Source organism: Bos grunniens, chromosome 8, assembly GCF_055505025.1.
Source record: "Bos grunniens cultivar Pamir isolate PY7600 chromosome 8, Bosgru_T2T1.0, whole genome shotgun sequence".
Taxonomy (NCBI): domain Eukaryota; kingdom Metazoa; phylum Chordata; class Mammalia; order Artiodactyla; family Bovidae; genus Bos; species Bos grunniens.
The window spans coordinates 61,708,206-61,849,720 of NC_141172.1; the positions used below are offsets into that span (position 1 = coordinate 61,708,206).

The 141,515-nt window shown below is 46.5% G+C and overlaps 4 protein-coding genes, 1 long non-coding RNA gene and 1 pseudogene across 16 annotated transcripts in view; 3 read left to right on the forward strand and 3 right to left on the reverse strand.

Annotated features, from left to right (window-relative positions):
- Positions 1–3,582: 3,582 nt before the first annotated feature.
- ANP32B (acidic nuclear phosphoprotein 32 family member B) lies at positions 3,583–27,903 on the forward strand. Of its 4 annotated transcripts, none has more exons than XM_086416027.1 (7): positions 3,583–3,955; positions 13,534–13,683; positions 16,661–16,783; positions 22,153–22,342; positions 25,033–25,157; positions 26,436–26,511; positions 27,375–27,903. In XM_086416027.1, exons 1-7 carry the CDS (start codon positions 3,902–3,904, stop codon positions 27,503–27,505), a joined length of 849 nt encoding a protein of 282 aa, XP_086272153.1. In that variant the 5' UTR covers positions 3,583–3,901; the 3' UTR covers positions 27,506–27,903. The 4 variants fall into 4 exon arrangements, with proteins under 4 accessions (XP_086272153.1, XP_086272154.1, XP_086272156.1 ...); XM_086416028.1 differs by having other exon boundaries at positions 27,438–27,903; XM_086416030.1 differs by lacking the exon at positions 3,583–3,955 and adding an exon at positions 4,840–5,434 and having other exon boundaries at positions 27,438–27,903.
- A 7,607-nt stretch (positions 27,904–35,510) lies between these two features.
- On the reverse strand, positions 35,511–41,108 carry LOC147367219 (uncharacterized). Its single transcript, XR_015169942.1, has 2 exons — positions 41,005–41,108; positions 35,511–36,053 (listed from the first exon to the last, which is right to left on the reverse strand). It is a non-coding gene; the product is annotated as an uncharacterized LOC147367219 (long non-coding RNA).
- A 118-nt stretch (positions 41,109–41,226) lies between these two features.
- Positions 41,227–60,913, forward strand: NANS (N-acetylneuraminate synthase). Of its 2 annotated transcripts, XM_086416034.1 has the most exons (6): positions 41,227–41,434; positions 44,760–44,975; positions 52,316–52,415; positions 53,372–53,526; positions 58,721–58,987; positions 60,683–60,913. In XM_086416034.1, exons 1-6 carry the CDS (start codon positions 41,303–41,305, stop codon positions 60,890–60,892), a joined length of 1,080 nt encoding a protein of 359 aa, XP_086272160.1. In that variant the 5' UTR covers positions 41,227–41,302; the 3' UTR covers positions 60,893–60,913. The 2 variants fall into 2 exon arrangements, with proteins under 2 accessions (XP_086272160.1, XP_086272161.1); XM_086416035.1 differs by lacking the exons at positions 41,227–41,434; positions 44,760–44,975 and adding an exon at positions 48,333–48,555.
- Positions 60,914–64,898: 3,985 nt separating this feature from the next.
- TRIM14 (tripartite motif containing 14) lies at positions 64,899–91,439 on the reverse strand. 3 transcript variants are annotated; one of them, XM_086416031.1, is made up of 6 exons: positions 89,662–91,439; positions 86,851–86,946; positions 79,199–79,432; positions 75,478–75,640; positions 72,185–72,274; positions 64,899–68,242 (listed from the first exon to the last, which is right to left on the reverse strand). In XM_086416031.1, exons 1-6 carry the CDS (start codon positions 90,055–90,057, stop codon positions 67,707–67,709), a joined length of 1,515 nt encoding a protein of 504 aa, XP_086272157.1. In that variant the 5' UTR covers positions 90,058–91,439; the 3' UTR covers positions 64,899–67,706. The 3 variants fall into 3 exon arrangements, with proteins under 3 accessions (XP_086272157.1, XP_086272158.1, XP_086272159.1); XM_086416032.1 differs by lacking the exon at positions 86,851–86,946; XM_086416033.1 differs by lacking the exon at positions 75,478–75,640.
- A 5,838-nt stretch (positions 91,440–97,277) lies between these two features.
- Positions 97,278–141,515, reverse strand: part of CORO2A (coronin 2A) — a 67,145-nt gene continuing 22,907 nt past the window's right edge. For 3 of the 5 annotated variants that reach the window (XM_086416047.1, XM_086416049.1, XM_086416048.1), the window contains 11 exons: positions 120,814–121,014; positions 107,379–107,495; positions 106,288–106,437; positions 103,631–103,810; positions 102,810–102,926; positions 102,008–102,112; positions 101,187–101,283; positions 100,106–100,218; positions 99,693–99,783; positions 98,650–98,924; positions 97,278–97,626 (listed from right to left, as the gene is read on the reverse strand). In XM_086416047.1, the coding sequence (XP_086272173.1) occupies positions 97,495–97,626; positions 98,650–98,924; positions 99,693–99,783; positions 100,106–100,218; positions 101,187–101,283; positions 102,008–102,112; positions 102,810–102,926; positions 103,631–103,810; positions 106,288–106,437; positions 107,379–107,495; positions 120,814–121,014 (1,578 nt within the window). In that variant the 3' untranslated portion in view covers positions 97,278–97,494. Of the gene's footprint in view, positions 97,627–98,649; positions 98,925–99,692; positions 99,784–100,105; positions 100,219–101,186; positions 101,284–102,007; positions 102,113–102,809; positions 102,927–103,630; positions 103,811–106,287; positions 106,438–107,378; positions 107,496–107,640; positions 107,880–111,985; positions 112,200–120,813; positions 121,015–141,515 lie in introns of those variants that run through there. The other 2 variants (XM_086416051.1, XM_086416050.1) reach the window with 2 other exon arrangements.
- Positions 117,935–118,475, forward strand: LOC147367223 (prefoldin subunit 4 pseudogene; annotated as a pseudogene). Its single transcript, XR_015169945.1, has one exon. The product of XR_015169945.1 is annotated as a prefoldin subunit 4 pseudogene (transcript).

The window sequence follows — 141,515 nt, forward strand, 5'->3', positions numbered from 1 at the left end:
GGATTATAAAGTCTTGTCCCAGCGAGCCGTTGCCAGGATGATCTGAGATGCAATGTACACGAAAAGTCCCAAGCACAGTACTTGGCATAAAGATAGTGCTTAATAAATATTAAACTCGACTCTCGGTGGTCGAAGCTCTCCCTTGCTGCCCCCGGAAGGCCAAGCACCTACAGCTGTTTCAGAGAGCAAAACGGAATCTGGCTGTCTTGGCAGGGCCCCTTACTGGACCTGCAGCTGCCTGCACACCTGACACTCTCCCATCTTCTTTTTCTTGCCATCTGGAGACTAACAGGATCTCATTCCTTAACCCATTTTCACCCATTTGTCTTCCTTCTCTGTCTCAGTGTCTCAGCTGTCTTTCAATAGTATTTTTGAGTACACGTGACATTATTTCAACATAACACACAATTGCAGGGCACCTATGTTCTAAAGATGGCCCCAGGCTCCTGCTCTCCATTCATATTGTCCAGAAATATTTGTATGAGCTCATAGTCTCGCTGAGAATTTAGATCCTTCAACAGCTCCCACGTGTTGCCTAACTGCTATAAAAGGCACACACACCATGCTGTAGAGACTCAGAGGGTAGATTTACCAGTGCATGCACATGTGTATGGGAGAGGAGGGAAAGAATGGAAGTATTTAGGATTTAAAAGAGTAATGATTTCTTCACCCACATCTGTTTCATATACTGTCTTTCCTAAAGAGAAAGTGCCCCTTCTGCTAAACTGGTTTCAAGGCCAGTTAAGCCAATGCCTGTGTGGGGCTCTTTCCTCTCATCTTCAGATTTGTTAAAGTCTGTACATACACTTAAAGTTTGTGGAAGGCTCTGGTCATCTGATGACGTTGCTGGGATGGAGAGCAGGTCCAAGGAGTTACAAACTAGCTCAGAGTGTTCTCCTTAGACATTTTGGAGATAGTTGGAATACATACATTCTGATTAACAAGCAGTTTGAAGACTCAGTGGAGTGCCAAAACAAGGTGTTGTTTGATATCTGTATTACTTATGGGACAAACATTAACATCAATAGAAGTAAAAAGAGATTTACCCATAGTTCAGATCCCCTCACAAACTAAGATTTTTCCCTTTTTCCTTATTCCCTTCTAGTCGTTCCAAACCACAAATTCATGGTCATGATAATAACTGGGGCTTAGATGCAGTTCAATATTCTACTTCTTTCTCACAGCCAGATGCATACACAGAATGATGTTAAGTACAGCATATCCAAAACCAGGGCAGTGTGACAACAGCCCCTTCAGGCCCGTGGACTGACAGTCCAGTGGAAGATGTTGGCAGGGCAGTGAGACACACCCTGTTCTGCCTGTGTTATTTATGCCTCTGGCAGTGAAGCCCCTGACAAAGAAGCATGTCACTGGAACACATGCTCTTTGTTCACAGAGGTGCATGCCAGCACCGGCTGTGTCAGAAGGGACAGTACTGGGTCTGTAGTCTCTCCTTTGGCTCTTTTGCTTTCTTTTTATTTGCTGCACATTGTGGCTATGTTTATTAATTACTTTGTAGCTTAATCTTATAAAACACACATTTATCTTTTGAGTCCTCATACCCTTAAGTTGGGCTTCCCTTGTGGCTCAGCTGGTAAAGAATCTGCCTTCAATGCGGGAGACCTAGGTTCAATCCCTGGGTTGGGAAGATCTCCTGGAGAAGGTAACGGCTACCCACTCCAGTACTCTGGCCTGGAGAATTCTATGGGCTGTGTAGTCCATGGGGTCGCAAAGAGTCAGACATGACTGAGTGACTTTCACTCACTTCACTTCATGCTTGAGCTGTTCATAAGGAGAGGATAAATACCCCAAGATTTTGCCCTCTTTCTGTAAGGATTGATATCACCTCTCCCATGAGCTACCCAGGTTCTACTCTAGCACAGAGCTGCCACTTCTCCTTCAGCATCTCCCCTTTACCTACAAGATGGCACCAGCAGCCTCTGTTTGATATTAAAGGCTCTCTACAGATTGTACCCAACCTACTGTTCCAAAGCAGACCCCCACGCTATATGACTTCATTCCACAGACTGATGGTGTACCAGAAGAGACTGAGGCCTTGGAGTCAGACCCATCTAAGTTCAAAACCTGGCTGCACCTCTTGTTGGCCACTTCTGCATCTGTAAAAATGAATAAAATACAATCTACTCGACAGGGTAATCTGAGGATTAAATTAGAAAGAACAGTATTAAGCCCTAAAAGTGGATGCTCAATCATTGCTTGTCAACTCATGTAACTAATTTGCCCGCTTCACCTCACCAGCCCTGTGGTTCCCATAAGCTTACAGTTACAGACTTCCTGTGACATCCTGAAGAGCACTTCCCTCATTTCCCTCGCTCATAGAGATGTCTCTAAGGCTAACATTTTAAAGACTTAGGAAACAACATACTGGAAATTTTGTTTGTTTTCCATAATCCTTCTAAAATTTTTTTTGTTTTGGCATTTTAATGCATCTGATGTTTTAAAAATGGATAGTTTTGTTTGCCACTAAATGAATTTAGGTTAAAAGGAAGAGTGCAGTCTTTCTTAACATTAAGAAAAACTGAGGTTAACGCATAGAATTATGCTTTTCTCTGTTCATAAGTTGTTCTCAATCTTGGAGGCCCTCGTCTATACTAGAATTAAGATGGTATCTGATCTGACAAATGACGTGTTTACTTATTTTAAGCGGAATGTAACCTTACATTACTTCCTGGAGGTCTGCAAAGCCGGCCTAGGGCTCTAACCCTGTCTCTCAGGGAGCTCTTGGAGGCAGCCCATTACAAAGGCTACCTGCCAAGCTTCCCCGAAATGGAGCCCATCAAGAATTCACACACCTCACAGGGGTGCCCTTAAAGATAAAAGTATTCGGGGAAACTCTGTAACTCCGAGGCTCCATTAGAAATGCTAATTGCTGCCTTCGTTAGCCTATATTTAAATGTTAGAAAACCCAGGGAGATCCTCCAGGACTGGGGGACTCTCTGCTCCTCTGTGGCTTGGGCAAGCGGCCCGGGCTACCCGCTCTCCGCCGGCCGCGAAGGTCGACTCCGCCCGGTGCCACGCGGTACAACACCGGACCGCAGCGCTCCTGTCGCCGACTGGGGTCTTCGCAGCACTTTCAGACCCATCCGCCCAAAGAGACGCGGGGGTCGGCCTGCTGGCCCCACACGGTGCGGAGGCGCGGAAGGAGAACCCGAAAGCCCTTGTCCCACGGTCTCTACACCTTTCCCGCCTTCGCGGGTGTCGGGCTGGCCTGGTCGAGTCTTCGAGGAAGAATTTGGTCTTAGGGACCCCCGAAGACGGGCAGTAATTTACTCCCCCCAGCCCTCCCAGCAGACGTCCAAGCGAGGGGGTGGAGACCTGCCTCCGGACGCGTGGAGGAGGGACCCCACGGTCTCAACGCAGCGGCAGGCGGGGAAGCCCCCAGGCGGGTCTTACATCAGCCACCCCACGTACGATCGGAGGGCGGGAGTAAGTCGCTCCAGTCCCCGGGGCTGCGCCTTTCTCCCTCTCCCACCCCCAGCCTCCGCCCCTCCCGCCGCGCCTCTTCCCCGCCCCGTCCTTGGTGCACAGCGGCTGCCGAGCCGAGCGGCGCCGCGCGGGGCCGAGTCGAGCCGAGCAGCCACCGGCGCCGCGTCGCCGGTTTAAGCGCAGTGCGGGGCCGCGGCCGGGGGCGGCGGTAGTGAGACCAGAGCTGCGCTCCAGCCCCCTTTTCCCTCCATGGTTTCTCTCCGCTCCCGCGAGTAACTTGGCTCCGGGGGCTCCGCTCGCCTGCCCGCACGCCGCCCGCCACTCAGGACCGCGCCGTCGGCCTCTGCCTCGAGCAGACCCCTTCCGACGGCCCTCGCTGCGCAGGCTGGGACGCCTCTCCCCCCTCCGCCCCCGCCGCGGAAAGTTAAGTTTGAAGAGGGGGGAAGAGAGAAACATGGACATGAAGAGGAGGATCCACCTGGAGCTGAGGAACCGGACCCCGGCAGCTGTAAGCAGACCCCCTTCGGGCGCCCTCTCCCCCCGATGACTTGCATGTAATGGTGGCCACCTGCGGGGCCCGGACCGCGGGTTTGCCGGCCCCGGCGCGGGGAAGAGCGCAGCTCGCGGGCTCGGACGGGGAAGGCGGGCGGGCGATGAGGGGGGAGCGAGCGCGCGGGGATTAACTCTTTGGCGCCCGCGGGTGCCCGCGGCCGTCCGGGGAAGGCAGTGGGGTAGGGGAAAGCAAACTTTGAGCTCCTCGCCCGCCGGGGTCCTTTCCCTGAGGAGCGCGTGTGCGTGTGGCCGGCAGCGAGGGAGGGAGGAGGGGATTGTGTAACGCTGGGAGCCATGTTTGCAGCCTCCCGGGATGCGCGGCCGGGCGGAGGTCGGGCCTGCGGAGGAGCCGCGCGGCTAGCCGGAGCCGGGCCCGCTGCGGGCCATGTTGGGCTCCGCGCGCCCCAGGCCGGCGGGGGAAGGGGCTCGGGGTGGGGTGGGGGGCGGGGGAGGGTCTCCTTAGGCCAGGCCTCGCGGTTGGCCCCGGCCGGACTCGGGCAGGGGCCGAAGGGCGAGTAGGGGGTTCTTCGCCTCTAAGGGGGACGGGAAGCCCCCTCGGGCGCCAGGGGGCTAGAGCGGGCGCGGCTGGGCGCGCGCGGAGCGGGGGAGGGGCGAGTCCGGGCGGCGTAGGTGGCGCAACCGCCGCCCCTCCCCGGGCTAAGTTTGAAAAAAGGACGCGGTTCCCGCCATTTTTCAAGCCTAAAAATAAAACTTTCTCCTCCATTTCTTTCGCTCCCCTTTCGCCCCCCGGCCTTCCCCAGTCCCGGCCTCCCAAGGCGGGCGTCGCTCGGCCGAGCCGGCCGTTGTGGCGTAGACGGCTTCTCCCTCCCCCCGCGTCGCGGCGGCGGAGTCCGGGGGCCCCTGCCCGGGAGGCTGGCCCCTCGGTGTGGGCGGGCGGCGGCTCCTCGCGTCAGCCCGGGCGCGCCACAAGCCGACACAGCGCCATGTTGGCTAGCACTCGTCTCCCTCCGCCGCGTGAGCCAACATGCTGGCTCGGCCTGCCAGGCCCCGCTCGTCTGTCCCGGCGGTGGCTGTGGGCCGCCGTTCGCCGGGCCGAGTTTGCGGCTTGTTTGGCGCCCGCCTCGCCAGGGCTCGGCTCGTTCTGGCGGGAGCTGCGCGCTCCGGCGGCCGCCGACTCATCTCTTGGGCGCACTGCCGTCCCCTCCCCCCTTCTTAAAAGGGCAACGCCAGGCAGCCGCCTCCGCCCGAGTCGGGCGTCTAGTGGGGTACTGACGGGTTTGGGCTGGGCTCTCGGGCCGGGAGGCCTCTGCCTCCGCACGTGCTACAGGCTGTCGACCGAGGCCAGCACTCGCCTGCCGCGGCGGGTGGGCCTTTTAAGAACCGTCCTTCTTTTCCCCTGGTCCTCCGCGCGAACTAGAGCAGCTTCCTGCGGCCCTCGCCGGGGGGCCGCACCTCTGCCAAACCCCCTTTTCGGGTGAGTGGCGTCCTCTGTCCCCGGGGCAGCCCAAGGGGAGTCCTTCCATCTTCGCCCGGGCTGGCGATGGGCTCGCTTCGTGCAACCAGAGTGTTGTGGGTAACAAGTTGCCCACTTGTGGAAATTTGTCAACCCGGCCTTCCCTTGTGCGCACGAGGTTTTGAATCTCTGAGGTCCCTACAAATGAAGTGCGGGGTTGTGGCACCTCGTGGCCTCCCCACTCGTCCCTGGAGGACCTCGAGGGGTGAGCGTCTCGATTCGGTCCTCCGAGTTTTAAGGTTGAGGTTTGACCGCGGTCGTCCCTTCCGTCCATCAGTCAGACATTTTGTTTCGGCCACGTGCTAGTATCCTGAACTGTTAAGCTTCTTCACACCGTAAACTTGCAGAGTTGTGATCTCATTTTGAGGCGTTGTTGATTTAAGACGTTTGAATTATTACTGCGTAGTTCCAAGTCAGTAGAATATGGAGTTATTTGATTTAGCCAAATTTTCCAAAAGAAAATACACAAGAATCTTCACAGTGCCTTAGAATGTAACATTTGAATTCTTCAAATGTGCATAAAGCACTATTAAAATACTCAGCTAAGAGCACCGTTGTTCCTTCTGGGAAACACAACTGGGCTGGTTGTATATGGATTTTTTTGAATTTGAAATAACTACTGTTTTTTAAAATACATATACATGTGCACGTGTTAATTTCTCAAGAAATCAACTTAAGCCTTGCCCTTTTGTCAAAAACAGCCTAAAGTCGTGTGGCTATTTAACTTAAAAGGTTAGTCTGTCAGTTGCACTGTTCACATATCAGGTACTAAAGCCACAAGTGACTATTGGCTACTTTATTGGACTTAACTCTCCTACTGTAATCCACTGGTTTTATTAAATAAATACTTGTGTGCCAACAGTATGGCAGGGCCAGGAAAAGCAGTGTGAACGAGGCAGAGAGCAGCCCCTTCCCTCCTGAAGCCTCAGAACCGGGTGGGGCCCTCAGAACCGGGTGGGGCCTGTTGCATTGTGCAAGTTAGGGGCCTTGGGAGAGTGTCTTGGGAGCTAACCAGGATTGTGGGGTAAGAATGGCTCCCCTAGGGACTTAAGGGAGACTGAGTAAGGCTTAGGTTTTTTAAAAACCTTTAGGTTTTTAAATTTTTTAAATTTAAAAATGTTTTGCACAAAAGCATCATCATTAAGGTAAGTGAGAAGTTACAAAATGATTCTAAGTCAGCTAGTCACGGGGGCTCCATGTGTTGTGGAGCCAGCTGTTAGAGTGGGCTTGACCTCTGGGATCCTGTAGACTTTTCATCTGGGAAAAGAGGAAGAATCCTGTCTCTTGTAAACCTATTGGTATAAGACAGGAGGCTTTTAAATGCACAACAGTATATTCCTTGGTTGACCTTGATGTCATCGAGTGAGATAAAAGACTGAGGAGGGTAAGTGGAGTTTGATCTTCAGTGTTTTTGTTTGAAGATCAGATGAGCTTTTTTTTTCTGTGAGTACGGCTTGTTTTTATTTTTATTTATTTTTTATTTTAATTGGAGGCTAATTACAATATTGTATTGGTTTTGCCATACATCAACATGAATCCTGTTTTTATTTTTTTATTTGGAAGTTTGAAGAAGGCCCTGGTAACACTTTATCTTCTTGTGTTCTTTAAAATAGATAAGACAGACCAAGAGAATAGGTTCCATTTCACCTGTTACTAACAGGTGTGCTATTTACCTAAGGGAGTGACTCATAAAGAAGTACATAATTAAGTTTTTTCTGAGTCCAAAACACCTCTTTATATCAGAAGTTTGTTCTCATAGTGGAAAAATGGCTTAAAATGGCATTATAAAGTAATCTTCAAAAAGAATAGTGATCACTATTTTAAAATACAGGCAAAGGGTAAGAATTATTTTATACAAAATATTGGTGTTGTCAGTTGTTTCATTGAGAGCAAATTGTTTAGCACTAGAACATACCAGGTACACCACAGAAATTGATGGTACTGTCAGATGTGGAAAGAGACACGTGCAGTAATGAGATACTGATACAGTCTGGATCTGGATCTGGAATTTAGATATATTCCAGAATAGGAGGAAAAAATGTCTTTATGTGAGGCTGTCATTTTCCTATTATGCCAGACATGCCACTGTTACGAGTACCTCATTAACAATGAATCTAGGGACATCTGTCCTTGATGTTCCAGTCTGTTCAAAGTTAGAAAGTCATGCAGTTACCGTGGTTTACAGTCTGTGTGGTGGCCTGTATGCTAAACTGAGACATTTCATATTCCACAAATAAGCATAATTTTTCCTTAGTCCCAAGATACTGACAAAAATTTTTTTTTAAATACATAATGTGAGGGGACTTCCCTGATGATGGTCCAGTGGTTAATACTCCATGCTTCCAATGCAGGGAGCATGGGTTTGAACCCTGGTCAGGGAACTAAGATCCTGCATGCCACATGGCAGTGGCCTTTTAAAGAAGGAAAAAAAAAAATCTATAACACAGGAAAAACCTTTCCCCCAACTTTTGGCATTTATTGTGTCATGATTTTAAACTCAAGGGCTTATTCAGATTTGCTGCATGGCAGCCAATTGGGTTCTTTTTCTTGTATTAAATAGGATATATATTTCTTGTATTCTTTAGTTTACAGCTTCAGTGAATGAAAAATTAGATACAGATAAGCTAAAAAAAATAGATATAGATTTAAAAAACTTAAAAAAAAAAAAAAAAACAGGAATCTCACAAACACCCATTCTACCACCAAGATATTCTGGTATAGTCCACAGGAAAAGTTTTTTCCTAACTTGGATCTTGCTATTAATGAATATAACACCTTGTTAAAGTATAGTAAACATCTGTCTTGCATTGTTAATGTCTGCATAGATCATAATTTAACCATCCTCATTAGGTGGTTAGAAAGTTTTTTGCTGTTTTAATTAGTATTGTAACAAACATTTTGTAATGTGAATCTCTGCCAAATTGCTTTTTAGAATGGTTCTCTTTTTTACCTCCCCACCAGTAGGATGAGTGTTTCTTTCCTTCATACAGGCAGTTTTGCCACTTAAACACATTTCAGTACTACTAATGTTCTATTGTCATTTAGCAGACATTCTTTTAAAATAGTAGCAGGGTGGAAGGTCTGAAGGTTGGTTAACTCAGAAAGATGGGAATTGTCGAGGATGGCAAGAGTTACTTTCCATGTGTTTGGATTATTTCACTCACTATAATAACCATTTATTTTCTAACTAAAATAATTGATAACTTAATGATCTTTAATTCTCCATATTGTCTTTTTCCCCTCTTATAACTGTTGTAACTGATAATTGGGGAAGGTCACTCCAAGAGTAGCTAGTTAGCTTGTTCAGTAAAGAACCAGCCTGCAGTGCAGGAGATGCGGGTTTGATCCCTTGGTCAGGAAGATCCCCTGGAGAAGGAATCGGCAACCCATTCCAGTATTCTTGCTTGGGAAATCCCATGGACAGAGGAGCCTGGAGGGTTATAGTCCATGGGCTCCCAAGAGTCAGACACAACTTATCGACTAAACCACCACCAGCCAGGGAAATAGGAAATGAGACCAAGTGGACAAGATGAAAGGAAAATTCCTTGATCTCCTCTGTGGCTCCTAGCCCCAATCTCTGTAATTTGTCTACCATGTATTTCAAATTTTTCATGGGAAAACTAGAGTATCAGCTTTGCTGATAGCTACAGAAAACTAAAAAGTTGCATAGGAAATAGTTTGGATTTTTGTTTTTAGTTCTTAAGTGTTTACCTTAAATTCGTGTTTGAGGAAAAAGAACTAATTTAGTTGGAAAATAAGGGATGAGGAAGAGTGAACTTGGCCCCCAAAGTTGTCATGTATCTTCAAGCAGAAGACCAAGTAACTGTGCCTTGGATCAAATAGTGGTAAGTGGTACACACAGATGTACAATTGCCTGCCAACATTCCCTCCTGGGAGGGTTTGGGACATAAGGAGGAAAACTAGGGGTGTTTTCCCTTGATTCGAACCTCCCATTTATTCTCGGTCTATATCAGGAGGCAGTGACGACATATGTCCCCCATCCTGTACACCCTCCCTTGTAAGGTATTCTGGATCCTGTCACACTCAGGAAGGACTTCAGGGAAAGGGAAGGCCTAGTTAATCTCATATGCTGCTGACATAATGCCTGAGAACAGACACGTTTTCCCCAAAGTCCTGTTTAGAACTTTAGGCTGGCTAGAAGGGTGCTTATGGCAGGCTTTCCAGGCCTGTCATCCTTGGGCACAGCCCTAAGTGAACCCTCCTTTGGTCTCTGCTTTCTGCAGTAATTTCCACTCTGCTGTGTGCTTTTTTGTGGCTCATCTTCTTGCTGTGACTCTGTACTTTGTTCTGGGGTTAACACATTTCTTTACTACATCCTTAGCCTTGCTGGAAAAGTTCAGGAACATGACTTCACTGCTGAGCCATACAGCCCTTCCCTGTACTCACCCCAATAAATTGTTTCCTCCTACTCATGGAGAAAATTAAAGGTCTCAGATATGTATTCCCTGACTTCTCACTCCCCACTTGTAAACTTACCAGCTCCTTTTCTTATCCTATCTCTTCTCCCTCCTCGAGAGAGTAGAATGACATCTCATTTTTAATACGTATCTTTTATGATTTGTTGTAAACAAATGAGTTTGTTTACTGATTACCTTTTTATGACTTGTCTGCTTTTTTGTCATTATTTCTTTTGCGGTATTTGGCTTTTTCCTCAGGGTAAAACCAATATGCTCAAGAAAAAGGTAACTATATGCATATACCTAGAATTTCCATATATCACAAAAGGTAACAGAAAAAGCTTGAGAGAGGTTGATTGTCATTTTAAGATAAAGAACTTGTAACTCAAAAGATTCTGATGTTTGTTTTTTCACCTAGCAATAGATTGTGAGGAGATAATCCTTATTACAAAAGAAATTTCACATAAAAAGATAGCATGACATTATTTATAATAGGGAAAGTTGGGTAACATGTTCATTAGGGAGTATTGTAATTTATTTTACATCATACCTTTTAATTTCTTTAGACATTAAAAAGTATAGTTGTTAAGTAATACTGTTCCATGTTACTGTATTTAAAATATACAAAGACTGAAAAAAAACCCCAAAATATTAAGTGACAAATAGCAACATGCTTTGCATGTGATTATGCCTATCATCAGAAAGTAGTTTCTTTCTATATCCAGGTTTCCTGCTTCATCCTTTCCTCAGTCCCCTACAATCCTGACACAAGTTCCTATGCCAGTTTTTCTGTGTTTGACTGTTGTAAATGCTCTTTCTCACATTGGAATATCCAGTTCAGTTGCTCAGTTGTGTCTGACTCTGCGATTCCATGAACCACAGCACGCCAGGCCTCCCTGTCCATCACCAACTCCCAGAATATAATGGTAACTAAAATAGGCATGACCCTGCCATCGTGATGCTTGATGAAATTTAAAATCTAGCACTGACTCTTTTTAACCTTAATTTTTTTTAATAGATCAATAATCTCATTGTGAAAGTGTTAGATAAGATTATGGAAAAGTTCCCAGGACAGTCACTTTTACTCTCCCTGAGAAGAATATAAGAAAGTGAATGTGTGACAGGTTACATAAATGAAAACATTTTATGTATTCATCCCCCAGTGTCTCCTGGAGATGTCTCTCCTTGATGGACAAATTATCTAATTTTTTTAATCCTCCCCCTTGCCCCAGTAGCTTCTTATGCCTTATTTTATAAGCCTTTCTACATGTTTGAAAGTAATGCTTCACATTTGGGTACTACTACTACTCATTCTTCTCAAGTTTCCTTTGCAGGATCCCCAGGATTCCATCCTTGGTTCTCTTCGTAGGAATTCCATCCTTCCACTAGTCTCTGCTCTGATGACTTCCAAATGCAGAACTTAAACCTTGAACTCCAAATTATCCTGTCCAAGTCCTTGGGGATACTTTGACCTGGACTTTTCATGAGAACCTTAAACTTGATATCCTTTGTAGTATTCATTACATACCTGCTCCCCTTCCCGCACCCAAAGCTGTTCCTTCCTATTTCCATCCAGTTGCATAGTTCCCATTTCTTTAAACCAGAACCTTAATTACTCTCCATCTTCTTTCAGACCCAGCAGTTTGGTTTGCAGATTTGGACCACTTTAACATCTTTTTTTCCCTACCAGTTTCTTTTTCTTGATTCCTATTCTGCTGTTTGCTTCAGCAGACTTGTTCTCTTTGACTCTAATTAAAGCGGAATTTTACCAGTTGAGAAAAATGTCCAAGAGGTGATTTCACCCATGAGCTGGGAGGCAAAATGGCCATCTAAATTCCTCCTTATTTGGCTTTTGGCATATTGGTGTCATTCTGTATAACATTTTTGGATTCTCTGTCAGATATAGTCATAGAAAACCCCCAAATCAAGTGGAAATATTTAGTTATATTGCAGTATATTGCTTAGGTTGGTGGGTAGTTACAGTTGACTTTTTTTTTTTTTAATGATTTGTTGGTTTTCCTTTTTTTAATGTAAAAGAGAGACATGTTTGTAGAAGATTTAGTACAGACAGGAATAAAGTAAACCACAAAGGTCCTTGTCATTCTCCTACACCTTTTCCCAGAGGTTATTTTCTCAGCTTTCACTGTGGCTAAAGCACTACTTTCTACAACAGTTCTACTTCACCTTGAGGAAACTGAGGCACGGATAGGTTAAGTGACTTGCCTAAGGTCACAGAGGTTGTAAATGGCAGGGCTAGAAATTGACCCTAAAAAAAAAAAAAAAGAAAGAAATTGACCCTAAGCATCTGTCTCTGGTGCCTAGCTCTCCTCAGTTTACCTTAAGTTTTCAGATAGGCTAATTTTTATCAGAAGACGGAAGACTGTCCATAAAGAGAAAAGTGGAAGGAAGGGAAGAAAGAAACAAAAAGATGTAATGGGCCTGTGTGCATCCTGAGAGCAAGACTTCTGAAGAGGAAGTAGAGTAGTAGCGAGTGAGAAGTTGTGGTGGTGTGGGTATCCCTGACTCTTAAATCTGTTTCCTTCTCTGTAATTGTGGGGGGGGAGGCGGTATGGTGGTAAAAAGAGTAATGAGTTAATTCTCCATAAATGTTAGCAATTACTAGAGTAGTATCTTTGGATTTTATATGGGAGGATAAAGATACTAACTCCTATTTTCATTTTAGAGCTATCAGCATCTCATACATGTTTGATTACTCATTAATGCCATTAAATGTGTTAGGTTTACTGCAAGAATGCCTTTGGCAGTTAAAACTTATTTGCATCCGTGTAAATTTATCAAAACGTGTTTAAAACTGGGAAGTGTCAGTCAACCACAGAGCAAGAATGGCAATAGAGATTAGCATGGTAGATATTTACACAGTAGACTTTATTAAATCATCAGTATTCAGAATTTTCACACGTGATACTCTTGGATGGGTTTGAATTCTGAATTTCAGGAACTCTAAACGAGGAGATTTTGTGGCCTGAAAAAGGAATATAATAGCTAACTGTTCTCTTCCCTAGAAATAGCTTTTTTACATATAAAACAAAATGATCTTGGTTTTGAATTAAGAGCTCTTGCATCTTGGTCTTTTCCTAGTGTCAAGATAATCTTAGTAAGGATTAAGGAGACCAGAGGTAGAAGTGTGTTAGTCCAGAAACCTGTAGCCACAATCTCTTAGTGACCTTGCTGGAAAAGTGAAGTTTTCTTCTCTTGTGTCAGTCTCCTGGGCCTTGTGGCCTAGAGGAGTTTATGGGTGGGATGGGCCTAGAAGAGGGGTGGGTATCTTCTCCTGCACTTGTAGTTAAAGCGCCTCTTGGAACAGACTTGGGAAAAGGACTAAGGGGTAGGGGGTATTGTGTCTTCACTTAACATCTTAAGAGCTGTAGTTTCTGTCTGGAAAGTAGAGTTAAAATCTTTATTTGTAACCATGGTGTGACATTTCACCCTTGATATCTATTAGAATATTGTTATTAAAGGCTTAATCATTTTTTTCATTATTTATAACTATGATCTGGGTCTAAGTAGAGGCTGCCCCTATATGTGAGTGATTTGTTGGGTATTTATGGTTGGAGGTTTTGCATTGTTCTTTGTTTTCTGTATGTTTCTGAAAGCTTTTCTTCCCTGCTTTGTCACCTACAGGTTCGAGAACTTGTCCTGGACAACTGCAAATCAAATGATGGAAAAATTGAGGGCTTAACAGCTGAATTTGTGAACTTAGAGTTCCTCAGTTTAATAAATGTAGGCTTGATTTCAGTTTCAAATCTTCCCAAACTACCTAAATTGAAAAAGGTAAGTGGTTTTTCTTTTAACAATAGAAGAGAACCATTCTGGGGAAGGGAAAAACAAACAATTCTATCTGTAAGGAAGCATTTAGTGTAGCAGAGAGCACATGGCCTTTGTAACTGGGCAGATCTGGAACTCAGCGTTCCATCCAGCTCTGTCATTTCCCTGATGGGTGAATCTTTCTCAGGTTATGTAATCTAAGACTCAGTTTCCTCACCCGTAAACTGGTGATACCACCTGATCTTGCGGAATTGCTATGATGTTTGGAAATAATACATGTTGGATGCTCAATAAATAGTTATGATGAATAATTTAGTACTCAATAATTGTTAAGGATTTGTTGCTGTAATGTAGCTACATTTTGTTCTTAGTATGCTCTGGTTTAGGAATCATGGGTTCCTCCTGCTTTTCATGTTTAATGTTGATTAAGGGAGGATTTAAGTATAGACCTTTCAGATTTGTAGCCTATGATATTTCAAATCCATTATGTAATTCTTAATGACTAGGGAGTTTAAAATGTGTTGTGACTGACTGAGAATTCATTCAAACAAAACTGCTGTATTTCCCTTGGCTAGTTAATGGTCCATTGTTAGGGCTTTATTGGTCTAATTATAAACCAATCGCTATCCTCTCTAACACTGTCCACCCCCACCCCCCCCCCCCCAAACAGACACACACACCCATCCCTGCCACGCACCAAGAAAAAAAAATTCTCAAGAAAAATGTTTTTTGTGTCTTGGCACGTTAACCTGTCACAAAGCCTCTGCCAGAACTGAAAGAAACTTAAGATCTTCTAGCCTTGTTTATAGGCACATACCCAGCAGTAGACCCAGACAGGTACAGTAATTTGCCTAAAGCCACCCACAGAAGTGGTTTAGTACTAGAGCCAAAACTAGAACCATAGCTCTTATTTGCTAACCCACTGCCTTTTCCATTACATATAAAAATGTGTGTGGTCTTGGCAGTGTTGCAGAATTCTCCACTGTTTACCTAATCTCTTTATTAGGGAGTTTAAGTTGAAGCTTCATCTAAGAAAGATACACATAGAAAACTGAAATGAAATTTAGGCAACAGATAGGTAGGCTGTTCCTATTTGCTTGCTTGAATCTTGAGAGGGACTTGTTTTTTGGTTAAATACATGAATTAAAATCCAGAAGCGCTATGTGTTCTAAATGCTCAGGCAGTCCTCATGAGTTTCAGGGCAACTCTGCTATTAAAAAGAATTCTGTTATATTTAAATTTGTAAATTTCTTTTCTTTTTTCTGTTAGGTATCTACTTTAGAGGTTCAGGTGTAATCCATTTTTGCTTATGTAGGTTATCATGACATTGGAAACTCCGTAACTGATGGCATTTTAGCCTGTATCTACATAAACTTGATACTGGCAGGTCCCTACTGTGTGTTTTGTGTTCTCTTCTGCTTTCCTAGCACCCTGGTACATTTTCCTGAATTACTGTGGTCTCTGTACTGTCATACTTATTCAGAAAGTCACAAGAAGCAGGTTCTGAAAGAAATGTCACGCGTTTCCTAAATTACACATTGATTTCATTTCAAAATAAATATGCCACTGAATGTTTTGGCAGATTGCCTTGTTATCTCTCCTCCCTAAGATACTCATGTTGAAAGGTTGTGAATATTATATATGTCGATATTGTAACCAACCAAGAGAAATTTTAGGTATTTTACTGGACTGCCCATGAGAAGGGGGGAAAAATGTATTGAAATGTTGTATTTTTCTCTTCTGAAATGCTTAAAAACACCTAAACAGGCTTCTTCTCTTTTAAACTCTTTCTTTCGGTGAATATTTAAATTTTTAAGAGTTCTGCTCTGCATCGTGTACTTCATTTCATTGCATGTCAGACTAGATTACATAAATTTTTATTCTGTTCTAGGTGCCTAGCATAGGGAGGAGCACTGAAGCTAGGCTCCCTGTGCAAATCATAGGCTCACCACTGTAACAGCTGTGTGATCTTGGGCATGTTGCATAGTCTATTCTTGGTTCATTTTCCTCATCTGTAAATGGGGGTAATAATTCTACTTACCCATAGGGTGATTGTGAGATCAAATGAGTTCATGGATTTCTAGTTCTTCAAGCAATGCCGTAAGTACTTGGGTACTTAACACTTAAGTACTATGTCAGGATTAGATACAGTTACCATTGTTGTTGCTGGCAGTTAAAGTAGAATTGAAACCAGCTGTCTGGCCTCAGTTCTCTCATCTGCGAAATAAAGAGTTTGAATTAGATGCTCTCAACGGTCTTTACTTTTTCAGGCTCCAATTCCTTTCACTGTAATATTCCTTGGTGAAGGCTCATTCCTTCATTGGCATACCACTTACCACTCAACTTGACCTGCAGCAAAGAAATTAGAATTCTTGTAAAGGCTAGTGATAGATTCGTGTAAGAAGTGTCCTCTGGGGAACTGGTTTCCCCAGCCCTGAAGCTATTGCCCCATTCCCTTGCTTGAAGTCATGGAACTTCTTTAAGGACTTGTACCATTCCTGTAGCCTTCAGGGCAGCATTCCCTGGTGGCTTCCAGATGTAGAACCCCATGGCAAGTCAGCACTGAGCAGAAACAGATTAGGTTTCAAGTGGGCATCACAAATTTTGCTTGACACACAGAATAGCTGCTTAGAATGCACTTACCTTTCCTGGCACATATAGCGTATGGCAGCTTCTCAAAGAATTCTAATTTGTTTTGACCCACTTCTTAGGTTAGAAAATGTAATCACTGATGTTAGGGGCCAAACTGTTAAAATTGGCAGCTGATTAAGAAAATGCAACTCTCTCATCCTTACACATCTCTCCTTCCCTGAAGTGTTCCTAGGATCTATAATTTGGGTTTAATCAAACAAAATGAACATACATGCCCTAATAAAAAAGAGGTCATTGGTAAGTGTGTGAGAGCTGTATTTGTTATTTCTAACACTTTAATGATACCTGTTTCTCTGTGTGTTTGTGTGCTGTGTGCATTTTCTCTTAACAGCTTGAGCTCAGTGATAATAGAATCTGTGGAGGTCTGGATATGTTAGCAGAAAAACTTCCAAATCTTACACATCTAAACTTAAGTGGAAATAAACTGAAAGATATCAGCACCCTGGAACCTTTGGTAAGTAATTGAGAATTTGGAAACCAGGACTTATTTGGTCATTTTCATTTTCATATTTCTTTATTGTGAGGGAAATAACTGGAAATAATAACTGAGAAGGTGGTGGTTTTTTAATAATACTTTGTATAAAAGGAGTCCAGAGTAAAAGACCAGAACCTTTAGTTACACGTGTTCCTGTGAGTTTGCTCTCCCTCCCTGTTTATGGTGGCCGCTAACTTCAAAGGGGAAGTCTTTTCTTTTTTGTTCTTTTTAAATGTCATATACTGACTATAGCCTTAAACATTTATCTTAAAAAATTTTCCCCAGACTGGCCAGGCTATTCTATACTTTTATAGAAATGGCTGTCTATATTGGGTTGGGCATCTGATTTGATGGAACAGGCCAAAGGCAGCTCCAGTGAGTTTTAGGTCTTCTGATTCACAATTTTGAGCTCCAGCTGGCTCACTCTTTGCATGGGAACCCCCAAATTCTCCTCCTCTTACATGCTGGGATTAACTATGGAAAGTTACATTTAAGTGCCAGTTGGGTTATAGACTTTGTTGTGTGACCTTGGGCAAGTTGCTTCTTCTCTCTGGGCCTCAGTTTCCTCCCTTATGAAACAGGAAGGATAGTGATCCCTGCCTTACTTATCTCACTTAGGAGTTCTGAGAATAAAATAAGGTAATGTACTTACTTTGTAAGTTGGGAAGCTGTGCTGATGGGGGTCTAGTTAAGTGGAAGTTGTAGTGACCAGAAAAGAGCTTATGAAGCAACGTTGGGGGCCTGTTGCTCTCCTTTGCTCCATGAATTTTGCCCCCCCCCCCCCTTTTTCCCCCCTGTTATAGGTACTCTCAGATACTTGGGCTCCTTCCTTTCTCACTAGTTCTGTTTTCTTCCCAGTTAATGGTGGGTGGGATAGCCCCACAGACTCTCTTCTTTTGATGCCACCTGGAAATTCCTATGATTTCGAGATTGTTAACTTGACTTTTTCCCCTAAACATGACATTCTGTTCACAGACGTAGAATTCAATTTTAATAAGACTGATGAAACTGACTTTTTTCATATCACCCAAGGAAGCCTGTGGCAGCTTTCCTTTTTTCTGTTTTACATAAAGTCAGTATTTCCATTGGACTTAACTTGCAGACATTAATTGGGAGAGGGGCTAGTCAGGAGATAGGAGCTGTCTTTCAGGATCCAGCAGAGCAGAACTCAAGAGGAAAAGGCATCCTTCTGCTGTCTCTTATCTTTTCTGACATGACAATATATTAAAATACTTGAACTTCTTATCATTTGCATAGAATATTGATATTTCAAGGGAAGATAGGAGTTAAATTATGACTTCCTTTAATGAAGATTTCCTGCTGGAACTAATAGTTTTTTTCTCTCCTAATAAGTAATTGAGGCTGTATTCCAGTGTAAATTTAATCACTGTTTACCAAGACCCTTGTTTTTATGTTTCGTTAAGTGGAGTGCATTTAGCTCATTTCTCATAAATGTTGGGAGCCTGTTGCTCACCTTTACTCCATGTTTTGCCCCTTTTTTTCTATTAGGTACACTCAGACACCTGGCCTTCCTCCTTTTTCACTGTTGTTTTCCTCCAAGTCAACATTTCTTGTGTATAAACAGACTTTTATTGCAGTTTTCCTTATTCAGAGATGTTAACATTTGCCCATTGTATCCTCATGTAATGCAGAGAAGAGAGGATGTCATTTTAGAAATGAGGAGACTGAGTTTAATTACACAGCAGCTTTAGAATAAATGGTGAGCAGGAATTCAAGTCCAAGGCCATTCTTTCTACTGCCCTTGGAACCTGTTCTCTTTTTAAAGTATAAATTTACTCCATACCCCAAAAGACCTAAACTGGGAGTTCCAGTTCTAAATAAGCTCTGATGGTCTCCCTTCGGTCCCATGGGCTATACTAAGCCTTTGTTGTGTGTTCAATGACAGCCCTGTCAATTCACAGTAACTGTAAGCACAGGAACCCCTTGTGTCTAGAACAGAGTACCAGGCCATACCTTTCCATGCTAGATCACTGGCCATTGCCTAATTCTCATGGCAACCTTAGTCATCTTTGATGTTTCATCAGAAGCTTTTGTCAGTGTCCTAGCATTCAGAGGCAGAGCAGAAACAAACGTTGCGTAGGGATTGTTTGCACGAGTGTTCCTGACCTGATAAGTGATTTATATAGTGGGACCCTTTGGCAGTGAAAGTCTTAATCCCCTGAAACAGTGAAATATGAGAAATAATCATTATATAATATTTACCGTTGTTGGAAGATGTACTGTGTGCCATACACGGTAGTGGATGCTTTATGTATGTTATCCATGAATAATCTTCAACATTTCTACAAAATGGATTGAAATAACATGGCCCTCATTTTACACATGAGGAAGCTGAGGCTTAGGGGAAGCTGAATCCCTTGTCCAGAGTCACATACTTGGCCTGCCAGTGACAAAGCCATGGCACCGCACACCCAGGACTGTCTGGGGAAGGCAGAGCTCCTGCTATTCTCCTGAACTTGCTGTTCCAATTCCTGGGGGTGCTAGGTGGGTCTCCTGAAGTTATAACTTTAGGATAAATAAAACTGTAGGAGGAGGTGAAGGGGGGAAGTGTTGGGTCCATTTTAACTTCTGAAAGTATTCTTCAGTGGGGAAAACACCATCTCATCCTCATCAACCACATGCATTTTGAACACCGTCTACATTGAGCCCAGTTCTTACAGTCAATGCAATGATTGTGAATGCCTCTGCTTACTACAGGGACATTAATCGAGAGACAAAGAAGGCATCAATTCAAACTTCCTTGGACACCTTTTTTAAGAGACCTGGGCCATCCAAACCATCCCCCAAAGCCCTTCTAAATTCTAAGAAGGCAAGCAAAATTATTGTTAATAAAATGTTTACTGTTTATTATGGCTAGCCTATTAGTTTTAGGCCAAATTTCTGAAATGGTAGAGTTGTGATTTTTTTTTTTTTTTTTTTAAGCAGTATTTACATATTACATTGGGATCCTGAATAATCTGTGTGTAGTGTATTTGGGGTCTTAAAGCACAGTTTTAGCTCTTTAAAGTTCTAGAGTACTCCAGTTATTTGGGGTTTGTTGTTTATTTGCTTTCACTTCATTTTCTAGCATACTGTTCGGCACGTCCAAGTTATTCATAATGGTTCCGTTCTGAAGAAGTAGCAAAAAATGTTATAGATTCAGAGTTTCAGAAACTGGAAAGCCTTGGAGGCCCTGTGTACTAGGCTAGTCAAAAGAGTTAGAAAACGGGTTTGGAGCACTGTTGAGCATGATCAGGAGTTGTATGTATTTTTGCACATCCATTCCTAGGAAATAATGTTGACCAATAAATGGCTCGTTCCTTTGAGCGAAGAATTTTACACTGAGCCTCTGTGGGAAAGCTACCAGATTTACTCATGGTTCTATCTTAAGGGGTATAGTGTCAACATATTTGTGAAGAGAAAAGTTTCCCCAGTTACCTGGTGTGGTATTTCAGCATTTTTTTCCTCTTTGGCAAGAAGTCATACCTGGACTTCTCGGGGTTGGGCTGTCCTATTCTGAAAGCTACATGACATAAAAGTCATTCTCCCTACAATCAGGACTGGGGACAGCTTTCTTAAGACTTTAGGTACTAACTTAATAAGCACAGTATTGGATCCACAAACTCTTGGATAACTGCACATTGGTGTTTTGAGGAATACATTTTCCTGTTGCTATAATAACCTGGTTCCGTGTTCCCTGCCTGGCTCTGTGTTCTCAAGGGCTGTTCAGTGAGAATAAAGCCAGTGTGGGAACCTTTTTGATAAGGAATATGAAGGTTTGTGGGTGCAGGGGTCAGCAACCCTTGCCTCTACAGGACCAGGTAGTAGATCTTCTAGGCTTTGTAGGCCATATAGTGTCACAGCTTCTCCACTTTGCCATTGTAGCACAAAAGAAGCCATACGTAATACATAAACAAGTGAGCATGGCTGTGTTCCAGTAAAACTTAGTTTACAAACACAAGAAGCAGGCCAGAGTGGGTCAGCCAACTGTCATTTGCCAAGGTCGGCTTTAGAGCAAAGATTTTTAAGTCATTTTGTAACTCCCAGCAATTACCCAGATACTTCAAGTCCTGAAGACAGAGTTTTGTTTCATTTCTGTATCTTCCCAGGTGCCTGTGAACGTTGAAGTAGATTTCCCTGTAAAGCATCAGTCTTTAAACAGCATTTATTTTTTTGCAACTTACTTCATAAAAAGATCCTCTTAGTAATATTTAGAGAATGCCAACCTTTTTGTATTGACTCAGAACCATTGAAAAGTTAAGTTTATGAATCCATATATCCGTGTTCCCCACCCCCACTCCCTATTTTAAAAGGCACCGAGCCACATAGCCGTTTACATTTTGTGTTCACTCTTTATCATTTGCTCCCTCGTTTCCTCCCTGGGAGGGTCTGTTGTCACTTTCTGTTGCTATCTGCTTACTTGCCTGTAATACTACCTCTGCCCTCCCGATCTCTTAATTCACCCTTAATCAAAACTTAATAGACCTGGTATTGAAATACTAGTACACTGAGGTAATAAATGATCTGAGTAGAATACACAGATATTTTCCTATCAGTTTGGCTGCTCAGAAAACTTCTTGGGCCAAGTTTTTAGATCTTAACTATTTTAGATAATGAAACAGGTTTCAAACAAATGAAGTATTGCAACAAAACTTTAAGGTATGGTAAAATCAGAAGAATTTTGTATCAGGAAGGTCTGGTAATAGCATCAGTCTTTGCCCCCAAAACTAAAAAAGAAGAAAAGAGTGTAAAGTCTCTTTTACTTTCGAAGTTTCAACCCTGAGTTCCCCTTGTTTTACCCCAGCTTGCATTGACTCCTGTCTTCCAGAAAATACTTATATCCCCACACCTTGTACTTTACTTTGTTCCATTCTCAAGTGTTTCGCATCTGTGTCCCTAAGTAGAAATGTCAAGGACCTTGATGCTGACTGAATTGATATGACTGAAAAAAATGTTTCCCCTATTTTCCTACCACCCCAAAAGCACTGATTGCTTGATAACCCAGCATGGTCTTATTGGTCATTTGATTACTCAAGTCTCTGATTTGTCTCATACTGTAAAAAGATCCACCTTTAATATTTAAAATTCATATTTCTTAAGATTATTCATTCATAGTGCCAAAAGGAAACAGTTCTCTGAGAGGATAGAGGTAGAAGGGAAAGACTAGTTAAAAATCTAGTGACCAGTCATAAAGATTGCGATGGACTTGAGATGTTTTCCTATGTACAAGGCTGAATAGGTAGTAGCTTATTGAATTCAGAGCCTAGAATTTTACCATTTTAGGAGATGGTTTTTGTTGCTTATGTTCCTTTGGTTTAGGAGGTATGTTTCTTGATCCTTTTCTTCAGAAAAAGTTGGAATGTCTGAAGAGCCTGGATCTGTTTAACTGTGAGGTTACTAACCTGAATGACTACCGAGAGAGTGTCTTCAAGCTCCTGCCCCAGCTGACCTATCTGGATGGCTATGACCGAGAGGATCGTGAAGCCCCAGATTCAGATGCCGAGGTGGATGGTGTGGATGAAGAAGAGGATGATGAAGGTGAGTGGGCACTGAATGCCCTTGCTATCAAGAAAAATAATCCATGCACGTAGGCCTTCTGTTAAATTTGGGGTTCTTAGGACGTTGAATCTGCCTGCAATGCAGGAGATCCAGGTTTGATCTCTGGGTCGGGAAGATCCCCTGGAGAAGGAAATGGCAACCCAGTCCAGTATTCTTGCCTGGAGAATCCCATGGACAGAGGAGCCTGGCAGGCTGCAGTCCATGGTATTGCAAGAGTTGGACATGACTTAGTGACTAAACTACCAGGACCTTGAAGTCTTCAAATGATTCAAAATAGACAATGGTTTATTAGCTAATTAGTTTTGAATTTGGAGCCTAGAGTTCATAAACTGTGCTCCGACCCATTGAAGTCATTTATGGTTTACTAAAAGGACCATTGCCTCAAGTCTCTTGCCTTTCTCCTAGCAGTTCCCCTTTCTTGACTACTGCCTATTTATCCTTACCATCTCACCTTTGTCAGCACTTCCGGGAACCATTTTGTGATGCTGGAGTTCCTGTGTGTGCCCGAGCATTCCCTCGCTTACCTTTCTCATAGCACTTGTTACTCTGCCATTCTTGTCTGTTCTGACTTTGCTATGATTATCTTCTTATCTCTTTATTCACAGGCCCTTGCACTTAGTGGGTATTTGGTACATGATTTTTACATTCAAATATAAATATCTTTGCTACTTTGGTATATGGCTGCTGCTGCTGCTGCTAAGTCGCCTCAGTCATGTCCGACTCTGTGCGACCCCATAAGACGGCAGCCCACCAAGCTCCCCGGTCCCTGGGATCCTCCAGGCAAGAACGCTGGAGTGGGTTGGCCATTTCCTTCTCCAATGCATGAAAGTGAAAAGTGAAAGTGAAGTCACTCAGTCGTGTCCGACTCTTAGCGACCCCATGGACTGCAGCCTACCAGGCTCCTCCATCCATGGAATTTCCCAGGCAAGAGTACTGGAGTGGGGTGCCATCGCCTTCTCCATTGATATATGAGTTTTAAAAGGTAATGATTTGAAAGCACTGTATGTTGAATTCCATTTTCTCTTTAATAAAGGAAATAATCTCTGGCTATAACATGGAATTAGAATATACTTTTTACTTTAGACATTTGATCAAGGTTTTTTCATCCTGTTACCTTTAAGAATCTTAATATATTTTCTACCCAAACTAATCCTGCTTAGCTTGTGCTTTCCTTACACAGTGACTTATTTAGTAAGAGTCACTCTTAGGATAAAGGTTTTTCACCTGAGAGGCTTAGAGGAAGCAGAGCTATTAGTTATCACATCAGTCAGCATGAAGAAAATTTACTTTCCTAGAATTCCTCATGTTGCTGGAATTTGCAGTATTACTATATTTGAAATATTATTTTTGATATCTCTTTAAAGATAGAAGTTTATAAGGCAGAAATAATCAAGAAAAGTGAAGAACACCATCAGGAACCTTGGTTACAATCAGTAGCATAGTATTCTGGAAACATTTTACAGTTTTGTTTTGCAGCAGATTTGAGACAAGGCACAAAGAATGGGATGTTAGATGGTAAAGTGAATAGGATGCTGAATAGGATGCTTCATCTTGTTCCAGATGTTCATTTCACTTAGTCCCTTCACTGCTGGCTGTCCGTTTCTCTTACAAATCAGTCTGGTTATCTATTTAAGTTCACCTTAAATGGGTAGAGCAGCCACTTGTGTGCAGAAACCTGACGAGTAAAAGGCAGTTCTTAAGAGCAGGATCAGTCAGGTGAGTATTAGAGAGTTTCCTGCATGCCAGGCTGTAGGAAATAGTTTTAAGAAAAAATAAACATGGTTCCTGTCCCCTTGGAGCTTACTGTCTACTAAGAAGAGAAATGTTAAGTAATCGTAACTAAATAAATAATCATAAGTGAGCAAATGTGTGGTAATGGAGAAGGACCCAGGTACTTGTGTGTGAGCATATGAGCTGAGATTGTGGGTCTGGCCTGAGGAAGTGATGTTTAACTGAGACTTGAAGGCTGAGCCAGTGTTAGTCATAGAGGAAGGAAAGGGAAGAGGCAGGAGAAAGCACAGTGAGCTCCAGGACCTGGAGAGGTAAGAACTGCTTGACTAGGGGCCTGCACCAAATGCGGTAAAGATACAGGACACAGGTGCCTGGCCACCACCACTGTCCCCGTCGTGGAGTTGTTACGGGTGTTCTCCAGGTTCCTGATTTGCACAGCTGGTTTGTGGTGAAACGGGTTAACGCCAGAGAAGGAGGTTGGTGAGGGTATTTTGGTTGTTTGGGGGTTTTGTGACTTTGTACTATGGAGAATTTGAGACATAGACAAAGGTAGAAATAACAGTAAAACTATTAGGTTCCCATTACTGAGTTTCAGCTGTGATTGGCTCATACCTCATCTTATTTTATACACATGCACTCCTACCCACTTCTCCCCTTCCTTATTTTGAAGCAAATTCTAGACACTGTATCATTTCATCAGTAAGTATTATAATGTACATAGGACTCCTGGCCTCTGGATTTTATTTATCTCAGGTCAGAAGAACTGAGCCTTAGCAGCTTTTGAGGAAGGGAGGTGACTGTGGTTCATGGTTTTTTCCCTGATATCGGTGTGGCCCAGCATTTGTCCATGGGCCAACCCGAAGCTCCCTGCCACCTCAGTAGGTATACCTTATGAGACACACAGGGTGTTTGATGTGTTCCTTTTGGACTGTTTTCAGAAGGAGAAGATGAGGATAAGGAGGAGGATGAAGATGGTGAGGAAGAAGAGTTTGATGATGAAGAGGATGACGATGAAGACGAAGATGTAGAAGGGGAGGAGGATGAAGATGAAGTCAGTGGGGAGGTCAGTGCACCTCCTGGCTGCCCTGCTTCCCTCTTGTAATTAAAGTGTGGATTGTTTGAAAAAGAAAAGTCTTCTGAAGAAATTAGTATACTTGTAAATAGACTAATAGTGGTCTGACTAATTTAGCTTTTGTCCCCCTTTTAGTAAGTATTAATACTAAATGGAATGCTTATGAATGCTAAACTAGACATTGCTTGGCTCTGCAGAGTATGTTTTGACCCTTTAACTTTGGGAGGCAGTAACAAGTTGAGTATTCATTCGTTAGGGTGAGAAAGCTGGGAACATTGAGAACTGATGAGATGTCCTTCCTTTTGTTGTATTGAAATGAAAGGTATCTTTACCAAGTCTAAATTTCTTGTATATCCAGCTTAATGAAATAAGTACATTACGTACCTTCTGTGATAAACAGTTAAGGATGCAAAGTTGAGTAAAAATGTGGTCATACTCTGAAGGAGCAGAGAAGGGGGTCTAATTTATGGGACACGTAGTAATAATAGAATCTCTGAGGAGCTGAAGAAGAAGCCATAGCTATCCTTCTAACCATAGAAGGATAGGAGAAAGGAGTGACTTTAATCCTAATGGGGATTTGTAAAAACAGGCCAAGAAAATTAGAAGTCATTAAAAAAAAAAAAAAAGTTCTTTTATAGTACAAATATAAGACTGAGCATTTGTATAATCTTGTAGGTAGCTAATGAAATTAAGTTTCTGAACGAAGCATTTTATTTAAAAAGGTGGGGTGGGGGGTTGGATATAGAAATATTTGTCCAGGGACTTCCCTGGTGGTCCAGTGGTTAAGAATCCACCTGCCAATGCAGAGAACATGGGTTCAGTTCCTGGTCTGGGAAGATCCCATATACCTGGGAGCAACTAAGCCTCTGCGCCATAACTACTGAAGCCTACAGGCTCTGGAGCTCGTGCCCCACAAGAGAAGCCACTCGGTGAGAAACCCAGTGCACCGCAACTGGAGAAGAAAAGAAATCTCTGTCCAAACCTGCTTTGAAGTTGAAGGTTTTAAAATTAATTCTGGAGTTATCCATTGTAAGTTGTATACTAATGAAACATCTGGCAAATACTTCTGAAAAGCAGTTTTTAAAGAAAACTTTTAATTAAGCCCATTAAAGAAAAACCAGCAGCTCTCAGTATCTTAAATAGATAAAAGTAACATTACAGTTTTCTCCTTGAATGAACTGTTAAGTTTATTGACAATTCTTATTTTTCTTTGTACTTCTTAGCTGGGCAGAATTAATCTAATAATGGTATGCTGTTTAACATTTTTAGGAAGAAGAATTTGGACATGATGGAGAAGTTGATGAAGATGATGAAGATGAGGATGAAGACGAAGATGAAGATGAAGGTGGGTTAAGGCATGCGCTTTGGTCCCCCTCAGTTAAAGATCAAGGGAAGTGTTCATTAATACAGAATTTGAAATCATGGAGAAGAAAATAAAATACCTTTGGCCCTAGTGGTCTTCAGAGGCATGGATAAAAGGCCTGTTTGTGTGTGTGTGTGTGGCTCATCCCCTGCTCTACAGCAGGGGGATGTGTAATGCCTGTGTGAGGGAAGGAGGCCCTGGCCTCACTCCCCGCATGTTGTGTTTTTAGACCCCATCATTTGTGTTACTGTTAGGCATGAGATGCCTATGTTCAGAATAACTGGAGTGTAATCTTTGCAGGATAGATAAATAGCACCGTTCCAGTTTTCCTTTCCCTACCACAATTAAAACCAAAGAAACCCTTGTTTGTTAAAAAGTAGATTTTAACACGTGTAAGTTTCAGAGCGCTGGATTGTTTGCTGTGCTTTCTGTGAGTTTATACTTTTCCAGCAGCATCTTCGCTCTGTGCCTGTTTCAGAACTAAATTTACTTTGGATATAGCAGTGATCAGTGCCTGGTCTCTGCCTCCAGGGAGATTTTTAAAACACAGTGCAGATTTAGTTAACTTCATAAAAGTAATCATGAGTTTACTAGTTGAAAAGACAGAACAATATGAAAGTCTCTGTGTCTCAAATACCTGGAGTCTAAGAAATCACTTAAAAGTGAATATGAACTACAGTTTGAGTCTTGCCATATTCTAGGCTAAGTACTTTGCACTGGTTCACTTAGTCCTCAGAATAACCCTATGGAGTCAATGCCGTTGGCCCCATTTTACTAGTGAGAAAATAGGCTTAAGGAGCTCATCTGCTAACCATTAAATTCATTGTTGTTGCTTCCATTTGCAGCAGTTAGGCACACTATACATATGCCTTTCCAAATGTCTCAAAGTGAATTTTTTTCTCATACAGAAGAGGAAGAAAGCGGGAAAGGTGAAAAGAGGAAGAGAGAAACAGATGATGAAGGAGAAGATGATTAATAAGACCCCAATAACCTGCAAAAAAAAGAACTGTTCAGTATTGGTTGGACTGCTGACATGGATTTGGTAGCTTTTTTTTTTTTTTTTAAAGGAAAAAAAAAAAGGTAGCTGTGATACAAACCCCAGGACACCCACCCACCCAAAGAGCCAAAGAATAGTTCCTGTGACATTCCACCTTTCTCCATTTAGTCCCTCTTGGAAATCCACCACCAAGCTTGGGGACTTCACCCCAACAAAATTGTAAGCGTTTGTTAGGTTTTTGTGTAAGACTTGCTGTAGCGTGGATAGCTGTGATTGGTGAGTCAACTGTCCGTGGCTACCAGTTACACCAAGATTGTAACAGCATTTTTACTTTCTGTACAACAAAGAAGCTTTGTAAATAAAATCTTAACATTTTGGGTCTGTTTTTTCATGCTTTTCTTTTCAAAGACACTTTTTTACATTAGGACATTGTGACAACTGGCAAAAAAATATTTTTAAGAATTTAAGTGAAATAAACACATTGCTCTTTGATAAAGCCTAGTTGTATGCTTACATTTGTAAATTAAGACTTTGTAAGCCTGTGTTAAAACACTAAAGAACTGGTTTCTTGGTGTTTTTTTTTTATTAGTGGTTGTTGAGAAATACACAAGTGTGTAGGATCTTTGAGCATTTAAACCTAATCCTCGATGACTGTGGGAGTAAATGAGGTAGACTTCTGAAAAATGATGTTTGAAATTCAGTGCTGTGGAACCCCTGAAAGGCAGTAAAAAATCATGTTAGGTTCAAATAATAGATGAATTAAGGAAAGGAGGGTCATGTAATGGAGAAGAGTCCCAGGAGATCTGGATTGTAGTTCTGGCTCTGCTGCTGGTTTCCTGTGTGACCTTGTGTTGCCCTCTGGATTACCTCCTAGTCTATAAAATCGAGGGGGTGTGACCAAATGGCTTCTCGAAGTCTTTTGCAGCACTGATGGTCTCTGACCCTCACTGACAGGAAGGTCTGAAGGAAAAAACGAGCTTTGTGCTAAGGCTGAAACACGTAGGGATTGACTGACAGGTGAACAGAGTACGGTTTGTTACCAAGACAGGCGTACTGAGGAGGAGTGACATGTGAAAAGCTTGGCCCGGGAGTGGGTAGGCACTGCCTGAGGTCAGCTCGGCGGCTTTTTTTTTTTTTTTTTTTGCAGAAAGATGGAAATTTGGTCTCTTACAGATCTTAAAAGGATTTGGGGGAGGAGTAAAATACTCTGCAGTCTGTATGCAGTGGTTCAATACACGTGTGACTGTGTTTGTCAATAATTTTTGTAGTGGAAGGAATATCTGAGGATTGTTTTGGTAACTCTTATCTGTAAGCTACTGGATGAGTGGGTTTTTACACAAGTAAAAGCAATGTTAAAGATTGGAACCTAATCTGAATTTAGTTCTAGCAAAAGTTACATAGTGTCAGTGGAGCCCCCTGATACTGGGAAAGATTGAAGGCAGGAAGAGCAGGGGGCAACAGGATGAGATAGTTGAATGGCATCACCGACTCAATGGACATGAGTTTGAGCAAGCTCAAGGGATGGTGAAGGACAGGGAAGCCTGGCATGCTGTAGTCCATGGGATCACAAAGAACTGTACATGACTGAGCGACTGAACAACAACTAGGCTTTAGAGTGGAAGTTGCTTTTTACAAAGGAATGTTAGGAAAATTAATTTCCAATTTGACATATTTTCCCCAACACAAGGTCTTAATCAGTGCCCTTTGGCACACCTTCAATACATTATAAAGTGATTTGTACAACCTACGCGTCCTTAGGTTTTGCATATATCGTCAAATAACAAACAGTAACTTCGGATGATTTTGTTTCCTGCTTTTTTCAAGTTTATAGAACTTTTTGGTATCTTCCAAGCTCCTGGGATATGCCAGGCTCTCCCTGGCTGGGCAAGAGGGAGGGGGTTGGGATGGAGACAAGCCAGTCCTTGGATGCTCACCAGAAATGTAAAGAAGAGAAGACACATGGGAGTGATACTTACCAAGACCTAGAACAGGTGGTCCCGTAAGAGGGTAATTCAGAGGTAGGAAGGGCAGCTTTAAACTGGGAAGATTTGTATTCGAGCCACACACGCGGTTATGAGTGACTTTAGAAATACGAATGGAGAAAGGAGGGAAGAATGATGGACAGAGGTCACAGGTAGGGAGTTGTGTATGCTTGGGTTCAAATAGGCCAGTTTGAGTAGAGAATGAGGAAGAAGAGAGGAATGGCAGGTGAGACAGGAGCAGTGATTTGGGACCTTATCCCAGGGGGGCTTGAACGGCAGAGCTTTTCTGTGCATTCACTTTACAAAATGTCATTTTGACCTATGACCTGTGGCCAGTGAGGATTTCTAGGGAACTATCAGACTTGCTTTTCCTTGTCTTAAAATTTCCAGAAGCCTGTAACATGCAGACCTCCGATAGGGCCTTGAGGCCCAGGTGCTCTCAACTAAAGACTTAAACTTCTTGAGAAACAGGCATTTTGGTGATGAGGTCACAGAGCAAACCCTGTTTCTGGAGTTCTCTCTCCTCTGAAGGAGACATTAATGGAGTGGACTTGATGCCAGCTTTTGCAGTGAATGTTTTAAACAGCTGGGTGGGAGCTGTGATGGGCTGGATAACTGGTCCTTACCTGTTCCTGCAGGGTAGGGAGAGGGGTCTCTCCCACACACAGCTGCCCTCCAACCAGAGTAACGACCCTGTTCTGTGCGACAAGGAATGTCATGATTGCATTTGTCTTTAAAATACAAAGGAAGGGTTAGGGACTTCCCTGGTGGTCCAGTGGTTAAGAATCAGCCTTGCAGTGCAGGGGGTGCGGATTCAATCCCTGGTCAGGGGACTACGATCCAACAGGCTTAGTGGGCTGCAGCTAAGCCCACACGCCACAACTCCCGAGTGAGTCTGTGTCCCACCAATGGAACATCTCACAGGACGCAGCTAAGGCCCGAAGCCAAATAAGTATTTAGGAAACAGAAGTACTGCTCCCTGTACATACGGGGAAACAGGCGTAGGAAAGCATCAAGGACTGGCCCAAGGTTTATGATGAGAAGCAGTGAAAGAACCAGGCCCTGTTCTCAACTTTGCTCTTACCTTTAGTTTACTCCTGCTGTAGGAATCCCGGCCCTAAAAAGTGAATGACACTTCTGATGCAAATGCAGAGCACTTTGTGTAAAATGCTAGCCCACACTCATCACCACCGCTGGGACCTCTACCTAGTACACGTGCGAGCAGAGTTAGAGTCGTTTTCATTTCTGGCATCCTATTTGGGCTGCATCACCCTCCCATCAGAGAAAGATGAGACAGAACCAAGTGGTTCTGTCCCTAGGCTATGACCTTCCCTCTTCTCCAGTCCTGTCAAGTTGTGCCGACATCAATTTTAATGAGACTGGTGATACCACTGTGTTGACAGTTTGAAAAGGGAGTCAAGTTACCAACTGACTTAAGCTTCACCTGCCAAACAGTTGCTCTGCAGGAAAACCACCAAGATTGAAGCAAGTGTAGAAGTTCTTTCTAGAGCCAATTAGGTCAGCTTCCTAATCTCCAAGTATATTACAACTTGTCCCAGAGGTGTCAGAAGGGCATCACAAAGAAAATGACCCTTACTCTGTCTTGTTAAGGGGACTTAACCCAGACCAGCTTGTGAATGTTCGTTAGAGTACTGCCTCAGCCCAGCCCTGGAGAAGAGGAGTGCAGGTGTGGTGAGGGAAGCCTCAAAGAGAAGCCAGAGATCTGTTCTAGCCCCAGCCTGGCCACTAGCTAGTATTTGACTCTCCTGAGTCATTTCCCTTCTGGGAACCTTCAGTTCCTTGACTGGAAATATGGAGCCCAAGCTTAAGTGAGCTTGCGGCCCTGATATATACATCAGAACGAGGTATATATACTCCAAGTTCTAACCAGCAATAGACATGATAGTAGTTACTCAAGCTGTTACTCCCACCTACCCCGCCTTCCTGAGGAGCAGGTAAGGATTTGGGCTGGTGGAAAATATGAAAGCTGTGCCTTAGGCTGATGGAGTAGAAGGGGATAGACCTGTAGCAAGAAGTCAGTGAGGAGGTGGTTACCGTTATCTGGACAAGTGTGCGTGAGGGCTGCACCACTGAGACTGATGGTGAATGAGGTGTCTTCTAAAAACTGCAATAGGGATACTAGTAAATCCATTTTACTACTGCAGTGTTGGAGAAGACTCTTGAGAGTCCCTTTGGACTGCAAGGAAATCAGTCCAGTCAATCCTAAGGGAAATCAACCCTGAATATTCATTAAAAGAACTGATGCTGAAGCTCTAATACTTTGGCCACCTGATGTGAAGAGCCAACTTATTAGAAAAAGACTCTGATGCTGGAAAAGATTGAAGGCAGGAGGAGAAGGGGATGACAGAGGCCAAGATGGTTGGATGGCATCACCGACTCAATGGACATGAGTTTGAGCAAGCTCCAGGAGATGGTGAAGGACAGGGAAGCCTGGTGTGGTGCAGTCCGTGGGGTCGCAATGAATCCAACACTCCTGAGCGACTGAACAAGTCAGACTAGTCAGTCTGGGGAGTATCTATAGCCTTATAGACTCACCTTAGCATGTGCAGGATGTATGTCTGCCCCTGGGGGGCACTAACGTTCTGAGTTGGAGGGAGGGAGGGAAACTGTATTCCTCACTTCACAGCTGTGGAAACTGCAGGATTTAGAGGTGAAGAGCCTCCAAAGTCAAGTAGCCAGTAAATAGCCAGCCTGGCTGGAGTTCCAACCCAGCTCTGCCCAAATTCACAGCTTCTGCTGATGGCTAAATGCTCCTCCTTAGGGCTGTCTGGCTCCTGACTCTGTTCTAATGAGAAAGTTAGTGGGCGTATTTCTTCTCAGTCTGGAGCAAAGTAGATGCGGGCTAACATGAGGTTCAGGGCAGAGTAAGAACAGAGCTGGTTTTCAGAATTGGGACCATGAAATGCTTTAGGGGTGCAGGCAAACAGTGAATGTTCTACAAATACAACTACCACTCTTAATCATAATACTTTCACACTGAGAGAGGCAGCCCTGCCATATAACAACTTAGTGAGCCATCAAAAGACACTGCTTCTTGGAACTCAGTTTTCCATTCCTAAATTGGGGCTGCCCTGCACACTCTCTGCATTAAGTTAATGAGTATGAAAGTGCTGGACACCATGAGGGGTAATGTGGAGAACTGCTGGGAACAGCCTACACCATGGGCTTCTCTCAGTGGCAGACTAGGCTGGCCTGCATGCAGCCAGGGTTCTGCACAGCAATGCACCGAGGAGCTGCTGCAGCAGCAGCAAGTGGGTGAGAAGTGGGCATCTGAGCAGAGTGGGTGCTCAGGCCCTGGAGGAGTCGGAGTGGGCGACAGGACCCTGGGGAAGCAAGTAGTCCTCAGGATCCCAGCCAGCCCCTAAGGAAGGGAATTCCTTGACTTTGTCCATTCCAGTGCTAGGTCAGGACCCTGCCTTGTCCCTGATATGTCATTTGGTTCCCTGGCTGCTGGGACACCAATCCATTGTTACCCTGTTTCTGTAGCCACCTGGTGCTCCCTGCCTGTCGACATCCTATTCTACAACCTCTCTGCCAAGCTTAGGCCTGACTTGTCCTAAGCCCCACTTCTAACACAAGGATGATGGTCCCCAGGTTTTCCATAGTATGCTGCCGTTTGCAGAGCTCACATCTATTATCTTGTTCCAGAGAGGCAGTGTGAGGATTCCCACCCCATCTTTCAAACGAGGGAACAGTCAGGGTGACTGTTGCAAGGCCCCCAAGTGCAGAGCACTTGTACTTTTTCCTTGCCTTGGACTAATCGAGGGGAAAAGGCCAGGGATGAGCCAGTAACTAGACTACAGGACACAGTCCACTGAGCTTGAGTGAGCTCATCTCAGAGGATCCCTTACGTGGATGGGAACTTCTGAAACTCAGAGCGCTCAGGTGCTTCAGCAGGAGGAAGATAGAGGGAGATGGAAGAAATGAGGCTGAGGAAATCCAAGTTCCCACATCATGGGCCACTTGAGGTCTCTCGGAGTCCCACCCAGGACCCATCCTCTCTAGGCTGCTCAAGGGACCTCATCACAGTTGTGCTCTCCTGATGCCACTCGGGAACTTTCCGTGACTTTCTGGCACCACACCCCTCAATTCTCCTTTCCAGCCTTACTTCCTTTCCCTAGTCCCCACATACCCTCCTAGCCATCTGAACATTCCTGTGTGTTTCACCTTGCTTGTGCTGCCTCCTCTGTCTGCACTCTTCCTCCATCTGCATAAGCAAATTGATCCCAGGAACTTCCGTGGTGGTCCAGTGGTTAGAGTCTGCCTACCAATGCAGGGGACACAGGTTCCATCCCTGGTCCTGGAACTAAGATCCCCCATGCCGTGGGGCAACTAAGACCATGCACAGCAACTACTGAATCCTTGTGCCTCAACTAGAGGGAAGCCCACGTGCCCCAGCAAAGATCCTGCATACTGCAACTAAGACCTGATGCAGCCAAAAATAAATATTAAACAGACAAAACATAAGCCAAAGAAGACCCATCCCAGTTTCAAGAGCCAGTGCAAAGGCGTTAGCCTCTCTAATGACCCAGCAGACAGGAGACTTTCCTCCCTGCATTCCTTGTTCAATGACTTTGATGGCCTCGTTCTCACTGTGCTGGCTCTGGCTGCTCTGCTCCCTGCCTCGCCTCCCCTGCCAGGAAGTGAGAGCTCTGGGTTGTAGGCCTGAGTCCCTTCGCTGTACCTCCCACACCAATGCACTCAGTGCATCTCCTCAGTGATTTTTACCCACGGCTTCCTGGGGCCGCCGTAACCAAATACCAGAGCCTGGGCGATATAAACAGCGGACATGTGTCATCTCACAGTTCTGGAGGCTGGAAGTCCACGGTCAAGGTGTCGGCAGGATTGGTTCCTCCTGAGGGCTGTGAGGGAAGGATCTGTTCCAGGCCTCTCTCCCTGGCCATCTTCTTCCTGTGTCTCTTCAAGTGGCGTTCTTGTGTATGCGTTTGTGCACAATTTTCCCTTTTCTATAGGGACATTTATCTTGGATTACAGCCCACTCCAATGAACTCAACTTAATTCATCTGCAATGACCCTTTTTCCATGTAAGGTCACATTCTGAGGGACTGGGCATGAGGACTTCAACATATGCATTTAGGGGAGGGGTCATAATTCAACTCAGAACGCCAAGCATAAGAACTGTGAAAACCTCTGGGCAGAGAATGGCAGTCACATGCTGAAAAGCCCCCACTTGGGTGTTTGGACTTAAAAGCAATGTGATTAAAAGGTGGACCTGGGTGCTCAGGTTTGGAGAGGAGAGTCAAATACAAATTTTTTGTGGACACTTTTTTTTATTTCTCTTGGGAATATATTTAGGAGTAGACTTGCTGGGTCATATGGTAATGAGATAATTAACCTTTTGAAGAACCACCAGACTGTTTCCCAAAGAGGCTGCACCATTTTCATTCCATCAGCAGTGTATGAGGGCTCCAGTCTCGCCACACCTTTATCTGTCTTTCTGATTCTAGACATCCTACTGAGTCTGAGGCGGTATTTCACTGTGACTTTGATTTGCATTTTCCTGATAGTTAATGACATTGAGCAACTTTTCATGTTCTTGAAATATTGGAATGTTATCTTTTAACACATTAGGATCAATCTGGTTGGGCTTGAGTTGGCAGTATCACATGGTTGAGACCGGGTTGCTATAGGGTGTTCTGGTGTACTGGGACTGTTTCTAGAGATGGTTGTGAATTGAGCAGGCAACCACGTAAGCAGTCAGACTGGGGTTGGTGATGAAGATCTGGGAGTTACCCATAAGGGTGTACATCTTGAAGTCCTGTGAATGGATGATATTCTCAAGGACAGCATGAGGGAGAAGGAGTGAAAGTTGTTAAAGTTTTGGGGACTCTTGGAAGTTAAGAGTGAGAGGGCAAAGGGGAGACAACAGATTCACTGTTTTGTTTTTTTTTTTTTTTGCTGCTCCGCACAGCTTGCAGGATCTTAGTTCCCTGACCAAGGATTGAAACTGGGCCACCACAGTAAGAGTACCTAGTTTAATCACTGGACTGCCAGGGATTTCCCTAGACCCACTGCCCTTAACTGGGGTGGTGAGGGGGTAGGACCTTTCAGACAGCAGGGTACGGTGGAGGGTGAGGAGGAGATGAGGCTGGTGACAGGCACAGACTGTCAAGATGAGATATGAGGAGGGGGACGGTCCTCCAGGCCACAGGCAGTGGAAGCAGGCCAGGGGGCAGGGGCTCAGGATGAGACTTCTTTCTCTCGAAGTCTCTGGGGCGAGAACTCTGGGCAAGCAGGTCTCACATGCCTGGTCTCACACGGTTCTCGCTACTGCTCTCTGGTGGTGGTGGTTTCCATTCGGCAGGAAGTTGAGAAGGAACAGGGCTGGGAGTAGAACCTGGGCTTCGCTTATTCCAAACACTGCGATTTTTTTTCCAGGACCCTATTCTGTTTCAACCTCCTGTGGGGGCCAAGCTTGCAAATAGATTATTATCATGTGGAAGGAATTTGGGATGGGGTCTCAGCTTCAGTGTTGATCCTTCAGACAGACCCTTCCTGACAACCTGTGTGAAAAATGTCCCCCTGTTAGTCACACACAGCATTCAATGGCTTTCCTTCACACCCTCCTTATGACAGTTCATGATTTTATAGCAATGTGTGAATATAATTTACTTTCATCGTAAACTACATTTACTATAAAATGCAGTTTATAGGAAGAGGCCCCACACTCTTTGTTCCCCAGTCTACTCCTGGTTCTTGGCATGGTGCCTGGCATGCAGCAACCCAAGAATCATTTGTTGGATGGGTGAGTGAGGTGGCATTTGGAAAGTGGAGGCAGGTATGGTGTGTACCCCATGACAAAATCCTTCCAACAGAGATAGTATGAAGTGACTTCCATCTCCCATACTGCCCCAGGTGTGACAGTGGGCTTGTTCACTCTGGGACAGTATAAAAATGATGCTTCTGTTCCAGAGATGAGGACCAAGGTTGAGGAAGCAGGAACTGGATGTAAGTCAGGGGGTGCCCATCAATGGTGCCTATAAATGGAGCGACTGAGAGAACCTTGGGAGAAGCAGACTCTTTGGCCATTTGACACCAGGGCAGGTCCTTGGTGGCTGGGGGTTGGGGAGCTTGGGTGGATTAATACTTCACTTCTTCCTCAGAGGAACTTTCCAGAAAGCTGACTTCAGGGAATGGTCGTGTTCACCTAAGAGGCTGAATGCAACCTGAAGAGTAAATACATGAAGTCAATTACGCCTCAGTCTTCACTGTCATCTTTCCTTTCCTGTGCTTAGCCATTCAGAAAATGTTTATCAGCACCTATGAAATGTTATGTTCTGTGCTTGGTGCTACGGATATAAGAGGAAACAGCTGAGGCCCTGCTCTCAAGGAGCTCTTTGTTCTGGAGGACTCAGTTACAATACAAGGCTCTAAGCCACATAAGGGCAGAGGTCTGGTCTGTCTTGTTTGTTCACCATGGTGTCCCTAGAACTTTGCCCTGGGTTTAGCACTGACTAGGTACTCCAGATGGTTCCAACCCAAAGGAGCTCACACTCTATAGAGAGAAAGACAGACAAGAGGCAGTTCCATAAAGGAGGGAATAAAGAAGGTCATGCAGGAACATGGAGAAGGCTGTTAGGGAGATCAGAGAAGGTCCTGAGAAGTGACTTCTACCCTGAAGGACTTGCAGAAGGACCTGCAGAAAGCAGGGGCTCAGCATGGTGGGTGTAGGGAAAGAGGGAGTGTGCAGGTTCAGGAAACCACCTGTGTCAAGGCCTTGAGGAGAGAACACGATCCTTTAGAGAACTCAGAATAGTCCACTGTAACTAGAACATGGAGCAGTGACAAAAAATTAATCAGAGTTCTAGGTTGGAGGAGGCTTTGCAGGAATTAACTTCAGGAGGGGCCAAGCACAGTTGAACTAGCTACTGAGGTCCCAGGCCCCAGCGTCTCAGTTCTAGGAACTATGTCCAATCCTTGACCTTGACCCTTACGACCCAGCACTCTGGGTGCCGCAGTTTCTCCAAAACTAAGTTCTTCCTTGCCCTTTCCTTCCAAAAAAAAAATCCCTCATTGGTTTTGTTTTTAAGACCTTCCCACATGTCCTCATCCATTTCGACAGACTGAACACTGACTCATTACCCAAGCATGGAAACTGGCTTTAAAAACAAGAACAAGAGTAGAATAAAAATTGCATCTTTTCCTCCTTATTTGTGGTAGGTACTAAATAAGTGTGTATTTTAATGTATTGAAAGTTCTTATTTAACCACAAGTAACATTAGCCCATCTTCCTTTCATGGTATCATTTTTTAAAATGTGACGTCACCTTTTTTTCTTTAATTTCCACTTATATATGAATTATGCAAAACCATAATGGTTTTCTTTAGTCAAGTGACTGAGTTACTTTAGTGCTGGGTTTAATTTTCTCTGTAATCAAGGCCTGTTGCTCAACCTCACCCAGCTGTGAAAAGCCATTTAAACTTGAGAGACCTAAAGCATGTGGCATCTAGTTTAGACATATTGCAGATGAATGAACCCCGCTGCAATCTCCTTGTTCCTTGGTTACTTTCTTGCTGTCCATCCAAGCTTCTCAATCCCAGCCACTGAAGGCCTGCTCTGGTGTCAGGTGGCCAAAGAGTCTGCTTCTCTCAAGGTTCTCAGTTGTTCCATTTATAGGCACCCTTGATGGTCACACTCTGACCTACACCCACTTCCTGCTTCCAAACTTGCACTTCCTTGGAACCCCTCAACTTTAGGACAACTCCCCCCACCCCCAGCCCATGGTCCATTTTCCAGCTGCTTTTTAAAAAATATATAATTTTTTTTATTTATTTATGTATGGCTGTGCTGGGTCTTCACTGCTGTGCAGGCTTTTCTCTAATTGTAGTGAGTGGGCTTCTCATTGCAGTGGCTTCTCTTGTTGCAGAACACAGCATCTAGGGTGCATGGACTTCAGTAGTTTTGGATCATGGGCTCAGTAGTTGTGGTTCCTGGGCTGTAGAGCATAGGCTCAGTAGTTGTGGCCTATGGGCTTAGTTGCTCTGAGGAATGTGGGATCTTCCCAGACCAGGGATTGAACCTGTGTCTCCTGCACTGGCAGGCAGATTCTTTACCACTGAGCTATCAGGGAAGCCCCTTCCATCTGCTTTTAACAACTGAACTTTTTCAAGAAAAGATCCGTTTTTGCCTCCTCTGTTTCCCCATCATCCCTTGGCCACCAAATCTGTTTTCTCTAGCATTCCCCCTGCTCCCATGTTCTCCACTGAGTTCTTGCTCCTCATTCTTACGCACTGCTCTGGGCCTTCAGCTCTGTGGGTCTCTCCTCCTCAGGACACACTCTGCTTCTCTGTCCTTCCAGGGCAGCTGCACAAGGCTCACTCCTCCACTGCTCAGTCCTCTGCACACTCTCTCCTTCAGGAGTCAACCTAGTCAGTCTTTCCTCACTCAGAATGGCTTCTGGATTTCTATCTCCAGCCCAGACCCACACTGAGCCTCAGAGCTGCCTCTCCTCCTACCTAATTAACAGTTTCACCTGTATATTTATTTTTAATATTTATTTACTTTGTCTATGCCTCGTGGGACCTTCAATCTTCTGTTGAAGCATGTGGGATCTTTAGTTGCAGTGTGTGGGATCTAGTTCCCTGACCAGGGATTGAACCTGGGGCCCCTGCCTTAGAAGCCTGGTCTTAGCCACTGGACCACCAGGGAAGTTCCTCACCTGCATATTTATACCAAGTGTCCCAACCTACCCTTCTCCCTTCCACCCAGAAATGCCTCTTCCTCTCCCTTCCATTGTTGTTACTTTGCTCATTAGTTCTGGAAGTCAAGAGGAGAATCAAGTTTGCTTTTTCCTTCAAACTTATTTCTCAATTTTGTTTGCAACTCAGTATACGGTATTTCAATACGTGAACCATGAACTTCCAGATGTTCAAACTGGTTTTAGAAAACCAGAGGAACCGGAGATCAAATTGCCAACATCTGCTGGATCATTGAAAAAGCTAGAGGGTTCCAGAAAAACATCTATTTCTGCTTTATTGACTATGCCAAAGCCTTTGACTATGTGGATCACAATAAACTGGAAAATTCTGAAAGAGATGGGAATACCAGACCACCTCACCTGCCTCTTGAGAAACCTATATACAGGTCAGAAAGCAACAGTTCGAACTGGACATGGAACAACAGACTGGTTCCAAATAGGAAAAGGAGTACATCAAGGCTGTATATTGTCACCCTGCTTATTTAACTTATATGCAGAGTACATCATGAGAAACACTGGACTGGAAGAAGCACAAGCTGGAATCAAGATTGCTGGGAGAAATATCAGTAACCTCAGATATGCAGATGACACCACCCTTATGGCAGAAAGTGAAGAGGAACTAAAAAGCCTCTTGATGAAAGTGAAAGAGGAGAGTGAAAAAGTTGGCTTAAAGCTCAACATTCAGAAAACGAAGATCATGGCATCTGGTCCCATCACTTCATGGGAAATAGATGGGGAAACAGTGGAAACAGTGTCAGACTTTATTTTTTGGGGCTCCAAAATCACTGCAGATGGTTATTGCAGCCATGAAATTAAGACATTTACTCCTTGGAAGGAAAGTTATGACCAACCTAGATAGCATATTCAAAAGCAGAGACATTACTTTGTGAACAAAGGTCTGTCTAGTCAAGGCTATGGTTTTTCCAGTGGTCATGTATGGATGTGAGAGTTGGACTGTGAAGAAAGCTGGGAGCTGAAGAATTGATGCTTTTGCACTGTGATGTTGGAGAAGACTCTTGAGAGTCCCTTGGACTGCAAGGAGATCCAACCAGTCCATCCTAAAGGAGATCAGTCCTGGCCGTTCACTGGAAGGACTGATGCTGAAGCTGAAACTCCAATACTTTGGCCACCTGATGCGAATAGTTGACTCATTGGAAAAGACCCTGATGCTGGGAGGGATTGGGGGCAGGAGGAGAAGGGGAAAACAGAGGATGAGATGGCTGGATGGCATCACCGACTCGATGGACATGAGTTTGGGTAGACTCTGGGAGTTGGTGATGGACAGGGAGGCCTGCGATTCATGGGGTCGCAAAGAGTCGGACACGACCAAGCGACTCAACTGATAGGGTATTGCAAGAGCCCTAGGCTGGAAGGCAATCCAGGGTCCTAGTCCCAGCTCCACCGCGGCTTTCTGGATGGCTTGTGGACAAGTCAGTGAACTTTTTGAACTTTATGCATCTCATATAATAGGACCAGCAACCACTTACCGAAAGCTTACAGGCCAAGTACTGTGATCAGGGTGATCTATACGCTATCTCACGAATCTTGGGATGTAGAGTCTATAATTTTTCCAGTTCAGAGAAAAAGGAAAATAAAGCTCAGAAGGGTAAGGTATTCATGATCAAGAGCAGGGGTGGGCTCGAACCAGCTCTGTAATTGTAACTCCAGAATTCATTCTTTCCATTACACCGTAGGGCGCATTCTCTCCACGCCCAAGGAAGCCAGCCTTCAGCCTCCTTAGGGGAATGTTTGCTCACCGATGCACGCACTCTACGACCGTCAGAGGTTACGCTCGCGGCTCTGAGCCGCACTCCAAGCTCCAGAGAAGGCTGTTGGACTTCCTCTTTCCGCCGCACCTCTCTACTGCAGGGTGGCTCCGCCCCCTAATCTGATTGGCTGTCGGGAGCGAGGCCGTGCTTGGGGATTGGCTGCCCGGCGGCCAAGGACTGACGTGGCGGGGCCGGTGTGTGGGTCTCGCTGGGCTACGGACCTAACGCTCTAAGGAGGTGGCGGGACCCTGACTGGCGGTGCAGCAGGGAAGCGTAAGCCACCACCATGCCGCTGGAGCTGGAGCTGTGTCCTGGGCGCTGGGTGGGCGGGCAGCATCCATGTTTTATCATTGCCGAGATCGGCCAGAACCACCAGGGCGATCTGGACGTGGCCAAGCGCATGATCCGCATGGCTAAGGTGAGGGGACGGTCTAGACAACTCGGGCACTAGCCCGGGGGCGGGGGCCGGGGTAGGGAAGGGCCTGGAGGAAGAGCGGCCTGGGCCGGGGTGGGGCGGGGCTGCGCAGAGACCGAATCATCCTCGCTCTGCCTCTCTGTGCCCTGCATCTGGCCTGGCGTCCAGCTCTCCAGGTCCACTAACAAACGTTTTGAATCCTGTTCTTCATCCCTTTGCCACCCTCCTGATTTGTTTGCATTACTACAGTTGCTCCCTAACCCGACCTCTCTCGCCCCTTTCTGGTGGCAGAATGATCTTTCTGCAACACAGATTTGATGAGCCTTCAGTGGCTATGCACTGCCACTGTAGAGTCGAAACCCTTTAATAAAGTCTTCAAGACTTTAATGACCTGACCTCTTCCAGCCTATCATTTTTTAAATCTCTGACATTTTCTGCGACAGTGAATTACTTCCAGGAAGTTCCTGAAGTTGCTGTTGTCTCTCTCATCTGCCATTCCTTGTAATTACTTCATAGAATTTTGAGAATAAAATAAAGATGTAAAGCTCTTAGTACAGTACGTGGCAAATAGGACTCAATACATGTTAGCTATTAGTGATATGATGTTAATGAACGCTCATGCTCCCACTTCTCTTGGACGCTTTCTCCAGCTCCTCCTGTCAGAGTTGGGTTCCTGTAGTTTTTCCCATGGCATTGCATTGTCAGTGTCTGTTTAAACTTTCTCTGTTAGACTGTGAGTGCTCTGAAGGGGGGACCTGTCACATTCTTCATTGTAAACCCAGTCCCCAGCATAAGATCTGCACTGTGATTCCTTGATTTGGAGGTAGTTCACTAAATCTTTTTTTCCTTTCACTTCCCTTCAGCCAGAGTTGTTCTGTCATTCATAATTAGGTTTTCTTTTACTCTTTCAGGACTTAACTCTGCTTTTATGGAACCCTACAGAATCATAAAGATACTTTATTTTGGGACTTCACTGGCAGTGCAGTGGTTAAAACTCTACTTCTACTGTAGGGGATGTGGATTTGATCCCTGGTTGGAAAACTAAGATCCTGGGTGCCACTGGCCAAAAAAAAGAAATACTTTTATTTTAAATTTTTATTTAATCATTGAAGTATAATTGATTTGCAATAATATTAGTTTCAGGTATACAACATAGTGATTCAATATTTTTATAGATTATACTCTTCCATTTAAAGTTATTGCAAAATAATAGTTGTATTTCCCTGTGCTGTACAGTATATCCTTGTTGCTCATTTATTTTATACATAGTAGATGGTACTTCTCAATCCCACACCCCTTTCTTGTCCATCACTCCTTCCCTCTCCCCACTGGTATCCATTTGTTTGTTCTCTAGATCTGTGAGTCTGTTTGAAACCTAAGTTTCCATCAACAAACGAATGGATAAAGATATAGTATGTATGCACAATGGAATATTATTCAGCCATAAAAAAGAGTGAAATTCTGTCATTTACAACAATGTAAATGGACCTGGAGGATATTATGCTTAGTGAAACAAGTCAGAGAAAAACAAATACTGTATGTTATCACTTATGGGTGAAATCTAAAAAGTAAAATATGCTTTTAAAGAGTAACAATTGCTAACATTTTTTAATGCTTACTGGGTCAAGTGCCTTAAATGCACCACCTAACTTTCAAATTTGATGCAAAGGGTGTGTTACACCTTGACTTATTTGTCAGTTTGCTTTTTTGCCAGTAGAGAAGCAATAAAAGCTTAAACAAAGAAACCATCAGCAGTGGGGTAAAACAGGGACAGTGATTGTGTTTTCTGAACCTAGAGTTGACCATAGCATTAAACAGATACAGAAATGTACCTCATTTACGAAAGAAGTGGAGAAAAGAAGGGGAGGAACTTTCTGTCCTCCCAGTACAACTGCTGTTGTGTGGGATGTGGTAGAACTTTCTCTGATCTCTCCTCATTAGTACTTCACTTTACTACTTCCTATAAAGGGAAGGTTTGCCTAGACGGAGACAAGCTTTGTAACCTCTTGAGCGTAAGTCTGCTTCTTGAGGCAGACATGAGAAGCAAAGGAGGGAAGCATTGCGCTAGGAAGACCATGTCGTGCAGCCTCCAGGAAAGCCCTCTGGCCAACTCTGCCAGAGTCTCCGCACAGTTTTGGTCAGGTCCCTCTAGGCCTTGGGGTCTTTATCTAGACAATGAGGACTCTGTCGTCCAAGGTCAATTTCAGGTCTAATGTTCTTTGAACTTCTTTCTAGCATCAAGTTTTGACCATGCCATTTTGTGGCTTTTCCAGGAGTGAAAGTGACGCTCTGAGCACAGACGTTTCTGGAGCCCAGGTTTGACCTGTGTGTCTGTAGCAGTGTCAGTGAGCTGAGACTTGAGAGAGTTTCCCTTAATCTTTCTACCGAGTGATTAAAAAAAAAAAACAATTTTGAGAGCTTGGAGGCTGACTGGCAATAAAATTATAGCTTTTAGAGTCAGATAATCCAGCTTTTATATTATAGCTTCTGTTCAGTAAAGCTGGGGCATTTCTAAATTTTTTTGCTTGCCGTTACCCCAGAATCTCTTGTTCAAACAAGATGCCATATAGAAACCACATGTGCAGAACAGCTAACAGCCACCCCCATCAGGGGCTCCTCAGAAAGTTATAGGCCTTGGAGCTGTTCCACATGGCCATGTGTACAGATAGAGAAACTGAGGCCAGAGATAGGGAGTGACTTATCTAGGAGAGTCAGAGTTAAGGCAGATTCTTTTCCCCCTAAATTCTGGTCCAGTGCTCATATCCTCTGCTGAGTTATACAACTTAAAATCTTGATTGTTTGATTAATTATTTTTAATAGTATAATGTAAAGCAAAGTCCCCCCTGCCTTTTTTTTTTTTTACATTTTAAGAGGGAAAAACAGAGGGGAACTCCTATCCCCAGCCTTTTCTTCTTTTGAGACTTCCTTGCTTCTGTTTCTCTTCTTTGGGAGTTCTTAAGAACTCCGTCATTCGATGTTGGCATTTGTTTGTTTGTTAAATGTTTGTTTATTTGCTGATTTGTTTGGCTGCATCAGGTCTTAGTTGCTGAGCCTGAGTGAGAGAGTGAGTGGTCTGAGTTGTGGCATGCAGGATCTTTTAGTTTTGAGGTATGCGGAATCTAGTTGCGGTATGTGGGATCTAGTTCCTTGACCAGGGATTGAACCCTGGTTCCCTGCATCTGGAGCATGGAGTCTTAGCCACTGGACTGGCAGGGAAGTCCCCTTGATGTTGTTTTTAAAGATAATGGTTTAATAGCAGTTGCCCCAACATTTCTCTTCTCTCTGAGAGCCCATGACCAAAAATTAAAGGAACCCTAATATGTTGCAGGAGTGCGGGGCCGATTGTGCCAAGTTCCAGAAGAGTGAGCTGGAGTATAAGTTTAATCGGAAAGCCTTGGAGAGGCCATACACCTCGAAGCATTCCTGGGGGAAGACATACGGGGAGCACAAACGCCATCTGGAGTTCAGCCATGCCCAGTACAAGGAGCTGCAGAAATATGCCGAGGAGGTTGGCATCTTCTTCACTGCCTCTGGAATGGATGAGGTGAGCCCTCTGCCATTTTACCAGACCTAGGGGACAACAGGTGGCCTGGTGTCTTGGTGTCTTTGACTTCAAGCCAGCTGCAGGCCTTGCTCACTTTACACTGTTTTGTGCTTTCTGAGCTAGAGTTCCCCATAACGTTGACCAGGTAAATGTCCAACTAAACAGGAGGCCGGGGGGATTGGAGGCCCAGTGAGATTTGGAGGACAGAGAACTATGGTTTTCAAAACAGGCTGTCTCTGGGAGTAGGGGGCAACCACCTGGAAACCCAGCGTCCCTCAAGCCAATGGGAGATCCCACTGGGCCAATTTGCTCCCAGTGGAAAGTGGCCTAGACTCAGAATCGGGAAACTGCAGTCCTAACAGGAGTCCTCCTGTTGCCGAGTGGCTGTGGGTGATCTGGGTGGGGCGACACTGCATCTTCTAGAAGGGAGTGGCTCCCAGGATGGCCATGCCCACATCCTGGAAGAGACCAGCTGGTGCCAGGTCTCAGGTTCCATCTACTCTGTGACCTGCCTCAAGACTCCTTCATGGGCTCTTTCTTCAAATATAAAAAAATTTAGTTATAAAAATAATGTCACAGAAAGTTTAGAAAACAGGGAAAAAAAGGAGAAAAACTGACTCATAATCTCTACACAGCAGCTCTTTGTACATATTTCCTCCTGAACTTGTTTTATATTCGTATTTTATTACCTGGTTGTTATATTTTGAATGTTTAGTTCTGTGTTTGCTTCTTCCGGTTAATATTATACCACAGTGTTTACCCATATCCTGGTTTTCTTTCTCAGCTTTATTGAGCTATAATTGACATGTAACTCTCCATATCTTTTGCTGAAAGTTATTAATCGTGGTGTAGTATTTCTTTTGAGGATTTATAATATATGTGACCATTTCTTTATGTTTGAACATGAGGTTACTTTCAGCTTTTTGTGCTTTTAAATGATGCTGAGATGACCTTCTTTCTGTGTTTTGAGTTTCCTTAGGATAACTTTGCAGAAACGGATCAGTAGACAAAACTTAACATTTTTAAGGCTCTTGGCTAGTGATTCTTTTAGTCAGCTAGGGTATTTGAAGAGACTCCAGTTCCTTCTGTAGGCCTCTGACCTCTGTGTTACTGTTCCAACCCTAAGCTGTGCCTGTAAATTACATCAAAGAAGCATCACTCTAGTCTAGACCATTAGTAGATTAAAAAAGGAGGGGAAGCAGAGAACCTAGATGTCTGGGAAACTTGACAAGTTCAGGCATCAGTTCCGTAGCCCAGATTCATTCTTTAATTCACAGCCTTCATAAGCATGACATTCTTCAGATCTAGTTGTTCATCTAATAATCATAATTTCCTACATCTGAATTTAATGTTATAGTTTATGAAGCATCTTCGCTTACAGTACCATATTTTATCCCTACTATGTCCCATTTTACAGATAAAGAAATGGAGGCTCCAGGGGCTAGAAAGTCTATCCAATGTTGCACAGTTGGGAAATGGGTCTTGAGGGCAGATCTGACACCTTTCTGGGATTCCCCAGTGGCCACCCGGGTGCTGGTCCAGGCATGTACAGCTTCCCAGAGCTCAGCAGAGCCTTTGGGCTTCCCCCTGTTCTTCACCACCCTCCATGTTGGTGGCTGGAGAGTCTTGGACCCACGTTGCCCTTAGGACAAGGGGACAGATTTTTTCTTTTTTTTTTGGCCTCATCATGTGGCTAGCGGGATCTCATTTCCCACCAGGGACTGAACCCGGGCCAAGGCAGTGAGAGTGCCAAATTCTAATCACTAGACTACCAGGGAATTCCCAGGGATAGATTTTTTAATAACAGCTTTATTGACACATCATACAATTCACTCAATTAATTTTAGAACATTTTTATCACCCCAAAAGGAAGCCCTATACCCGTTAGCAGTCATTCCTCAATTCCTTCAATTCTCCCAGCCCTGCTGCTGCTACTGCTGCTAAGTCACTTCAGTCGTGTCCGACTCTGTGTGACCCCATAGACGGCAGCCCACCAGGCTCCCCGGTCCCCGGGATTCTCCAGGCAAGAACACTGGAGTGGGTTGCCATTTCCTTCTCCAATACATGAAAGTGAAAAGTGAAAGTGAAGTCGCTCAGTCATGTCTGACTCCTAGCGACCCCATGGACTGCAGCCTACCAGGCTCCTCCGTCCATGGGAGTTTCCAGGCAAGAGTACTGGAGTGAGTGCCATTGACTTCTCCTCTCCCAGCCCTAGGCAACTTCTAATCTGCTGTCTGTCTCTATAGATTTGCCTTTTCTGGACATTGTATATAAAAAGAACCAGACAGTATGTGGTCCTTTGGGTATATATATATATTTATGGTAACTCAGTGTTTAACTTCTTTGAGGAACCGCCAGACTTTTTGAAAGTGGCTGCACCATTTTACGTTCCACCAGCATGTATGAGGTTTTTGCCTCTCATTCCTGGTAAGTCCGGGTGGAGGTTATTTACCTTCTTTGTGCTTCTGTGTCTTCAGCTGAACTCACCTCGCAGGGTTGTCATGAGGATTAAACGTGATCACCTGCAGAAGGCACAGCACGCAGCCAGCGCTCAGTGACATTAGTTACAGTTGAGGAAGCAGCCCGGGCTGAGGGTCAGGAAATCCAGGTCCTTGCCCTGCTCTGCTGAGTTCATCTGCATGTGAGCTTGGCAAGTCGCTGCCCTGCTCTGGGGCCTCCATCTCCTTTCACGTGTGAAGAAGCTGCCATCCAAAGTCTCTCCCTGCTCTTTTGTCCCGAGTCAGCATAGAATCTGGCAGGGTCACTAAGGTGACTTGGACCTGGAATGAGGACTTTCCTGTTCAGACTGTTCCCAGACACCTGAGCTCCTGGATGTGGGCTCTGAAGGGAATGCCTGGCCTCTGCTTGCAGCTGGGCAGCCGCTGCTCAGGAAGTCACTTCTTTAGGTCTTTTGCTGCTGGGTGGCTTTGAGGTTGAGTCAGGAGCAGACAGGGGAAGGAGAGGAATCTGGGTGTTGGTGGCTGGGGCTGCCTCTTGGTTTCCCAGGAAGCAGTTTGGTGTATAAATTTGAGCTCTGCAGCCACACTCAGGTGCTGACACTGACACTTGCTCTGTGAGCTTGGGCTGGTCACATAACCTCTTTGAGCCACAGGTGTCCGTCCATCTGTGACAATGAGGTAATCAAGATGCCCACCCCACAGCTGCAGTGAGGACCTGGTGAGATGAACCTGGGGGCTTGCAAGATTTGTACCCACTGACTGACAGCTGTTCTGTTGCTTAGAATCCTTTTCTCTGCTTCACACTTAAAGGGGCAGGGAGTCTTCTCTGTCTCAGGAATGCTGTTTGCTCCCCACTGGTGTCCTGACAAACCAAGGCACAGGCAGCGAGGAGAAATTTTTTTTTTTTTTTTTTTAGATTTATTTACTTATTTTTGCTGTGCTGGGTCTTTGTTGACGCGCACAGGCTTTCTCTAGTTGCGGAAAGCAGGGGCTGCTCTTCCTTGCTGTGCAAGGGCTTCCCGTTGCGGCATTCTTAAGAGCCTTTGCAAGAGTGCCATTTGCTTTGCTCGCCAGGTCCCTTTTTGCCGAACCAGCAAGTCCTGTCTACCCGGCTGTTCGAGGTGGGTTGGTCGCTTGTTCCGTGTTTGTCTAGAAAGCAGCTCTGAGAATTCACCCCCGCTGACTTCCTCATGGACAGTGAGCATGTACTGAGTGCCAGCTTTCTCCACCGTGTGTGCTGTCCTGAGCGTTCTTTGTGTGCTGAGGAAAGGTTAAGGCATGGTGGAACTTTATGAAGACCAAGAAAATACCAGGCACCTGGTCAGAAGCTGCACAGAGGCCTGTGGAACTCGACTGAAATGAGCAGAGTGCCTTTGGTCGAAATGGAGAGTTTTGTTGAGAAAGCAAATGGGAGCCATGTCGTAGAGGCGGCCCTTGGAGGACCAATTCCAGCAGAGCCACCCTTCCCTCCTCGTGCCTGCCCCCACAGTGCCTGCCCTCGTTCCTCCAACACCCCTGCTCCAGGGCACCCCTGCCTGTGTTGTGGTGTGCTCTGACTGGGCTGAAGGCAGGCCGGGCCTTTTTGGCTCCATGCTTCCCCGCCCCCCATCCTTTCCTCAGCCTGGGCAAGCCCTCCGGCACCTGTTCTCCCAGCTTGTTGTCAGAGATCCCGAAATCAAGGGGAGTGGAAGCAGCTTTAGAAAAACCCCATTTCCACTCCTGTCTTTTCTGTTACCCCTTAGATCAGCAGGCTCCCAAATTTCTCATGGGATACATTATGGAAAAGGGGTTCCTCATTAATTCATTAATTAAAAGTCCCTTCCCCAAATAAACAAGGGTTCTGTGCTGAATACGTGTGGGAAACACTAGGAGTAAATTAGCTAGAGGAGGGTATTCACTAGGACCCTCCAAGGTGAGGTTTTACAGTGCAGTGTTTCACCCCAAACAGTTTGCTGGTAGGACCCTTTGCTCTCTGTTTAGCCCCTGGATGCCTAGTGAGGGTCATACTCGATTGAGTTCCTTTCAGACAGGCTCAGAAAGCCTTTGTGATGTGGGGCAGAGGAGAGGAGAAGTTATGAGGCTGCCTGGCTGCGTTGTATCGATGTCCCGTAGATGGAAGGGGGACTGAAAGCAGCATAGACGGGGAAGCCAGGAAGTCCACAGAGAGAAAGGCAGCCACTGGCGCTGACCCAGCCTGACGGGGCCTGGGCCCAGTAGTACTGCCTCAGGGTGGAAGGCTCCTGAAACCGGCACCCTTTGCAGAAGAGATTAATCCAAAATGGCAGTTTTCTAAGTGGCCACTAGGTGGGGCTGGCTCCCTAGGAAGGCTGCAAGAAACCAGCTGCACCTTTCTCTGTCAATAGGAATTTACCCCTTTGCTCGCTTCAAAATTGTAGAGCTCCATGCATATTTTCCTGGAGAAGGAAATGGCAACCCACTCCACTATTTTTGCCTGGAAAATCCCATGGACAGAGGAGCCTGGCAGGCTACAGCCCACGGGGTCGCAAAGAGTCGGACACAACTGAGTGACTTCACTTTATGTAGATTTTACAATCAGCATAGGTAAGCTTTTGCAAAGCATTTTTCCTACATTTGGCCCCGCCTTGCCCCTATGTGCCCTGCGCCTCTCCTGATTGGGCTCATCCATCTCTTTATGGCCCTGGGGACTCTGATCATGAGCCATGCTCTCACAAAGTGGAGCATTAGAGATGAAATTTTGCATAGGATTTTCCCTCTTAAAATAGAAAACACTCTCTTCATCTGCCAGATAGAGTGGGGAGGGTGGGGACACTAGACTTTATTCAATAAATATGTTTAAAACAAATGCTTTTCAGTTTCATCTTAGGGCTGGTTAATAGTATGAGACACACATACACAGGAGAGAATGACATAGAAAACTGTGGAAGGGAAGAGAGAGACAAGGAAGACATAAAGCAGAGGGGAGGAGGTGGCGGTGGCTTAGCACCTTGGAGGTGAGTGGTGCTTTGGCCATCCTGAAAGGTGTCTCCTAGATTGAGAGTGCCATCTGCCTTTGGCCTGTTCACTGGCTGGTTAGGCACTGTATGTCTCTCCAGCAGCTCTGCTGCTGCTAAGTCGCTTCAGTCGTGTCCGACTGTGCGACCCCATAGACGGCAACCCACCAGGCCCCCCCGTCCCTGGGATTCTCCAGGCAAGAACACTGGAGTGGGTTGCCATTTCCTTCTCCAATGCATGAAAGTGAAAAGTGAAAGTGAAGTCGCTCAGTTGTGTCCGACTCTTTTCGACCCCGTGGACTGCAGCCCACCAGGCTTCTCTGTCCATGGGATTCCCCAGGCAAGAGTACTGGAGTGGGGTGCCATTGCCAACAGCTCTGCTGCTGCTGCTGCTGCTAAGTCGCTTCAGTCGTGTCCGACTCTGTGCGATCCCATGGACTGTAGCCCACCAGGCTCCTCCATCCATGGGATTTTCCAGGCAAGAGTACTGGAGTGGGGTGCCATTGCCTTTTCCAACCAGCAGCTCTAACCCCTGCTTATTAGAGGAAAATGATTCTCTGAGTGAGGCCAGTGATTAGAGTAGCTCATCATCTGCTGGGAAGATGGGAGAAAGCTCAGGCAGTACTGGTTTGATTCAAAGAACCTGCTGGCAAGGACTTCCCTGGTGGTCCAGTGGTTAAGACTCACCACTTCCAATGTAGGGAGCACCAGTTTGCTTCAATCCCTTGCTTGGGAACTAAGATCCCACGTGCTGCATGGTAAGGCCAACAAAAGAAAAGAAGTAAAAAAATAAAGAACCTGCTGGCAGAATGACCTCATACTGTTCCTTACCACCCCCGAACCCTTTGGATTTCCACGCCAGTAACCGTGCTCCTTGCTAGTCTAAGTATGTTTCACAGAGCAGTAACAGTGGTATTACTGAGGAGCTTACAAGAAACGCAGACTCTTGGGCCCCACTCTAGATCAACAGAATCAGAACGTGCATTTTATTCATCCAAGATCCATGGCAGGTTCGTGTGCCTGTATTAAAGTGTGAGAAGCACTGACCTAGCTAACTTCCAAACTTACTTCTGAGACTTGGCCAGCATTTTAAGATAGATGGAACTTAGATACTGGGAAATATTCCAAGGCATTGACTCTCCCTACTTCTGATTTTCAACTTCAATTAAAAAAAATAGTAATGAAAAGTAATTTGGGAAGTTTTGGTAATTGTACACCAAATTGAGATTTTACTCTTAAAACTTGTGGTCCACTAATTCCTTCAGGAGGCATTTGCTGACATTTGCCAATTTCCTGAGGGTTATTGATGAATCCCAGATAAGGATGGTGAAGGGCCCTAGAGAGGTAGCCTCAAATAGTCAGATTGGTTTTTTTCTGTGGGCAGCATAATTTGAGGTCTGAAAGGGCTTGGGTTTGATGGGCCCTGCCAGCTGTGGATCAATGTGTCAGAGCTGGGCCATGAAACACTTCATTTCTTCTACTTTTGGCAAGGATTGAAATGGCCTCTCTTTTCCTGGCTGTTTGGTCCTGAGGCAAGGATAAGGCCTTTGAGGGCCACTCACTTTCTCAGTGCCTATTTGTGTGAGTCAAGATTAGGTCATGACCTTTCTTGTTTGTTCACTGGGCCCCAGGCCCCCAGGGAAGGAAGGTCTGGCCAGGGGTCTGATTCTTTTCCAGATTCTCATAGACAGTGTGCGCCAGCATGCAGTGTTTGTTGGACAAATGGATGGGTGGATGTGAGTGAAAGAATGTTTGAATTTGAATGAAATGACTGATCATGAATCCGTGTTTGCTTTCAAGTTGCTGGGCAAGAGAAGGGGTATTTCTATTTGTAGGTGGTTCCTTGCCTGTCTTGAGGATGGTGATTTTGAACCGCGGTGAATGTGAGCCCCTCCTTTGATTTTTGTAGATGGCAGTTGAATTTCTGCATGAACTGAATGTTCCCTTTTTCAAAGTTGGATCTGGGGACACCAACAATTTCCCGTATCTGGAAAAGACAGCCAAAAAAGGTGAGTATTTAATTTTTGTCATACAATCTGAGTCCAGACTTTTTGTGTTTTTACACCATTGGTAATAACCCACTAAAGGAGTCTCCTGAAGACAGATTTTCCAATCAGCATTTACTCCCACTTTTTCATGTGCTGAGTTGAAAGAAATTAAAGATATACAGTTTTTATATGAATTTTTAAAGATTTCTTTTTTTGATGTGGACCATTTTTTTTTAAGTCTTTATTGAATTTGTTGCAGTATTGTTTCTTTTTTATGTTTGTTTTTGGGCCATGAGGCATGTGGGATCTTACCTCCTTGACCAGGGGTCGAACCCATACCCCCTGCATAGGAAGGCGAAATCTTAAGCCCTGGACCACTAGGGAAGTCCTCATAAGAATTTTAAAATGAAAATTATTTTTAATTTCTAATAAAATATTTATATAAAATGAAGGATATGACAGTATAAATGAAACTCCTTAGAGGCAGCTCTGACTTTGAGAAGTACTCTCTAGGTATATTAGAACATCCAGCCTCTGCACATCAGAGCTTGTACAGTGGTTCTCATGTCAGTACTGGGACTGAAGCAGGTCATATGATGATGATGCTTTCTACTTACTTCATAGCCAAGGATCTGAGACCACACAGGTAGGACTTGGCAGCTCAAGGCCTCACCCTCTTGAATCTGGGGCATGCTCACCCTACCACGCTGTGCAACCTCTTAATACAATGAGATGCTCATCTTTCTCTAAAGAGTGTCAGATTCCTCTTAATTTGGTTCACTTTGCTGCACAATAATGTTGTGGGGTGAAGGGAGTCTACGTTTCCTGTGCTTGAGGACAGAAACCCACCGACATCGCCTGTGTTCCCCCACTGTGTAAGAGTTGTTTGAATGAGACCAACAGCAGGGGCGTGCTTAAAGGGAGAATCGGAACGCCTGAAAATAAAGTGATGATGGTACTGGTGTTGGGTCCTTCAGGCCGCCCAATGGTGATCTCTAGTGGGATGCAGTCCATGGATACCATGAAGCAAGTCTATCAGATTGTGAAGGCCCTCAACCCCAACTTCTGCTTCCTCCAGTGCACCAGTGCCTACCCGCTCCAGCCTGAGGACGTCAACCTGCGTGTCATCTTGGTGAGCACAAGGGAGGGCCCTTGTCTGACTGGGTCACTGGCTGTGGGAAAGATGCAGCCAAAATTTTAACCAGCTTTGACATGCTTTGTAATTGGGACATCCTTCCAGTGTTCTGGCCTGGAGAATTCCATGGACTATGTAGTCCATGGGTCGCAAAGAGTCGGATGTGACTGAGCAACTTACACTTTCGCTTGATAGTCTTGCTGTTCCAGAATCAAATTAGAACCGACTATGGAGTTAAGCAGTCAGATACATTCTTAAAGATTATAAATTAAATTTTCTTAACACCAATCTTAATTTCTCTCATTATAAAATTTAAGGTGGAGTCTTTCAGGGTTTTTTTGTTTTTTGTCGTTTTAAGGTGCAGTCTTTGTAATTGGCCATATACATTTTCTTTGCCTGTGTGTATTGGCCATTAGGGGTCCCTTTTCTGTGAATTGCTGGCTTTTATCTTTTCTTAATGAGTTATGGATTTGTTTTTGTAAAATATACATACAATTTGCCATGGGAGCCATTTTTTGGTGTCCAGTTCAGCGGCACTAAGTGTTTCGCATTGCTGTGCCACCATTGCTGTGTCCATCTGAAGAGCTTTTTCTCATCTCAGAGTCATACCATATTCTATACTCATTAACATGGAGTGCCATGCGGCTGTCATTTTATTTTCTGTCACTACGAACAAAGCTAGTGGAGGTGATGGAATTCCAGTTGAGCTATTTCAAATCCTGAAAGATGATGCTGTGAAAGTGCTGCACTCAATATGCCAGCAAATTTGGAAAACTCAGCAGTGGCCACAGGACTGGAAAAGGTCAGTTTTCATTCCAATCCCAAAGAAAGGCAATGCCAAAGAATGCTCAAATTACCGCACAATTGCACTCATCTCACACGCTAGGAGACTAATGCTCAAAATTCTCCAAGCCAGGCTTCAGCAATACGTGAACCGTGAATTTCCTGATGTTCAAGCTGGTTTTAGAAAAGGCAGAGGAACCAGAGATCAAATTGCCAACATCTGCTGGATCATGGAAAAAGCAAGAGAGTTCCAGAAAAACATCTATTTCTGCTTTATTGACTATGCCAAAGCCTTTGACTGTGTGGATCACAATAAACTGTGAAAGAGATGGGAATACCAGACCACCTGACCTGCCTCTTGAGAAATCTGTATGCAGGTCAGGAAGCAACAGTTCGAACTGGACATGGAACAACAGACTGGTTCCAAATAGGAAAAGGAGTACATCAAGGCTGTATATTGTCACCCTGCTTATTTAACTTATATGCAGAGTACATCATGAGAAATGCTGGACTGGAAGAAGCACAAGCTGGAATCAAGATTGGCGGGAGAAATATCAATAACCTCAGATATGCAGATGACACCACCCTTATGGCAGAAAGTGAAGAGGAACTAAAAAGCCTCTTGATGAAAGTGAAAGTGGAGAGTGAAAAAGTTGGCTTAAAGCTCAACGTTCAGAAAACAAAGATCATGGCATCTGGTCCCATCACTTTATGGGAAATAGATGGGGAAACAGTGGAAACAGTGTCAGACTTTATTTTTTTGGGCTCCAAAATCACTGCAGATGGTGACTGTAGCCATGAAATTAAAAGACGCTTACTCCTTGGAAGGAAAGTTATGACCAACCTAGATAGTATATTCAAAAGCAGAGACATTACTTTGCCAACAAAGGTTCGTCTAGTCAAGGCTATGGTTTTTCCTGTGGTCATGTATGGATGTGAGAGTTGGACTGTGAAGAAGGCTGAGCGCCAGAGAATTGATGCTTTTGAACTGTGGTGTTGGAGAAGACTCTTGAGAGTCCCTTGGATTGCAAGGAGATCCAACCAGTTCATTCTGAAGGAGATCAGCCCTGGGATTTCTTTGGAAAGAATGATGCTAAAGCTGAAACTCCAGTACTTTGGCCACCTCATGCGAAGAGTTGACTCATTGGAAAAGACTCTGATGCTGGGAGGGATTGGGGGTAGGAGGAGAAGGGGACAACAGAGGATGAGATGGCTGGATGGCATTACTGAGTCTATGGACATGGGTCTGAGTGAACTCCGGGAGTTGGTGATGGACAGCGAGGCCTGGTGTGCTGCGATTCATGGGGTCGCAAAGAGTCGGACACGACTGAGCGACTGAACTGAACTGACTGATGAACATGACTACTCTCAGTTTCTCAAATAAATGGAATCATACAGTATTTGTCCTTCTGTGTCCACTTGCTTTCACTTAGCATAACGTTGTCAAGGCTCATCCATGTTGTAGCGTGTATTAGCATCTCATTCCTTTTTAAGGCTGAATAATATTTCACTGTATGTGTATACCACTTATGGCTTATCTGTTCATCTGTTGATGGACATCTGGGATGGTTCCACCTTTTGGCTATTGTGAATAATGCTGATATGAATGTTGGTGTGCAAATATTCATTTTTCTTCATATTGAATTGTAGGAGACCTTCTTGAAACTTCTGAGTTTTCCTGTTCTGTTATTTACCAGCTCTCTGATTCTTTCAGTACAGTATTTGACATTCTGAGGTTTTCTCCCCCTGATTATGTAAGCTCTTATACATTTTTCTAGAGAATCTTTCCTATTTAACTTTTAAAAAAGTAATCTTTTTTCGAAATGACATGGCTGTCTTTGTAACTAAAATTTTAGTCCCTCCCAGTTTTGTAGTCTTTTATCCATTGCTCGCTCATCTCTAAATCATATTATTTTTAAAAATAAAACATGATTTAAGAAAAAAAAGAAACTCAGTCCTGATGTATATAACATAGAAAGTGAACATCCTCTATAATCCCATCCCACAGATTACCATAATTGACAATTTAGTGTGTATGATGCCAAATATTTTCCTCAGTTTTCTTCCTTTGTGAAGCATGGTCCTGTTTCCCTTCCACCATCCCCCTCCTCACCTCCCTGGTGTGCTCATGTCCTTTATCCTGAGAGCAGGGCATGATCAGAGTTGAACTGCCAGCCAGCCCCCCACCCCTACCAGCCCAGCCCACCCCATCACGGCAGGGTGAGTACTCTGACCTACAACCTGCACTTCCTTGTCCATCACATGCTCTTAAGCCTGGTTTCTGAGGCCTTTGCCACTCAGCCGTCCTAATCTTTTATTAATTCCTGTTTGGGTCTTTCTGCTGTACTCAGGCCTTCTGGCCGCCCTCCCTAACAAGGCTTACTCGACTTAGCATGTCTTTTGTTGCTTCCAGTGAATTACAGATAACCAATTAATTAATTATTTAGCATTTCCACCAAAGGATTGAGATTGGGCTGTCTGTATTATTGATGGTGATCTTTGTGCATATAGCACGTTTGCTTTCAGTTCAGTTCAGTTCAGTCGCTCAGTCGTGTCTGACTCTTTGCGACCCCATGAATCGCAGCACGCCAGGCCTCCCTGTCCATCACCACCTCCCGGAGTTCACTCAGACTCACGTCCATCAGTCAGTGATGCCATCCAGCCATCTCATCCTCTGTCGTCCCCTTCTCCTCCTGCCCCAATCCCTCCCAGCATCAGAGTCTTTTCCAATGAGTCAACTCTTCGCATGAGGTGGCCAAAATATTGGAGTTTTAGCTTTATCATCATTCCTTCCAAAGAACACCCAGGGCTGATCTTTAGAATGGACTGGTTGGATCTTCTTGCAGTCCAAGGGACTCTCAAGAGTCTTCTCCAACACCACAGTTCAAAAGCATCAATTCTTCGGCTCTCAGCCTTCTTCACAGTCCAACTCTCACATCCATACATGACCACAGGGAAAATCATAGCCTTGACTAGACGGACCTTTGTTGGCAAAGTAATGTCTCTGCTTTTGAATATGCTATCTAGGTTGGTCATAACTTTCCTTCCAAGGAGTAAGCGTCTTTTAATTTCATGGCTGCACTCATCATCTGCAGTGATTTTGGAGCCCCAAAAAATAAAGTCTGACACTGTTTCCACTGTTTCCCCATCTATTTGCCATGAAGTGATGGGACTGGATGCCATGATCTTCGTTTTCTGAATGTTGAGCTTTAAGCCAACTTTTTCACTCTCTACTTTCACTTTCATCAAGAGGCCTTTGAGTTCCTCTTCACTTTCTGCCATAAGGGTGGTGTCATCTGCATATCTGAGGTTATTGATATTTCTCCCGCCAATCTTGATTCCAGCTTGTGCTTCTTCCAGTCCAGCATTTCTCATGATGTACTCTGCATATAAGTTAAATAAGCAGGGTGACAATATACAGCCTTGATGTACTCCTTTTCCTATTTGGAACCAGTCTGTTGTTTCATGTCCAGTTCGAACTGTTGCTTCCTGACCTGCATACAGATTTCTCAAGAGGCAGGTCAGGTGGTCTGGTATTCCCATCTCTTTCACAGTTTATTGTGATCCACACAGTCAAAGGCTTTGGCATAGTCAGTAAAGCAGAAATAGATGTTTTTCTGGAACTCTCTTGCTTTTTCCATGATCCAGCAGATGTTGGCAATTTGATCTCTGGTTCCTCTGCCTTTTCTAAAACCAGCTTGAACATCAGGAAATTCACGGTTCACGTATTGCTGAAGCCTGGCTTGGAGAATTTTGAGCATTAGTCTCCTAGCGTGTGAGATGAGTGCAATTGTGCGGTAATTTGAGCATTCTTTGGCATTGCCTTTCTTTGGGATTGGAATGAAAACTGACCTTTACCAGTCCTGTGGCCACTGCTGAGTTTTCCAAATTTGCTGGCATATTGAGTGCAGCACTTTCACAGCATCATCTTTCAGGATTTGAAATAGCTCAACTGGAATTCCATCACCTCCACTAGCTTTGTTCGTAGTGATGCTTTCTAAGGCCCACTTGACTTCACATTCCAGGATGTCTGGCTGTAGGTCAGTGATTACACCATCCTAATTAAATGCGAGAGATGCTTTCTGAATCAGTTTAGGTATTCAGTTATAGTTTTGGTGTTATTCCTGGTGGTTTGTGCAGTGTGACACATTCTTCAGATGTGTTCCTGATAAGAGCAGCCATTAGTTTTAAGCCTTCACAGTGTGCTGAGTGCCCTCCACGTGCTCACAGCAGCTCCCACCAGCTACTGTCATCCCCAGAAGGAGAGGTCCCGGGAGCCTCAGAGACTTCTTGGAGCTTCACAGATAGTGAGTGGCTGAATGGGGCCTCAGATCCATCAGCCTGACTCTGGATTGTATGTGGAAAGCACTACACTATTTAACTTTCTTTTCCTTTTTCTATTTTAAAGGAATACCAGAAGCTCTTTCCTGACATCCCCATAGGGTATTCTGGGCATGAAACTGGCATAGCAATATCTGTGGCTGCAGTGGCTCTGGGGGCCAAGGTCTTGGAGCGTCACATAACTTTGGACAAGACCTGGAAAGGGAGTGACCACTCGGCCTCTCTGGAGCCTGGAGAGCTGGCTGAGCTGGTGCGGTCCGTGCGCCTCGTGGAGAGGGCGCTGGGCTCCCCGACCAAGCAGCTGCTGCCCTGTGAGATGGCCTGCAATGAGAAGGTGGGTTCTCCTGGCCTGCCGGGTGCCAGTGTTGAGAGGAGCTATGTGGGCTTACCTGAGAGGCAGTGGGAACCAGCCCTACCTGAGCCCAGAACAATGGGGTGATGCAGGGATGTTGCTGCGAGCCCCTGAGGTTTTTGGAGTTCATGTTAGCAGCGGGAGGAACTTACTGAAGAACTTTAGCTATTCCTCTGGTTCCCTGGCATCATATGATGGTTTTCCATTAAGTCTCTGTGGTCCCAGCGCTGAAGACCCTGGTGGTGTCTGGGGCCTCATGAGGCATGCGGAGAGGTAGAGTCTGGGGTCCCATGTTGTAGGTAATCCTAGAGGCATGTTCAGGTGGAGGGGTTCCATGAGGCAGGGGCAGGAGGGCTGTAATAAGTCAAGGAATCCCTAAGCATGGGGAGAGACTGGAAGCATGGGGCAAGGGTTCTCAGGGGCTTGCTGGGGGAGAATGCATACATTCCCTTGGGAGCCCTTTGAGCTAGCTGTGCAGCATTAACCTTCAGACAGAGTGGACGGGGGGAGGCCAGCAAACTCTGCCTGGCACAGGGGCCATCGGGCCTTCCTGGAAGCCAAGGCCTAGACCTGGCTCAGCCTCTGAGTCGGGGCTGCCAGGGGAGCAGGCACTCACTCCTCTGATGCTGCAGGCTGTTTGGGCCGAAGCCAAGATGCCACTCCAGGCCTGCTCCAGGAGGGTTGTCTTTTATTCCAGTCGGGCCTACTTGCTGCTCTCAAAGATGTATATACACTGGAAAATTAAAATAACAGTAAAAAGAAACTAACTGCCTTATAGAAGAAGAGAGGAGAAAGCTGGCTCAGAAACTGGAATAAGAGTTTCAGCAGCTGAGCACTGAATTTGGTTCTGAGCATCCTGGCTCTGTGGGTAGACAGTGAGACACCACAAGACGTAACATCTGATAATCATCTGCTAACAAGACCTTTGTCCTGACATAAATTCCAGAATGGATTCCTTGGCCCTCACCTGGAAGATGCAGAGTTAGATACTTTGTGGAACAGCATTTATAGACCAGACCTTAGAAATGCTGGTTCTGAGCTCCAGGTCTCCTTCATTCCCCTCGTTGCCCAGCCTGTCTGCCCCTTCCATGCTTGTGAGCCCTCCATATTCCTGTTGTACTGAATGAGGAGGCTGTAAGGTTTGTGTCCGTTGAGCCGCGGGCCAGGGGTCAGGGATCCCAGGTTCTCCTCCTGGCTCCTGGCAACCTTGGCCAGCTTACCTGCCCTCCGTACACCTCCATTTCCATGTGTTTCAAATGTGATACTGAACTGGATGATGACAAAAGTAATCACCATTTTTATTTACCAAGTCTGTGTTCCAGGTAGATTACGGGCATTATCATCACTAATCCGACAGGATAGAGGCACTGTTATTTCCCATTTTGCAGAGACTCTCAGCCTCGCCTTGTCCCCAGCTGCCTGGGATTTGGGTCTTGCTCTCTTTGGCTACATAACCTGAGTCATTTATTGTAAAGGCCACCCCTCTGAGTCTGAGTCCACCCCACACTGGCCAAGACCCTGCTGTGTGTGAGCTATTGTTCTAGGCACCCAAGGGGAAAACAGACTCCCTGCTTTCCAGGGACCTTGTGTGAGAAAACTGATCAGGGACCCTGGGGGTAAAACAGCGTGTGCTAGTTATTTGTGTGGCTGGCACTGAATCTTAAATTTTATCCACAGCTGGGCAAGTCTGTGGTGGCCAAAGTGAGAATTCCAGAAGGCAGCATTCTGACACTGGACATGCTCACTGTGAAGGTGGGTGAGCCCAAAGGTTACCCTCCTGAAGACATCTTTAGCCTGGTGGGCAAGAAGGTCCTGGTCACTGTGGAAGAAGACGACACCATCATGGAAGAATTGGTAGAGAATCATGGGAAAAAAATCAGATCTTAAAATAAAGTGCCATTCTCTGAATTCTGAATCGCCTTGCTGGTACCATCAGGTGCATTTGGCTGAGGTGGGGCAGGAATGCTGGTCTCTGGGGATCCCCAGGCAGCAGACATTTTGGGGCCAGGCCCTGGGTTAAGCCCATTGGAGGGATACAAAGAGCAAATATAGGCAGCCTCTGCCTCAGGTTGGCTGGCCCAGAAGGGGCAGTGGGCTCAGAAGCTTCTCCTCATTGCCCATTGCAGTGCAGAGGGGTGAATGCTAGCTGTATGGGCCCTTCCTTTCAGCCTGCCTTCTTCCAGCCTGCAAAGCCAACCCTAATGACCCCAAATGTCCCTTCCTTCCGGCTCTCTCCCCTTATCTCCTGCCTGCCCTGGGTTTTTTTTTTTTTAATATAAATTTATTTAATTGGAGGCTAATTACTTTACAATATTGTATTGGTTTTGCCATACATCAACATGAATCCACCACGGGTGTACATGTGTTCCCCATCCTGAACCCCTCTCCCACCTACCTCTGCCCTGGGGTTCAATCCAATTAGCTATATAGTGATCACTTGGCATTAGAGAAGAAGGGGTTGGTCAGGGTCTTACAGGCAGAAGAATGAGCAAAGAGAGGGAAACGGCATATATTCCTTCTTTCAACAAGTGTGGAGGGCTTGCCACGTGCCAGGCCCTGCTCTGTGGCCTGAGGATGCAGGACTTCCGTTCTGATGGGGATGAATGCTTCACAAACCAGGAGCACAGGAAGTAAACCACAGCGTGTTAGAAGGTGACATATACAGTGAGGTGTGTGAGGGAGATGGGGAGCGTGGGGCTTTGTGTGTTTGCAGCTTCTGGTGACTTGTACGTATGCCAGTGATGCTAAAATCAGCCTTTCTAGGATCTGCAGTGAAATTACACCCAGCTAACAAAATAGCCTCACTGCTGGACTTCCTTGAACTACAGCACGAACCTTTCACAGACATTCCGTATCATATTCCTCTTTGTTCTTTTGAACCAATACTGAGATTATTTTCAGATTCTTAATCTTTGTTTGTATTTATTTGACCTGGTTACTGTAACTCGTGTTTCAGAGTGTGTCTTGGAGTCTCTCTTCAAATGTGTGAATTTGCCTTCTGAAGATTCTTTACTTGTGAAGATAGGGCCTCCCTCTCCTGTGGGTCCCAAGACAGTTTCTGGAAAGGCACCTACCTGCATTTGTATGTGTGGGTGGGGTGGGGTGGGGCTCTGGAGTCATACGAGAATCCATAAATTGACATGCTAAGAGCTACAGTGTGACAGCATCCATTTCTAGCTGCTGTTTACTCCTTTCACTTCTCCCTATAAACAATCATGAGTAGAAAATCAAATTTTCTGATTCCATAACCCTTTTTTCTACAAGAGTAGAGATGACATTAAACTAAGGATCTGAAGACTTCCTAGTAAGAGACTTTGTATGGCAGCAGACAGATGTGTTCCAGGGCCTGAGAATAGGATATGGGTCTGAAAGGAAAGGAGGGAAGAGCCTAGCTGGGGCTCCAGCTGAGAATGTGCAGCAGGCAGTCTCTGGTCAGCTACCTCCAGGTCCTGTCAGACTGGAATGTTAGCTCCCAGGCTGCTCTGTAGACCTCAGAGGGCAGAAGCCCGGGAGCCTCACACTTTGAAGAGCAACTGAGGGCATAGGTCTTTGGGGAAGAGGACTGTGTAACATGCTGGAGAGGAGGAGGGCCATTGCCTAGAACATGCTTCCCACTGGCACATAGAGAAAATGACAGCCTGTGGATGATGTGTGTGGGTAAAGTATGGGGCTGCCCGCACACTCTGCCAGGAGGGCTGGCCGCCTCACGCTGTGCCAGGCCCTGAGGTCAGGAGGATGGATATCTGGGCACAGCTCTGGTCCATTTGCACGTCCCCAAGGCAGAGGAACCAGAGATCAAATGGCCAACATCCGCTGGATCATGGAAAAAGAAGAGAGTTCCAGAAAAACATCTATTTCTGCTTTCTTGACTATGCCAAAGCCTTTGACTGTGTGGATCACAATAAACTGTGTAAAATTCTGAAAGAGATGGGAATACCAGACCACCTGATCTGCCTCTTGAGAAATTTGTATGCAGGTCAGGAAGCAACAGTTCGAACTGGACATGGAACAACAGCCTGGTTCCAAATAGGAAAAGGAGTACGTCAAGGCTGTATATTGTCACCCTGCTTATTTAACTTATATGCAGAGTACATCATGAGAAACGCTGGACTGGAAGAAACACAAGCTGGAATCAATATTGGCAGGAGAAATATAAATAACCTCAGATATGCAGATGACACCACCCTTATGGCAGAAAGTGAAGAGGAACTGAAAAGCCTCTTGATGAAAGTGAAAGAGGAGAGTGAAAAAGTTGGCTTAAAGCTCAACATTCAGAAAACAAAGATCATGGCATCCGGTCCCATCACTTCATGGGAAGTAGATGGGGAAACAGTGGAAACAGTGTCAGACTTTTTTTCTGGGCTCCAAAATCACTGCAGATGGTGACTGTAGCCATGAAATTAAAAGACGCTTACTCCTTGGAAGGAAAGTTATGACCAACCTAGATAGCATATTCAAAAGCAGAGACATTACTTTGCCAACAAAGGTCCGTCTAGTCAAGGCTATGGTTTTCCCTGTGGTCATGTATGGATGTGAGAGTTGGACTGTGAAGAAGGCTGAGTGCCGAAGAATTGATGCTTTGGAACTGTGGTGTTGGAGAAGACTCTTGAGAGTCCCTTGGACTGCAAGGAGATCCAACCAGTCCATTCTGAAGGAGATCAGCCCTGGGATTTCTTTGGAAGGAGTGATGCTAAAGCTGAAACTCCAGTACTTTGGCCACCTCATGCGAAGAGTTGACTCATTGGAAAAGACTGATGCTGGGAGGGATTGGGGGCAGGAGGAGAAGGGGATGACAGAGGATGAGATGGCTGGATGGCATCACTGGCTGGATGGCATCACTGACTCGATGGACGTGACTCTGGGAGTTGGTGATGGACAGGGAGGCCTGGCGTGCTGCGATTCATGGGGTTGCAAAGAGTCGGACACGACTGAGCGACTGAACTGAAGTACCTGCCAGGTGGGAGGATTCAGTGCTGGGCGTATAGTGTGGCAGCAGACAGTCCCTGTCTGCTGGTACTTCCACAACCAGGCCCTGCATGTGTGAACTTCTGAAATGTTTTCCAAGTCATGGGAGCTATAAGAGTGGGCCTAGGAGACGAGGCGTTGGCCAGGGAAGCTCTCCTGGAGGTTGTGGCACTCTTAGATCAGCCTTGCAGGTTCAGAAGTGACTGAGGGAGGAACTGTGGGATTTGAGGCATGGGAGGGGCTGTGGGTGTCCAGGTGATAGTTGGGCAGGGATGGCCACATGGAGAGGAAAGAAAAGATTTGGAAGGTGGTCAGGAAGCAAGCAAGGTCTTAAAGCCTGCTGACTTGGACCTGCCTTCTATAAGCAATGGGAAGCCATGGAAGGCATCAGAGCAGGACACGGGGAACTCAACCTTGGGCCTCTCACTCTTAGTGCTTATCCAGCCCACCTCGTATGCAGCTTGGCTTCCTGGGCAGGCGGTCTCCTCCTCATGGTATGGGCTCCTGTCTACCAGGCCTGGCTGTGCCGGGCCACCTCTATGCCCTCTGCTAGGCTGCCTCCCACAGGCTATCATCACTGTCCCCTTCTCCCTGACAAAGAAGAACTGCAGAAACAGAAGAGATGATGGAGGGTCCCTGAAATCTCTAAATATTAGTAAGTGACCACAGATGGCTTCAATGTCAATCAAAAATTACAAATATTATCTTGGATAGGAACAGCTGGAAGGCAGGATTTATTTCCACATGAGCAAGAACTCAGTGAACTACCTTTAGAAATAGTGATCTCCTCCTGCTATTAGAGATACTCCATCAGGGACCAACTGACAGCAACAAGGAATTTGTGGAGAGGGTGGGAGATGAGCAAGGCCCCGTCCAGGCCTAGGTTCCGGGTACTTGAAGCAACACAAACTCCCAATGAAGAACACGGTTAAAAGGGATAGTATTCATGTTTTATTAAAACAAACCACATCTGCAAGCAATTTGCTCTTATTAATAAAAAAATTTCTACAAATTCAAGTCTGCAAAGACAGTAAGTGATGGGTACCGTTTCAGACCTGGACCCCAACAAAGCTCAGTCCTGTGTTGAATGCTGCCGGAGGCACCTGCTCCTGTCAGATGGCAGCTAGGAGTATCGGCTCTCTTAGCACTGCCATGCCCAACAGGAACCCATTGGCATGCCAACAGGTCCTGGCATGGCACAGCACTGTAGTTTTCAGGACAGTTCACATCCTCTGGGCTCATTTGAGCCTCACACCACTGCTAGGTAGGGTCATTAATCTCACTTTACAGATGATCTCCCATCAAGTACAGCGACTAGCCTGAGATAATGACTGTGGACAAAAACTTTTTGTCCTTTATAGTTCAGCTCTGACTCTTGCTACAATACATGAATCCCAAACCTCAAATCTCCCTCGGGGTGTAAGACTTCCTCTCAGAGCCCACGGAAGGTAATCCAAAGATAGATTCAATCCCACAGAGTAACCAGGCAAAAGCAGGGCATCACAGGCCTCATAAGAGAGGGGCCAGAGCAAGTAGGCACTGGCTAGAGACTGGCTGCATTCACGTGAACACGGTGGAAGAGCACAGACCCCAGCCCCACCACTAGCTGTGAGATACTGGGCATGTTATTCATTCTCTAAGTTTTGCCACGTGTACAACTGTCAAACTATCTTTCTCCTAGGGGTGATGTAAGGATCGAATGAGTTAATAGTTGTAAAGCATTAGAACAGTGCCTGGCAAATTAGCAAGGATTTTTACTTGGACCCTGTGGCTGTGAGTCTGGGAATAAGTCTTACAGAGATGAACAGAGATGTGGGGTCAAGCGTACCCATCTCCCTCTGTCAGGAATGCCCTCTGCCTGTCAGAATTCAGCTTGGGGCCATCCCCGGTAGAATTAATTTCCCTTTTCCTGGAGTGTAGTGTTTAAAACATCTAGCCAAGCTAGAGTTTTAAATGATTTGGTTAGGACTAAAGCCACTTTTGAAGTTCCTTCTGTCTTGTATTCTACTTGTATTACACTGCCTCATATGAAATTACTGTTTTTAGGTAAAAAAAATAAAAAAAACCACTGGATTTATATGGTTCAAACTAATTAATGCACTGAGAGTCTGTTTAAACCACGGAGATTCAGCCTTGCATGTTCCTCATCCTACCACTGCCCTCCTGTCAAGCACCTAAGAAGATAACTTAAGACAGTATAACTTCAAAACCACATAAGGAATTCGACAAACAGGATGCTGAACGTTCAGAACCGAGGCACAGACCCTAGAAAGAGGCCTTTCCCTCCCTCCTGGAGGAGCTGACTTCCTGCTGATTTAACCTTCTCTATTGACAACATCACTACTTTCTGGAAAGCAGGGGGTCTCTGCATTTCCTTGGCAACATTTTGGACCTGAGGAAAACAGGGATGCCTGAGCTGCCCAAACCCCACTCATGGTGAGTTCCTCTCCTTTTGATTCCAAGACAGTTGGGAAAACTGCCTATGGTTGCTTAGCAACAGTCATCTGCTGATTTCTTCCCAACATCCCCTAAGAAATGAATAAGCAGTAAAATCTTCCAGGCTGAAAGCTGGGCTGGAAGGGCTGGGCCAGAGACACATGGCTGGGTGCTGGGGGGTGGCCCAGTCCTTAATCTCTGTGGGTGACTTGAGGCAACTTTCTTTCATGACCTTATTCTCCCCAAGTGTACAATGAGGTCAGGCTGGGTGATCTGTGAGGCCCTCCCAACTCAGCTGTTCTGATTCACTAGCAGTCAGCTAGTAGTCATCGACTCACTGCCTTGGAGGGAAGGGACTTTTTGAATTTTTCAGGGTGAGGAAGGCATAGGACATGGCTGCCCTTAGAAATCTTCCAATCTAACTGGAAAGACAGGTTGGGGAAATTCCTGGGGCAGTTAAGCCTGGGGAAGACAGACAGGCAAAAAGAAGAAAGGGCTTTCCTGTATAAATGTGTTTGTATGGGAAACAGCAAAGGCACGGGTATACAGGTGGAACTATGTGACCCAGTTCTGATTGAAGGGTCTCTGAAAAGAGCAGTAGGAGCTAGATGAGGGTATGTACTTTGGGGCAGACTAGAAAAGCCTTGAATGCTAGGGTAAAGTGATTCCCCCGCCCCCCTCCCCATTGTAGTCCTTGGGAAGCTTTTGATAGTTCTAAGAAATTAAGTGAGGTTACAAGCAGATCACTCTGGCTGTAAGGTAGAAAATGAGCTTGGGAAAGTGTTCAGGCCAGGAGGTGGTAAGAACCTCTTGCAGCTGTTCGTAAGGGAGGTGACATGGACAAGCTGAAGTAGAGTGAAGAGGAGGAAGCATATCCAAGGGACATTAAGGGATAGAAGAGTCCTAGCGACTCTCACTCATTCACATATTTATCTTGCGCCTACTATGTGCCAGGCAGTTCTGGGTGCTATGTGAGCTGATGCTGGGGATCATGTTCACTGACATGGTCAGGGTGCTTAAGGCTCACCTGTGGGTGTGTGCTTTCAGGAACCTGAACTAAAAGGCAGTGTAGTATGAGTGTCCTGGTGGCGGGGTCGCACGAGAGAGCAGCAGGAGAGGACCTGCAGGTTTAGGGCTCGTTTGAAGCTCGCCTACTAGGAGAGGAACTGTACAAAGCACAGGGAAGGACTGGTGGGGGAGACAATGGGAATGCTTACAGAGGAGGTCGTAGACCAGCTCCGTCTGGATGCAGCAGAGTAGAGCCGTGGAGAGCCTAAGGCGGTCACTAGGGTCTCGGCCACTAGGGCAGCCGGGAGATGCTGATGGCCCCTTCCCAGAGCCGCAGAGCCGGGTACAGCGGCTCCTGGAAGGCGGCCCGGAAGGTGTGTAGGTGGCTCATGCCGCCCGTCACATCGTAGAAGGCCAGGACGCCGGCCTCGTAATCCAGGAAGACACCGAGCCGGTCAGGGTCGTGGCGGGGCCGCAGGCGGCTGCGCTGGCAGTCGTGGAAGGCCCAGTACTCGAGGTCATAGCGTTTGAGGCACCAGGACTGGCGGTTGCAGCCCAGGCGGGCGGCGTCCGAGGCCCCGTGGCGTCGCAGGGAGCCGTAGGCCGCGCCCACCCACCAGCCGACGCCCGCCTCCTGCACATCCACTTCCCAGTAGTGGCGGCCGGCGGCGAAGCAGTCGCGGCTCAGCACCTGCCACAGCGCGTCGAAACGCAGCGCCGCAGTGGGTCCCAAGCGGCCGAGGAGGCTGCAGCGTACCGTCAGGAGGTCGGCAGAAAGGCGCAAGCGCGCGTGCATTGTGTCGGGCTCCAGACAGGGCGTGCGCGCGTCTGCGGAGGGCGGGGCCAAGCCTGAAGGGAGGGGCATGCGACCCCGACACCGCCCCGCCCCGCCCCTGGGAGAACGACAGTGCGCGCGCAGGCTGTCCTGCGCTTGTTCACGGAAGAAAACTGGAAACACGCAAATCACCAGTGAGGAGGTGATCGGGGAACACGGGGAGGAGACAGCATTTTAATACACATCCGTTGTACAGCTTGAATTTTGTACAGTGGAATTTGCTGCCAATTTCTAAAAATTTAAAAATAACCCTATCACTATTTTAACACTTGGGTGTCCTTCCAAATTTTTTTACTTGCCCCTTTATGGTTTTTTTCTTAACATTAGTGTCATACCATACAGACTCTTGGTAGTTTGTTTTTTAAATGTATTAATGTATTTATGAACATTTTACCACGTCGTATAATATTCTTTTATAAGAGCATTTTAATGGCAACGTTAAGATTTTGATGTATAGATGAATTCAAATTTAATGTATACCTTCCCCCTGCTTTAAAAAAATATTTAAGCTTTTAAGAAGACTTTTAAAAACACTAATGAATACATCTTTATATATCTGATTATTTGGGCTATATTCCTAAAAGAATTGCTGGGTCCATGAGGATGATTGCATTTTTAAGGCTTTTGCCAAATTGTCCTCCAGAAAAGTGGTGGTGATTTGAACTCCCAGTTACAGTTATTGTTGCATTATATACATTTGGAGACATGAAGTTAGAGAAAAATCTAGGTCTTAGGGCATGTGGATGTTCAACTTTAGTAGATACTACCAGATAATTTTCTTGGTAGTATTTTGGAGTTTTCTGGAGAGCGGTTTTATATATTTTTTATTAGATTTATTCCTAAGTTTTTATAAAGTGTTACTGAAAATAATGTTTTAAACATTTCATTTTCTAATTGTTTATTGCCAATACATGACCTAAATCAAATCCCTTATGATTATACAGTGGGAGTGAGAAATAGATTTAAGGGCCTAGATCTGATAGAATGCCTGATGAACTATGGACGGAGGTTCGTGACATTGTACAGGAGACAGGGATCAAGGCCATCCCCATGGAAAAGAAATGCAAAAAAGCAAAATGGCTGTCTGGGGAGGCCTTACAAATAGCTGTGAAAAGAAGAGAAGCAAAAAGCAAAGGAGAAAAGGAAAGATATAAGCATCTGAATGCAGAGTTCCAAAGAATAGCAAGAAGAGATAAGAAAGCCTTCTTCAACGATCAATGCAAAGAAATAGAGGAAAACAACAGAATGAGAAAGACTAGAGATCTCTTCAAGAAAATTAGAGATACCAAGGGAACATTTCATGCAAAGATGGGCTCGATAAAGGACAGAAATGGTAGGGACCTAACAGAAGCAGAAGATATTAAGAAGAGGTGGCAAGAATACACAGAAGAACTGTACAAAAAAGATCTTCACGACCAAGATAATCAAGATGGTGTGATCACTGACCTAGAGCCAGACATCCTGGAATGTGAAGTCAAGTGGGCCTTAGAAAGCATCACTACGAACAAAGCTAGTGCAGGTGATGGAATTCCAGTTGAGCTATTTCAAATCCTGAAAGATGATGCTGTGAAAGTGCTGCACTCAATACGCCAGCAAATTTGGAAAACTCAGCAGTGGCCACAGGACCGGAAAAGGTCAGTTTTCATTCCAATCCCAAAGAAAGGCAATGCCAAAGAATGCTCAAACTATTGCACAATTGCACTCATATCACATGCTAGGAGAGTAATGCTCAAAATTCTCCAAGCCAGGCTTCAGCAATACGTGAACTGTGAACTTGCAGATGTTCAAGCTGGTTTTAGAAAAGGGAGAGGAACCAGAGATCAAATTGCCAACATCCGCTGGATCATGGAAAAAGCAAGAGAGTTCCAGAAAAACATCTATTTCTGCTTTCTTGACTATGCCAAAGCCTTTGACTGTGTGGATCACAATAAACTGTGGAAAATTCTGAAAGCGATGGGAATACCAGATCACCTGACCTGCCTCTTGAGAAATCTGTATGCAGGTCAGGAAGCAACAGTTCGAACTGGATATGGAACAACAGACTGGTTCCAAATAGGAAAAGGAGTACGTCAAGGCTGTATATTGTCACCCTGCTTATTTAACTTATATGCAGAGTACATCATGAGAAACGCTGGGCTAGAAGAAGCACAAGCTGGAATCAATATTGGCGGGAGAAATATCAATAACCTCAGATATGCAGATGACACCACCCTTATGGCAGAAAGTGAAGAGGAACTAAAAAGCCTCTTGATGAAAGTGAAAGTAGAGAGTGAAAAAGTTGGCTTAAAGCTTAACATTCAGAAAACGAAGATCATGGCATCTGGTCCCATCACTTCATGGCAAATAGATGGGGAAACAGTGGAAACAGTGTCAGATTTTACTTTTTTGGGTTCCAGAATCACTGCAGATGGTGACTGCAACCATGAAATTAAAAGACGACTTACTCCTTGGACGGAAAGTTATGACCAACCTAGATAGCGTACTGAAAAGCAGAGACATTACTTTGCCAACAAAGGTCCGTCTAGTCAAGGCTATGGTTTTTCCAGTAGTCATGTATGGATGTGAGAGTTGGACTGTGAAGAAGGCTGAGCGCCGAAGAAGTGGTGCTTTTGAACTGTGGTGTTAGAGAAGACTCTTGAGAGTCCCTTGGACTGCAAGGAGATCCAACCAGTCCATTCTGAAGGAGATCAGCCCTGGGTGTTCTTTGGAAGGAATGATGCTAAAGCTGAAACTCCAGTACTTTGGCCACCTCATGCGAAGAGTACTTTGGCCACCTCATGCGAAGAGTTGACTCATTGGAAAAGCCTCTGATGCTGGGAGGGATTGGGGGCAGGAGGAGAAGGGGACAACAGAGGATTAGATGGCTGAATGGTGTCACCGACTCGATGGACGTGAGTTTGAGTGAACTCCTGGAGTTGGTGATGGACAGGGAGGCCTGCCGTGCTGCAGTTCATGGGGTCACAAAGAGTTGGACACAACTGAGGACTGAACTGAACTGAACTGAACTGAACAACTAATTTTGGTATGCTGACATTACATCTGGCAGCTTTTCTAATTCATTTGTTAACTCTAATTTATAGCTTAATTTGGATTTCTGTAAAGAATCATGTCACCTTTGCATAATGATCTTTTTTTACTCTTTTCCTATCCTTAGAGCTTACATTTCTTTTTCTTGCCTCAAGTCACTCTCTAGGACATCTAGAACAATGTTGCATAGTAGTGGTTATACTGGACATCCTTTTCTCCTATTCCTGGGTAAATATCCAACAGAAATGCATATAGTTGCATCAAAAGATATGTACAAGGATGTTCATGTCAATATTATTCATTATAGGCCAAAGCTGAAAAAAAATATCTGTACACACATGTACTTTTAAAATGTCTGGAAGAACATATGCCAAAATATTAACATTTATTTCTGGGGGAGGCAATTGTTTTCTTTTCATATAAGTAATTTGTAATTCTCTACAAGAAGCATGCATTACTTGTATAATTTTTTAAGGAACAAAGATATCCATAATATATCAGTAAATGAAAACACAGATTACAAAACAGTATGTATAGTATGACACCATGTTTGTAAAATATATATATATTAAATATTTATCATTGTATGTTTATATAGATATGCCAAAGAAAGTTAAAAGGGCAAATAGTAGTACTTATCTACTGCTATGTGTCTGCTTGGTAGGTAAGCAGAAAAACTTCCGAAGCTCTTCAGTGATTTATGAGTTATTTTCTTTTAAAAAATTTTGTTTTCTACAGTGAACATGTATTATTTCTGAATTAAAAAAAAAAACACCTGATAGTAAGGGTTGGAAAAAACCAAAGGTGTGTCTCTCAGGAAGAAAGGGAGGCCCCTCTACTTCAGTGACCCTCCTTCCCCACCATTACACCCCACCCTCTTCCCCCTTTCCCCACACCTGGGGTCTTACATTTTAAGAAGAGTGATCGCTCTGGTGAGGGGCTTGTTTTCAACAAGGAACCCGGCTGGACACAGGAGCCCGAGAGCTGACAGTTCCTACCTGTAATGAATTGTGAGAAATCAGTGCCTGGTGTTTAGGCAAGCAGCACTAACTACAAAACATTACTAAAAATATTACAGAACTGGAGATTCACATAATCTCTCCCCAAGAATGGCATGCAAATTTAAGTAGGAAATGCAAATTCACAGTAACAGGGAAACTCCAGGACGAGGCTCAGATCTACAGAGAAAAACACACTTTCCAAGACTGGAAGCAAATTGAGCACTGGCAGGCCAGTGTGAGCGAGCCCCGGACATGGGGAGGACACTGCAGGCTCCAGGACCATGCTGAGAATCAACCATGTATTCAGTGGTCAAGGAAGGGGGCAATTTCACGGCAGACATGCAAATTCTAGGATAAAGGTAGAAAACAGGAAATTACAGCTGAGTCCTCAGCAAGGTCATATTCATCCAGGTCAAAGGGAGTTCAGGTAAAAGGTCCTCCTCGTTTCATATTCATCCAGGTAAAAGGTCATACTCATCCAGGTAAAAGAGAATTTAGGGGAAACTCAGGTCACAATCCCTGTCTATAACAATTCAGTCAGGTAAGTGAGGAGAGAAATGGGCGTGCTTGAGCTATGCCGCAAGGTAGAAAGTGCTCTGATCCAAGAAGAGACATGAAAGGGCTCCAGGGCTTAGAGGGGTCAGTGAAGGCTTCCTGGAGGAGGAAGCACCTCAGCTGGCCCTTAGATTTGGGGAAGCTTTGGACACCCAGAAAAAGGATGGGAGGCTTTCCCAAGAATATAGCAGGAGCAAAGACAGGTACTTGGAGTATTATGTAAAGTGAGGAGCCAAGGAAGGTGTTTGAAGGAATGTAGACATGAGCAGAAGAATTTCTAAGCCTCTCTCTGATGGGGAATGGATAGGGTAGGGTGAGAGTAGAGACATCCTGTGGGTAGGCTCATGGCTGACCTGGGGCAGCAGGGATGGAAAAGGAGCCAGGTTCAGCATATACTGCAGTGGTACAAGTTCCAAGGCTTGACTCTACTGGGAGCGGGGAATGAAGAGTAGATTGGAGGCAAGCAGCAGCGGTTTGGGGGTTAGCGGGTGGAAGATGCTGGATTCCATTTCAGCCTGTTGAACCTGCAGTGTCTGTGGAACTCACAGGTAGGGCGGTGAGGCGGGATGCTGGAAGGACAGTGGTGCTGCAAAGACCCCATCTCCTTGGAGCCTTCCTGGGAGGCAGTACCTCTCAGTATTACCTGTGATAGTGAGAATGATGGCCTCATCTGGAGGTGGATGAGAGTGATGGCCTGGGAGGAAACAGACTCCAGGGGAAGAGAACACAATCCCTGGTACCAGAGTCTGTCTTAATTCTGCCTCGACTCCTACCAGCTGTGTGACCTAGCGCAAGTCAATTAACCTCTCTGACCCTCAGCTTCCTCATCTGTAAAATGGGGGATAACGAAGGCGTCTACCACATACATGGGGTGGTGCTGCTTGCTGTGCTTTTTAGCAAAGCACAGAGAATACATGAAGCAAATGACCGTTGGTAATCTTGCCATCAACGTGAGCTTCAATCACGGTTTGCCATTTTTTGATCATGGAGCGTATTTTGACATGGATAAGATCCATACCATGAAAGGCAGTTTTTGCCCTTAACATCTTCGGGAATTAGCTTTAATTCTCTAAACGCAGCTTCATCATTTTACAGATCAGCAAGACTCACTTCAAGAGGTGACCTTCAAGGCCATCAGATGCAATTTGGGTTGCTACAGTTCTTGTGATTAGGGTTTTTCCAAAATTTCTTATTTGGAACATAGCTGCTGCTTTCATAACCTTTCTTAGAAAACGGGTCAACCACTCACTTTCTTCTTGGTTCCTTTTTGCTGCCTTTTGTCAAGCACTTGCTCTTGCAAATCCCTATATGCTACTCAGACAGCCAAAAGGGCTGTTCCTTCCAATTCTAAGTGCTCTTTTTCATCTCAGAATATGACAACTTCTTTCTAGTTGTTCAGTTCAAAATCTTTGGAGTTTCCTTGGTATCTCTCTCTCTTCTTCCCTCTTGTGCCCACATCTACTCCAATTGACTGCTTCCGCCCCCCGCCCTTTGCTCTTCCTCCAGCAAGTCAAACTCACAATTGCCTTGTGCCTCAGGACCTTTGCACTTTCTTTCCCCTCTACCTAGAAGACATTTTCCCCAAGATGTAACAGCAGCAGTAACAATACTAGCTAGTGCTCACGGGAGCTTATTACGCCTGAGCACCATTCTGAGCACTTTACATGTAAGAACCCACTTAATGCTTACAGCAACTCTATGAGATGGGACTATATTATCTTCATTCTATGGATGCAGGAACAGAGGCATGGAAAAGTTAGGTGCCCTGTTCCAGATGGCAGGGTTAGGAAGTGGTGGACCTGGGATAGAAGCCCAGGCAGTGTGGCTCCAGAGTCCATGCCTGTGACCACTAAGCTCTCTGGCTCATGCTTCAAGTCACCTCCCACATCCCCTTCTCAAAGAGGCCTTCCCCACTTCCCCATAGGAAATAGCTCTTTCTCCTGGTCACCCTCTATTCTCCTTACTCAGTATCATTTTTTCAAGGCACTTCTTATTGCTGATACGTATTCATTAGTTGACTGTCTTCCCCTTAAAAGACTGAGCACCACAAAGACAGGATCACTGTTTTGTACCCTGCTGTGCCCAGCACATAACAGGGGCTCAATAACTGTTTTGAACGAATAACAGAGATGAAGGAATGGATACTTCTGAGCACCTGCTTTGTGTCAGGCCCTATGGTGACCTCAGAGATGGACCCAAAGTGGTTCTTGCCCTCCAGGCATTTAAGAGAGGCAGAGAAGGGCCATATATCCAGCTCACAAACACCCCCAGGCAGGAGATGGAGCAGGCCCAGAGCAGAGGGGCGGATGGCTGAGACAGCAAGGGAGCCCAAGGAAGGGCTTCCCAAGTAAGTGCCTTGACCAGGTAGAGGAGGTGGGGGGAGTTGGTCCGTCCAGCTGGGAGCTGAGTGCAGGCAGAGCTGAGGTGAGGCAGGACCCCGGGAGCGACTGAGGGGCAGGAATAGAGCAGAGCGGCTGTGAGAGACAGGACCTATCTCAGAATGAGTAGGAGGTGAGGTTGGCAGGGAGGGTTGGGCCCAGCCTTGGGCCTCTGTGCAGGAGAGACATGATTCAGACATGACTGCACCATCTCTAATGACAGGACCAGGGAGTGAAGGACCCAAGGTTGGTCACACAGTGACTTACTTTCCTTAAGGCGGACATCCAGTGGCGTCTGCAGCAGGCTCTGCATGGCTTCCACGAGGTCCTTAAAGAAGCTCTTGACGGGCTCAAATGAGTGGGGCACGGGGTGGCACAGCTCCCCCAGGCTCATCTGCTGCTGTATCTGCTGCTCAGTGGCTGTGTACTCCTGCGAGGGCACGTGGGGCTCAGGGTAACTTGGGGCCATGGTCCAGTCTCCACCATCACGCCCAGGAACAAACCCAGCCAGCGAGCATAGGCCCCACCTGGCCCTGACACCTGCTGCCAGCCCAGACCCTGTCCCCAGGAGCGGACCCCCACCCCCAGTGCTGGGGGGCTGTTGGTTCTTCTCTCCCTCCCTGCGGTGTGCACTGAGGTCCGCTCTGCATTAGGGGGCGAGGGAGGGGGCAGGCTGGGTGCCCTTGCCTTTAGCTCACCAGCTTGAAAGGGACCCCAAAGCTTTACAGACACTGTGACAGGGATTGGTCTGAGGTACGGGGGAACAAAAAGAGTGAGGGGCCAGTTTGCCTGGGGGAAGGTGCTCCTGGGGCATGTCCAAAATGGACAACAGAAAACCATGTCCCCCAAAATGAAAGCCAACGACTCTGGAAGCTCAACTGGAAAGCTGACTGAGGGGACATGCCCACCACAGTGGGGGGCTGTCTTGTTTTCTATCTGGACAGTACCTTTTATTAAATACCCTTCCTGGAAGAGGGAAGGGGCGGTGCGCAGAGAGGAGCTCGGGCCGAACCACTGTCCCTGGCAGGGGGAGGGAGCAGGGGTAACGCGCCCCTCCTGCGAATATTCGCAGATTTAAAAAAAAAAAAAAATACCCTTCCTGTGTTAAGTATGGCTTTGCTAAGTGGAAGCTTGAAAACGGTCCTGGTCCCCCTTGCACCCACAGCAGCCCCACTCCAAGTTCTGGATGTGGAAGTGAGGGTGGGTGGTGACAGTGGCGTGTGGCTGTCAGGGACAGCAGTGGTGGAGGTTCCAGGGGGTGGCCCTGGGTCGGTGGTGTGAGCTGTGACATCTTGCCCAGGGGAGAAGCGGTGGGGTCTACACTGGAGCAAGCCTGTGCCACAGCCTTGGCTTCACTCCTGTGGCCTGGTTTTTATCCCGACTTTCTGGCCCTCCGGCAGATCCCGTGTGCTACCCAATACTTTCATAAACTGTTTTCTTGCTTAAAACAGTTACAGAGGATTCTCTTGTTTGCACCTAAGATTCCCTGTCTGCACTTTCTGGAGAGTTGCCCCAGGCAAGGATTTAGAAGATAGAAGATTGCCTTAGGCAAGCAGGCCCTGCCTGGTTGGCAGTGCTGCCCAAGATGGGAGGGGCAGATGGATTCCCCAGGAAGGAAGGAAGGTGGCTTGGCAGGAGGGATGCTGGGCCTTGGGAGGGGTTGTGGGTACTCTCTAAGGCCTGTCTACCTAGGAAGCTACAAGTCTACAGCCTGTCTTCATCTGGGTGAGGAGAAGGGAATTTGTGGGGAAAGGGGGCTAAGGTCACACCCAGAGGGCTGGCCAGGGAGTCAGAGCACTAGCAGAGAGGGCAGGGAGCAGCTCTGGGTAGCAAGAGGGTGACAAGAGGGAAGACGGGTGGGGTGGGGCTGGGAAGGGGAATGAGGGACAAATGGGACCACCTGGCAACACCAAACTGTAGCATTTAGCATAGGGCCTGACACACAGAAGGTTCTTGATAAATGTTCATAATGGAATAAATGAATGAAACCAAGCATATCTATTTCTTGCCTTTGCAAACTCAAAGAACAGCCATATAGCCACGTATCTCTCTGCCAGAAACCAGATGTCATCTTGGATTCCCCTAATCACCAATCCTGTCATATCTCTCAAACCTGCTTGCTTCTCCGCATCCCCACTGCCCCTGCACTGGTCCAGCCCCCCATCATCTCTCTCCTGGATACCTGTGGTCTCCTCCCTGCTTCCCTTCCAGCCTCAGTCCTGCATGCCCAGTCCAGCCTCCAACCTGTCACAGTGACCTTTCTAAACCATTGATCCGACCATGTCATCCCTCAGTCCCAAACATTCCCCTGACCCCTTTTCTCTTTACAAGACAAAGTCTAAACTCCATGACTAGGTATATAAGATCCTGCATCAACTAACTCTGGCCTCCTTATCCAGTTGCATCTCCTAACAACCCCTCCCCTCTCGTAACCCCGCCCTGCCTCCAGCCAGGCTGAACCCAAGTGTTTCTCCAGCCTGCCAACCTCTCGCAGGCACATGGTTCCTTCTGCCTGGTATGTCCTCTCTGCCCCATCCCTCTGTATATACCCAGTGAGCTCCTCCTTATCCTCTCACACCAGCTCTACCATCACCTCCTCCTGGAAGCCTTCCCTGATTCCCCATACACAATTGGACTTCTTTGGACACACCTTTACTTGCTAATTTGAAATGGCCAAGGCCACATAAAGGTATAAGAATGTAAATATCCTCCAGGGACTGGCTTGACTAGTTTTGTACTGACTTATTTGCCTGCCTTATTTTGCAACCAGAGCCCATGCTCATCTGTGGTTATTCTCAGTGCCATCTTTACTTAGTTGTACTCTGTCTCATCCTACAAACCTTTAAAGCATCTTACGAAAGTTATCTGCTGCTGCACAATTTTCCTTTACTGAAAAAAGTGAAGCCAAGAGAGAACCAGGATAAGAACGTAAGCTAGAAGCCAGTGAGATGAGGCACAAACTCTATGAACAAAGTCTATCCCAGCTATATGAAACATATTTGGCTCTGAGCTTCCCAGAAGCCATGCCAAAGAGAAAAAGGAAGAGTCAGATGAGTAGAAAAGCAATCCAAGAGCACAGGTGACTGCACAGGAGCCTGGTGGATCAGATGGTAAAGAATCTGTCTGCAGTGCAGGAAACCCGGGCGTGCTCCCTGGGTTGGGAAGATCCCCTGGAGGTGGGCATGGCAACCCACTCCAGTATTCTTGCCTGGAGAATCCCATAGACAGAGGAACCTGGTGGGCTACAGTCCATGGCATGTCAAAGAGTCGGACACTGAGCGACTACACTTTCACTTTCACTGACAGAAGAGTTTCTCCCATGGCTCCCTGAAGACAGGAACTCCACCCTCAACAGCAGGCTTTCACTCAGTGTAGCAGTGAATATCATAGGACTAGTTTTTAGACTCTCCTTTAGTATAACAGCCTCCAACAGAGCCCAGTGGCCAAGGAGTCCCGTCCTTCTCTCCACTTTGAGCAAACTGTGACTCAGCTCTTGAAGTCTGCTTAGTAGATTTTGCAAGGATACCGGATTTTCCAAGAGTGATGTTTCGATTAAGACTGTATAGTCAGAGGACCGGGCAGAGATGTCTTGTGGCTTTAGATTCAGACAGACCTTATTCCTACCAGCTGTATAACCTTGGATGAGTTCCTGCATCTCCTGGAGCCTCAATTTCTCCTTAGTAAAATGGGATGAGAATATCCGATTTGCAGAGTTCTTAGTAAATATTAGAGCTAAGATACCTAAAGTGCTTGGAACACAGAGGCCCTCAAAAATGGTGGCTGATAATGTCATTTAACTAGTCCAAGATGTATATTATCTTCCTAACAATGTATATTTTCTGACTTGTGTGGGGGCAAGGAAGTCTACATGCTGGCAAAGAAATTCTCTGTGTATTTACTCAATGTATGAACGCCGTGTTCAGTGCCACATTAACCAAGATGAAATATGGTGGCCAGTGTCCCCTGTGGAGCAGAAACCCAGCATTACCTGCAGCAGCTGTACAGGATTGGTTTCTTGGCTGATAGTCCAGATCCTGTTGGACAGAGTGTTCATGACATCAATTTGTTCCCCACAAGACTTGATTTGCTCTGTGTATGCCTGCAGGGCAAGCTGTGTGTTTTTATCAATGAATTTCTTGGCCAGAGCTTCTTCTTCTTCAAGTAGTAATCTGAGTTCAGCAAATTTCCGGGTCAGCCAGGTTTTACTTGACTCTGCATGAGCCTAAAACACAAACGAACAATACAAAACCAGTTGTAGATGATATAATTGCCAACCAGGAAATCTAAAATAATCAACATGAAAAGAAACTATTATAACTTCTAAAAGGAGAGTTCAGCACTTTAGCTTTTTTATAAAAAGCTTTCCTAAGTACTAGCTATAACCAATTGGAAAATGTATGGAGAAATAAAGATCATTTTTAAAGCAGCAGAAAAAACAGCAAAATATTTAAAATTAAACCCAACAAAAACTGTAAAGGCCTAGATAAATAAAAGCATAAAATTGTATGGAAAGACAAAATCTGAATGCATGGAAGAAAAACCATATCCTTGTCTGGGAAGATTGATTACCATAAAAATGTCATTTGTCTCCAAATTGGTGTATAAATTGGATACAATCCCAATCAAAGTCTTAACACGCATATTAACCAAATGTTAAATTATTGTGAGAGAGAATAAGTACAGGAAAAGTCAAAAACTGCTTTTTAAGGGACCAATGAAGGGGAATTCTCTGGCAGTCCAATGGTTAGGATGCCATGTTTTCACTATTAAGGGCCGCATTTGATTCCTGGTCAGGGAACTAAGATCCTGCAAACCTCATGGCACAGACAAAAAATAAATAAAGATCTATGAAGGATGAGCTGCCTTGTTGTTGTTTAATCGCTAAGTCGTGTCTGACTCTTTGCGACCCCATGGACTTGTAGCCCAATCAGGCTCCTCTATCCATGGGATTTCCCAGACAAGAATACTGGAGTGGGTTGTTATTTCCTTCTACAGGGGATCTTCCTGACCCAGGGATGGGAACTCGGGTCTCCTGCATTGCAGGCAGACTCTTTACTGTCTGAGCAACCAGGGAAGTCAAAACAAACTATAAAGATACAGGCTTTAAAACTATGTGGTTTAGGCATAGACAAAAAGATCAAGAGAAAGAATAGCTTAGAGAAGTATAAATATATATATTTGTTGAATAATATATAATTATATATTAATAGTTATAATTGTTTATATAATTATATATTAATATTATATAAATTATATAATTATATATAATTCAAGAGATGGTGTTGGTACAGCATGGAATTAATCATTTGATAAAACTGTTAGATACTTACTTTATTCTGTATACAAACATAAAGTCAGACAGAATCCCACCTGTGAAGTACTCTTGTGAAAAATGTAAATCTGAATCTGATTAAGCCTCTAGCTCTAACTTAAAGATATAATTTAGAAGACATGTAGAAGACAGAGGAGCATGTTTATCATCAACTTAAGAAATACATCAATCAACTGCAGTTTGAAAACTTTATTTCACTCGTAATTCAAACAAAATATGACATTTATAAAACAACTGGGAATGTGACTACTGGTTGGATAGTTGATGATATTAAGGAGCCATTGTTAATATGGTGATATTAATATGAAACTAATATTTATAATATGATATTAATATGATACCTGATTTTAAATACTTTTTTATGTATTTAAAATTTACTTGATTTTAAAAATGAGTCCTTATCTTATAGATACAGGTAATATGCTCAGAGTTTTACTGATGAAATTATATGTCTGGATGACATGTATGTATGCTTGAGGTTTTCCACAATAAAAGCCAAACAGACAATTCTAAATAAATTAAGGCACTATACATTAAAAAATAATAAACCTATCAAAATGAAATATAGAACGATTTTATTTTTAAAAATTTGGGAAGGGAGGACCTCCGTAAGACTCAGATAGCAAAAAGGGAGTCATGACAGGTTGGATCACATGAAAAAAGAAACTCTTCGCGAGAGGTAAGGCACTATACACAAAGCTACATGACAGGTGACAAACTACACAGGCTTACTGTCCATAACGTATAGTGCAAAATAAATCATTCCGTTTAAAAATGGACCAGAGATATACAAGTGTCAATAGACATATGAAGAGGTGCCTCAGCATCCCAAACCATCAAGATCAAGGAAGTGAGCAGCACTATATATACATATATACTGGCCATCAGACTGGAAAAAATGCTAACTGATGGATAACACCAAGAATCTGTGTGTGTAGAATAGGCATTTATATACACCGTGAGTGGCAGTGTCTATTAATAGCTATTAGAATTTGTAGAGGGTGATATAATATCGAAATTTTAAATGCTTAAATCCTTTGATGCAGCAACTCCTCTTGCAGGAATTGATCCTAGAAAATGTTTTCACATGTGCATAGAGATTTGTGTAACAAGACACTCACTATAGCATTGTTGGTGACAGAGAAAAGTTGGATAAAAGTTTCAATCTGAGAAGTACATGTATGTTCATTGTACAAATTATGCCGCATTCACACACTGAAATAACATCCAGTGATTAAAATGAATTCAGTGTCCTGATATGTGCTATAATTTGGATGAATCTTGAAGATATGATGCTAAATGAAATAAGCCAGACACAGAAGAACAAATGTTGTATGATTCCACTGATATGAAATATCTAGAATAGTCAAATTCATAGAGACAGGAGGTAGACTAGAGGTTACCAGGAGCTAGTGGAAGGGGAATCAGAGAAGCCCATGGCACCCCACTCCAGTACTCTTGCCTGGAAAATCCCATGGACGGAGGAGCCTGGTAGGCTGCAGTCCGTGGGGTCACTAAGAGTCAGACATGACCGAGCGACTTCACTTTCACTTTTCACTTTCATGCATTGGAGAAGGAAATGGCAACCCACTCCAGTGTTCTTGCCTGGAGAATCCCAGGGACGGGAGAGCCTGGTGGGCTGCTATCTATGGGGTCGCACAGAGTTGGACACGACTGAAGTGACTCAGCAGCAGCAATGGGAGGGGAATGGGAAGTACTTGCTTAGTGATTACAGAGTTATGTTTAGGGTAATGAAAAAGTTTTGAAAACAGTGTTGATGTTTGCACAATACTGTGAATGTAATTAATGCCACTGAATTATACACTTAAAAATGGTTAAAATGGTCATTTTTACGTGTATTTTGCCACACACACACGAAGAATGCAGTGGACCTGCATTCTTGTCATGGAATGTAATTAATGCCACTGAATTATACACTTAAAAATGGTTAAAATGGTCATTTTTACGTGTATTTTGCCACACACACACACATGAAGAATGCAGTGGACCTGCATTCCTGTCATGGAAAGCTCTTCAAGACATCATGTGAAATGAGGCAAGCTGCAGAATAATACATACAGGATGGTCTCATTTATGTAAAAAATCACAAAATAAAACTGTATATGGATATCTGCATCTGTATGTCTGCAAGTGCATTTAAAATATCTGTCTGGTCATGTTTGGGGAGGGGTGTGGGGTGGGGAAGATGGTCAAGAGGGATTCTTACTTTGTACTTGCCAAAGTTCTACACTATATTCTAATACACTATTTAAATTTTTAAAACTGAAATGTGTTTATGCATTACTAGTGCAATTAAAAACTAAAATCATAAAAAAATTAGGCCAGTATCTTTCCTCAGACCAAACATTTATACAACCCACTAGCAGGAAGATCCTTGGTATCCAGGCAGGCGTGGGGTGAGCAGGCTCCCCTGTGGTGCCAAGCAGGGTCCCCTGTGGTGCCATGTTCTCTCCTTAGTTGGAAAAGAATGTGTGGTTTGTCAGGATCTAGGGGATGAGTTCCCAAAGCCTGTGTTTCCCTTACAGTGTTCTACGCAGTGGTCAGGCTCTGAGTCTAATTTATACCACCACATGCCATAGAGATATTAAACAGTTTTTGGCTACCTTGGGAATTAGTCTACAACATGGTTTCTATGAGTCAGCAAGCCTGGAAAGTACATCTTTGTTGAATGACTAAGTGAAGGAAAGAAAATGTGTTCTAAACCCTTGATTTATCAACACATTTTGGAGGCAACGTATGTACATGGAGGACCTTTTTCTAGAAACTGAGAGCAAACGTCTTCTCCCAACAAACCTGTACTCCAAGCAGTTTCTACAGATCCACTTTTTAAAGAATATACAAAATAAGCTTAATGATACCACACATTGTTATAAATCTCAACATAGAAAACTTAAGGTATAAGCAACCTGAGACTGATTATGCAATATGGTTTAAAAAAAAAAGAGAGAATTCTGGCAATGAAACAAAGAAGTACACTGGTTTGGGCCACATCAGTTCAAAGTGAACCGATATACTATATATATATTATATATATTGTTGTTTATTGCTAAGTCATGTCCGACTCTTTGCAACCCCATGGACTGTAGCCCGCCAGGCTTCTCTGTCCATGGATTTCCCAGGCAAGAACACTGCAGTGGGTTGCCATTTCTTTCTCCAGGGGATATTCCCAACCCAGGTGTTAAATCCAAGTCTCCGGCTTGGCAGGAGGATTCTATACACTGTGTATTTATATACTTTTTTTGTTGTCATTTACAAAAGTATCAAAAGCTCAATGTAGAAAATTTGGAAGATTTGAAAGAAGACTATAACCACTCTGATATATGGTCATCTTATCCCAGTTTGAGTAAAAAGTTAGGGCAGCAGTTAAGTGTTGATTTTCTCTACACCTGGATGTGTGTAGGGAAACACACATCTCAGCACCCCCTGGAGCCGTGATGGGGAAGCAAAGAGCCTATTAAGGAAAAATCATTTAAAGGGTATTGGGTGGGGACTCAAGATCAAGCCCTTCTTGATTGCTCTCTGGAAAGACGTGGTTGGGTAGGCCTGGTTGTTGGCTTCTGATCAGTAGACTTTGGCCAATTGTGAACTTTATTGGTTTTAATTTGTTTACCAAGCTGTTTCATGGGCTAATTTCCAAGCAGATGATCTTTGCCCTAGTACTGCCTCTGAGAAAGCGAGGACAGAGAAGCATGGTTGCCCCAGACCTCTCTGCCACAACCGAGCCTGCTGCAGTTTGGTACAACGCACCAGAGTCCCCATAAACGTCTGTGCCTGTTGAGCCAGGTGACTCACGCTAGGAACGTGTTCCAAAGGAAATAAGTCAAGGTGCCAAATATCACTGCAGTGTTGTTTCACCTGAGTGAAAAACTGGAAGGGATCTAAATGTTCAACATTGGGAAAATGGTTTCATGAATCATGGTCGAGCCATTTAATGGCACACACAGCCTCTAATACCAACACTGATAAACAACTTTTAATGACATAGGAAAGGGTTAGCGTCTTAAAAAACAACCACAACATCCTACCCAAGTAATGACATATGTGCTGTGCTTAGTCACTCAGTTGTGTCCGACTCTTTGTGACCCCATGGACTGTAGCTCTCCTATCTAAGCCACCAGGGAAGCCCAAGAATACTGGAGTCGGTAGCCTATCCCTTTCTCCAGGGGATCTTCCCGACCCAGGAATTGAACCAGGGTCTCCTGAATTGCAGTTGGATTCTTTACCGGCTGAGCTAACAGGGAAGCCCAAAATGACATGTGTGTGTGTGTGTGAGTCGCTCAGTAGTGTCCGACTCTTTGCGACCCCATGGACTGTAGCCCATCAGGCTCCTTTATCTATGGGATTCTCCAGGCAAGAATACTGGAGTGGGTTGCCATTTCCTTCTCCAAAATGACATAGTTTAGTCAAAAAAGGGAGAAGGAGCAGACATGGGAAATCTTCCTTCCTACTACTTTCAAACACATGGAAATGCTGAGCAAATTTTAAAGTTACATAACCAGATTAAAAAAAAAAAAACAAAAAACCCACAATCAAACAAACAACAAAAAGGAAATCCCCAGGTCCCCAAAACAAAGAAAGAACTTGGTGTCAGAACCACGGTGAGTGACCTGGGTGGCATGGAGGTGGAGGGGCGTGAGACAGCCACAGCATGCTGGAGCCTGGGTCATCTAGGAGGGCGCTCTGGGCACCTGGCATCATTCCAGTTGGGAGTGGGAACAGGGCCATCTGACCCAAATCAAACCAGATTCACAGAAGGTTGCTCCATCCATGAACCAGGCACCAGTAAAAGTCTCTCCACTGACCTGGGGAAGGGGCAAGGAATCTTGTCATCTACCCAGAGTCATGCACTACTTTTCCAACTTCCCATAAATCTGTAATTACCTCAAAATAAAGTTTAAGTTGGGTGAGTGAGTGTGTTAGTTGCTCAGTTGTGTCCAACTCTTTGTGACCCAGTGGATTGGGGCTTGCCAGGCTCCTCCATCCACGGGATTTTCCAGGCAAGAAGACTGGAGTGGGCTGCCATTCCCTTCTCCAGGGGATTTTCCCAACCCAGGGATCGAATCCGGGTCTCCTACATCACCGGCAAACTCTTTACTGTCTGAGCCACTAGGGAAAACTATAGTTGGGGAAAGCTTCAAAGAAAACCATTCCTTAGATTAAGCTGAAACCTGCCCCCCTTAAGACTTTCCACATGGATCCTAACTTTTTCCTCGGGAGCCTCTAGACTATGTCTGCTCAGAGATTTACAGACAGTGAGCCTGTTCTCGGGGCTGAACATCCCCAAGCACCTCCCCTATCCCTTTCGGTGTGCCAACTTTTAGTTCCCATATTGTCTTAGACTGATGTTGCCTGAGCCCAGAGCCGTGCTCTTGAAGACGACATGATTAATAATTAAGCCAGGGCCACAGGTGTAAGACATCTGTCCTCAGTAAACTAGGGCAGGCTGTCACTCAAAAGCTAATGGACGCTGGACAAACAGAGGGCCATTTCTGTGGCCTTGTCTGGGTGCTAACTATTCCCATGGTCAGAGCCAGTCTCACTGCCTGACTTGAGGTAGCCAGTCCGGGTTCACAGACCCCTCAGTGAGACGGGCCTTGGGAGGGCATCCCACCCCAGCCCTCACTTTGAGGAGCCCTCACTTCTCAGCGGTGGCTGAGAAGGGACGGGACTAGCCAAGTTCACCTAAAAGGCTCCTAAAGAGCAATAATACCATTCTCATAGTTAAAACAGCAGCTAGGATTATGTCAGTCCCAACTTCCTACTTAAAACTCACAAAGAATCCACTTAAGTAAACATTGTTATGACAGGATAAGCCTGAAGAACATGTCATGAAATATATTTAAACCTATTTGCTTTGTTTCAGCAGTGAAACTGAAAGTGTGATTTGCATGTTCCATTTTCTTTGCTTAAGGCAACTTGGGGTGTAGGGGGTGGAGGACTAGTCTGTCTAAGAATATGGCCTTGGAGATGGAGGGAGAAAAGACCATTCCTCCACTTTGTCAGGCATTTTGGGACAAGGCTAGGGCTCTGGGTAGAGGCAGATTCACTGCAAAGCTAATGAAAGAGAAGCCCCAGGCCACTCTCTAGCATGACCTCTTCATGGTCTTGCGACTAATTTTGTGCTCTTTTTCTTCAAAAGGGTCCCCTAAATTACATAAGCTCCAGGCCCCACCAAACCCCCCTTTGACGTTGGTTTTCATTTTCCCTGGCTCCATATTGGGGAGAACCCTGTTTCGGAGCAGAGAAGTGGACATCTCAACTAGGATCAGGAAGAATCCCCCACTTGCCTTGAGCTTCTCAGCAGCATCTTCTATCTGGGTTATGTTGCCAACTTGCTGCTGCTTCTTGGTTGCCAAATGCTTTAAGCATTCTTGGGTGAATTTCTGTATGTGAAAAAGTTAGGACAAAAGTCTTAATGTTGTCACTTTTGAGATAACAAGTCACTCCAGGGGTCATCTCCTCTCAACCCTGTATATTTTTCAGTGGAGGTATCTGCAACTCAGAAGGTATGGTGACTTGCCCAAAGTCATGAGGCAAGTTGGAAGTTGAGCTGGGACTAGGGCTCCTCTGATCCTCAGAGGCCCACATCAGGTATTCTCCAAACCTTGAGGTGCTCCCTTCTTTCTAGAACAGTCCTACTTGTGACCTGCTTTTCCAGGCCCTCTAACAGGATTTTAGGGAAGCAGCTTGGGGTCAGTGGAAGAGCATTCACTTCTAGAGTGAATCCTGAGTACTGTTAGTTCTGGGGCCTGTTCTAGGAGCTGCCTTCACAGAACCTCCCTCCAGGGTTGGTCTGTGGTCCTCTGGACTGGATTGGTGTTCAGAGGACCTGCATGTGTAAGAGGTCCCCTCTCCCACCTACGTGGCACCCAACTCCCTTCCATATCTCTGCTGTTTGCAATTGCCGTTTCTTCAAAGACCTGCTCTGTGGACTCCCCTACGCTGTGACCTTATCTCCGCCTTACCTTCTTACGGCTCACCTTACGTTCATCTGCTGGACCAGCTATGCACTTTCTGAGGGCAGATCTGCTCCATTCTTGGCTCCTGCTCCCCAAGAGGGACAAGGGGGTGTCCCTAAAGTGTTTGCTGGATTGAACAGAATTACCAGGGGCTGCCAGCTTCAAGTGGAGAGCTGGAGCACGCTATGTATGAGCCCAAGTCCCAGACTCGGACAGGACCTGCTAGGTCTGAGTCCTAGCTCTCCTTCCACATGACCTAGGCAAGTGGCCTCACCTTTCTAAGCCTCAGTTTCCTCAGCTGCAAAAAAAAAAAAAGGCGGGGGGGGGGGGACAACCCCACAGAGTTGCTGTAAAGAATGAGGACACAAAGTGCTTGGTGTAGTGCCTGGCACACAAAATGCTCAGTAGGTGTAGCTTATATGGGAGATTGGGAGTGAGCGCTGGGGGTGGGAACACAATAGTAACCCAAGGATAAGCCATAAGCTCACCTTCCATCTTCCAGGAGCACATCCTCCATCCCCCCCCACCCCCCTCCCTTGAACCTTCTGGTCAAGCTCCTGTCTGTCAGCCAAGGATAATGTGGCATCCCGGTGCTTGAGCCCTCCAGTCACAGGGTGCCTCTCCTGTCTAGGTGCTTGGTGAAGCCCCACTTACTCGTCATGGCCAGTTTCAATGACATCCCCCACCCAGGAACTCTTCCTGGGCTTCCTGTCCCTGGTTCATACTTCTTCTTTTTGGCTCCCACTGACCACTGCCTCAGGCTCCCCAATTACAATACTTATCATACTGTGTTGTCACTTGTTTGTTCTTCCCCTACTAGCCAAGGGACGCCTCCAGGTCAGGGAAGAATTGGTCTGTTCCTTGACTCAAGGATAAGCTGAATGGATGTCTAAGGAATGAATGGGTGTGTGGATACAAAAGAGGTAGGTGGACCTACCTATTAGAAGATGTTATCTCTGAAAGCAGCCTTGTTAACTCTGAAAACAGCATTTTGAGGAACTATTGTTATTATTAACTATTTTATAGATAAGAAAAAGAAGATCTTGGAGGCAGAGGAAAGCCTTGAATCCTGGGCTCCACCTGCTAGATTAGCCCAAGGTGGCCCATTCTCAAGCTTCAAAGTCACAATGGCTAAATCAAGTGCAGGGAATGGCTGTAGATCAGATCAGATCAGTCGCTCAGTCCTGTCTGACTCTTTGCGACCCCATTAATCGCAGAATGCCAGGCCTCCCTGTCCATCACCAGCTCCCGGAGTTCACTGAGACTCAACGTCCATCGAGTCAGTGATGCCATCCAGCCATCTCATCCTCTGTCGTCCCCTTCTCCTCCTGCCCCCAATCCCCATTCCCAGGGAATGGCTGTAGGGCTGGATTAATCACTTCCTGAAGGTAGAAGTGGCAGAATCAAATCTGTGAGGGGAGCACCTGTCTAGCCCAAAGAGGGCTTTGCAGGGGTTTGGCCAGTCACTGGACAAGTTGGCCACTAGGCTGGAACAGGAGTCCAGAGCCCCCTTCCACTATTAGGATTAAGCATGGATGAGCGCTCCAAAGTGAGACTGGGCCCGTGGGGAGCAGTCCTGGGTTCAAGACCCAGCCTCTGCCTCCAGAAGCCTCTTTTTGTCGGCGAAGCGGTTGACCTAGCTCCCACTGGCAGTTAGGCGCGTGGTATGGAGCGTAGGGAGGGGGAGGGGCGGGGTTGGGCAGACCGGCCCAACCCCAGAGCCATGGGGACCCACAGCCCCTCCCAGGAACTCCAGGAGGGAAAACCAGAGGAGGCGTGTGTGTGGCTTTCCTGAAACACTGTTGTTTTCTAAGCTGGAGGGATTTTTTCATCTTTGTTAAAGGCAGCTTTTCTTTAGGTCCAAAGGCCGTGGGGTGAACCCACCGTGGTGGATGAGGTCCAGGATACCCGGCCAGCCAGGCGCCCAAGTTCTTACTCCCAAACCCAGCTCTTCTGATGCTTAAATGATGGCCTTGGCTCGCCGGTACCCTTCCTCAGTCTCTTTCTGAACAACAGGTCGGCCTCCGAGATGGTCCCCGGGCCGCCTTGCCGGTCCCGGTTCCAACCGGGAACTGCCAGTGGGACCCGGCACGCCCCTCCCCGCCCGTTGCTGCGGGGCTCGCGCCCCAGCGTCCCCACCTGCACGCGCGCCGCCTCGTCCAGCGCCAAACCGATCGGGTGGCCGCGATGCGAGCCCAGCACCGGGCAAAGCGCGCACACGCAGCGGCGGCAGCGGCGACAGAAGAGCTCAACCACGCGGTCGCCGTGCTCTGAGCAGAGCCAACCGCGCGCGTCTTCGGGTTCCGCGGGGCCCAACCCCCCAGGAGTCCCCTTGAGCACCGCCGAGCCCGCCATTCTCCCTCTAAGTTTCTGGGCCGCGGCCGAGCAGCAGCGAGAGGCCCGTGGGGAATCGAAAGCTGGGCGCTGGGGCGGGGCGCGCCCAGTTCCGGCAGGGAAAGGCGGGTAGCAGGGCGCCGCACGCAGGCCGGCCGGAGGCGGGGGAGTGGGGTGCGGTGGCGGGTATGGCCGCAGCATCAGCACCCTGAGGACTGCGCTGTGCCGTCCGGCCCACCTGCCCCGCAGTGAATGAATGCTCAGGCCTGGGCTCCCGGCTCAGTGTCTGGCCCAGAGGCAGCCACAGCAGAAATGGGGGTCACATCGAATGGGCTACCTGGAAGGAGGTGGGCTTCCCCGCTAAGTGACCCTTGTCTTGATCAGGAAAACTGCAGCCCTGTGGGTGGGACCAAAGTTGGCTGTGGCCTTCTGGGATGTTGTGCGTTACCTACATTTTTCATTTTCCCTTAATTCTCTCTTGCCCTTTCCCCCAAGAGAAATAACCATTCCTGCAATTGTGAGAAACCGTTCAGGAAACTCCGATTGCCCCCACGCTAAAGTCTCAGCTTCTATGGAATGTCGGTTGGCATTATGGAAGTTCCTCAAAAAATTAAAAATAGGACTACCGTATGATCCAGCAATCCCACTTCTGGGTGTATATCCAAATAATATGAAGTCAGAATCTCTGTGGTATCTGCACTTCCATGGTCACAGCAGCACTATTTACAATAGCCAAAATATGGAAACAACCCAGGTGTCATCAATGGATCACTGGAGAAAGAAGATGTGGTATATGTATGTACAGTGAAATATTATTCAGACTTAGAAAGGGAAATCCTACCATTTTCTAAATAAATGAGCCTAGAAGACATTACAGAGAAGGCAATGGCACCCCACTCCAGTACTCTTACCTGGAAAATCCCATGGACGGAAGAGCCTGGTAGGCTGCAGTCTATGGGGTCGCTCAGAGTCGGACACGACTGAGTGACTTCACTTTCAGTTTTCACTTTCATGCATTGGAGAAGGAAATGGCAACCCACTCCAGTGTTCTTGCCTGGAGAATCCCAGGGACAGGGGAGCCTGGTGGGCTGCCCTCTTAGGGGTTGCACAGAGTTGGACACGACTGAAGTGACTTAGCAGCAGCAGCAGCAGCAGCAGCAGCAGAAGACATTATGTTAAATGAAAAGCCAGGTGGAGAAAGACAAATACTGTACCATATCTAAATATGTGGAATCTAAGGGGGGAAAAAAAGTCAAACTCATTGGAACAGAGAATAGAAAAGTGGTTGCCAGGGGCTGACAGCAAAAGGTAGGGTGGGGGAAAAGGGTACGAATTTTAAGTTACGGAACCCATCAGTTCTGGGGATCTAATGTACAGCATGGTGACTGCCATTAATAACACTATATTGTGTACTTGAAATGTGTTGAGATTGGCTCTCAAATGTTCTTCAGTTCAGTTCAGTCGCTCAGTCGTGTCCGACTCTTTGCGACCCCATGAATCGCAGCACGCCAGGCCTCCCTGTCCATCACCATCTCCTGGAGTTCACTCAGATTCATGTCCATCGAGTCAGTGATGCCATCCAGCCATCTCATCCTCTGTCGTCCCCTTCTCCTCCTGCCCCCAATCCCTCCCAGCATCAGAGTCTTTTCCAATGAGTCAACTCTTCGCATGAGGTGCCAAAGTATTGGAGTTTCAGCTTTAGCATCATTCCTTCCAAAGAACACCCAGGACCAATCTCCTGTAGGATGGACTGGTTGGATCTCCTTGCAGTCCAAGGGACTCTCAAGAGTCTTCTCCAACACCACAGTTCAAAAGCATCAATTCTTTGGCGCTCAGCTTTCTTCACAGTCCAACTCTCACATCCATACACGACTACTGGAAAAACCATAGCCTTGACTAGATGGACCTTTGTTGGCAAAGTAATGTCTCTGCTTTTGAATATGCTGTCTAGGTTGGTCATAACTTTCCTTTGAAGGAGTAAGCGTCTGTTAATTTCATGGCTGCAGTCACCATCTACAGTGATTTTGGAGCCCCCCAAAATAAAGTCTGACACTGTTTCCACTGTTTCCCCATCTATTTCCCATGAAGTGATGGGACCAGATGCCATGATCTTAGTTTTCTGAATGTTGAGCTTTAAGCCAACTTTTTCACTCTCCTCTTTCACTTTCATCAAGAAGTTTTTAGTTCCTCTTCACTTTCTGCCATAAGGGTGGTGTCATCTGCATATCTGAGGTTATTGATATTTCTCCTAGCAATCTTGATTCCAGCTTGTGCTTCTTCCAGCCCAGCATTTCTCATGATATACTCTGCATATAAGTTAAATAAGCAGGGTGACAATATACAGCCTCGATGTACTCCTTTTCCTATTTGGAACCAGTCTGTTATTCCATGTCCAGTTCTAACTGTTGCTTCCTGACCTGCATATGAGTTTCTCAAGAGGCAGGTCAGGTGGTCTGGTATTCCCATCTCTTTCAGAATTTTCCACAGTTTATTGTTCTTACCATGCACAAAAATGGTACTGTGAGGTGATGGATGTGTTAATTAACTTGATAGTGATGACCAATTCACAATATATTTATATATTAAGTCATTATCTTGTACACCTCAAGAAATCACAAGCAACATAAATATATACAATTTTGTCAATCACACCTCAATAAAGCTACAGGAAAAAAGTCTCAGCTCCTGCCTACAAGGTCCTTGCCTCTTTAACATTTAAAAAATTTTTATTATTTATTTGGTTGTTCTGGGTCCTCGTTACTGCATGTAGACTTCTCTTGCTGTGCCTTCTCTTGAGGTGGAGCACGGGCGCTAGGGCACACGGGCTCAGTAGTTGTGGCACATGGGCTTCGTTGCCCCATGGCATGTGAGAATCTTCCAGGATCAGGATTGAACCTACAGCAGGCAGATTCTTACCCTCTGGACCACTAGGGAAGTCCCCCTTGGCTCTTAATACCCATGACCTGTCTATGCTACCCTTTGCTTGTTTCCAGACCAGGGAGTAGGTACTTTTCTCTGTGTGGAACACTGTTTTCCTCAAATGCCCTTTGCCTTGTTTACTCCTATTTATCCTTCAGGTTTCTGCCTGAATATCGTTTCCTCCAGGAAGCCTTCCTTGCTTCCCCTCCAAGAGCAGCCTGCAATGTCCCCTACCTTGGCCCTCCCTTTCCTTCCAACCACAACAGAGGACTCTTTGGAGGCCAGGAACGAAATCTGTCTTGCCTGTTTCCCAGGGTGGTTTCTGGCCCAAACAAGTAGGTGGTGTTGTTGTTGTTGTTTGTTGTTTAGTTGCTAAGTCGGGTCTGACTCTTTGCAACTCCCATGGACTATAGTCCACCAGGCTCCCCTGTCCAGGGGATTTCCCAAGCAAGAATACTGAAGTGGATTGCCACTTCCTCCTCCAGGGGGATCTTCCTGACCCAGGGATTGAACCTATGTACTTCCCTAGTGGCTCAGATGGTAAAGTGTCTGCCTACAATGTGGGAGACCTGGGTTCGATTCCTGGGTTGGGAAGATCCTCTGGAGAAGGAAATGGCAACCCACTCCAGTACTCTTGCCTGGAAAATTCTGTGGACGGAGGAGCCTGGTAGTCTACAATCCACGGGGTCACAAAGAGTCGGACACGACTGAGGGACTAAACTTCCCAAACTTTCTCCTGCATTAGCAACGGATTCTGTACCTCTGAGCCATCAGGGAAGTCCCACCTGTCCTGTAGTCTCCCATAATTCCCCATCTACCAGTCTCAATATCACAACATGGTTAACACAGGGATTCTCTACATAACCTTGCACTTGGTTCCTGGAAGGCCAAGATCACATTTCTTCATTTCTGCACCTCTAAGTCCTTGTGCATGCAGATGGCTCTCAGCAAAAGTTGGTTGTTTGAAAGAATGAAAGGATTTATTTTGGCTGTATGAAACAGTTTCTGAGGCTGTTGGCTTAGCTGATTCTAAACTCTGAGAAAGCAGTGACTGTCTTGCCTACCTGATATTATTCCCAGCACTTTGCCTGGAACCTGGCACTTAGTGGGTAAGTACAAGGGCAGATGAGAATTCCAGGGAGAGCCCATTCAGTATAAGGAGAAGCACTCCATGTTGCCAGAAGTGGGTGAACCTCACTGGTCCTCTTTCCTCTGGACTGTGGGGGGCAATTGGCGCTACTCATCACATCTCCCTGAAACACACTTTTCTCTAACCTTCCAAGATCCCACATCCCCTGGATTTCCTTGCACCCATAGCCACTCCTCTGATGTCATCTCATCCTCCTCAATCTCAAACTGTCCAAAGAGCTCATAGTCATCTCTGCAGGACACTCCCTAGGCACTGCACCTCTCCATCCAACTGCTTTCCTGGCTTTTCAAAACAGATCTCTCCTGCATCTGTCCCTACAAAATATACTCCTCTCCCAGGCTCCCTCCAAAAGTTCACTGTATGCCATCTTGCTTTCACAAAAGACCTACATTAGTATTTGTTTTCACTAATAGAAAACTGAAGCGGATTTTCCCTTTTATTAAAAAAAAAAAAAAGGGCAAAAAAGCAAAAAAAAGAAATTCAGCATTTATTTTGCGGAGTTATTATAGAGGCATCAGGCACCTCCTAGCATCCCAGGCAGTGAGTGTGGCACTGGCAAACTCCTTCTGTGGGAATGACACTCAGCATTCTTAACATTAAGCTGTCTCAGCTTTGAACTGTGTCTGTGAACATCTGTGCTTCGCCTTGACTTATTTTGCATTAAGATAATTGCTTCTTCACTTTTTAGCCATTTTGGCTTATGAAAGGTTTCATGAGCACCTTCTACATTCAGATAGCGAGGGAAACCTGTATTTGTGAAACAAGTCAAGGAAAACTCCATATATTAAAATGTATAGGCAGATGTTTATTATTTTGTTACCTTCTTTCCATTGCACAATTCCACATCTATTTATTTTCACTTTTAGTTTTTTTTTTATAAAGGTACAAGGAATTTCAGAAACAATATTAAAATAATCAAAGGATTTCAGGCACGGTTTTGTATTAAAAGCATAGCTCAATTTCTGACTTCCTGCTTCCCTCTATGATACAATCTCAAATGATTGTAGATACACCCCAGAGCTCACCTCCCAGTGCTGTCTTCACTCTCAGAAAGTTCCTGAGTCAATAGTCGGGGGTTCTTAGGGTATGGAGTAAGGAGATGAGTACACAGTCTGCTTGTCCTGAGCCTGAGGGCCCTGCAAATGCTGGGCAAGTCCTACTTCATCAGCCAAGAACAAAAACAATTTTTAAAAAATGGCTTAAAAAAATATCTGATAAAAATTACCTATCCCTCTCCCTTGCTGTGAAATAATTTAAATAATTTATTGTAGATGTAAAAAAAAAAGGAAAAGAAGTTTGTTCATGGATGCCTTCATATTGTTTTTAAGCACGAGGTATGGGTCCCTTAGGGGTGGGGAGAGCTTGAGCAGGAAGGCTCCGTGTGGAGGAGGCATGTGGGCAGCTCCCCAGACAGGACCTCACCTTCCTGCCTTTCAGCTTGTGCCTTGGGCTTGATGATTCTTCATTCTCTGAGGCTAGGTATTCCCTTTTGAACTTGGGGATAGCAGAGCCTAGCTCACCTGTTTAGAGTAGGACGGGTCAGTGAGTGGGGTGAGAGGGCTTTGTAAACTGTGAAGTGCTGGTCACAGATGAGGTGGGGGGAGATAACCCCATTCAGTGGAGCTCTGCTTCCCCGACAATGCCTGAGATTCGGCCTTTGGCAAGCTTGGCAGGACCCAGCAACTTAGTAAACATGACAGGGAACGTGGGCATGTGGTGTGTGTGTGGGCAAATGAGGGGACTCAGCCATGGCAAGGGGAGGGGGCCATCAGGAGCACACAGCCTTCATCGTGCTGCAGTCAGGGGTCCCAGAGACCCCCAGGATGATGTTTCTTACTTTTTAGGAGCTTTCAGCGTGGACTTAGAAGATGGGGTTGGAGTCCCAGATCCTGTCTGGCGCTCACTATCCTCATCTTCACTGAAAATAGGTACAGATGCACCAGTCCACTGGGTCTCTGTCCTGTGTTGCAGAATCATCTGGGAACTTAAAAAACATATACCAGGCCAGGCCCTACTCTGGAGATTCTCCATCAGTGGTCTGGGGTTGGGCCTGTACATCTGTAGTTCCTGAAGGCTCCCAAAGGAATTCAAAGGTACAGCCTGGGTTGAAACATACCAGGCCTGAGTGGCCTCCTGCAGTTCCCATCTTAGTTCCAGGACCACCCTGTGCTTTGGGCAAAACTCGTGGCTGGCACAGCCTTGGTAAGGAGGGCACATTCAACTTCCAGCATTCCCTGCGCTAGCCGCATTGTTGTACTGACCACTGTGAGAGAGAGCACCTTAGAGAAAGGGCTTAGAATACACAAGAGAGACACAGAAAAACTGCCAGTCTGGAAGGGAGGTCAGGGTCATCTGGTCCCAGTTCCTTGCCCACTACAGTCATCCCTCCCCAGAAGCCCTCCTGGGTGGGTGCCGATGGGGCTCTCCTGCCACACTTCCAGGGCACAGGCTCCCCACCTCCTGAGGACCTCTTCTGTTACCTTGGGCTGAACTCTACCTACATCATCCTGGAGGAGGCAGGCTCTATGACCTCAGGGCTTTGGTGGTGGCAGTCAGTGGTCACGGGCACCACTCTGCTGTCTGCATCCCCACCTAAGGGGCAGTGTCTACACATATTTGGCTGATTCTGGTTGAAGGGAGAGAGGATGGCCTTCTGTCTGTGTTCCACCATTAGGCGGAACCTTGACTTACTTCCTGGAAATTAAACTTCCTCTGCCCCTATGTTGTTTGAGTTCCTGCAGCAAACCCAGATCATCACCCTGCAAAGTAGCTTTCCTCAGGTCAAGGCCAAGGTTTTTTCATCTCAGGTGGCAGATCCTCTAAAGGACAGCACATTCCAGGGGCCTCCTTGCTCAGATGGAGAAAGTGAGACCAGAGAGCGAATGACTTCTGAGAGGTCACAGAGCAAGTCAGGGGCACAGATGAGGCCAGAACCAATGGATTCCTGCCCTGTGGGCTGAGAACCGCACACGTGCTGCCTCACAAACAGCAGACAGACCCAGGAGACCAGGAGCTCAGCCCAGCCCAGCCATGGATTCTCTGGGGATCTTGATTACTTGCCTGTCTCTGGGCCTCAGTTTCCCCACCTATGAAATAAAGAAGCTGGACCATGCCACTTCTTCGCAAACTTCTAATTTTAGTAGGAGAATTATGTATTCCATAAAAGCCAATGTTACAAAACAAAACAGCCCTCCTGGCTTAATCTTCCCCACCCTGCCTTGCTATGAACCACAGCTTGAAAACCAGAGGCAGCTTCACCTCCTAGGTCCTTCCAGCTCTAACTTTGTACAGCATTGTTTTCCCCTTGAGAAATTATCGTGGACCCTTCAAAACAAGTAAACCGAAGGCAAGGTATCATCTAAAAAGAGTCAATTCAGACACCATTGTTTTAAGAAGGCAAATGGAAAATCGGCAGCAGGTCCCACTGGAATCTTTCAGCGACGAAGAGTTTCATTTCTGGTAAAAAATATAGAAATAGTAGCTGTTCTCGGAGGACCTGTGGTTTGATTCTGGACCTCCTCATGGAGCCGACTGGTGTCCCTGAGGGCGAGGAGGGCAGAGGACTCTGTTCAGAGCCTCGGTGAGTTCATACGCAAGTTTCTGATCTCCAGTTCCAACTGTTTGGCCTGGACCTCCCGCTGGGTCACCAGCTCCCGGAGCCTTCGGATCTCGTCTTGTTGCCGATAGAACATCTGCAGCAGCTGGGAGAGCACAGAGCAGAGCGGAGGGTCACTGGGCTGTCCTGGGATGCAAGGGTGCAGGACCCCAGCAGAAAGCACTGACATTGCCCCTTTGTCACTCAGAAAGGGGGGTGATGATATGAACATGGCTGAGACTTGAGGGCGCAGCCACGGTAGATCTTTTACAAAAACCTTGTTTTCTTCACCCAGGAAATGAAATTCAAAAAAGAACTGACGTTTCAGATATTTCTTGTTTCCTTAGATTTCCCCACGGGTGGAGAAAAGGGTACTTGACCCTGAAGTTCTAGAGACTGGAGTTTTCACCACCACTAACCTGTGTGACCTTGGACAGGTTACTTACCCCTCTGAATTTCAGTTTCTTCCCCTGGAAACTGGGGGTCAGAAAACTAACCTCAGCATTATTACAATTGCTGCCAGTGTACAGGATGGCACTAGATGTTGGGTGTTTCCCCTAAGGATCTCTGTTATTCCACTGAATGCTGACAACACCCCATGAGGGCGGGAAGTAGTATTAATGCTCCCACGTCACCACTGTGGAAACTGAGGCTGGGGGGGATTCAGCCTCTGAGTCCCAGAATTAGCGCTCAGGAGAGCCAGACTCAGAATCCCTCCATGAGACACCAACCCTTGTATCTGTTAGCTGCTACTTACTCTCGGGGCTGTTGAGAAAACACAATCAGATGATACGAGTGCCTATCTAAGTGGGACCCGGCACATGGTAGGCACTTAATAAAAGTTGACTCTAAGAGCACAGAAAATCCTAGAGAGTCAGAACCGGAAGGGACTTTAATATCCAAGTCAAACCCTTGCCTTTTTACAGATGGTTCTTCACCATCTGTAAGTAAACCCACCATATCTTGGCATGTGGGTGGTGCTCATGACCTGCTTGTTAAGTGAACCAGCAAGGTGAGTTAAGTGGCCAGGCCAGGCCACACCGTGGGTCATTTTTCTCACCCTCACTTTCTCCCTCCCCTCCCCAGCTGCTCCCCTCCCTTGGTAGACCCAGCCCCGCCATGTTCGCACCTCGTTCTCTGTCTTTGGTGGGGGGCATTCGAAGATGTCAAAGCCATCTGAGAGCCAGGTTTTCTTCTCCTCCTGTCTGTGTTCTGCCGCCCACCTTGGCGCCTTCTCCTCTAGCAGGGAGAAGGGCCTCCGGCCATCCTCTGCAACCAGGCTTTCTGTCTGGTTGAAGAGATGAGGCGAGGTGGGGGCCGTGGGCATGGAGAGGGTTCTCTCTGAAGGCAGAGGCTGCGGGCTCAGAGGCTCGGCACCAGGCCTAAGGGACATCAGGACGGGCTCTGGGAGGGAAGCAGAGGGTTGTGAGAGGCTGGAGAGCCCCTGAACAGACGGGCCTGAGGGGTGCTGACACACACGGAGCCGCACACAGACACAAAGATACATGCCACACGGGTGGCCCCATGCAGACAGGCACAAGCCCACAGGCTAGAGCAGAGTGCAAATGTACACTCATGTGATAAAGCGAGGCTTGGTTTGCAGGGGCTGCCCCAGAACACCATGAGCTCCTCCTGCCTGTGCTGCACTCTGCCATCTACCAGTTCACGAATTCTCCCAACACCCACCTCCCACTGGGCAGGCCCTTGTGTTGGCAGACCCAGGAGGGAGGGTCAGGGCAGGCAGAGGGGCAGAAGGGCCCGGGAAGGGGCCACTGCCTACAGGGTCTCTGGGGTTAAAGAGTAATTGCAGAAGTGGTGGGAGGATGGGCAGGGGATCCAGCTGGGACTGTCCAGTCACTCTGCATAGTCCAGGGTATAAAGACATTTTCCATGGAGCAAAATTCCTTGAATTGGGGAGAGTTTCCTGAGCCACTAGGGGCAAGCCCCTTCCTGCCTCGATCCGCGTATATGCATCCTAATGGCCAGAGTCTCACCAACTGGACCCCCAGGAAAGGCCCCTAGTTGCTCTTAACCAACTGTCAACCACCAATCCTCTGGGGTTATGGGTTATGGGAAGACACAAATATCAGCCAGACCCTCTCAGCCACTTGGGGCCACTGGACACTCCAGTGTCCCCCACATTCACCTGGGCCTTTTCTCTGCCTTCCTCACCTTTATTCATCCCACTGAGCCACTCCTGGGCTGTCAGAGAGGGCTGGGCACTGGCCGTGGGCGGGTAGATGTCCTCTTGGTAAGACTCTGACTGCAGGAGCAATCAGGACAGTGAGAGTGGGGATGGTTGGGGGAACCTCTTAGAGAGCCTGGGGTGCAGACTCTCCCCCCGACCCCTGTGAGTGGAGGAAACTGAGGCCCAGAGCAAAGGCACGTGCCCCAGGTCGCGGAGTAACTCAAGAGCAGCAGTAGCGGGGAGGGCACACTGACCATGAGAAAGGCTTCCCTTTGATGGGGGGCCATCAGCCTCCCGGTGGATCCCCAGGGGGATGGGCTCCAGGCTCCAGGTCCCAGGTTCCTCCTCCTCCTCCAGGAGGGGTTCCTCCCTTGGAGATGGCTCCTACCGCCCTTACCCGTCGGGGTACAATCATGGATACAGGCTCGATGAGGCTTTTGGTTGTGATCAACTTGTAGAAACGGAAGATCTCACAGGAGGACACGTCGAGACCTCTCTTTGGCATAACACCTGTGGGTAGATGACGGAAGAGGGCCAAGGGATTCCTCAGCTGGGGCCTGGGGCACCAGGGCCCCAGGGTGAGTGGCAAAGCCAGGCTGCACACCTGGATGTGAACAGAGACCACCCTCCTCCCACTGTTCTTCCCTCAACAAAGCGTCCTACATTGGGTCAGGCCCTGTGCTGGGGAGATGGGGTTAGAACCATCAGACTTTGCCTTCCATCTTCAAGGATTTTAGCCAGACTTTTACAGGAAGTGTGCTCTGCTCTAGGCCCTCCATCACTATCCCCACAGCTCCCAACCCACATGGTCTTTATAAAAAAAAAAATTATTTATTTAAGTTGTGCCACTTAAAAAAAAAAAATTTAGGTTGCACTGAGTCTCAATTGCAGCATATGGACACTTAGTTGCGGCATGTGGGGCCTGACCAGGGATTGAACCCAGGCCCCCTGCATTGGGAGTGTGGAGCGTGACCTGCTGGACCACCAGGGAATTCCCCTAGATGCCCTTAATACAGCGACTCCAGCTTCCCTTTGATTAATGTCAGCACGCTCTTATCTTTCTCCATTTACTTTTAATCTAGCTGTGTCTTTATGTATAAGTGGGTTTCTTGTAGAGGGCGCAGAGCTGCATCCTGTCTTGTTTTGTTTATTACCCCTAAACACACTTAAGAACTAGGGCCTCTTTTAGGTCAGTGTCCCCCATCTTCTTGCTACTGTTGTAACTGCTCAACTTTCAGCTACGACACCTTCATACTCTCCCCATGCCTTGCTCGGCTTCCCTTTTGGCTCCTCAGGTCTTGCCTCCTCCAGGAAGCCCTCCCTGGCTTCTTCCTGCGTGCTCCCAGAGAACATCCCACATACCTCAAGTAGAGCTCCCATTGACTCAGAGTGTTGACCTGCGCTGCTTTTAGGGTGGGGCCTGCAGCTGACTCATCCCTGTCTCCCAGGCCCCCGTGGCCTCCGTGTCCCACACTCACCGATCCCCTTCTGTGGATTATAGGAGTGGTATTCCATCAGGTAGTTCAGATGAGGTTTGTTGGCACTGATTTCATAGTAGTGGATGTTCCTGTCTCCCTGCGGGAGAGAGGGTACCATTCAGGGCCGGGTCCCGCAAGCCCCCTGCCTGGCCCCACTGCCACACCTCAGAAACCTGATGCTCACTATAAGTGATGAGTCGGCAGAGCCACCTCACACAGGGCACACCAGGGAACGGTCACCAAGGCAGCAGGGGGTCCTCACTTTAACGCTCAATCCCCCCAACCATGACCCAAAGCCCACCCGTGTGTCTCCAAGGCAGAGGCTTGGGGAGCACAGACCTGAACCCCACTCCATCCAAGAGCTGCACACGAAGGTCAAAAGTGCAGTGTCCTGAGACGATCCAGTGGGTCTTACCCCTGGGGCACTTCGGGTTGTCATTGTCATAATGACTGGGTGGGCGGGTGGCTGCTGTGCCTGACACTGGGGTGAGGGGCCAGGGATGCTGAGTACAGGACAGTCCTACCCGGTGAAGACCCCCCTCTGCCCAAATTCGAAGGTGCCCCTGCCAAGAAACACCAACTGGTCCCTCCTCATCTGGACCCAGAATTGCGGGGTGAGGGGGCGGTCAACTAGCTCAGGGTGTCCGGCCAAAGCCCTGGCCCTAGGTGTTCCTGTGGAGCCAGAAAGGTGGGAGAGGGCTGGGGGCTCACCACAGGGGTAGAGGATCCAGCCACTCTTGCCTGGCCCTGCCCCTGCCTTGCACTCCAAGGGCCCCAGGCCAGTGGGACCAGGCAGCGCCTCCCTCCTGTGCCAGACTGACCTTTCCCACCACGTAGAGCATGTTGGTGTCCGCATCATAGAAGGGAAATAGCACACCTGAGGAGCCATCGAGGTCCACCTCTGTGACAGGCACAGAGAGGTCATCCTGCAAAGGAAGGAAGACCAGGAAGGCCTGTGGGTCACTCATGGAGGACCTTGGTGGTGCTAACATAAGAATTCCTGCCCCAGGGCTCTGTGTGTGTGTATGTGTGTATGTGTGTGTGAGAGACAGACCACCTCCTTTTGCCTTGCTGGCATTTTGCCTTTAACAAATCACTTCTCATATGCATGATGTCATTCCAGCCTTCCTCCTGTATTATATCTACTATGAGGCAAAGAGATTCAGAGATAGAGAAGTCTGTTCAACTCTGGACAAGAGCTCCTTGAAATCAATACTACTTGGCCCGTTCTTCACCCCCTTCCTCACCCCCACCCACATTGAACAGGCAGCTCTTCTTGCTCCCATGCCTCCCTATTTCATCCTAAGTCCTTGCTCCAGCTGTTCCTCCCATCCAGAAGGCCCTTTGCTTCTCCCACCCAACCCCGAGTCCTGGTCCCAGGCCCAGCCACCTCCCCTCCCTGACATCAAGGCTTCTCCTAAGTCCTAACCCCTCCCCCTCCTCGAATGACAAGATGCACAAGGTCTGGGTGAGTGCCATCAGGCTGCTGGCACCTCCCTGGTTGTCATCAATCAGTTTGGTCAGTGAGCGAATGCATGAATGAACAGATGAAGCAGCACTCGGCTAAGGGGTGCTGGGGAGGGTGCAGCGAGGGGCATTGGTAGGGCTGCTCTGGTGACTCACCTGGTCCCAAAGAGCCATCTGCCGGTTGTTCCACCGGGATGTGCCTGTGGACAGCAGCTTCTTCAGGTTTCCCAGAAACAGCACTTTGTTGGCCCGGTGCCCTTTATAGTTGGCTTCCTGGAGTGACATGTGTGGTCAGGGACTCCTTGGCTTCCACCCAAAATGCCTTCTTTTCTCATCCCAGCTTTGCCTGGGGGAATCCTTCCAGAGGCACCACCTCCAGGAAGCCTTCCTGGATCTTTCCCATCCACATAAAGTCTCTCCCACTATTTTTGTTGCGGGTTCTTTTTTTAAATTAAGACAGAGGCAGACTTCAGCCCAGCTCCATGTTTTTGCTAAGATTATTATCGAGCATTCACTACATGCAAGTGGGTACTGTCACCTGGGTTATTTCATTAAACTTCCCAGAGGAAGGACTAATGTCCTATTGTTGCAGATGAGAAAATAAAGCCTCAGAGAGCAGAAAGCGCTTGTCTAAGGTCACACAGTGGATAGCAGTGGTACGTTATGGTCTCCTGACTCCATGTCATGCCTCTTAACAAAGCCAAGGCATATTGACAGCTTTGGAGTTAGACCAGGTTCAAGTCTCAGCTTTCAGTGTGGGCAAGTCCCTTAGCCTTTCTTAAGTCTTACTCTTCTCATCTGAAAAATGGGTATGATATATTCAACACCTCCCAACAGATGGGGATAACATGCATAAAGACTTTGGCTAGAACACTGACAGCATTACTGCTCTGTTCTCAGAAGACCCTATGTTTCCCCCATGCCCACTCCACTTCTTGCTCCTCCGATCCCAAGCTGGACCCCAGCCCAGCACTAACCTGAAGGACGGTCCCTGCTCGGGGGTCTAAAACCCGAATCTTGCGGTCTTTACAGGCAGTGGCCAGCAGGCTGCCGTTGGTGTTGAAGGACATGGAAAGGATCACATCTTGGTGACAGTTAATTGTCTTCACGGGGCTCATGATTACAGACTCCTTTGAATCCAGGTTCCAGACCATCACCTGCACAGCAGAGAGCCAGCTCTGAACCCAGCCCCACCCCCAGCCCCGTCCCAGTCCCCACAGTCACACGACAGCCAGGCTGCAGTGAAACATGGTATCCCCAGAGGGAAGCCACAGATGGCAGTCTGGCCAAAAGGCCTCGGGTGAGAGGATGGATCTGCCCGCTGAAGTGGCCACGTGGCAGGAGGGGGAAGTCAGCAGTCAGGCTGTCTAGCAGTGAAAAGAAAACACCATCTGCTTGGAGCAATGAAACATCCATGCTGGGAGGACCCCAGGGAACCAGCTAATCCAGGGGGTTTCAAACAGTCATTAGCAACAGTTTCCACCGCACAGTTAATAAGGGATGCTGTGTTTAGCTGCACAGGCTGTGCAGTGCACAGCTCTAGGGCAACCCATTCCCATAGTCCAAGATGTGAACAGAGCCCCCTCGAGTTGTGTACAGATAAAACTGTACAACCATAAGCAGTGATGTAAAAGGCGCTCAGTCATGTCTGATTCTTTGCACCCTGTGGACTACAAGTCCATGGAATTCTCCAGGCCAGAATACTGGAATGGGTAGCCTTTCCCTTCTCCAGGGGATTTCCCAACCCAGGTTTCTCACATTCAGGCAGATTCTTTACCAGCTAAGCCACAAGGGAAGCCCATAAGCAGCAGCACACCCTATCTAAACAGATAACAGAGCACTTCTGATCAGAATGAGGTAGAGGACCTTTCAACCACTCCCATCCCACCCTCTTATCCATCACAGAGGCTTCTGAGGTGCCTCTGTAAAGCCTTATAGAGTTGTGAAAGGAAGAGTTTAGAAGTTATGATGGCATCAACCCCATTTGTGTACAGACTGAGGCCCAGAGAAGAATAGGGACTTTCCCAGGTCACACTGCAAGTCAGAGACTGAGTGGGAACAGAATCAAGATCTCCTATGCTGTGAATTTTCTCATTCCATAGGGCCCACAGCTTGCTAACTTGACAGTCAATGAAGGAGGGTGAGGCATCTCTGAGCAGGGTCCAGCTCACCCCCTCCAGGAAGACCAGTGGATTGAACACACTAATGGCTTTGTCCCACACCAAAACTTATGTCTACCTGAAACCGCAGAATATGACCTTATTTGGAAATAGGGTTTTCACAGATTTAATGAGGTCTTGAGAAACCTGTATGCAGGTCAGGAAGCAACAGTTAGAACTGGACATGGAACAACAGACTGGTTCCAAATAGGAAAAGGAGGACGTCAAGGCTGTATATTGTCACCCTGCTTATTTAACTTCTATGCAGAGTACATCATGAGAAATGCTGGGCTGGAAGAAACACAAGCTGGAATCAAGATTGCCAGGAGAAATATCAATAACCTCAGATATGCAGATGACACCACCCTTACGGCAGAAAGTGAAGAGGAACTAAAAAGCCTCTTGATGAAAGTGAAAGTGGAGAGTGAAAAAAGTTGGCTTAAAGCTCAACATTCAGAAAACTAAGATCATGACATCCCATCCCATCACTTCATGGCAAATAGATGGGGAAACAGTGGAAACAGTATCAGACTTTATTTTTAGGAGCTCCAAAATCACTGTAGATGGTGACTGCAGCCATGAAATTAAAAGACACTTATTCCTTGGAAAGAAAGTTATGACCAACCTAGATAGCATATTGAAAAGCAGAGACATTACTTTGCCAACAAAGGTCCGTCTAGTCAAGGCTATGGTTTTTCCAGTAGTCCTGTATGGATGTGAGAGTTGGACTGTGAAGAAAGCTGAGCGCCGAAGAATTGATGCTTTTGAACTGCAGTGTTGGAGAAGACTCTTGAGAGTCCCTTGGACTGCAAGGAGATCCAACCAGTCCATTCTAAAGATCAGTCCTGGTGTTCTTTGGAAGGACTGATGCTAAAGCTGAAACTCCAATATTTTGGCCACCTGATGCGAAGAGTTGACTCACTGGAAAAGACTCTGATGCTGGGAGGGATTGGGGGCAGGAGGAGAAGGGGACGACAGAGGATGAGATAGCTGGATGGCACCACCGACTCGATGGACGTGAGTTTGAGTGAACTCCGGGAGTTGGTGATGGACAGGGAGGCCTGGCATGCTGCAATTCATGGGGTCGCAAAGAGTCAGACACGACTGAGCGACTGAACTGAACTGAATTGAAAGAGGTATCAATACAAGGAGGCTATACTGGATTTGGGTGGGCCCTACAATGACCGATGTCCTTATAAGAAGAGAAGACACATAGATACACAGAGAAGAAGACAGAAGATGGAGGCAGAATGCAGTGATGCAGCTATGAACCAAGGAATGCTTGGAGCCCCTAGAAGCTAGAAGAAGCACAGAAGGACTCTTCCCTATAGCCTTTGGAGAAAGCATGGCCCTCCTAACATCTTGACTTTGGATTTCTGGCCTTCAGAACTGTGGAAATACATTTCTGTTGTCTTAACCCACCCAGTGTGGTTCTATGTCAGGGGAGCCCCAGGAGACTAAATACACAAACCCACCTTGTAGTCGTAGCCGGAGCTGAAGAGGATGTTGGCAGCTGTGGGGTGCCACTCCACCAGGCCCACTTTGCGGGCGTGGCCCACCAGCTCCTTCCTGAAGGCTGTGAGATTCTTGGTCAGCAGCTGCTTGGGGATGTCCCAGATTTTAATCTGTCAGGAGAGACATAGCCCAAGGGGAGTATTAGCTGGGGTCCCCTCGTACCCCGACAACCCTGAGCAACAACATTGGCACTGCCCCGCAGAAGGGCCAGGGCAAGTCTCTCTGTATCTACCTGTCATTCAGTGGAGAGGCAGCTGGGGCTCCTCAGAGGGACAGGGGCTTTCCCAAGGTCCTCCAGCCCAAGCAGGGGCTGGAGATGAGCCCAGGCTTCTGGGAACCTGTGCCATCCTAACTGGTAGGTGAGTGGATGGGCCATAGACCTGATTCCCAGGCTGGAGATCACAGCAAGTCCACCTCTCAGCCTATAGAGAATATCCCTCAGAGTACAGTGGTCCCAAAGGCTCAGGGGAGAGCTCTGAATGCCAAGAGGAAGGGTTTATGCTATATCCTCAGGGTACTGGGAAGCCAGCGCAGTCTCTGGAGCAGGACAGGGCAGGGACAACCCCCAACCCCTTCTGTGAGAGAGGCCCCCTTGGATGGCCCAGAAGAGGAAGACTAAAGGTGAGAAGGTAGGCATTTAATGCTCCCAGTCTTATCCTTTTAAATCTTCCGTCTAAGTAAGATCTTCCTTCCCCACTGTCTATGAGATTATATGGCATAATATTTTCAAGCCACAGTAAAAAATGCCCTTCACAGCATTTTATAGTTTCCCCAGAAGATGTGCATTCCCATCAGGAAATGACACTGATCTGCATTGGATGGTTGGGAGCTATTAGGCCCATTTTATAGATGGGGAGACTGAGGCCCATAGAGAGGAGGGGTGGCACCCCAAGTCCCACGGAGCCCAGAACTTCTATCTAATTCATGCCCTCCTCACACAGTGACCTCACCTTGTCAAGGATGGAGGAGTCAGGAGCGTCAGAGATGCATCCAGATGCCATTCTATCTCCCTGTACCCCAGCCCCACTCCTCTCGGGAAAGGAGCACTCACCGTGGCATCTTCAGAACAGGAGGCGATCTCAAAATCATTGAAAGGGTTCCATTTGACATCTAAGACATTCCCTCTGTGCCCGCAGACCTTTGGGTAGTGGGGGTCCAACTTTCCTGTCTGTAAAACAGTACCCAGGGAGGTTGAGGAGAGGATGCGGCTAATTCCACTTTAGCATCTGGAGGAGAGTCACTAGGGCAGCCAGCAGTCACTGAGTGGACAGGAAGATGTAGAGGGCAGAGCTAGTAGTGAATCCAGGACTTACCACTAATCCCGGTGTGATCCTGGGGGAGTCACAACACCTCTCGGAGCCTCAGGAAAATGGAGGCAGTAACAGATATTTCAGAGAGTTCGAGTGAGGGTCATAGGAGGTGAGGGATGGGAAGGGTCCAGCGCAAATGTCTAGCACACGGTAGGTGTTTAATAAAAGGACATTTCTCTTCATATACTGCTGGCAGGAATGCAGAAATGGTGCAGCCACGGAGGAAAACAGTCTGGCAGCTCCTCAAAAGGTTAAACAGAGTTACTGTATGACCCCATAATTCACTCCTAGGTACAGCCCCGAGAGAAATAAAGACATACGTCTACAAAAAAAACGGTACACCAATGTTCACAGCAGCATTATTCAAAATAGCCCAAAGGTGGAAACAACCCAAATGTCCATAAATGGATAAATGGATATATAAAACCGTAGTGTATTCATACAATGCAATATTTTTCAAAAAAGGGAATGAAGTCATGTCCAACTCTTTCCGACCCCGTGGACTATAGCCCACTAGGCCCCTCTGTCCGTGGGATTCTCCAGGGAAGAGTACTGGAGTGGGTTGTCATTTCCTCCTCCAGGGGATCTTCCCAACCCAGGGATAAGAACCTGCGTCTCCTGCATTGCAGGCAGATTCTTTTATCGCTGAGCCACCCAGGAAGCCCCAGTATATTCATAAAATGAAATACGTTCAAAAAAGGGAAGGAAGTACGGGCACAGGCTACAACGTGGGTGAACACTGAAAACATCATGCTAGCTGACAGACACCAGACATAAAGAGCCACATATTGCATGATCTGCTTAGATGATCTACCAGATGTGGTTCTGCTGCTTGAGCAAAGAAGCACACTCCCTGGTACCTAGAATTCTGAACCCTGACTGATACATGTGAGAAGTCCAAGATAGCGGTAATTCCCTGGCTGTCCAGTGGTCAGGACTCTGCGTTTTCACTGCTGGGGGCCTGGGCATGTCTCAAGTTGGGGAACTAAGATCCCAGAAGCTTCTAGGTGTGACAACAATAACAAAAATCCAAAATAGTTAATCCATAGAGACTGAAAGCAGACTAGTGGTTGCCTAGGGCATGGGGAGTGACTGCTAATGGGTATGGGGTTTCTGGGGGTGACGAAGTTATTTTCAAATTAGTGGTGATGGTTACACAGCATGTGAATATCTAAAACCCACTGAATTATACAGTTAAATGGTGAATTTTACAGTATGTGAGTTATGAAAGTGAAAGTCGCTCAGTCATGTCCAGCTCTTTGCGACCCCATGGACTATACAGTCCATGGAATTGTCTAGTCCAGAATACTGGAGTGGGTACCCTTTCCCTTCTCCAGGGGATCTTTCCAACCCAGGGATCGAACCAGGTCTCCCAGATTGCAGGTGGATTCTTTACCAGCTGATCCACAGGGGAAGCATATGAGTTATACTTCAATTAAAAAGAAAGGGTGGGTTTTTCCTGGGGCACAGTGGATAAGAATCCACCTGCCAATGCAGGAGACACAGGTTCAATCCCTGATCCGGGAAGATCCCATATGCCATGGAGCAACTGAGGCCGTGCACGACAACTACTGAGCTGGTGCTCTAGGGCCAGGGAGCTCCAACTACTAAAGCCTGTGCACCCTTAGAGCCTGTGCCCCACAACCAGAGAAGCCACCACAATGAGGAGCCTGCGTACTGCAGCTAGAGAGTAGCCCCCATCCACCGCAGAAAAGCCTGCGCGGCAACGCAGACCCAGCACAGCCAAAAATACATGAATCAAAAAAAAGAAAAAAGAAAGGGCATTTCCTCCTTTCCCCTCTTTCCTGCCGAGAATTCCTGTCTAGGGGCTGGGAGGACACACAAGTTTCACAGCCCTGCAGCGGAGAACTCTTGGGTCATAAGAAAACTACACCAGTTCAAGCACAGAAGCTGGCAGCTGGCAGGGACCAACACACTGATTTTACGCATCACACTGCATGGCCCTGGCAGTAAGGGGCCCAGAACGCCCTCTGCCTGCCAACGCAGACACCGCCCACATCCGCTGCCCAGCCTCAGGTGTTAGAGCCCGCCCACCGGAAGGCTCCACCCTTATATCTAAGTGAAGGAGACAGGGGAGAAGAAAACTGGCTGACACCCACCCATCTGGCAGATTATTACAAGGAGCCTGGAGGACAGGCCCAATGCAAAGCGCTGGGTGAATATGAGACGCAGTACTTGACCTCACACAACTAATAGTCTCGGGGACATTTAAAAATGTATTTTCAAGGACAGAGTGAACTCAGGGAACACCCACAGGCTCTTCTTCCCTCACCTGCCCAACTCTGCAGAGCCCCCTGCACTCTTGTGGGATGTCCTGAGACCATGCCCAAGGGAGAGGAAGCAAAGACCAGGGACGCTCTATGGCTTTGCCTCCTAGGGCTACAGAGAGGGCAGCTGCCGTGACTACAGACATAGGACATCCTATTACTCTGGCAAACTAGGAGACAGACACGTGAGCCTCTGGTTCATGCATCTTAGCTCTGAAAACAGGCCATGGTCCCAGGCTCCCCTTCAGAAATCCTCTGCCCAATTCTGATCTCATTCCTTGGGAAAGAGTCTTAGACGTCTCTCCCTAGACTGGATCCCTTCCAGGAGAGGGAACTCTATAAAGCACATTATTTGACAAATTGGGACTTGAATGGTAGATAAAAGTATTGTAAAGCTCAACTGAGTGAATTTGACAATGTACTGTGGGTATGTAAGAAAAAATTCCTATTTTTAGGAAACATACTAGTATTTAAGGATAAAGGGAAAAGATATAGGTAACTTACCATCAAAGGGTTTAGAAAATAAAAAAGTACTTTCACATACATTGGAAAAGATCCTGAGGCTGGGAAAGATTGAAGGCAATAGGAGAAAGGTGGCAGAGGATGAGATGGTTGGATAGCATCACCAACGCAATGGACATTAATCTGAACAAACTCTGGGAAATAGTAAAAGAGAGGGGAGCCTGGCATGCTGCAGTCCATGGGGCTGCAAAGAAGTGGACATTGCTGAGCGACTAAACAACAACAGACATTCAGAGAGAGAGAGGGAAAATAAAAGCTTCGGATGTGTCATTTGATAGTGCTGTGTGAGGAGGTGAGCAAAAGATCAATTTCTTTCAGATGGTTTAGCCTTCTTCTTGGATGAAGAAAACGGGCCCCCGGGCAGGGAAGAGAGCAGAAGGCAGCACCTGGAGGGAGGGCCCTGCAAAGAGATCTCTGCACCCACAGGCCCAGCTCAGGTCTCCATGGGACCATCGCTCCAGCCACTACGTCATTCTCTACTGTCCTAAAAGATGACTAATAATCTCTTCCTTGCAGGGTGATGAGGGTAAAATGATGTACTGTAGCTGAAAAGTCCAACAGTGATCTCCTATAGTAAGTGCTCAAATAAGAGCTTTTATTATATGTACATGTGTGTGTATACGCACATGCATGCGTGCTAAGTTGCTTCCGTCGTGTCCGATTCTTTGTGACCCTAGGTACTGTAGCCTGCCAGGCTACTCTGTCCATGGGATTCTCCAGCCAAGAATACTGGAGTGGGTTGCCAACATACACATACATCTACGTATGTGTATATATACATGTGTATATATATATATATATATATATATTTTTTTTTTTATAAAAGTTTTTGGTTGTGCCTCTTGGAATGAGGGATCTTAGTTCCTCCCTGACTAGAGATGGAACCCACATCCCCTGCATTGGAAGCACAGAGTCCTAACCATTGGACAGCCAGGGAAGTCCCACACATGTACACTAAAGTTGAGAAAAAAAGACTGGAAGGAAATGCATCAAACTGTTATTCACGGTTATCTCTATATGGTGAGCTAAATGGGTGTGGCTTTTTAAAAATCATCCTCTGTATCTTAAAATTTTTTTTTCTAAACTATAAAAACTGTGTAAAATTTTGCAATAAAAAGGTATTTAAGAGGGAGGTTCAAGAGGGAGGGGACGTGTATACCTATGGCTGATTCATGTTGATCTATGGCAGAAACCAACACAACATTGTAAAGCAATTATCCTTCAATTAAAAATAAATAATTTTTTTAAAAAGATATTTAAGACAAGACTACAGACTTTCTGAAAAGATCAGGTCCTTGCAGGATTAGCTAAAAATTTCTGATAAAACTGCAGTGTCTGAGGGGCTCTGCGATCAGGAATGGTAAAAAACACAGCAAAGCTCAACTGGCATGCACCTGTGGCAGGCATTACTAATGGATCACTGACCACCCCCACCCCCACGCCCACGCCCAGGCTGGAGGAGGAACTTGCCCAGGGTCATGGGGAAGGTGAAGAGCAGAGTTGGGCTGGAGCCCAGGGCGAGCCTGTGGCATACTCACTGTGGTCTGAGGGAGCACCAGCCCTGTCTGAGTCAGTGTCCTGACCCCCTTCCTGCACACAGCCTTTCCCTTCTCTTGGATCATTTCCTGGGCCAAAGGGCCAAAGCAGTCAGCAGCACTGTCTTTGGCTGTGGCCTACCCAGGTGCTCTCAAGGCCTTGATCTCTGCACTCTGGCCCAGGCCAAGCCCCAGTTTCTGCCCTGAGAAAGGTTTCTCGAGAGAGCTGATTGTCCCTGGCCTTGGCTGACTGGAGGCAATGTGCCCAGGAGCCCCGTTCAGACTCCAGACTCCAGACTCCAGCTCTGTGAGCCTCAGACTCGGAGGTACCTGAGAGCCAGGCCTAGCTCTGGTGGGCACTCCTCCCAGGCCTCCAAGAGCAGAGGCCCCAGCCCCACACAGCTTCTCTTCCTTCTTAGTGAACAAAGGATGGCAGGCGGTCCCCAGAGGCTGGTCGGCCCTGTGCCTAAGAGGGTTTCTGTGGGAGGACCCACATTAATAGACATTAGCCAGTCTGATGGGCTATTGACCAGGCTGCTAAAAGCCCTGTCAGGACAGGGATATTTATAATCCAGAGGCCATTGCTGCCTTTCAGCCCATTAGGTCAGCAGTCAGCCAAGGACAGGACTCTGATTTATGGATGTGCGTGCGTGCGTGTGTGCGTGTGTGTGTGTGTGTGTAGGCTCTAAATGGAGGCTTCCCAGGTGGTGCTAGGGGTAAAGAACCTGCCTGCCAATGCAGGAGATGTAAGAGATGTGGGTTCGATCCCTTAGGAAGATCCCCTGGAGGAGGGCATGGCAACCCACTCTAGTATTCTTGCCTAGAGAATCCCCATGGACAGAGGACCCTGGAGGGCTATGGTCCATAGGGTTGCAGAGAGTCGGACACGACTGAAGTGACTTAGTGCACACAGCACAGACTCTAAATCAGAGGAGACACACCTGTCCTCCTCCTAGACGCCAGGGAGCTGCTCAGCCTGGAGAGACAGCACCTCCGAGTCTCTGAGGGGCTGTCCCGGGAGAGATGGGGTGGACGGGACGGTAGGACCCAGAAGGCAGGAGCCAGGTGGGGTGGGACAGGAGAGGCTGTGGGGTTACTATCGTGACCTTAGGGCTCACAGGGAACCTGCCTCTCGGTCAGTTTCCTCATCTACAAAGTGGCAACAGTAGTAGAATCTCAGGGTGGATGTGAGGATTAAATGAGTTCATACACATACAGTGCTTAAGACTCTGTCTCGGGAATTCCCTGGTGGTCCAGTGGTTAGGACTCAGAGCTTTCACGGCCAAGGCCAGGGTTCGTTTCCTGGTCGGGAAACTAAGTTCCCACAAGCTGTGTGGCATGACCAAATGAAAAAAAAAAAAAAAAAAAGACTCTACCTGGTACATGGTGAGCTTTCAGGAAATTCACTAATGTAAGTTCATCAGAACTAATCACAATTACCCAGCTTTATTGTTGCTCAGTACTTTGCAGGGGCCAGGATGTACTTAGTGAGGCCAAGGTGTCCTCAGTGAATGCACTCAAGTACATTATTACATCTATAAGGAACATGTTTGCAAGTATTTTTCTTTAGGAACTATAATTTCAGGAGTCATTTATGTGCGAGGCCCTGTGCTAGGGGCTCTGCTCAATTATTTAATTTCCCTCCAGCCACCCCAGGAAGCAGTGCAAGAATCCCCATTGAGAACGCAGAAGCTGGGGATAGCAAGGGTTGATAATCAGAGCCACTCCAACCACGGCAGAGCCGTGAGAACTGGGAATGCTTTCTCTCACTCATGGTCTGTCTCTTGCTATCCTCACACCATAGTTATCATCACATCATGCAGGCCTTTCAGTGAGGACCTACTATGTGCCAGATCTTATGTCCCATGCAAATGGCGGCAGAAGATGAATTATTCATGATCTGTGCCCTCCAGGAGCCGCCAACTTGTGGAGGAGGCAAGATATAGTTGTACTCAGGGCTCATAGGCAGAAGAAATGCCCTGGGGGGTCAATCAAAGAAGGCTTCTTGGAGGAGGATGCCTTTGAATTGGGGCTTAAAGACTTTGACCAAACTAGGATGAAGGGGAAGCATTGCAAGTCAGAAAGGCTGGGCCATACACAGATAGGTTTCAAGCAGAGAGATTGTAAAGCAAACAGGAGGAAAGGTAGACTAATGGGTAGGAAGGCAGAGAAGTCCAGACAAGAGGGGACAGGTCACCTTGCATAGAGAGAGATGCACATGGAGAGATGGACAAGTGGACAGATGAGATGTGTCCTAACTAGAGTCGGTGAGACTTAGTCAGAGCGCTGCCCAGAGGAAACAGCTGAGCAGGGACAAGATGACAGGAGTGTTCCCTAATCTTGTGAATACACGTGCTGCTAAAATGCAAATCATGTTCCCAGGAAGATTTAGGGAATGCATCATTCATCAGTCCTCCTCTCATATGCACAGATGAGCCTGGGGAGGGTCCACTGTAGAAGCCCACACCCAGGGCTGGAAGTGGTGAACAGTGGAGGCTATCTGGTAACCTAGCTTGGTCACCTCCAGAGGTGGGGAGCCCATGTCCCTGCTAGGTGGCTTATTTCACTTTCAGACCTTGTTACAAACTGTGAGCAAACACTTCTTACTCGGAACTTAGTATAGCCTCCCTGTGGCCCTCCCTACTCCCCTTACTCTCCACTTCTGGTTTCAGCTCTGTCCTTTGGACCCCCAAGGACACCTCCACCCCACGCCACCTCCCTGGTCCCAGGCCAGCTCTGTTCCAGGCTGAACAGACTCTTAGAACTGGAAGAAACTTTCTCCCCCAAAGAAAAACAGTAAAACAGTCTAGCACACACCCTGCATCTCTACATTTCTAGAAGGGGAACCTGAGTATGGAGGGAACAGGTGTATGCTGTGGAGGGCTCTGAGGCTTACAGCGTCAGCTGGGATGTGGATCAAGAGTTCTGGTGAGAAAGGCAGGACTTTGTGTGCAGGCAATGGGAGAGGGGGTGGGTCCTAGGAGTGACATGGCATGACACAGGCTTAAGCAGGGTCTGGCTGGCCTTCAAGAGCACAGCAGTGAAGTGCTTCCCTCCCCCTGCTCCCAGGCACCTGTTCACCATGCGTCCCTTTGGCCCCCCAAGCCCATGCCCTCCTCTGGCCTGGTCTACTCCCAGCGATGCTGCAGGGCTTGACCCCAGAGCTCTGCCTGTTCTTACTGGCATTCTTCCCGACCTCCACACCTCATAGCAAAGTCCACCTCCCATCTGATCAGGTGGGTCTGCCATAGGCCTGGTGCCAGGGTCCAAAGCCCAACCTGGCATATCCCCCAGGCTCAGGGCGGGCGTGTCCCCAGACCTCCCCACTGAGCCTTTGTTCCCTGAGCGCAGCCCTTGGTTGCCTAGGCTGCCAGCGCCACCCTGCAATGGGTTCACCCTGGGTCACAGGGTGGAAGAAAGGGACTGTGGAGTTACTCCCTTCGGGACACCTGACACCACATGGGGCAGCCTGGCCCTTCTGAGAATAAATCCCATACATGGTGGTAAAGCCAGGAATCTTCCGATCCTGTGCTAAAATAAGGAGTTCGCTAGCTTGTCCCTTCCTTTCTTCCTTTACTGACGTTCTCTGTGCCTGGATGGGACTTAAACCCTGGTAACTGACAAGGAACCGATGTAAACCAGAGCCAAAACTCAGGCGTGCAGGTCGGCTGAATGAGAGTGGGGCCCCAAGACCATGTCCAGGTCTGGGTCCACACCGTTCCTGCTCAGGGTCCTTCAGACAGTCAGCTCCCTGAGCCTCGGCATCCTTATCCATATAATGGGGCAATACGTCCCATAAAACGGGCTAATAAAGGTGCAGTGTAAGCTCTGGTCCTGCTGACCACATGGAAAAGGGCCTGCAGGCCTGGCTGCCCAGGTAAGCACGGCACCATGGGACCAGCAAGGGTCCTTTTCCTCTCTCAGCCTCTCCCTCCTGCTCCGTCACACTGGATGTGGTTACTTAAGAAAATGTCAACCAGATGCAATGTGTGGACCTTCTTGATGCTGATTCAAACAAACCAGGAGCAAAGAGGCATTTATGAGGCAATCAGGGGCTTTTTCACATCATAGGAAATTGCTGTGATCCTGGCATTGTGGTTATGTCAGAAAAACCATATTTATTATGTCACATTCTGTTATGTCAATAACAGAAAATGTTATTATTTTATAGAATTGCAAACTGAACTCTGTGGGGGTAAAATGACAGTCTGGGCTTTGCTTTAAAATATTTCAGGAAAAAAAAAAGGGATGGATGAAGCAAGCATGACAAAGTCTTCAAAATTCTTGAATCTGGGTGTGAAGAGTTTACGATATTGTTTTTACCTACCTTTGTGTTTGAAAATTCTTTTTGTAATGATAAAAAAATAAAGAACTAGAATAGAGCCTAGCTGCTGAAAAACAGCAGCATTGGCATCACCTGGGAGTAGAGACGCCAGACTTAACAAATAAAAAGAGGATACCTGGTAAAATTTGAATTTCAGATAAACAGCAAAGGACTTTTTAGAAGTTATGTTCCATGTAATACTTTACTTATGCTATAAAACTATTTGTGAAAATAGCTTGGCAGTTTCCTATAAAATGGAACATGTAACTACTTTATGATCCAGAGACTGCACTCCTAGGCATTTATCCCAGAAAAATGGAATTTACTTATGTGCACACAGAAACCTGTACACAAATGTTTATAGCAGTTTCATTCCTAACAGCTCCAAACTGGAAACAGTCCAGATGGCCTTCAACAGCCAAGGGTTCAACAAACTGTGCAACCACACCACAGAATACTGCTGCTGCTAAGTCGCTTCAGTCGTGTCCAACTCTGTGCGACCCCATAGACGGCAGCCCACTAGGCTCCCCTGTTCCTGGGATTCTCCAGGCAAGAACACTGGAGTGGGTTGCCATTTCCTTCTCCAATGCATGCAAGTGAAAAGTGAAAGTGAAGTCGCTCAGTCATGTCCAACTCTTCGTGACTACAGACTACTACTCGGCAATAAAAAAGAATAAGCAATTGATACATACAACAACCTGGATGGATCTCCGGAGAATTCACTGAACGAAAAAAGTTAAGCCCGAAAGGCTACATAGTGTATGGTTCCGTTTGTATGATATTCTTAAAAAGCAAATGTATAGAAACAGAGAACAGATCTGTTCAATCAATGAAAGTTTATAAGTATCAACTGTGTGTGCCCACCGGGTGATATATGGGTAAGCCAAGTACTGGTTCTCCCCAACTCCTCCCACATTGCAAGTACAGTAAGAAGTACTACCAGAAGAACACAAGTGACTCTGATTCAAAGTACTCAGAGCATGGTATCCTAAGAAAGCAATGTGCTATGGAACATATAATAAAAAGGAGAATGCTCTGGACATTTGGAGGAGGGGGGAAAAGTGACTATTCATGAACATGGCATACATTTCCATTTACTTAGGTCATCATTATTAGCCTGTCAATGATGCTCTGTAATTTTCTCCTATTCAGTGTTGCTTATTAATTCCTGTGTATTTACTCTTCTCATTCTACTGGAAATATTTACATTTTTCTAAGCACTCTTGTTATGTAAAAATGCAATTCTGACTTGGATTCTGATTTTTCATCCAGACACCTTCCAAACACTGATTATTTTTCCTAGTAATTTGACTCTATGTTCTTCTGGTTTTCTATGTAGACAATCACATCAGTAAACAATATGGTTTTATCTCTTCCTTTTCAATCCTTATACCTTTAACTTATTTTTCTAGTCTTACTATGCAGGCCAGCACGTTTTATATTCTTTTTTTTTTTGGGGGGGGTGTTAGTTCCCTGACCATGGGTCATACGACATAATGAACTGAGGATACAACATCACTTATTTAATATTCTTGCCAAAAATGTATGACATGAATCTAATCACAAGAAAACAATAGGTCAAATTCAATTTTAGCAACATCCTTCAAAACAGCTGGGCTTGGGTCCGGGCCGAGGGCGAGCGAGGGCGGGCGCGGGGCCGCGGGTCCGCTTGGCCGCCCTCCCCGCCTCGCGCCGTAGCGCAGTCCCAAGATGGCGGCCACCATGAAGAAGGCGGCTGCAGAAGATGTCAATGTCACTTTTGAGGATCAACAAAAGATAAACAAATTTGCACGGAATACAAGTAGAATCACAGAGCTGAAGGAAGAAATAGAAGTAAAAAAGAAACAACTCCAGAATTTAGAAGATGCCTGTGAGGACATCATGCTTGCAGATGACGACTGCTTAATGATACCTTATCATATTGGCGATGTTTTCATTAGTCATTCTCAAGAAGAAACACAAGAAATGTTAGAAGAAGCCAAGAAAAATTTGCAAGAAGAAATTGACGCCTTAGAATCCAGAGTGGAATCAATTCAGCGGGTGTTAGCAGATTTGAAAGTTCAGTTATATGCAAAATTCGGGAGTAACATAAACCTTGAAGCTGATGAAAGTTAAACATTTTATAAAATTTTTTTAAATTTGTTTAATAAACTTGAATATTGTTTAAAATGATAATTTCCCTTCTTCAAATGAAATGGAAAGCAAAACTTTTTTTAAATTTTTCATTTATTTAACGGAAACTTGCCTATTTTCATGTCTTGCTTATTTATTTTATATTTTTAAAAGAAGACAGTATTCATCTATGTATTTTGCATAACAGTTATATCAACTGTAGGGGCTTCATGTCATGTTATTAAAATCAGTTAAGCAGTCAAAAAAGAAAAAAAATAAAGAAAAGAAAAAGAAAAAAAAGAAAAAAAAAAAAAACAGCTGGGCTTTACAGCTTTGAAATGTCAATATTATGAAATGAAGTAGACTAGTCTAATGAGTAAACTGACAACTAAATATAATGCATGATCCTGGGTTAGACTTGACCAGAAATAAAATTTTTTTATACACACATACAGAGAGAACGATATTAAAAAAAAGACAAAAAGTAAATTTGGCAGAATCTTAACAACCAGTGAATCTTGGTGAAAGATAATCATTTATTCAACTATTTTTGCAACTTTTCTGTAGGGTTGAGAGTCTTTCAAAACAAAAGGTTTAAAAAATTCTGTTTCCTAGAAGACAAGAGGCAGGTGGGGTGGGACAGGAGAGGCTGTGGTGCTACTTCCCTAGTGGCTCAGTGGTAAAGAATCCACCTGCCAGAGCAGGAGATACGGGTTCAATCCCTGATCTGGGAAGATCCCACATGCTGCAGAGCAACTAAGCCAAATGCAGCACAACCATTGAGCCTGTGCGCCTTAGAGCCCGTGCTCTGCAACAAGAGAAGCCACTGCAATGAGAAGTCCGAGCACCGTGACTAGAGAAAAGCCCATGCACGGCAACTGAGCACAGCAGAAAATACATAAATTAAAAAAAAATTCTGTTTCCTATGTTAGTGAAGATCCCTTTTCCTAGTTTGCAAAGAATTTTTATTTTGATCATGAATGGGTACTGAATTCTGTGTGTGTGCTTGCTCAGTTACTTCAGTCGTGTCTGACTCTTTGCAACCCCAAGGACTGAAGCCTGCCAGGCTCCTCTGTTCGTGGGATTCTCCAGGCAAGAATACTGGAGTGGATTGCCATTTCCTCCTCCTGGGGAACTTCCCAACTCAGGGATCAAACCCACGTCTCCTGTGACTCTTGCATTGGCAGGCAGATTCTTTACCACTGAACTGCCTGGGAAGCCCAATATAAGCATTAGTACTGCAAATTTCCCTTGAAACACCACTTCCCTGCATCCCCATAATTTTACTGATATATTTCATTTTCATTCATGTCCAAGTATTTTTAAATTTCCATTTTGATTTCTTCTTTGATCTAGAAGTTGTTTAGAAAGGTGTTTTTATTTATTATTATTATTTTTTTTTGGCCAGGCTGATCGGCTTGTGGAATCTTAGTTCCCTGGCCAGTGATTGAACCTGTGCCCCCTGAAGTGGAAACATGGAGTCTTAACCAATGGACCACCAGGGAAGTCCCTAGAAAGGTGTTATTAAACTTCTAAATGAATGAGAGTTTAAAATTTCTCTTTTGTTATTTATTTCTAACTCAACTGCATTGGGATCAGAAAACGTGATCTATGAATCCGTTTTATGTGTGGTTTTAACTTCTAAAGTCCTTTAGGGCTCTAAGTCTGTTGTTTGTTTTTTCAGCTGATGCTTACTCATGCTTACTTACATGCTTGGTAGCTCTCAGCTTATGAACTTCCCTAATCTTAATCTGTGGGAGTCCTGTTGACACTGAGATACTTTTCTCTGGAGAAACTTTCTGCTTCCGCCGAAAACCAGCCCTCCAAGTCCCTTCAGAGATGCTGCCTCAAGGCAGAGACTCAGGATCCTGAAAAGATCTGCTGTTAAAATTAATCTATATGAAACTGCCATTTTGGGAATCAAAGTCTGTTAAATATCAGCAATTGCATATGTCCCAACTTTTGCTGTCAACGATTGCCACAAGACAAGCCTGTTCTTCCTGTTCACTTGCTGCTTAGCTCTCCTACTTAGATTCTGCCTCAAGGTCCTGTTCTCTCTTGGAGAGAGGAGCTGGCTTTGGAGACTTCCCCAATGTCTCGTGAGCCCGGCAATGCATTTAATGTTATTCAGGAATGAATTTGCAGTGGAGTCCTAAATGTAAGACTCCTCATAGGAGTCCTAAACAATTGCAAGAAGCTGAAATCCCAGGAGAGGAATACTTTTCCAATGAAGAAACCAAGACTGAAAGGGGTGAAATGACTTATTCATGGTCACACAGCAGGGCTAGGACTTGAACCCATGTATGGAATCCAAACTGAGGCTCTTTCTACTTTCCCTCTGTCCTGTGCTGCCTCCAGAGAGCTGTTTGGGTCTGGGCCTAGCAGGCGTCCTTACCTGGTGCAAGGGGATGACGAGGAAGGCACCCCCACCAGTACACTCAGTCACAACTGCAATGAAATGGGGGTTCACAGCGCAGAAATGATTGTCTTGGACGCTGTGGGTGATGGGCACAGAGTCGTAGCAGTTCTCCTTGCTGGCTGGTTTGCCAAAGACGTGGCGGAACTTGGAGCTCCGGTACTGGGGGTGCCATGACATCTGTGAGAGACAAGTGGGACAGAAGAGACATGAGGTTCACCAACTGAGAATAGGACATACGGAGTCTCACCTCCTCTCAAGGTGAGGGTGTGAGCAGAACAGTGGTCAGTTCTATGAGGACAGTGGCGTGCTAGGAAAGGTGCCCAGGTGAAAAGGCTAGAATTGTGGCTATTTGGAAGGGCCTGGTGAGATGGTGTACAAGTACTACTGACCTGTTTGCTTTTCATTCCTTCGAGTGCAAACACAAAAAAGCAGAAAAACTGGAGAGAACTCACCCCACTCCTTTCCTTATCCAACACCTTACCAGACAGCCCAGCCTCCCTACTGAGCCCAGCCCAGCTAAGTGCGTTAACACTGCATCCTCTGGAGCCAGCCTGCCCGAGGTTCCAATTCCAGTTCTGCGCTTACCAGTTGGGTGGGCAAATAACAATTTCTGAAGTCTTGGTTTGCTTATTTATAAAATGGGGATAAAGAAAGTATCTGTCTCAGATGCATCATGAGATTAAATGAGATGATACACTAAGATCCCTTGCTCAATAGTAATAATTACTAGCACTATTATCATCCAGGCATCTTGGCCCTCCCTCACTCCTCATCCAGTCTTCTATTTGTTCACTCAATATGGACTGAGCACCACAGTGCGACTAGGCCCTGTGCCAGACACTGGGGGTTTGGAGAGAGCAAGCCTGAGCCCAGCCTTACAGGAGACAAGAGTCCCATGAGTGAGCCATTAGGGGAGTCTGAGCCACAGGGACCCAGTGTATCATAGGTAATAATGGAGGTTTGTACATGGCAGCCAGGGAGGACTTGCTGGCCACGGGGACCCAGTGTATCATAGGTAATAATGGAGGTTTGTACATGGCAGCCAGGGAGGACTTGCTGCCCTCAGAGGAAGTGACACGTGAGCTGTGATTTGAAGGATGAGTAGGAATTGGCCATGTAAGCTAGACCAGGGTAAGCTGGGGAAAAGGTGTCCTAGGCAGATGGAACAGCCTGGGCAAAGGCCCTGAAACAGAGGCCAAAATGGAATGTCTGGAGAACTATATATGCTATATACGTAAGATTAGCAAGATGCTAAAAAGAAAAATAAACACACACACACGTATCCATGTAAACTGGATGACGTGAATGAGGAGAACGGAAGCTGGAGGGGTAAGCAGGGCTATATCATGAATGGCCTTAAGAGGACCCAGGGCTCATTAGTGGCCAAATCTACGGTGCCATGTGGCCTCCTCTTGCCCCTGCTGCTGCTCAGTTCAAACCCCTTCCTCTCGGTCTTGCTGACCCACTGGGCCCTCCCACCCTCTCTCCCCACGCAGCCAGAAGGACTGTTCTGTACAGCAAGCCTGGCTGTATTCCTCCAACCTAGGCCCCTACCTCAGAGCTCCCTTTGATGCTCCTCATTCACTGCTGCTTTATAGGATCAAGGCCAAACTCAGCTTGGGTCCCACCTCATATTCCAAGATTCCCTTTTTCTTGCTCATCTTCTAAACGGCACCTTCTAGATAAAGAACACCACCCAGTCTCCCTGGTACCTACTGCATTTTCAGTCCTCTGGGCCTTCACCCTTGTCTTTCCCTCTGCTTGGCTTGCTCTTCCCAGGCCCTGTTTGTCTGTACTCGTCTCTCCTCTACCCCAGCTCCCAGGTGGCCTCCACCAAAGCCAAACTGAGTAGCAGAGATCTCATTCTTCTGTCTCTCCTCCCTGCTCTGAATTGGAGTGTGGTGTCAGGGCTCCTCTACCAGCTTGCAGGTTCCTCAACGGAAGGCCTGGGACTGCCCCAAGAATCCCCGGCACAGTGCTTTGCCCACCCCATGCTCCCAGGCACTTCTCAGGAAAAGGCATGTTTGACTGAGAGGTAAAGACAGGGCTGGCGCTGACCCAGCCTGGGTGGTCTGCCCTGAGGCTCTTCTGTGTGCTCAGTCCAAAGGCACAAAATTAGGCAGTTGACCTCAGGAGGTCACAGTGATCAGGGGCCTGACACATGAGCCAAGCCCCTTATACAGCACCAGGTAGCCCATCAGCCTCATGGCAGCAGGTCTGTCCTGTGAAGCTCAGACATTTCAACCCTCCTTTTGGGAGCTTTGCCCAAAACCCTGGTGGCATTTGCCAGAGCTACGGGAAGCAGCACAGAATGCAGGGGCTGCTTAATTAATGCCCATTTGATCCCAGAAAGGATGCGAGAAGCCTTACAGAAATAGAGAGAACACAGATAGAAGGAAATAAAAAGAAAAAGCCTTGGTGAGGAAATAGGGACAGAGGGATAATGCAGGAAAAAAGAGATCACTAGGAATGTAGAGGGAGCAAAGCTATGAATGTGGGTTGCCCAATCCTGTACACAGAGGAGGTGGGCCTGGGGGATTTGTGTCTGAGCTTCCTAGCTGTCAATTCAACATGGGCAACAGAATCAAAAAGGGATTTATGTACTCAGTGCCTGTAAGACAAATGCCACCATTTGCTAAGGAGCCACATGGCTCTTCTCTACACCAGGTCCTGAGAGAAATAAGTCCTATAGATTGTCTTAGGAAAGAGGAGCAAAGATAATGGTCTTCCTTCAGTTCAGTTCAGTCCCTTAGTCGTGTCCAACTCTTTGCAACCCCACGGACTGCAGCACGCCAGGCTTCCCTGCCCATCACCAACTCCCGGAGCTTGCTCAAACTCATGTCCATCAAGTTGGTGATGCCATCCAACCATTTCATCCTCTGTCATCCCCTTCTCCTCCCACCTTCAGTTTTTCCCAGCATCAGGGTCTTTTCCAATGAGTCCATTCTTCGCATCAGGTGGCCAAAGTATTGGAGTTTCAGCTTCAGCATCAGTCCTTCCAATGAATATTCAGGACTGATCTCCTTTAGAATGGACTGGTTGGATCTCCTTGCAGTCCAAGGGACTCTCAAGAGTCTTCTCCAACACCACAGTTCAAAAGCATCAATAGATTCAAGGGATTAGATTTGATACAGTGCCTGAAGCACTATGGACAGAGTTTCGTGACATTGTACAGGAGGCAGGGATCAAGACCATCTCCAAGAAAAAGAAATGCAAAAAAGCAAAATGGTTGTCTGAGGAGGCCTTACTAATAGCTGTGAAAAGAAGAGAAGCGAAAAGCAAAGGAGAAAAGGAAAGATATATCCATTTGAATGCAGAGTTCCAAAGAATAGCAAGGAGAGATAAGAAAGCCTTCCTCAGTGCTCAGTGCAAAGATAGAGGAAAACAACAGAGTGGGAAAGACCAGAGATCTCTTCAAGAAAATCAAAGATACCAAGGGGATATTTCATGCAAAAATGGGCTCAATAAAGGACAGAAATGGTATGGACCTAACAGAAGCAGAAGATATTAAGAAGAGGTGCCAAGAACACACAGAAGAACTATGCAAAAAAGATCTTCATGACCCAGATAATCACGATGGTGTGATCGCTCACCTAGAGCCAGACATCCTGGAATGCGAAGTCAAGTGGGTCTTAGGAAGCATCACTACGAACAAAGCTAGTGGAGGTGATGGAATTCCAGTTGAGCTATTTCAAATCCTGAAAGATGATGCTGTGAAAGTGCTGCACTCAATATGCCAGCAAATTTGGAAAACTCAGCAATGGCCACAGGCCTAGAAAAGGTCAGTTTTCATTCCAATCCAAGAAAGGCAATGCTAAAGAATGCTCAAACTACCGCACAATTGCACTCATCTCACATGCTAGTAAAGTAATGCTCAAAATTCTCCAAGCCAGGCTTCAGCAATATGTGAACCGTGAACTTCCTGATGTTCAAGCTGGTTTTAGAAAAGGCAGAGGAACCAGAGATCAAATTGCCAACATCCGCTGGATCATGGAAAAAGCAAGAGAGTTCCAGAAAAACATCTATTTCTGCTTTATTGACTATGCCAAAGCCTTTGACTGTGTGGATCACAATAAACTGTGGAAAATTCTGAAAGAGATGGGAATACCAGACCACCTCACCTGCCTCTTGAGAAATCTGTATGCAGGTTAGGAAGCAACAGTTAGAACTGGACATGGAACAATAGACTGGTTCCAAATAGGAAAAGGAGTACGTCAAGGCTGTATATTGTCACCCTGCTTATTTAACTTATGTGCAGAGTACATCATGAGAAACGCTGGACTGGAAGAAACACAAGCTGGAATCAAGATTGGCGGGAGAAATATCAATAACCTCAGATATGCAGATGACACCACCCTTATGGCAGAAAGTGAAGAGGAACTAAAAAGCCTCTTGATGAAAGTGAAAGTGGAGAGTGAAAAAGTTGGCTTAAAGCTCAACATTCAGAAAACGAAGATCATGGCATCCCGTCCCATTACTTCATGGGAAATAGATGGGGAAACAGTGGAAACAATGTCAGACTTTATTTTTTGGGGCTCCAAAGTCACTGCAGATGGTGACTGCAGCCATGAAATTAAGATGCTTGCTCCTTGGAAGAAAAGTTATGACCAACCTAGACAGCATATTAAAAAGCAGAGTCATTACTTTGCCAACAAAGGTCTGTCTAGTCAAAGCTACGGGTTTTCCAGTAGTCATGTATGGATGTGAGAGTTGGACTATAAAGAAAGCTGAGTGCTGAAGAACTGATGCTTTTGAACTGTGGTGTTGGAGAAGACTCTTGAGAGTCCCTTGGACTGCAAGGAGATCCAACCAGTCCATTCTAAAGGAGATCAGTCCTAAATATTCATTGGAAGGACTGATGCTGAAGCTGAAACTCCAATACTTTGGCCACCTGATGCGAAGAACGGACTCATTGGAAAAGACCCTGATGCTGGGAAAAACTGAAGGTGGGAGGAGAAGGGGATGACAGAGGATGAAATGGTTGGATGGCATCACCAACTTGATGGACATGAGTTTGAGCAAGCTCCGGGAGTTGGTGATGGACAGGGAAGCCCGGTGTGCTGCAGTCTGTGGGGTCACAAAGAGTCGGACACGACTAAGAGACTGAACGGAACTGAACTGATGAAATATTGCTCTTCACAGCATTGGACTTTACTTCCATCACCAGTCACATCTATGACTGGTGTTGTTTTTGTTTTGGCTCTGTCTCTTCATTCTTTCTGGAGTTATTTCTCCACTGATCTCCAGTAGCATATTGGGCACCTACCGATCTGGGGAGTTGATCTTTCAGTGTCCTATCTTTTTGCCCTTTCATACCGTTCATAGAGTTCTCAAGCCAAGAGTACTGAAGTGGTTTGCTGTTCCCTTCTCTAGTGGACCACGTTTTGTCAGAACTCTTCACCATGACCAGCTGTCTTGAGTGGCCCTACATGGCATGGCTCAGTTTCATTGAGTTAAACAAGGCTGTGGTTCATGTGATCAGCCTTGATCACATGGTTATTTGTGATCAAACACAAACACTTGGTTGGTTTTCTGTGATTGTGGTTTTCATTCTGTGTACCCTTTGATGGAGGAGGATAAGAGGCTTATGGAAGCTTCCTGATGGGAGAGACTGACTGAGGGGGAAACTGGGTCTTATTCTGATGGGTGGGGCCATGCTCAGTAAATCTTTAATCCAATTTTCTGTTGATGGGCGGGGCTGTGCTCCCTCCCTGTTATTTGACCTGAGGCCAGACTATGGTGGAGGTAATGATTATCTTCATTACCTCCACCATAGTCTGGCCTCAGGTCAATATTTCATCTGACAGAATGTGGTCCACTGGAGAAGGGAATGGCAAACCACTTCAGTATTCTTGCCTTGAGAACCCCATGAACAGTATGAAAAGGCAAAATGATAGGATATTGAAAGAGAAATTCCCCAGGTCAGTAGGTGCCCAATATGCTACTGGAGATCAGTGGAGAAATACCTCCAGAAAGAATGAAGGGATAGAGCCAAAGCAAAAAGAATACCCAGCTGTGGATGTGACTGGTGATAGAAGCAAGGTCCGATGCTGTAAAGAGAAATATTGCATAGGAACCTGGAATGTCAGGTCCATGAATCAAGGCAAATTGGGAGTGGTCAAACAAGAGATGGCAAGAGTGAACGTTGACATTCTAGGAATCAGCGAACTAAAATGGACTGGAATGGGTGAATTTAACTCAGATGACCGTTATACCTACTACCACGGGCAGGAATCCCTCAGAAGAAATGGAGTAGCCATCATGGTGAACAAAAGAGTCTGAAATGCAGTACTTGGATGCAATCTCAAAAACGACAGAATGATCTCTGTTCGTTTCCAGGGCAAACCATTCAATATCAGAGTAATCCAAGTCTATGCCCCAACCAGTAACGTTGAAGAAGCTGATGTTGAACGGTTCTATGAAGACCTACAAGACCTTTTAGAACTAACACCCAAAAAAGATGTCCTTTTCATTATAGGGGACTGGAATGCAAAAGTAGGAAGTCAAGAAACACCTGGAGTAACAGGCAAATTTGGCCTTGGAATACGGAATGAAGCAGGGCAAAGGCTAATAGAGTTTTGCCAAGAAAATGCACTGGTCATAACAACACCCTCTTCCAACAACACAAGAGAAGACTCTACACATGGACATCACCAGATGGTCAACACCGAAATCAGACTGATTATATTCTTTGCAGCCAAAGATGGAGAAGCTCTATACAGTCAGCAAAAACAAGACCAGGAGCTGACTGTGGCTCAGATCATGAACTCCTTATTGCCAAATTCAGACTTAAATTGAAGAAAGGAGGGAAAACCACTAGACCATTCAGGTATGACCTAAATCAAATCCCTTATGATTATACAGTGGAAATGAAAAATAGATTTAAGGGCCTAGATCTGATAGACAGAGTGCCTGATGAACTATGGAATGAGGTTCGTGACATTGTACAGGAGACAGGGATCAAGACCATCCCCATGGAAAAGAAATGCAAAAAAGCAAAATGGCTGTCTGGGGAGGCCTTACAAATAGCTGTGAAAAGAAGAGAAGCAAAAAGCAAAGGAGAAAAGGAAAGATATAAGCATCTGAATGCAGAGTTCCAAAGAATAGCAAGAAGAGATAAGAAAGCCTTCTTCAGCGATCAATGCAAAGAAATAGAGGAAAACAACAGAATGGGAAAGATTAGAGATCTCTTCAAGAAAATTAGAGATACCAAGGGAACATTTCATGCAAAGATGGGCTCGATAAAGGACAGAAATGGTAGGGACCTAACAGAAGCAGAAGATATTAAGAAGAGGTGGCAAGAATACACAGAAGAACTACCCAAAAAAGATCTTCATGGCCCAGATAATCACGATGGTGTGATCACTGACTAGAGCCAGATATCCTGGAATGTGAAGTCAAGTGGGCCTTAGAAAGCATCACTATGAACAAAGCTAGTGGAGGTGACGGAACTCCAGTTGAGCTATTTCAAATCCTGAAAGATGATGCTGTGAAAGTGCTGCACTCAATATGCCAGCAAATTTGGAAAACTCAGCAGTGGCCACAGCAATGGAAAAGGTCAGTTTTCATTCCAATCCCAAAGAAAGGCAATGCCAAAGAATGCTCAAACTACCACACAATTGCACTCATATCACATGCTAGGAGAGTAATGCTCAAAATTCTCCAAGCCAGGCTTCAGCAATATGTGAACCGTGAACTTCCTGATGTTCAAGCTGGTTTTAGAAAAGGCAGAGGAACCAGAGATCAAATTGCCAACATCCGCTGGATCATGGAAAAAGCAAGAGAGTTCTAGAAAAACATCTATTTCTGCTTTCTTGAGTATGCCAAAGCCTTTGACTGTGTGGATCACAATAAACTGTGGAAAATTCTGAAAGAGATGGGAATACCAGACCACCTCACCTGCCTCTTGAGAAATCTGTATGCGGGTTAGGAAGCAACAGTTAGAACTGGACATGGAACAATAGACTGGTTCCAAATAGGAAAAGGAGTACGTCAAGGCTGTATATTGTCACCCTGCTTATTTAACTTATGTGCAGAGTACATCATGAGAAACGCTGGACTGGAAGAAGCACAAGCTGGAATCAAGATTGGCGGGAGAAATATCAATAACCTCAGATATGCAGATGACACCACCCTTATGGCAGAAAGTGAAGAAGAACTAAAAAGCCTCTTGATGAAAGTGAAAGTGGAGAGTGAAAAAGTTGGCTTAAAGCTCAACATTCAGAAAACGAAGATCATGGCATCCTGTCCCATGAATTCATGGGAAATGGAGAAACAGTGGAAACAGTGTCAGACTTTATTTGTTTGGGCTCCAAAATCACTGCAGATGGTGAGTGCAGCCATGAAATTAAAAGACGCTTACTCCTTGGAAGGAAAGTTATGACCAACCTAGATAGCATATTCAAAAGCAGAGATATTACTTTGTCAACAAAGGTCCATTTAGTCAAGGCTATGGTTTTTCCTGTGGTCATGTGTGGATGTGAGATTTGGACTGTGAAGAAGGCTGAGCACTGAAGAATTGATGCTTTTGAACTGTGGTGTTGGAGAAGACTCTTGAGAGTCCCTTGGACTGCAAGGAGATCCAACCAGTCCATTCTGAAGGAGATCAGCCCTGGGATTTCTTTGGAAGGACTGATGCTAAAGCTGAAACTCCAGTACTTTGGCCACCTCATGCGAAGAGTTGACTCATTGGAAAAGACTCTGAGGCTGGGAGGGATTGTGGGCAGGAGGAGAAGGGGACGACAGAGGATGAGATGGCTGGATGGCATCACTGACTCGATGGACGTGAGTCTGAATGAACTCCAGGAGTTGGTGATGGACAGGGAGGCCTGGTGTGCTGGGATTTATGGGGTTGCAAAGAGTCAGACACGACTGAGCGACTGAACTGAACTGAACTGAATGAAGATAACGGTGACCTCCTTCAAAAGGTCCCATGCAGGCTCGAAGTGCCCCCAACCCTGCAGCAGGCCACACCTCCACCAGGGACTCCTGGACACTCATGGGCAAGTCTGGGTCAGTCTCTTTTGGGGTCACTGCTCTTTTCTCCTGGGTCCTGGTGCGTACAAGGTTTGTTTGTGTCCTCCAAGAGTCTTTTTTCCCAGTCCTGTGTAAGTTCTGGGGGCTCTTTGGTGGGGTTAATTGTGACCTCCTCCTAGAGGGCTTACACCATATGCAGGTCTATTGCACCCAGAGCCCCTGCCCCTGCAGCAGTCCACTGCTGACCCGTACCTCTGTAGGAGACACTAAAACAGCTGTGTCTCAGTCTCTGTGGGGTCTCTGGGTCCTGGTGCACACAAGGTTTGTTTGAGCCCTCTTAGCGTCTCTGGCGGGTATGGGGTTTGATTCTAAACGCTATTTTGCCCCTCCTACCTTCTTGCTGGGGTTTCTCTTTTGCCCTGGAACCTGCGGTATCACCTTAAAGTTGCTCTAGCACCAGCAACCACTGCTCCAGTGCCCTGAAGCCACCACTTTGGCAACCTGCAGGTAATTAGTGGCAACTGAGGAGTTGCCTGGGGCCTGGGCTGGGGTTAGCAAGTCAGCAGGCTCAGCTCCTGGCCCACACCCTTGTCTTGAGCAGCAGTACCCACTCCAGCATTCTTGCCTGGAGAATCCCAGGGACGGCGGAGCCTGGTGGGCTGCCATCTATGAGGTCGCACAGAGTTGGACACGACTGAAGTGACTTAGCAGCAATAGCAGCAGCAGGGGAGGGAGGGGCATCTGTTTGTGGCCTTGATGCTCCAGACACTCCATCACTCCCCTTACATCCCAGCCGCCCTACAGTTAGTCCTAGCCTGGGCTTCCCAGGTGGCTCAGTGGTAAAGAATCCATCTGCCAGCGCAGGAGAGGCAAGAAACTCCGGTTCGATCCTTGGATCAGGAAGATCTCCTGGAGAAGGGAATGGCAACCCACTACAGTATTCTGCCTGGGAAATTCCATGGCCAGAGGAGCCTGGTGGGCTATAGTCCTTGGGGCGGCAAAGAGTCGGACGCGACTGAACACATTAGTCCTAGCCAGTGCATCGTGGGCAGACGTGATGTGTCACCTGCCTGTGACCCTCCAGAACTCTTGTCCTCGACTGGAGGGATGAGCAGCCCACAGGTTCCAGATGGTGCAGATTCCCTCATCCTGAGTCCCCCAGGCACTCTGTGAACACAGTACCTCTTGCCAACTGACTCATGTTGGACACACAGCGTGACAGAGAATTAAATTTGTGTAGTGAACCACTGAGAAACAGCAGAGGTATTTGTCACCCAGCAGACCCTACCCCTGGTGGCTCTTGGGCTTCCCTGGTGTCTCAGCTGGGAAAGAATCCACCTGCAATGCAGGAGACCTGGGTTTGATCCCTGGGTTGGGAAGATCCTCTGGAGAAGGGAAAAGCTACCCACTCCAGTATTCTGGCCTGGAGAATTCCACAATGTATAGTCCATGGGGCCGAAAAGAGTTGGACACGACTGAGCGACTTTCACTTTCACTATCGCTTACCACTCCTGACTAACACAAAGAGTTGGATATGCCTTAGGACCGAACAACATGCACTGCTCCTGCGTGCATGTATTTATCAGTTCACGAGTGAGTTTCAGGACTCAGCAACTCAGAAAGCAGGAGTTTTACGTTCCCCACAAGCAGGTACTTGCCTGGAAATGAGTACTATAGTGGGCCCTTAGCACTGTGAGGCCTTGCCCACAGGCTGGGCCAGAGCACAGATCTGGGCCAGGTCTACCCCATGTCACTTGTCCCGTCCTGCCTGGTCCCATCCAGCTGGGTCCACATCAAAGCCATGGCAGGCCTTCTCAGATGGAGCAGGCCAGCTCCCTGGGGCACAAAGCAGAGGGTGGCTCCTTCTGCTGCTGCTATCCCAAAGGTGCTTAGCGGGCCAGATGCCACAGGATTAGGCTCTTTGGGCTGAGAATTCCCTGCCCTGCAAAAAGATTAGTCATCACCTAACATCCTATTGAGGGTTTTTTTTTTTAAAAAAAAACAACAAACTTTTTATTTTTTGGCTGGCCACGCAGCATGCAGGATCTTAGTTCCCTGGCCAGGGATTGAACCCACACCCTCCCCCGTATTGGGAGCATGGAGTCCTAACCATTGGACCACCCGGGAGTCTCCATTGGGTTTCTTTCCTACTGCCTGACAGTGGACTAGCTCGATGCCCCTACAACCCTCCTGAGGCCTGTTGTCCTCATTCGGTGCCGAGGGACCGACTTGAGCAAGATCACAGGAGTAGGAGCAGCGGAGCGGGTAAGCAGAAGCCACTACCTGGTCTAGACGCCCCTCTTCCCAACTCCTGCCCCCCTGGGACTTTTGAGAGAGATGGAGACATAGATAGGGCACAGAGACCCAGAGATTGTCCTGCCTGGCCCCAAGGGCCTGTCCTCCCATCCCAGCCCTGCATCATTGCAGGGACAAGGGTTAGCTGCAGGGTGGCTGAAACCGAATCCAAACTGGGTGTGGTACAAAGCAGCATAACAGATTATTCATTAATGGTGCTGATCCTGGCTTCAGGGAGAGAATGAAATTACCTGATTTGGTCTTTGAATGTCAGGGGTGGGGAGGGTTATCCACCAGTTCCAGGCTACTATTGTCCCCTTAGTAAGCTTGTGTTCCACATCTAATATTTGGAATTACATTTTATTCTTTCCCTTAAAACCCAACCTTGTCATCAAGCTGCCTCCAGACACACCTCCTGGGAGGGTATGAATCACCGCACTTAACTTCAGCCACAGTTAATAGAAGATTAGAATCAAAAGTTTCTTAGCTTCACAAAGTGAAAAAAGATGATCATAACTGTATTTGAAGGTGACCTACAAAGACCAAGAATTAACACAATACCAAGAATTAACACTAATTATGGATAGCTCCCAGATCTTGACTCGAATCCTGGGTTGACAGTTATGGAACAGGAAGGAAGAGGGCAGGGCACAACCTTTGAAATTATGTCACAGCCCAAGGGCACAACATAAACTGATTAGATAGAACCAAACTTGTCCAAGACAAGTCAACCTGACTAGACCTTGATCCTCAGGATACTCTCACTAACACATCAGAGCTAGCTGACACACCCAGAGGTGCCATGACAGTTCCAAGGTCAATCGTCAAAGACCAAAAAGTGGGCAGTGGCCCAACCCCGGAAATCCACACCCTTTCCCCAAAATAGTTGGAATAATCCTCCCACTCATCAACCTATGAAATTACTCAGCCCATAAAAGCTAACCACACCATATCTCGAGGTTGCACTCAGCCTCTGCAACGGCCCACACTCTGTGGAGCGTGTTTCTCTCTGAATAAAAGCCACTTCTCACCTACCAGTTTGTCTCTCACTGAATTCTTTCTGAGATGAGACATCAAGAACCTGAGCTTCATTTGGCTCTGAAACCAGGCCTGTGATCGCAGTTGGAAGATCATGGGTTTTGACTGGGTTCAAGTCCCATATATTGAGTTTTGGCTGGGTTGGAATCCCAGCACATGGGTTCAAGTCCTAGTCTGAGGTAAATGGTTTCAGTTTTCCATCACAGAGTTTATTTTGATCCTGGCTTTGACCCTAAACTTGACAGGAAGTTTCTAATTCACTCTCTAATTCCTTTCTAATTCACCCTCTCAGATCCCCCACCCTCACCCCCAGGACCGGGTGAGATATCTGGTTCAGGAAGCCAAGGCCCAGTTGAGGTCGAGGCCCCCCGCTTGCTGTCAAGACAGATCTCTGCCTAACCATGGAGCCCTCCTTTATTACCAGGCAGAAAGAAGAAACTACAGGTCTCAGCTACTTCTGAAGTCAGGCCCTGGCTTAGCTGTCACTTCTTGGCACTAGGTGTCTTTATTTTTGCCTCCAACAGGCCAGTGACAGGGTCTGAAGTGATGGGGGAGGGGGGTGGGGATGGGGCAGAATCCAGGGAACTGGGACCTCAGGGTTTCACCCCACAGGCTTAGTTTTCTTCCCTCTTTCGAAGCAAGGAGAGTCCTTGTTGCCCCCCACAGAAGCAGCAACACCAATTGTTCCGGTTTGTCCAGGTTGGGGTGTGGGGTCGGTATTCCTGGGATGCAGGACTCTCAGTGCTAACATCAGGAAACTTTTGGACAAACAGGGAAAAGTTGGTCACCTTGCCACCTACCGTAGAGGCCTCCAGAAAACTTTTATCCTATTCACATGCAACAATTCTACCATAAATCATGAGTAGCCTTGACTCTGACAACTTGCCTATGAGATGGAAGGCTCCAGAACGACTTCTTAGAGAGCCCATCATACTGAATCAAAGAACACAACATCTCTAAGCAGAAAAAGCCAAGGTCTGTAAAGTGAAAGTGAAGTTGCTCAGTCGTGTCCGACTCTTTGCAATCCCATGGACTGTATGCAGTCCACCAGGCTCCTCCATCCATGGGATTTTCCAGGCAAGAATACTGGAGTGGGTTGCCATTACCTTCTCCAGGAAATCTTTTCAACCCAGGGACCGAACCCTGGTCTCCCACATTATAGGCAGATGCTTTACCATCTGAGCCACCAGGGAAGTCCCAAGGTCTGTAAAGAGAAGTGAATATGGGTACATGCTGTATACTCAGTTGTGTTCCCACTCTTTGCCACCCCATGGACTGTAGCTCCTCTGTCCATGGGATTTCCCAGGCAAGAATACTGGAATGGGTTGCCATTTTCTTCTCCAGGGGATCTTTCTGACTCAGGGATGGAACCTGAGTCGCCTACATCGGCAGGCAGGTTCTTTACCACTGAGCATCAGGGAATAATTTAATTCAATCAGCAGGTTTATCCACTACTGACTTAGTGCTTATTCTGTGCCAATCCAAGGGCTTAGTGCTGGGGTAAGGGGGCAGTTCAGTCACTGTTCTCCACCTATGTGTACTTCTCAGGGATGTGGCTGAGAGCAGGAAAGGATGAGATGCCACGATCTTAACAGGATGCTAAAGCACAGAGCAGTGGTTTGCAATTTTGAATGCACATCAGACTCACTTAGATCATCCATTAGGGGACCCAGGCACCAGCTCTGTCCAACATGGGAGTCTCTAATCACACATGGCTTCTAAATTAAAGTTAAAATCAATTAAAATGAATTAAAATATAAAATTGGCTCCTCAGTTGCACCAGCAACATTTCAATTGCTCAGCAGTCACACATGGCTACCAGGTACCCAACTGAACAATATAACTACAGAACACGCCCACTGTGCCTTTGTGACCCGGGACCAGTTACTTAACATGTCTATTTCTCACTAGTAAAATCAAGCATGATAACAAATAACAGCTAACACATTGCTTACTGTATGTGAAGTATGTTCCAGGTACTAACTTGATCCTCACCAGGTAAGTATAGCTGTTAGGGAACTATTGACTGAAGCTGCTCTCCCTGGCCAGGCACAATATTGACCGCTTGCAATAGTTATCTCACAACAGGAGGGCCCAATAAGGAACATGTTATCTCCAGACTGAAGAAATCAGGAAGGGCCAAAAGGAGGGCGCAGACGCAAGTCCCTAATATATCTTACCAACCTCCCAGAAACCTTTGCACATTTGGTTTCCATCTTGGCTGAGAGATGCACGTGACACTAGGAAGGACCTTGAGTCAGACCAAATATGGGCACAAGGAAGATGACTGCCTGGAGACAACCCAGAAAGTAACCATTACCATAAACCCTGAGACTGCCATCCATGTGGCAGAGCAGTTCTCCTGGGTTCCCTCATCCCACTGCTCTCCCCTTAGGTGCCCCTTTCCAATAAAGTCTTCTGCTTTCTCAGCACATGTGTTTCCTTGGACAATTCATTTTTGAGTGTTAGACAAGAGCCCACTCTTGGGCTCTGGAAGGAGTCCCAGAGCAACATTATTATCACTACATTATTACAGATGAGAAAACTGGTAGGTTAAGTAATGTGCCCCAAATCATGCAGCAAGTAAACGGATGAGCTGGAATCCAGAACCCAGGAGTTTAGTCCTGGGTTGACACTCTCCTATGGGGCTGCCCTGACAATTAGAAGAAATAATCCATAGAGTACATGGACCAATGCCAGTGTACATTGTTCCCAACAAATGTTTGCTGTGAATGTTAGGGGAACCATTGACTGAAACCGCCCACACTGGCTAGGTTCCATAGTAACCACTTGCATGAGTTGTCTTAAACAGGAGGTCCTGGCAAGGAACGTGGAACTAACAAACTACTACCAAGTGGAAGAATTCGGGAAAGGTCAAAAGGAGAGAGGAGACGCCAGTCCTACCAACCTCCCAGAATTATTTTACTGGAATTTATCTTGGCTGGCAGATGTGCAAATTGAGACTATTCACCTGATGCGAAGAACTGACTCGTTGGAAAAGACTCTGATGCTGGGAAAGATCAAAAGCAGGAGGAGAAGGTGATGACAGAGGATGAGATGGTGGGATGGCATCACTGACTCAAGGGACATGAACTTGGGCAAACTCCAGGAGATGGTGAAGGACAGGGAAGCCTGGCATGCTGCAGACCATGGAGTCACAAAGAGTCGGACACGACTGAGCGACTGAACAACAAAATGTGATTTAGTACATGACAGGGACGTACTGAGGGCCCAACATTTTGGGGATGTGAGTAAAAATCCCAAACCAGAAAGGGCAAAGAAGCCTGCTAGGTGCAGAACTCTGACCCTCAGTAATCATCACATTGATGAGCCGCGTGAAAAACTAACAACCCCTGTGGATCCAGAAGAACCTGGAGACGAAAGGCATATATTCGTGCATGTCTCTGGCGGCGCTCTCTAGGGTACAAAAGCCCGCAGCCTCCTAGACTTCCCCTTAGCTCCAAAGGGCAGATTCAAACACTTATTAATCTTGGAGGTGAGGGAATGTAGAAAGAAAGGAGAGGCAGTCAAACAATAGCACAGTGATAAAGCAGAGTTCTGGTTCATCCTTAAGGGATATACGTAACAATATATCTTTGAGCTCTCCTACAGGAACTAAGGCCCCCCACCTGGATGAACCAACTTTTAGGCTGAGCACAAGATTCCTGGAACACCACTCAACTGCCTCACTACCAACCAATCAGAAGAAAGTCACACACCCTGAAGCCCTCACCCTAAATGTTGCCTATAAAAACTCTTCCCCAAACACCACTAGGGAGTTTGGGTCTTTTGAGCAAGGACCACCCATTCTCCTTGCTTGCCCCTGTAAGAAACCTTTCTCTGCTCCAAATTCTGACTTCTCGGTATGTCTGGCCTCACTGTGCATTGGGCACATTGACTTGGGTCTGGTAGCAGAGGCCAGCAGCCTAGTTTGCCCCTGTGCTGAGGGGACTGAGGGTCTTGGTGGGAGTGGGAGGGGAGGGTGGCAGGGCAGAGGAAGCCCTTCGGTTCTCTCCATGGGCACAGCCAGGTCTTCCCTGGTGTGGTTCAGTGGTAACGCATCTGCCTGCAGTGCAGGAGACCCAGGTTTGATCCCTAGGTAGGGAAGATCCCCTGGAGAAGGGAATGGCAACCCACCCCAGTATTCTTGCCAGGAGAATTCCATGGACAGAGGAACCTGGCGGGACTACAGTTCATGGGGTTGCAGAGTCAGACACGAGTGAATTACTAACACTTTCACTTTCACACGGGCACAGCCCAGGCCGGAAAACAGAAAGATGCTGCCTGGGGACGATTCCCTCATCAGCCAGTCCTTAGCTGCCTGGGTTCAACAGCAGCGGAGGCTGCGGAGCCCTGCAGCCAGCATTTAGACACGGTGCTGTCCCCGGATCCGCTCTGCCTCAGTAACCTCCCGCCTCTGCCTTTGTCACCCCTCCTCCAGCTCTACGGTCCTTCTGGTCCACACAGATGCCTCCCCGCAGGCCCACAGGAAATGCAGATTGAGTCTGAGAGAGCCAAGAAGGCCTTTTTCCTCTTGATGAGATTAGGCCTGAGCGAGTGCCTCCTCTGGACATCTGACACTGCCCAGAGCCAGGTCCCTGGGCCCCAGCGGGGAGTAGGACATCTCCTGAGATGACCCAGCCTCCTGGCCCCACGGCGCCTTTGCTCTTGACCCTTCGCTTAAGCTGTGCAAGGCCTGGTCAGCCTTTTTTCTCATTGACTCTGTTTCTCCTCCACCCCAGCCCAGGCTTCCTACTCTGCCCCGACCCTAACCCTGTCATTTCCCTTAAGAGCTCCCCCTAACCCCGCCTCACAGATCACCTCCGTCCTCAGGATAAAGCCCTCTGCTAGACTTGCGTTTTGAGGTCCCTGCTCATTTCCTGATAGCCTTCCCCTCTGCTCCACACACTACTCTTTGAGCCACACTGGTTTATCTGAGCTCCCCTCAAAGTGTTGGCTTTCCCAGACACCCCATCTTTGCTCACAGCCCTTCTCTCGGCCTAGACCCAAGTCAGCCCAGGTAATGCCAAGGTTGGCCCTCAGCTGGCTTCCTAGGATGCCCCCTCCTCTCATTCCACCTTCCTGGGCTGGTTCAAATAGGACTGCCCCCAGGGAGCCTCCCAAGCTCCAAGGCCTGGGCAGTCTCTCTAGCCCATGAGGTACCCCATCCTGATACTCAGAAAGGGGAAGAGGAGGCACCTGGTTCAAATCCTGGATCCCCATTTGTCTTTGGGTCTGCCTGCAATGTGAGAGACTCTGGTTTGATCCCTGGTTTGGGAAGATCCCCTGGAGAAGGGAATGGCAACCCTCTCCAGTATTCTTGCCTGGAGAATTCCATGGACAGACGAGCCTGGTGGGCTACAGTCCATGGGGTCGCAAAGAGTTGGACATGACTGAATGACTAACACACGTCTCCCTCACGGGGCCTTATCTAGGATTAAAGGAGGTAACAGATGTAAAATGCCTTGCCCGTGTCTGGTACTGTAATTGGACACAAGTTCATGTGCCCGATGCATGGTGAGGCTAAACCAATGCAAAGTACGGAAACACTGGAGTTTAGAAGAGAGAAAGTTTTACTGCAGGGCCAAGCAAGGTGCTCATGCTCAAAAATCCCAAACTCCCAGATGGTTTTGGGGGAGAAGTTTTTAATAGGAAAAATTTGGGGTGAGGGCTGCAAGGTGTGTGACTTTTTTCTGATTGACTGGTGGTGAGGTAACAGGGAGGTGTTCCAGGAATCTTGGGTCCAGCCTGAAGATTCCATCCTCCCCCTGGTGGGGGCCTTAGTTCCCACAGAAGAGCACAAAGGCATTGTTTTAGATATCCCTTGAGGAGGAACTTGGATCCTGCTTTAGCTACACGACAGCTAATTTTTCTTTTTTAAATATTTATTTATTTGGCTGTGCCAGGTCTTAGTTACTACACACAGGATCTTCGATCTCCATTGCAGCTTGTGAGATTTGTAGGTGTGGCATGTGGAAGCTTTAGTTGCAGCCCTCGAGATCTAATTCCCTTACCAGGGGTCAAACCCAGGCCCCCTGCATTGGGAGCTGGGAGTCTAAACCACTGCACTCTAGTTTCTTGATCGTTTCTCCTTTGTTTCTGAATTCCTTATTTCCCTAACTAATAGCTTTTTGCATCTGCCCTTTGGAACTCTGGGAAGATCTAGGAGACCGAAGCCTTTATCCTATGAAGAAGAAATGGGAGAGCCAGAAAGGCTTTTTGTGAGACCCAGGGGGCCTCACAGGGTCCTGCTTGGTTTCAGTACTAAGTAGAAGCTCAGTTGATGGATGTTTCATTCCATTTCTCCTGTCCTGTTTCCTGTGTTCCTTCCTTCTTTCATCCAAGCCATCCAAGCCCAAATGGTCCTCTCTCTTCAGCTTTGGCCACCCACAGGCCAGACCCCACAGGCAGGTACCCAGGAGGAGACTGCCCTAGCTGCTTTTCTGAGCTTTCACTCACTCCACAGGCCTCTCCTGAACACCCTCTCTCTGGGTACCAGGAGCCGGGGACTGGGCCTCTCACTTCCACAGGAGGTCAGGCTGGAGAGTTCTAATTCTGATGCCAATTTGCTACATGACCTTGGACAAACTTGTCCCCTCTTGGGTTCTGTTTGTCTACTCATAAAATGGCAATGCCTCTGCCCTACCCACCTGTTAGAACCATCAGGTTGCGGGTTCTGCAGCCTGCAGGTGCCAGATCCTGGGGCCGCAAGGGCAGTGGGACTGTGAGCCTGGCAGCCACCCCAGCCCCCAGAGCTGTTCCTACCTTGACCTCCGGAGAAACAGAGCAGGGCTTCTTCCTGTCTATGCCCTCTGACCAGGCCCCGACCAAAACTCCACAAAGATTTATTGCCCCACAATTTCCTTATCTGGGAGTTTCGAGAGACAAGGGTCACAGAGACTTTTTAAAGATGCCTCCTGGAGGTTGAAAATCTGGTAGCTTCACTTCCTGCTCAACCATCCACTCTCTGGCACAGCCTCTGGATCTGTCTTTGGAAAGAGAGGGACACTGAGACCCCGAGAGGGAAAATGCCTCATTCAGAGCCCCAAGGTGACCCTGGGGGAGGACTGAAGCAGCCCTGGGATGGGTACCCAGCCCGGGGGCCTAAACTCTGTTGTCAGTGGATCCACACATCACCCTGCCCAGCTGCAGGGACCTGGGGCCCAGAGTGAGTCCAGGTAGCATCCCTGGGACCCTCTCTGAGCCCTGCCTGCACCAGATGCTGTAGGGCAGAGGCAGGAACAATCCTTACCTGCTGGGAGCCCAGACTGAAGGGAAAGGCCAGCGAGCTCAGTTCAGGGCAGTAGGGAGATTGAAACCCAGTGAGTGGGTGAAGACCGCCAGGAGGCTCTGTTTGATCTCAGCCTTCAAGGCCAAGCAGAGTGAGCCCAGGACAGAGCAGGGCCAGCACTGCAGGGGGAGGGCTCAGTGAAGGCAGAGCAAGGGGCTCACAGTGGGGGAATGGGCAGGCAGAGGCATATTCAGGCAACCAAGGGTCCAGTTCAGCTGGGGCCTGAGCAAACACAGAGGAGCAATGAGGGCTGAGGGCTTCCCAGGTGATGCAGTGGTGGAGAATCCGCCTGCTGACGCAGGAGACGCGGGTTTGATCCCTGGGTTGGGAAGATCCCCTGGAGAAAGAAATGGGAACCCACTCCAGTATTCTTGCCTGGAGAATTCCATGGACAGAGGAGCCTGGTGGGCCACAGTCCATGGGGTGACAAGGAGTCGGACATGACTGAGCAACCAACTGACTGAATGAGGGCCAGAAGCTGGCTGGGTGAGGCTCTGAACACCCGCTGAGCGGCACTTGAGTCCATGGAGGGGTCAGGTGTCAAAGTCTGTAACCAAGGTGTGGCCTGTTGGGGCTGAGGCAGATTAGGAGGGCAAGAATTTTCTTTCCTCAACTATGGGCTGTGTTCAAGGAAGAAATAAGTGAGTTCATTTCATGCCTGGCTCCTATCTGCTGGAGGGGCTGTGGAGCATGCTGAGATGAGGAGGATTCTGGGCTCAGGAGGAGACGAGCCTCACTGACCGGGGAAGAGCTGGCAGGCAGTTGACCAGGGGTCAAGGCCTGACTGCCCCGCCGCCACCCCCTAGACCTCAGCTCTTTGAGAGAAACACTGAGTCAGGAGACCCTGCCTCCAGGTCCATTCCTGGGCCACTTCTCAGCAGCTAGAGTTTTAAATCAGAAAAATAGCTTCCTTTCATCATTTAACCCATCTCCCTGTGGAAAGAGTCCCCAGGTACGACTGAGGGCTGCTTGCTCCTGCCTGAGCCTGGGCAGCCCAATATTTCATTTCCTGGTCAAGCCACATACACATACACACAGGAGGGTGATGGGAAATTCCTACCTGCTTCTCCCCCACTTG

Coding starts and splice junctions, on each gene's coding strand:
- ANP32B (XM_086416027.1), top strand. CDS start 3,902: ATGGACATGAAGAGGAGGATCCACCTGGAGCTGAGGAACCGGACCCCG. Junction 13,684..16,660: donor AACTACCTAAATTGAAAAAG/GTAAGTGGTTTT, acceptor TTCTCTTAACAG/CTTGAGCTCAGTGATAATAG. Junction 22,343..25,032: donor TGAAGAAGAGGATGATGAAG/GTGAGTGGGCAC, acceptor GACTGTTTTCAG/AAGGAGAAGATGAGGATAAG.
- NANS (XM_086416034.1), top strand. CDS start 41,303: ATGCCGCTGGAGCTGGAGCTGTGTCCTGGGCGCTGGGTGGGCGGGCAG. Junction 52,416..53,371: donor GGAAAAGACAGCCAAAAAAG/GTGAGTATTTAA, acceptor TGGGTCCTTCAG/GCCGCCCAATGGTGATCTCT. Junction 58,988..60,682: donor AGATGGCCTGCAATGAGAAG/GTGGGTTCTCCT, acceptor TTTTATCCACAG/CTGGGCAAGTCTGTGGTGGC.
- TRIM14 (XM_086416031.1), bottom strand. CDS start 90,057: ATGCTGCGGCCATACCCGCCACCGCACCCCACTCCCCCGCCTCCGGCC. Junction 72,275..75,477: donor GGATGTCCGCCTTAAGGAAA/GTAAGTCACTGT, acceptor AATTCATTACAG/GTAGGAACTGTCAGCTCTCG. Junction 68,243..72,184: donor GCGATCACTCTTCTTAAAAT/GTAAGACCCCAG, acceptor CGCCCTCCGCAG/ACGCGCGCACGCCCTGTCTG.